The sequence below is a fragment of the Mustela nivalis genome (assembly GCF_964662115.1).
Source record: "Mustela nivalis genome assembly, chromosome: 17".
Taxonomy (NCBI): Eukaryota; Metazoa; Chordata; class Mammalia; order Carnivora; family Mustelidae; genus Mustela; species Mustela nivalis.
The window spans coordinates 44,965,755-45,067,719 of record NC_139036.1 but is presented as its reverse complement, the minus strand read 5'-3'; the positions used below and the strand labels follow the sequence as shown (position 1 = coordinate 45,067,719).

The window sequence follows — 101,965 nt, the reverse complement described above, 5'->3', positions numbered from 1 at the left end:
CTTCTACAAGTTAAACATCAAAACGGGGTAGTGAGGGGCGCCTGGGTAGCTCAGCTGGTTGAGCGACCAGCTCTTGGTTTCTGCTCCAGTCATGATCTCGAGGTCCTGGGATCAGCCTGCGTGGAGCTCCACACTCAGTGGAGAGTCTGCTTCAGGATTCTCTCTCCCTCTGCCCCTCCTCCACCCAAATAAATAAATCTTTAAAAAAAAAAAAAAAAAGGTAGTGAAATTTCTTTCTCTGGAATCCTTTTGAAACTAGAAAGATTCTCATTGCCTGAAACATCCTAAGAGGGAGGCATTTGCATGGACTTCGGACAGGGAATCTGCATGGACTTCAGATAATTTGAAGAACAATGAGATTCACCATCACAGCCCCCAGGGCTCCACGGGGCATCCTGCCCCTCTCATCATCTCTTTCGCCAGCTCTCTGGGCAAAAGCAGATGCTTTTGCTTAATTGCTGCCTTTCCCCCACAGACTTCACACTCCAAAGGAGAACCATTTGAAGAGAGCCAGGATGAACCCCAGAGAATCCCACCATCGCTACTGAATTCCAGGGACAGGGCATGTGGGTGGAAAGTATATTTTAGGGCAGTGACTCATGATAAATTGCTTCCTCCAGTCCCTAAATGGGACTATTCAATGTCAAGCTATCTCGGGCTCGGGCTGATAAAAGCAGATGGATAGGGAACCTAGTGTTGTTGTGAGCTGTTGGTCAGCATACATGAATATAAATACGGCTTGTGTAACTTAACCAAGTTCACAAAGACACATCACTTGCTGTTCTTTATGTTCCAAGTGAAAGCCAACTAATAGGCTTTAACCAAAAATGTCATACAATGTATCAGCTCATATACCCGGGAAGCCTAAGCGCTGGCTGCATCTAGGGCTCAAACAGCAACATCATCTCCCCATCTATCCCTCAGTTGTGCTTTCCTCTGGTTCCAGGATTTGAGGGACACTGATGTAGAGGAAAACCCATCCTTAAAGCTTGGACGCCGTATCTGGGAAGAGGAGACTGATTGGCCCACCATGGTCACGTGCACATGTGAGGTCAGGCCTTAAACCAGTACCTAAGTCCAGTTAAAGCACAGAGACTGAATTGAAAGTTGAGAGGGAGGTTGTCTTACTGGGAGATAAGGAGGTGAGGTGATAATGGAGAATCAGAGGCTGAAGCCAGATTTAAGGAACACCCACAGATGCGAATGTAAGTAAAACACAAATTCACTTAGGAGCAGGAGTCCATGATAATTTGGGGTCCTGAAGTATTTTTTCCCAATTAGTAGGTCCTAAAGGTATAACTACTATCATTAGGAGGTCCAAAGACTCTTCTGTTTTTTAATATTCGATAGGGATTCTTAACTGCAGATGTGGTCCAGCAGAGAGAGAGTAAAGAAAGCAAAGAAGAGAAGGGAACCAGGAAAAGGCCAACCCAGGAAGCAGTGAGGGAAGATTCCAGGGTGAAAGCTGTGGGACAGGTCGAGAAGAGAGCTGGAGCGCAGGGGAGGACAGAACCCAGACAGAGGGCCACGCCAACAGTATTTACATAGTCAGTTTGTTAACACTACCAGTGTTAACCAGTTAACAAGTGATGTGTCTTTGTGAACTTGGTTACGTTACAGATTGACGTAACCAAAAAGTGACGTAACAAAACCCCAAGAATGGTCTGGGTTGTTAAAGAACTACTTGTCTGTGTTACTAGGAGGAAATCTGCTGACAGTAACTAAAATGGGTAAATCAAGAGCTAGAAGCACAGGACAGGTGGAGATAAGCACCAGAAGATTCAGCCAGAACTAACCAGCCCCAGTGAGCTGGCTCAGAAGGGTGGGCAGGCGGGGGAGGCAAGAAACTTCTGTGGGTCATTATGTTCCCTCATCATTTCATTTCAAACTATTTGAACTGTAAACTCTGTATAATGGCATTTGGGGTTTTAAAAAAATTATCATTTATCATTATTATTTATTTATCAATATTTTGTCAAAACTTATTTTTGTCCAGCTTTATTAAAGTATAATTGACAAATCAATAATTAAAAACCCTTTAAATCCATTTTATAAAAGGGTGGGGAGGGGCGCCTGTGTGGCTCAGTGGGTTAAGCCACTGCCTTCGGCTCAGGTCATGATCTCAGGGTCCTGGGATTGAGTCCCGCATCAGGCTCTCTGCTCAGCAGGGAGCCTGCTTCCTCCTCTCTCTCTCTCTGCCTGCCTCTCTGCCTACATGTAATCTCTGTCTGTCAAATAAAATAAATAAAATCTTTAAAAAAAAATAAAAAAAAAATAAAAGGGTGGGGAGAACCAGCTTCCTACAACAGAACCCAGGAGAACATTAGCAATTCCAGTTTTGAGAAAAATGATTGCATTAGTACTAGTTTGATGACTTCAGTAAGCTGCCAAGTAAGGATACATCTGGGCTTCAAACAAGAAGGGCTCTCAAAAAATAAGAAAAAAAAAAAATGTCTCTCCAGTGCTCAGAGAGCAATTAAAAGCAGAGATCTGATTGGATTGGGAAGGTGAGAATTAACTTGAACAATAATATAGTCAGTCATCTTTTTCTTTTCTTTTAAATATTTTATTCATCCAGGGACTCCTGGGTGGTGCATGCGGTTAAGTGTCTGCCCTTTGGCTCAGGTCATGATCTCAGGGTCCTAGGATTGAGCCCTGAATCTGCTCCCTTCAAATCCTCTCTCTCAAATAAATAAAATCTTTTAAATAAATAAATTTTTGTAAAAAGAAGCAAAAAGAGAATTTATTCATCCCTTTGAGAGAGGAGCAAGAGAGCATGAGCTGGGGGAGGGGCAGAGGGAGAAGGGCAAGCAGTCTCCCCGCTGAGCAGGGAGCCCATTGTGGGCTGGACCCCAGGACTGACCTGAACTGAAGGCAGATGTTTAACCAACCCAGGTGCCCTACAGCTGGTCATCTTCACATGCTTGCTGCAGGCCAGAAACCATCCTAAGTATATTATCTAACTTAATCCACACATCAATTGATATTTCCCCCAATTTACAGATGAGAGAATGCAGGCTCAGATAGTGTGGGGGAATTTACCTGAAGGCACACACCCTGGCCCCTCTGCCTGAGGCTAAGGGGCCTCAGGGTGTTCTGACTTCTCTTTTCTCATCATCAGTTAAACTTAGAAGTTTCTATCTTCAGTACTACCTCAAGGGGCCTGTGAAAACCACTGACCGTGGCAGTGGTCTTAGCCCCACACTTGCTGGGTTGTCTCAGGCCCCGCATATCGTAGGAAAGGCCGAGGGAACAGTATGTGCTGGTATTCAAACCGAAGCATTCCTGGCTCCAAACCCCACTTGCTCTGCCACTGATCTATGCCAGCCCTCCAACTAGAATTAGAGCTGGCTGACAGCCCTTCCTCTACCATTCATTAACTAGTAGTGTGGCCAAGTTACTCAGCTTCTCTTAAGTCTGTTTTTGGTGGTTGATGAGGACAAATCACAATTCCCACCTGGCACACAACAGAAGCATTTGCACAAATGTTAATCCCTTATCCCTCAGCTCCTAAATTAAGGCAGATTCTTATATTTTCTTAAGCTTCGGATCCATACTGAGGGCAGGGCACAGGAGAGGTGGTCAAGCCAAAGTTCTTGGACCCCATCTCCAGAGGAGAGCGATTCAGAAATCTACACGTGGGACCTGTCCCCAGGGAATTCAGATGCCTCACAGTTCTCCTGCCTTTTTTCATAACTCTGCATTATGCTTGAAATCTAAGCAGACAGACCAGTGGTGTGTGAGCTGCGTTTTCAAATGTTTCAGCCCTTCCTACACTGGCCTCCAGCTGGGTCTGTGCCTCCTCCCTTTCCCCCTCACCCAATCTGTATCTCCCCACCCGTCCCAACCGCCTCCCCTTCCTCTGTTCTTACCTCCTAACTTCCTCTCCACCTCCCTGCGGCACCGCACGGGCACTGTCCCTTGAGCTCAGCCCGCATTCCTACCCACCAACCATTTCTCTGCCGGTCTCTTCACCTGCAGTGCTCTTTCCTCTTATCCACCTGGTAAGCTCAGATACAAGTTGCCTCGTCCAGGATAACCTTCAAGCCCTCTTCCCTAGCACCACAGCAAGTTGCATGTACCTTTATTACTGCTCAAATGAAATGGTAATGTGAGATTTTTTTTTTTTTTTCCTGGCTGGAGACTACCTGGTGGACTCACGGCCCATGAATGGTGGCAGTGTGCACCAGAGCAAGATGAAGAGAGGAAGACAAGCCCTTGACTTTACAGAGGAGCCAAGAGGCCTGGGAAGTAAAAGACCAGGAGATGGGGGTTCCTGAAAAGGCAGACAAGAGATTACTATGTGGGGGTTCCCACAGCTTTTTCAGACAGCAGCTGTGCAAAAATTCATTGGAAGAACTGAGGAATGTTGCCGGCTCCATCTGGGGGAGGGCATGCTTGTGTCAAGACACTGATGCTCTTGCTGTGCTATTTTAACAAGAAACACTATTTTTTTTTTGCCTAAGAAATGGGATTTCCCTAGTAAATTCCTTACTTTCCACCCTGTTTAACACCAAGAGAATACTTTGCCTCTATGTCCTTATCTCTAACTTCCTCCTTGATGATTAACCATACTGAATGCACTCAGATTCATCTAGTCTAAAACCAGGAAGAGGTGGTTCTCACTCCTGGAAAGAGAATTACTGAAGGGGCAGCCCCCACACACTCAGGTGCCATATCTCCAACAGCTGATTTTATAAATAGAAACAGGCACTGGGACCCTGACCTTCCCAGGAAGACCAATGGAGCCCCTGACCCAGATCACTGGAGCTTGCTTCCAAGAACTGTGCTGTTGCTAGACCAGCCCTGTAGATACTCCTTAAGTTCCCCTGGACCTGCAGGTAGTACCTCTCCACCCGGGCACTCACCCCACACTCAGGCTCTAAGCTCCCATTTGACCAAAGCCTGCAGGTGTGAAGTATCAGAAGCAAAAGACACCCAACACACACACACACACACACACACACACACACACACACTTCTGAGTACATCTGAAAAAGAAATGTCAACTCTATCAAGGAAAGCAAACGAAGAATACCTGGCTAGATGAGAATATGAGAATATCCGGACCCTTGAACTTCCCGCCTTAGGGCTGATAAGCAGGTTACAGGAGAAAGCCCTGGGGACCTAAAGGCTCCCTCGGTAAAAGGTGTGATCAAAACATGTATGCTTTTCCCCAGAGCCTCCAGGCGGGAAGCACCACCCGCGCTGATGCCCTCAGGGAGGCAAAACTAGGGTAGGCTATTGGTCCGATTTTACAAGTGGGAGCCTTCCCACAGCAGGCCAAGAGACAGTCGCAAAGTTGCACTGACGGTGCTGTGGCCAGGCGAGGTCAGGAACCCAGAAGCCAGGATCTAGATTGACACAGACGCTGCTGGAGGCGGACAGGAGGATACGTTCCGCCCGACGCTGGTGACCTCGCCTAGTGGCCCCACCTCTTCGCGCACACCTGGGGTCCTAGAGTTGCGAGCCTCCCAGATCGCTCACCTGCTAGATGTTTGGCAATTTGGGCTTGCGGGAGCGCTGGCCCCGCCCCCACGGCTCCTTCAGCCCTACGATTGGCTCCGTGGGCTAGGGGCGGGACCGGGCGTCCAACCGACGTGATTGCGTCAGGCGCCGCGAGAGTCGTTTCCTGTTGTCAGTGGCGGAGAGGCCGCAGCGTCGGGTTGGAAGCTGAGAGGCTGCTGCGGCCAGGAGTGCTCCTCGCCACCTCCCCGCTCCGTCTGGTGAGTTAGCGGTCGGGGGCGAGGAGGGCGAGAACGGGCGTCGGGGCCGAAACGCGAACGGGCGGTGGGCCACCAGCTCTGTCCGTGGTCCCAAACCCCTTGTTGCCTTGAGACTGTGCTGCTTCAGAGCCCCTTCCCTTCCCGGTCTGAACCCCGCACCCCACCCCACTCTGACCTGACCCTTCAGCCCGCACAGCCACTGCTGACCCGTCCCCTCCATCTTCTCCCGCCCGGGACCGAGCCCAGGCCTTACCCCCACCCCCTCATCCCTGGTGTTGCGTAAATGCGGCCACACTCTTGACCCCCACAGTAGTCCAGTTCCATCCCCCAGCGCAGCCACATCCCTCCGCTTCCCTCACCCCTCACCCCCTTTGACAGCCGCAGTGTTCCACGCTAACCTCCTCTGATCCCCACCATTCTGGTTTTCCCCTTTTCTGGCTCAGCTTTCTTATCCCAGTCTCCCTGCTCAGCCCCCCAAATTCTGCTCACCCCACCTCCACCCACCCTCATTTAATACCTACCACAAAAGCAGACACTCTGTTGAGCTCACCCCCTCTTCTTAATAACTCTGACCTCAGCCCTATACTAAGTTTTACATGTATTTTCGTGTCCTCACAGACTCAACCCCTAACTTCAGAGCCCACCACATCCTTTCTTATCACCTCCAGCCATCCTGAGGACCCCTCATCCCTAAGTCTTTGCTAAACTGCCCCCAGCTCTTGCCTCCCCAGTTACCACCCCTACCCAGTGTTACTAAAATGAGGTCTCCTTGTCCCCATTTCTTCACCCCAACTCTGCACCCATTCTTCCCTTGACGTGGTTCCCATTTGATCAGAGAACGTAGAGCAGTCCCCTGCCAACCCCGCTTGCTTCCCCTCAGCAGCCAAATCAGGGTGCTTTCTCAGAGCTGGGCAGTTGCCGAGCAGCTGCATGGGTGCAGGGCCTCCGAAGGTAAATAAGAAATAAGTGTGGAGGAGGGGAGATCCACCTCCTGTGGTTCAGGGGTTTTTTCCTGGATGTCTGGTCCCCTGTACCTGTTGTCCTCAAGGGTTGTGTTTTTAGCATTCATATTACATTACTGTGTTGGCTGCTGGAATGGTAGGTATCATCCAAATACGTGGAAGGTGAGGGATGGCTACTCCATCAGACTGGGACAGTGGAGACTTACCACTTCCTTTTGGATGGTAATCTGTAGAAACTCAGAGGCTTCCACTGTGTGGGGTTGGCTCTGGTCACAGAACCATGTCCATAAGTGTTGTCCTGGCACTTAGAAGGGACCCTTACGTAGTGCTCCCCACCAGCCAGAGCTGGTTGCAGATTAGTCCCAATACAGAACACAGGGAAACAGTACCAGAGGTGATGTTACATGTTGTGAAGAGTGTAGGTGAGTGGGTCCTGGGGAGGCTGAAGAATTAGGTGGATTCAGAGGCTGTTGAATTGCTACCTCTTTTTGCCGGTACTGTCCTTGATTTTTGACCATTTTGGTGACCCATGAACTTAAAGAGCCAAGTTATCTCAGTAACTAGACCTTCTTGAGACACCCAGGCCCCACTGTTAGTATTTATGATCTCCTGGGCTTTTTGGGTGCACATCCCCTCTTATTCTGGTGACCACACTCCAAAGGATTGGCCGTTTTGCAGCAATTGTAAGGGGCCCCAAAGAGGACCCATTGTCTTTGCTTGCCATTTATAGTCTCGCTTCTTTGAAAATTGAATTCCCTTCTACCTTTAGTAAGGTGTGGTATATCTACAGGCAGCTTGGTATGATGGACGGAATTCCACAGGGGCCCTCCCACTGAAAAGTTGCATACCCCAACTTCTAACAGTCTGGAGTGGAGATACCTGCCCTGAGCCTTCTTATTTTACTCATCTGTTCATTCAGCAAGTGTATTTTGAGCACCACTGTGGGCTATGCACTGTTCTGGGCACTAGAAATGCAATGGTGAATGAGTTGGGGCAAAGTTTCTGCTTTCATTCATTCAGAATTTGGTCCCTGCTGGAATCCTAAAGGATGTGGGACAAGAATATGGGGGTGACGTGGGGTGCCTGAGTAGTTCAGTTGGCTGAGTGTCTGACTCTTGGTTTCAGCTCAGAACATGATTTCATGGGCCGTGAGATTGAGCCCCTCACTGGGCTCCATGCTGGCCAGGTTGCCTGCTTAAGATTCTCTCTGTCTCTCCCTCTGCCCCTCCTCCCACTCATGTGCGCTCTCTCGCTCTCTTGAAAATAAATAAATAAATCTTAAAAAAAAAAATAAGAATATGGGGGAAATGTGTGTTGTAGGGGAGGAGGGAGAGAGGAAAGAAAGATACCCAGTGTTCATACACTTCACATTTCTGGCCTCACCCACTAGCCTTTAGACTGAGAATCACAAGCTAGAAGTTTCTTGCCCTCCAGCTGGTATTCATTTGCTTCAAAGGCCTAGTCGCCTTCACCCCCAGACACACACACCCATCCCATCCTTCTGGACCCTTGTCCAGAACTCCCAAGTTTCTTCAGGTAGAGGGAGGTGCTGTTCACTCACTCAGCACTCACATGTCTGGAGGATCAGCTGCCTTTCTGAATCAGAAGATAACTCTGTCACTCGTTTCCGACTGAAAACCCTGACTCATCACCTGGGGCAGCAGCTGGAGGGCTTAAACACCAGCCTGTTGTTCTGCATAGCCAGGTGCAGGATCGGATTCAGGCTGTAGAGACCGAGGCTGTCGCGGATGGCGGGGAAGTCTCCAAGAAGAGGAGGTTGCTGTTTACTGGTGAATGGAGTATTTCAAAAGCGGTGAAGCCAGGTCATCCATTTCTTCTTTTAATGTAAGCCTCGTCTGAGCCCTTGTCTTCTTTTCATTCTTCCTTCGTCTCTGGAGGAAGTGAGATTGGAAGTATATAGAAGGGCGTGTAACAAAGAAAATCAACCAGAATGTTTCCTTCCTGTGCATTGGAACATTTAGGAAAGGACAGTTCTGAAACCTAGCTACTATGGAAAGAATCTGTGCTGCAGAGGGACTTAGGGAGTATCTTCAGGGCTGGCCTGGGAGCAGGACAGTTCTTGGAATCAAGCTCCACTGATCTGGGCCAGGGGGGCTCCATTGGCCTTCCTAGGAAGGTTGGGGTCCCAGTACCTGTTTCCATTGGTAAAACCAGCTGTTGGGAGATGTGGCACCTGAGTGTGTGGGGCCTGTCCCTTTAGTATGCTACGGATCTGGTGGGCAAGGTTGTTTCTTGTTGGTTTTAGGCTTTCTTAGATAAAATGGAGCTTCTGAGTCCCTCAGAACAGTCTGAGTAATAAGTTTGCCTACAACTCTTTGAACCAAGAACTGAGAGGCATAGGACTTGAATGAGGAAACCAGAGAATTCTGTCCCTTACCTGAGGCCCATTTCCAGAGCCTCAGTTTTCTCTTCTGTAAAATGGGGCATAATCATCCTCCTCTTACAGGATTGTTTTAAGAATTAAATCAGATTAGAGAATGAGATCCTGTGCCAGGGTGAATCAATACTAAAGGGCAGAGGTAGACTTAGGATGGTTTGGAGGTTCCTAAAGGTAGACGCCACTCACCCTTTTCTGCTCAACTGTGCCTATAATGTTTGGGGCTCTCTATTTGTTCTCCTCAGCCTGGGTCTCCCGAAGAGATGCCCCTCTTTGGTTTGGTTCTTTAGTGAAGACTGTTCTGAGGATAGGAAGTGAAGCCAGTCCCATAGGATGATAGATTGGGGGTCTGGACCTGCCAGGAGCCTGCTGGAGTGGTGACCTAGCTGTCAGGAGACCCAAATCCCAGAGATCTCCTAGACTGTCATGTTCCTGCCTCTGAGCTGGTTTCCTGCCTCCCTGAGGCATTGGGGGACAGGCAGGCCCAGGTAGGGTGCTTTGGCTCCTTGCAAAGAAAAGCGTGCCCTTAACTTTGGCCTGACCCCAAAGTCTCATCCTATTTTGTGAATTGTCAAGTGGCTCTTCTTGATTTCCCTGCACTGTTGTCATTTTGTGGGTTTTCTGACACTTCGTTTTAGGCCACAGTTGTCTCCTGTCCGGCCCTGCTCTGACCTCTCAGTGTCCATTGACTTTTTTTTTTTTTAGCAGACCCTGACTTGGCCAGAGCACCCACTCACTGATAAGCCTTCCTCCCTCCGATGAATACTCTATTATTTTGGCTTAATTCATTAGTGAGGCCTTAATGGACCTACTATTCCAATTGTTGCCATCCAAGTTCTAAGGCTGGCCAGGGGAAGGGCAGTTTGGGAGCTTGAGGTTCTGTCTGGAACAACAGGTCTAAAGGGAGGCCTTAGGCCACTGGAATTGCTGAAAGGGATTGGATGCCAAGGTCTTGGGACCAGAGAACCTGGACTTGACCTTCAGGACTGCATAGGATAGGCTTGAAGGAACCTCACTTCCAGGACCAGGCACAATTTCAGGAGGGACTGTGACTGCAGCCCATCCCCTGTTCCCATCGCCCTGTGGCCAGAGCATGGAGCTGGTCACAGAGGAGGGTTCTGAGAACCTCAGGCATTAGGACCCGGGAACATGGCGACAGGAGAGGTGGTCAAACAGACTTTGGCCGGGGGCCAGCATTCTTTCTGGTGGTCTGTCGCGCTGTGACCAGAGCTGGTGCTGCAGGGGCCATCCCCCCACACACAGACCTCCCTCCCTTTGTATGCCTTTCCTTAGGAAGCTTGGCTCTGGGTCCTGTTTACCCTCAGCAGCTCCATAGGCCAGAGCATCTAATGTCATTTAGGGCCACCCTGCTGTTCTCTGTAAACCTTTCCTGCTGGCCTGACCTTGATGTTCCCTTGTACCCCCTCACCTGGGCCCTCAGCTAAAGAGCCCTCTCCTAAGCCTTCCCCTGCTCCCTCCCCACCTATCCCTTAGCCCTAGCTCATACTGGCCTCTTCCAGAAGGGGTGAGAGAAGGCTGGTCCTATTGGGAGGTGGTGGAGTCTGCCGCTTATCAGCCCTGGAATCTAAGGAAGTTCCTTGACCTGGGTCAGCTTCTATTTCTTATCTGTTATATCAGGATAATAAAACAGCCCTCCCAGGGTGATGAGGAGGAATGCAGGAAGCAGTATATGGAAAGAGTACAAAATCCATTTAGCGGGGCTCGGCTTTATTAACTTCTTTGGACCAGGAGTTTTTGAGAACAAGGACAGCAATGATCTAGTTTTGGGTGTCCCTCATGCTCAGCTGTGTGGTCACTAGAGGTCTGTGTAGATGGGAAGGTGCCTACCCCATACTGGTCCATCCAAGTGGCTGGGGTGAGGTCAGGCCAGCCAGCAGCCCCCTTTAGGCTCAGGTGGAAGCCCTCCCACCTCAGCCCCCCTCAGGAGGAAGCCAGTGCCCTGAGGGATTTACTTCAGCTACTCGCATTCACGCCTTGGCAGTCTCCTGGCAGTCTTCGCCTGTAGGTTTGGATGGCCACAAACACTAGGGTTGTAGATACTATTTCTCCTTAGTACCTTCAGGCCCTGTGCTAGGCATTTTCCACATTCTTTTCTCCATCCGGAGAGGTCTGCTACGGTGCCCCAGCATGCTTAGCTGATTAGCAGCAAATTGAGAGTCAAACCCGTCTCCCTTTAGACATGTCCCTGTGCTTCTCCAGTTTAGCCTGAGGAGAAGCAGATGTGTAGTGAGAGAGCCCTCCCTCTGGAAGCTGTTTCAGTTGTCACTGTCACTGCTGAGCTGGCAGACACCAGACTGGGACAGGAGTCACAGGGGGCAGTTGCAGGACCCAGGCCATCAGTGTGAATTGTGAGCCCCTGCTTCCTGGCCATGTGAGCCCTTGACACCTCCTTGCCCCCTTAGTTCTGTGTCTAAATCAGCCTTATATGTCCTGCTTTTTGTGCCAGTACTGGGTGTGGAATCCAGAGCCCTTTCTGGACACTGCTTGGGCCAGACCCATCCATGACATACAGGACTCCGCATCTCCTGAGATCTGAGCCCACGGATTTGTTTTCCTTCCTCCTTTCCTTCCTTAAAATCCACTCTTAGCTTTTCCTTGTATATTCAAATGCCCTTCCATTGCAGTTTAAGGAAGACGGGCTAACCTCCTGCTGCCTGCTGGGGGCAGAGGGCGAGTTGGCTAGGGCTGGTGAGCTGGAACTTGCTCAGCTGGCCACCATCTGTCTCTGCAGGTGTCATGTGATTCTCCGAGGGAGCTGCTGTGTGAGTGGAAATGCTCTCAGTGGTGGAGAATGGACTGGATCCCCGGGCTGCCATCCCGGTAGGCTGCGAGGGGGTGGGGGACGATGCTGAAGGGTGGGGAAGGGTGCACAGGACAGCCATTTCATTGATTTTTCTTGCTTTGAAATGAACAAGGACTGCCCAGAACGTGAGGCCTTGGTTGAGAAAAAGTGAGAGCAGAAGCAGGCTCTGAGAAGATCCTGGCCTTTCTAGAATATCTTATTGGTGACAAAATGGGAATTTACAAAAAATGATGGTCATTTAATATAGGCTACCTAAAGACCAAGGATTTCTCCAAAGAAGGCATACATATGACCCACAAGTACATGAAGAAATGCCTAACATCATTAGACATTAGGCAAATGCATTCAAAATCACGAGAGACTTCTTTGCACCCTCTGGGATGGCTAGAATCAAAATGACATAAGACTAAGTGGTGGCCCAGTTCCACTGCTAGGTGCGTGCCCAGGAGATCTGAAAACTTACGTCCACATAAACACTTGTGCATGAAGGTTCATAGCAGCATTATAGCCCTGAAGTGGGAACAACCCAGATGTCTATTAATCGGTGAATGGATAAATAAAATGTGGGGTGTCCACGCAGTGAAATATGATTTGGCAATAGAAAGGAATGAAGTCCCAATACACAGTGACAGTATAGACAGACCTTGGAAACATGCCAAGTAAAAGAAGCCAGACACAGAAGGCTGCTGCCTGTGTGACTTGATGTATACAGAATGTCCAGAATGGGTGAATCGTCAAGACAGAAAGTAGATGAGTGGGTGCTCGGGACTGGGGAAGCAGCGAATAGGGAGTGACTGCACAGTGTGTCTCTCTGAAGCAGTGAACATGTTCTAAAATGAGGTAGTGGCTGTAGTTTCACAACTCTGTGAATATACCCAAAACTACTGAACTGTGTACCTTCAATGAGTGAATTTTATGCTATGTAAATTAGGCCTCATTAAAGCTGTTGTTAAAAAAAAAAAAAGAATATTCAACTTTTCAGAGAACATTAAAATGAACTGTTTGGGCTAAAATAAAAACAAAAACAGTAAAATATTTATCTGTAATCCTATCAGCTAACAATTCAAACCAGTTTTTCTGCATTCCGTTCTAGTCCTTTTCCACACACTTAGGTAACTTTGACATGCTCATATTATGACCAGACTATCCTTATATTATAATTTACTTGCTGAACATTTAACTGAGTACCTACATGTGCCAGGCACTGTGCCAAGTGTCAAGGATCCAAGGATGAATAAAAGACCAGTCCTGCCCTCCGGGTAATCCCTGCAGTGCTGTAGATCAGGGAGTATGCCTTCTGTTTAACGGTGAGGACATTAAGCTCAGAGAGGTTAAGTGAAATGTCTGGGGTGACCCCGCTGGTGACCAACCGAGCTGACACTCACCTGAGCCTCTGCCCAGTTGGGATCTTTCTTGGGGTAGACTGTGATCCCTTTTTCTTGTTCAAAAGCAGCACTTGTTGCTTCTTGGTGGAACCATAGTCAGGCGAGTAAGGTAGACCACTTCCCTGCTGCACTGGGTGGGTTCCCCAAGCTCGCATAGCTGTAATGTGATGGAACCAGAATTTAAACACGAGATTTATATGGATATCAATTCACTGAAGTTCAGTTTCTTCTGTTGTTGTTTTCGTTTGAAGTTCAGTTTAAAAAACAAAACAAAAAGATACAAATACCTTTGCATTTTGCAAAAAAAAAAAAAAAAATCAGTACCGCGGTGCTCTAGCTTTGTTTTGTATAATTAGCTTGTGCGAACTTTGCTGTATAGACACACACATAGATGTGTGTGCCTGCATGGGTGCTTGTGTGTGTGTGGCGAGAAGCAGCCCCATTGCAGGATCTCCTAAAGGCTGTGTTGTGTCTGCCGCTGACCAGGTGATCAAGAAGAAGCTGGTAGGATCGGTGAAGGCGCTGCAGAAGCAGTACGTGTCCTCAGACACGGCAGTCACTAGCGAAGACGGAGATGCCAATGCCATGTGCAGCGCCCTGGAGGCCGTATTTATCCATGGCCTGCACGCCAAGCACATCCGAGTCGAGGCCGGAGGGAAAAGGAAGAAAAGCGCCCACCAGAAGCCTCTTCCTCAGCCCGTCTTCTGGCCCCTCCTGAAAGCTGTCACTCACAAGTGAGATGAGCTGGGGAGGTTTTGCTGTGGGGAGGACGCGGGACTCTCCCTCGCCAGCTGTGTGGGAAATCACCAGAGCCAGTCTGTTCTAGAACAGAGATGGGTGAGATAGGGGTTATTGTTAGACCAAGCCTCAAGGGCCCCTCAGCCTTCAGCCAGGGCTGGTCGCCTGTAGCAGGAGCCACCGTTACCACACGGTGGCAAACTGAGGTGGTTGTAACAGAGAGTGTGGCCTGCAAAGCCTATCATCTTTACTATGTGGCCTTTTACAAAAGAAGTTTGCTAACCCTGCCTCAAGGTGTTTGAACATCTATATTGCTAAACCTTATAACAAGGGATGGCCTTTTTTTAAAAAAAAAAAAAAAAAAAGTGGAATCCAGACTGTCTGACTATTCACCCTGGGACGGCTGTCTCCATGGCACTGCTGAGGATGGCCTGGGCTGTGGAGCCGGGAGCTGACGCTGGGCCTCGAAGGGCTATTTAGTGCCACCTTTGGCCCGAGGTGTCTTGTGGGTCTCTGTCTTCCTTTTCCTGATGACTGCCACTGCCCTGTCTCAGGGTTTTACCACACTCCTGGCTGACAGTGGCTTTCTGCTTGTCCTCATCTTATTCTGTCTTTAGCCCAGTCGGCTGGGCCGCACTTACTGAACTGAAACTAAGCAGAGTGCGTTTGCCGGTCCCGCGGAGATGGGCTGCACTCCCACAGGCGAGACGTGCAGGGCACTGTGGAAGTCAGGGGAGGGGTGTTTTCAGCAGATCGAGGATTCAGGAACTCATGTTGCACATGTGGGATGTGATCTTATCCAGAACGGCCCACCAAGACATCTACATAACTGTGGTCAAGTCACTTCCCTGTGTAAAAACCCTCAGGCTCTCAAATCTGGAGTGTGATTCACTCAGTGGGGGCCACAGAGTCTGTATCCTGACCAGGTTCCTGGGTGATTCTGATGCACAGCTACTGGCTGTGCCCCCACTTTGCCTCACTGGTTGGATACTTAAGATACTTAAGACCCTGCCTTACCTGACTTTGCAGCCCAATGCCCGCTCCTCCTCTTGGAGCTGTAATCGGAGTGCTCGCCACTCCTGTTACAGAGCTGTTGCCTTCCTGCCCTTGGTGCCTTTTTCCTCTCGGTCCTCTGTGCCTAGAAGGTTCCCCTTCCATTTTCGCCTCTTGAAATCCCTTAATAGCCTAGCTCAGATACTGCCTTTTCTATGGCATTTCTCTTATTGAGACCTGGAAATGATAGTGTACTCCCACTCCAGCTCTGCTGACAACAGGCCTCATGTGCCCCTGAAAGGTGGTCACCTGGATTGAGGACAGGGCCATGTCTTTACCCTGTGTCTCTAGGCTCTGAAGAGACCTTGCACTTAGGGGCTCATCAGATGTGTGCTAGATGAGCACATGATGTCAGGGGCCCCCGAGTAGCCGTAATGAAAATGGCAATTATCCTCCATGACAGCAACCTCAAAAAGTTGGGGGTTATAGCTTAATATTTCTAAATTCCCCATAGAGCACTGTTATCCAAGATTTTTTCAAGCCTCTGTATATGGGCAGTTGTTATGATGGGCTCTTGCTAACCAGTGGCTAAAACAAGACTGCAGTGATTGGAAATCCTTTCTTGAAACAAGCCTGTCGTCCCATCCCCAGACACATCATCTCGGAGCTGGAGCACCTGATCTTTGTGAGCACAGACGTGGGCCGCTGCCGGGCCTGGCTGCGACTGGCCCTCAATGACGGCCTGATGGAGTGCTACCTGAAGCTGCTCCTCCAGGAGCCGGCCCACCTGTGCGAGTACTACCAGCCCACAGCGCTGCTTCGAGACGCCGAGGAGGGGGAGTTCCTCCTCAGCTTCCTGCAGGGACTGACATCCTTGTCCTTCGAGCTCTCCTACAAGTCTGCCATCCTAAACGAGTGGACGCTTACCCCGCTGGCTCTCTCTGGGCTTTGTCCGCTCTCTGATCTGGACCCCCTCACTACCTCTGGGACAGAACTACAGCGGAAAGAGTCTCTGGATTCAATTTCCCATTCCTCAGGCTCGGAGGACATCGAAGTCCAGCACTCAGGACACAAGATCCGACGGAACAGGAAGCTCACAGCCTCCTCTCTCAGCCTGGACACGGCCAGTTCGTCCCAGCTGTCTTGCAGCCTAAACTCTGATAGCTGCCTACTCCAAGAGAACGGCTCCAAGAGTCCAGAACGTTCTGAGGAGCCTATGTCCTACGACTCAGACGTGGGGACAGCAAATGCTGAGGATTCAGACCTGTCTCTTCAAGAGTGAGTGCTCCTCCCCCAACCCCTTCCCCCTCTCTCTTCCTTCCTTCTCTTCCTCTTTCAAGTCTCTCTTCCTATAGCATGTGATTGCCTGTCACTGAGCACTAACCACTATAGGGACATACAGAAAGACAAAGGGGACATCATCTCTCTTCCTCAGGGACTGGAGTTGCTGGAACCTATAACTGGAGGCCACATGGGGCAGTGAGAAGAATGGCTCTAAGTAGGGCTCAGAGCTGGACCAGGCTGTACGCAGTGCTGCCCCAGGGTGAACTTCAGCAGGTGACCTCCTCTCTCTGAGGCGCAGTGTAAGATATCATTGCCTCTAGAGGGAAGGAGACTCACGGTTCAGGGTTACATGTACAACTTCCAAAAACTGCAGGGAAGCACAGTGGGTAAGGGTGCTCCTCTGTGACCTCCCGGAAGGCCTCACAAAGACGCAGACCCTGAACTGGAGGAGATGGTAGACAAAAGGGGCCAAGCAGATGTATGGAGGGAAGAGTCCATGGAACAATGAACTTGACTAGTGGAGGGAGCCTGGACAGAGCCTTCTCTTTTAAAAAATGTTTTTAATTTGAATGTAGTTGATAAACAATGTTATATTAGTCTCAGGTGTACAACATAGTGACTCACCATCTCTGTGTTAGGCCAGGCTCACAAGCAGAGCCTTCTTTATATAGGCTTTTTAACGGTAATATTTGAGCAGATAATCTATTATTATGGTTGGGAAAAGGCTAAAATGTATACAGCAAAAAGCCTTTCACGCCTCTGTCACCATAATTATTGATTCCTTACATTTTCTTCTGATGTTTCTAAATGCATCTAACCAATATGAATCTACAGATTTTTTTAATGTTTTTTATTTCTTATCCCTGTTCCCTTACCCACAAAAGCTGTTATGAATATACCGTTTGACACTCTGTTTTGGAAGAGATCATATCAGTTTTCAGTTTGGAGCATTAGAACTTCTTTATTTCTTTTTGTTGTTGTTGTATATGTTTCCATTGCTGGTTAGTTTATTTAACCGGCCCTGTATTTAGTGGGTATTGGAATTCCCTATTTCTATAAATAACCTTGTATATGTGGTCTTTTAATTCTTTGCAAGTAACTCTGTTCAGTAAATTTCCAGAAACAGAATTGCTGAGCCAAAGGATACATTGATGTGTGATTTTCCCAGGTACTGCCTAGTCACCCTCCGTCAGGGCTGTACCTTTGTCCTTTCAGCCTTGTCAGCAGAAAGTATTATTCAACGTCTGGGTATTTGCTCATCTAATAGGTAGAAAATGGTAAATTTTATAAAGCGCTTCCTTCAGCCAGACCCATGCTCCCCCAGCCTTTGTCTACTCCTGGGTGCCCCCATCCTCTTGGTTCAGACCTTTACACAGTTCCCAGCTGGTGTAGGAATAACACCAGATTGGGTGCTGGTACGGGCTGGCTTGCGGTGGGATCGAGTTTCCAGCTCAGTTCTGCCACTTGTAAGTTCAGTAACGGCTGTCAAACCACTTACTCTTTGAGGTTGTTTCTGCATCTTTAAAATGGAGAGTCCATGGGACACCTGGGTGGCTCAGTCGTTAAGCTTCTGCCTTTGGCTCAGGTCATGATCTCAGGGTCCTGGGATCAAGTCCCACATTGGGCTCTTTGCTCAGTGGGGAGCCTGCTTCTCCCTCTGCCTGCTGCTCCCCCTGCTTGTGCGCTCTCTCTCTCTCTCTCTCTGACAAATAAATAGATAAATCTTAAAATGGAGACTCCCTCATTGGGCTGTCAGAGAATCAGATCAGATGCCTGGGAATGAATTGCATGCATAACAGCAACTGGTAGACCCCTGACATGGCTTCTGAGCAGATTGGATAGAACTTTCAAATGTCAAATGGAAATATTTAGATAGAACATACTGAAAAGGAGCAGTCCCCACCTATCTGCTAGACCAGTGGCGTGACTTGGGTTCGTTCTCCTGTCTGAGCCCCTTCGTTCTCTCTCTCCTTCCACAGGCCAGCCATGTGTCTTTGTCATGTGTCTTGTTTTTATCTTTCATGAGTCTTGTGATTGGAAAATTCCAGCTGTAGGTCATTGAATCAGTGACTGTCCACCCTGTGTGGGAAGTGTCCTGGGCATTACGTTAGAACTCGGGGGGAGGGTCAGGACATACAGACCAGCTCTGGGCAGTGGTGTGAAGAACCAGCACACACTGGAAGCACACACACAGAAGCACAAATACACAGCACCATCGCTTTGAAAGCTGGGCTTGAAGGGAGTCTTTGCGCATTCCCGGATACCAGCTCTTCTTAAAGTGTATGTCTTTTTTTTTTTTTTAAGATTTTATTTATTTATTTGACAGAGATCACAACTAGGCAGAGAGGCAGGCAGAGAGAGAGAGAGAGAGAGAGAGAGAGAGAGAGAGAGGAGGAAGCAGGCTCCCTGTTGAGCAGAGAGCCGGATGCGGGACTTGATCCCAGGACCCTGAGATCATGACCTGAGCCAAGGCAGAGGCTTATCCCACTAAGCCACCCAGGCGCCCTAGAGGGTATGTCTTAAGAGTAAAGACTCTCACTGACATTTAATAGTTCACTTATTTTTATTATATTACTTAAATACTTGTAACTTAAAATTAGGCATAAATACCATGGGCTTATAATTCCTACAACAGTAAAATCAAAACATCGACAAATTAAACATAAGCTACAAAACACATAACATTCCAAATGAAATGTATTAATTTAATCTTTCCCAGAACCCAAATTGCAGTTTGCTGTGAATAGAGGATTGATGCCACGAATAGCTTCTTTTGTGTTGGTTGGCTCTGAATTACAGTGATCACTGAGAAGCACGACTACAGTCTAGTGGTTAGAAATATGGAGTCAGGCGCCAGACCGCTGGAGTCTTGCATTAACCAGCTTCACGACCTTTGGCAGTTTATTCCTGACCTTGATGTCCTCATCCGCAAAATGGGCATAAGGATGCTAGGAAAAATTAATGAGTTAAGGTATATAGAGTGCGTAGAGCAGTGCCAGACACGGGGTGAGTGCTCAGTCAGTGATGTCATTGTCATTTTACTACTAGTGTCCCTGTGATGTTGGTTCTCCCATAACTTGTCTCAACATTCACAGCTGCAAAACCATGGTTAGTGGTATTTATCAAATGTCATTGTCATAAAGCCTTCTCTTGGGGGGAAATGATTCTTTGCATATACAGCCCTCCTCTGGGCTTTTATGAGTGTCCCCTGACATCCAGATGGTGCCATGGACCACCACACACCAATCCACAGGAAAAGCACAGGCTCAATCTCTTGGCAGGGTTAACTGTAGGAGGCGGTCATCCAGATCCTCTCACCCATGCTTTTTATTTATTTTATACCGGCATCTCTATGAACACATGTATACATATGTATATAATACATCTTTTTTTTTCCAGTGTCTTCTAAATGAAAGCACAGATTCCTAGAATTTTTGAATAGACAGTTTTTTTTAAAAAGTGCCCTGAGCTGGACAGAACAAAAGTGAAAGGACTAGAGTGGTTTTAGTCCAATGTTGCATTTTTTTCAAAGGTTTTTGAAAATTTTTCTTTTGCCTTTCCTTTAAAATCTCATCTCTCAAAAAAAGAAAATCTCTAGCACATTTTTGCACTTGACATAAATGTCTCTCTTATTCTCTTTGGGTTCTGACAGCCAGCACTGATTCTGGTAAGGCTCTGTGAACTTGATTTCACCTTGACCTTGGCATTGGTTTAGCAAAAACTCTATTTTATCAAACAAGTTCTTATTGTTGGATGGCATTTCTTTATTCCAACACCCAGTCTACTCTGTCATTAAAATTTGTCTTACAGATTAGGATTCATTGATAACTGATAACCATTTTGGTAACACTAATGAATATTGCCGTAATTCTGCTCCTTTCCTTACATTTTTATATTCGGGTCCATGGAGGCTAAGTAGTCTTACCAGTGATGATAAGAACAGCCACAGTAACAAATTGAGGTTAATGTTTATTGTGTACTTGCTTTGTGCTACACACCCTACTAAGCCTTTGACCTATGTTCTCTCACGTAACCTTTAACACACTCATAAGAGGTGGGTGCTGTTACCACGCATGTTTTGCAGGGAAGGGAATGAAGTCCTTGAACTTTAGGAGCCTATTGGAGGCCACAGCAGTGTGCCAGCCAAAGCCAGGACGCTGGGAGCCTGCTCTTGGTCAGTCACCAACCCACCTCTCAGTTCTCCACAAAGAGCTGGCACCTCCCAGGGGCGATTTGCATCCCTAGCTCATCTCAGAAGGTGGCCCCATTCTGTCACAGTAGTTGGGACACAGCAGTTGGTTAACAAATGTCCCTTCCTTCTCTGCCTGTGGAACTTACCCCTTTATGTCTAGAACCCGTGAGTGCCTCAGTGCCTGCTCACTGCCAGCTGTTCCGTTGGATTTGGATTCTCATTGGTCTTTTTTCAGAGTGAGGCCGAGAACCAGCAGCCACCTGCCTCCCCTGCAACTATTCCACCAACACGTTTACACCTTCTTCTCATGGGGAGCCTCCTAGTTTGCTGTGATACAATTCACCTGCCATAAAAATCACCATGTTAAAGTGTCCAGTTTGGTGGGTTTTAGTATATTCACAAGGCTGTACAACATCACTATGATATAATTGAAGAACGCCTTCATCACCCTGGAAGGAAACCCTTTACCTATTGTGTGGATATACAGTTTGTTAATCTGTTTATCATTTAGTGGACATTTGTTTTATTCCTACTTTTTGGCTGTTATGAGTAATATTGCATGAATATTCATGTACAACTTTTCTGCAAACATTGTCTTTTAATTCTCGGATATATACCCATGAGTTGAACTGCTGAATCATATGGTAACTCTGTGTTTTACTTTTTGAGGAACTACCAAACTGTTCTCCACAGAATCTACAGCATTTCACATTTCTACCAGCAGTGTGTAAGAGTTCCATTTCCTCTGCATCTTTGCCAACACTTGGTATTCTCTCTCCTTTTTTATTACAGGAATCCTGGTGGGCTTATAGTAGCATCTTATTATGGTTTTGATTTTTATTTCACTACTATTTAATGATATTCATCATCTTTTCAGGTACTTGCTCTAAAGGTACTTGTATGCCTTTACAGAATTGTCTCTGCAAATCCTTTGTTCATTTTTCTTTTTTTTTTTTTTAATATTTTTTAATTGTTTATTTGAGAGAGAGAGAGAGAGCAGAGAGCACAAGCAGGGAGGTGGGGGATGGAGAAGAGGGAAGGGTAGAAGAAGACCTCTTCCTGAGCAGGGATCCCGAAGCAGGGCTGGATCCCAGGACCCCAGAACTGAGGGCAAACGCTTAACTGACTGAGCCACCCAAGTGCCCCTCCTTTGCCCATTTTTCAGTTGGACTATTTGTTCACGTACTATCAAATTAAGAGCTCTGTATGTTCTGGAGACTAGACCTTTATCAGGTATATGATAATACTTGCCTATAAGATATGCACATATTTTTTCCTATTCTGTGGGTTGTCCTTTTAGTTTCCTAACAGTATCCTTTTGAAGCACAAAAACTTTTAGTTTTGCTGAAGTCCAACTTACCTGTTTTTTAATTGGGTGCTTATCCATTGAATGTCGTATTATAGGAAACCACTGCTTGATCCAAAGATTTATACCTATTTCCTTCTAAGAGTTCCTTTCCTTCTAAAGGTTAAGAGTTTGATCCATTTTGAGTTCATTTTTTAAATCATGTGAGAAAGGAGTCCAACTTCATTCTTTTGCATGGGAACTGTTGACTTATCCCAGCACCATTTGTTGAAAAGTCTTCTTCCCTCACTGAAATGTCCTGGTTGAAAATCAGTTGCCCGTAAATGCATGGGTTCGTCACCAATCCTGGACTAACAAGCATGTCTTAAAATATTGTTTGGGGTTTTGATGTTTTAAGTAAGAGCAGAGCTCAGCCAAAAGACATCAGGTTGAAAATGTGAGTTCTAAAATCCTCATTTCCCTAAGCCAGCATTAAGGGGAGTTTGACATACCTTCTGACCCAGTCTAAGCCATTAGGGCAATCTCTTGGGCCCAGCTAGCTTTGTTGCCATATGAACCTGCATTTGCCCATGATGTACTCTACTGGGTTCATAAGCAGAGGAGGAGACAGCAAATAGGTTTACTTGAGAAACAGAACTTGGATTCTCAGAAGCCTCAGGAGAAGGGGGAGCAGCCGCTAGCCAGTGCTCATTTTAGAAGGCCCAGGAGTATGTTTCCATGCGTGTGTGTGTATGTGTGCATGCATGTGTACACAAAGGCAGTAGCACTGGCTCCCTGCATTCCCTGTACACCCCTGAGGGGCAGGAAGAGCCAGTCCCACTGGAGGAGTGGCGCACAGCCCGTGTCTGTTTGCATACACACTCACGCACCCTGTGTACTCTGATCTCCGGCGGTAGGCCCTGGGCACAGGAGGCTTCTCGGACTTCACCTGCAGTCTGGCTCCAAGGTGGCTGGGCCCTCGCACCTCCCCCGCGACGCTGCTGTCCACTTACTGTCCCAGGAACAGAGTGGGTCCTCACTTCCCCTCAGTCCAGGTCCCAGGAGTGGGTTCTGAGTCCCAGCCGGGGAGAAGTTTCGTGAGGCCTGTCAGAGGAGGGCTGTGTGGGAGCAAGGGAACAATGGATGGTGACGAGAGTTTTGTTTGTTTTGTTTCTGAAATCACAAAACAGCAGTTTTCCATTCTTAACCACTGCCCCCTAGCCTTGGGCATTCTCACAGACAACCTGTCACACAGGTTTCTTTGTTTAAAAACTTCTAGGGTGCTGTCGGAATTCAGCAAAGCCCAGGTGAACTCTGTGCCAACCAACGGACTGGGCGGACTCGGTGGAGAAGCAGAGATTCCCACTGGGCGGGCCTCACTCTCCCTCCCTGGCCCGGAGGCCAGCATCCCGTCTGATGGGCCCGCAGAGCCCCTCCCGGCGCAGGCGTCCCCTGTGGCTTCGGATGGGCATCACAAGCAGCAGCCCCCTGCCTGCGCCTCTGGCGCCCTGGGCCTGCCGCTGTTGGGCACTGCCCAAGCTGTCCCTCTGGGAAGTGCTTTGGGCCAGCAGCCTGGCAGTCCCATGAGAGTGCCGACCCAAGCGCTGGCCCAGGGGAGTGGCCAGCAGAAGCCCCCGGAGGATGACAGAGCTGCGTGGAGCCTTGGGGTGTCCTCACCCACCAGTCCGGTGAGTGGTGCAAGCTTTTCAGGGGGCGGCCCTGGGGAACTGTCTCAGAGCTGGTGCAGGGCATCTCGGGCTTGTGACCCCGAGGGGTCTCTGCCTTCTCTGCGTTAACCCCTCATGTCTCTTGGCGGATGTGAGCCAGGCACTGTGCCAGTCCCTTCCCACGGGTGTCTCTTGTCATCTCACATCAACCCCATGGAGAAGATAATTCTCTTCTGACTGTAGACTCTGCTCCTGTTCTTAACCACTGGCACTTATTAGCCTAAGGCCTCAGGCCAGGCGTTTCACCTCACTGGGCCTTGGTTTCCTCCTTGGCACTTGTTATTTTTAAATTCATATCATCTAAAATACCAGGCTTTGAGAATACTGAGTCTTGCGACATGAACCACGCTTAGAACTGCGCTGACCAGTGTGGCAGCCCTGAGCCACACATGGCCGCTCAGTGAGCACTTAAAATGTGGCTAGTCCAAACTGAGACAAGCTGTGTAAAATAAACACCACATTTTGAAGACTTAGTATGAAAAAAAGAATGTGAAATATCTCAATAAAGTTTCACTGATTACATGTTAAAATGAAAGTATTTCTGATATGTTGGGTTAACTATATTATCCAAAATTAATTTCACCTGTTTCTTTTTACATTTTAAATATGTGGCTAGTAGAACATTTTAAAATGACACACAAGACTGGAATTCTATTTCTGTTAGGCAATGCTGTGCTAATATAAGCCGGTCTACTTTGTGGATAACCCAAGGGAAAGCCAGCCCTGGGAATCTTCTGGGCAGAGCCATGGGTCAGAGGCTTGAGAACGATCATCAAAGCTGTGGACCCAAACTGTTTGGCCATTTCGCATTTGTCTTGTGTCATGAACAGCCTGGGTCAGAAGCTATATGCCCCTGTGCACATGGACACACAAAGCCCTGAGTTTATCCCAGCTGCTGTCTGGGGTTCGTGTTGGGAGATAGTCTTGCTTTTTCAGCTCCATCCATGCGCGTCTCTTATCTGGCCTGTAACTTTCAGGTCCCAGAACTCAGGATGGGGCCAAGGCCGTGAAATAGACTAGGAGACACGTGCACACACACCCTTGTTTTTAACAGCTTTTTTGAGCTATTACTCATATTATATATAATTAACCTAATCGAAGTGTATAATTCAACTTTTTTCATATATTTGCAAGGTTGTGCAACTGTCACTATGATCTAACTTGAAAACATTTTCATCCTGCATCAGAGAAACCCCTTGCCCTTAGCAGTGACTCCCCATCCGATTCTCCTTCCCCCCACCCCCGCCCCAACCTCACTCCTCTCATCCCCTGGCAACAGCTAATCTCCTTTGTCTATAGATTTGTTCTTCTGGACATTTCTTGTAAATGAAATCATGTAATACGTAATCTTTTTGTGACTGGGTTCTTCCAATTAACATATTATTTTCAGGATTTTTCCCCTTTGTATCTTGATCTGTACTTCAATGAATAATAATTCATTGTAGATTAGATTCCATTATATGAACACATTACATTTTATTTTGTCCTTCATCAGTTGATAGACATTTGGTTTTTGCCCCATATTTTGACTATTACAAGTAAAACTGCATTGAACATTCATGTACAAGTGTTTGTGTAGATATATGTGGTTTTTTTTTTTTAAGATTTTTTTTTATTTATTTGACAGACAGAGTTCACAAATAGGCAGAGAGGCAGGCAGAGAGAGAGAGGAGGAAGCAGGCTCCCTGCTGAGCAGAGAGCCCGATGTGGGGCTCGATCCCAGGACTCTGGGATCATGACCCGAGCTGAAGGCAGAGGCTTTAACCCACTGAGCCACCCAGGCGCCCCTGTGTAGATATATGTTTTTAATTGTCTTGGGTGCATACCAAGCAGTAGAATTTCTGGGTCACATGGTAATTCTACATTTAACTTTTTGAGGAACTGCCAGATTGTTTTCCAAAGCAGCTCCCCATTTTATATTCCCACCAGCAGTGTTTTCTTCTACATCCTCACCAACAGATCTTATTGTCTCCATAAAAATTGTTATTATAGCTATCCTAGGGGGTAAGGAGTAGTATTTCATTATGGTTTTGATTTGCTTTTCTTTAATGACTAATGATTAAAGAGTATCCCCTTTCTATGTGCCTTTTGGCCATTTATGTATCTGCTTTGGAGAAATGTCTATTCAGAACCTTGGCCCATTTTTAAGTAGGATTTTTTTTGTCTTTTTATTATTGAGTCATAATAGTTCTTTATATATTCTGGATTCTATACCCTTATTGGATACATAATTAACAACTGTTTTCTCCTATCCTTTTCACTTTAGTTATCTTTTCACTTTCTTTGTGGTATCACAGCATGTATGTTTTTAGTTTTGATATCATCCAATTTATTTGGCTTTTTCTTCTATCATTTGTGCTTTTGGTGTCATATCTATACTCATTCCCTCATTCAAGGTCACAAAGATTTACTCTTATCTGTCCTTCTAAAAATGTTATGGTTGTAGCTCTTCTGTTTATACCTGTGATCCCTTTTGAGTTGATTTTTGTATATGGTATAAGGATGGGGTCCAGATCGATTCTTCTGCATAGGGATAGCCTATTGTACCAGCGCCATTTGTTAAAAAGACTAATTTCCCCCTTGGAAAATCCTTGGGTCCTGGTATCGAGCCCTGCATTGGGTTCTCTGCTCAGCGGGGAGCCTGCTTGTCTGCTTGTCTCTCTCCCTCTGCCTGCCACTCCCCTGCTTGTGCTCACTCTCTTTCTCTCTCTCTCTCAAATAAATAAAATCTTTTTAAAAATGTTTTTAATAAATAAATAAATAAAATGTAGACACTTTCCAGCCCACCAGAAGGCTCTCTCATGCCTTCTGCCATTGTTCCCTTCCAAAGGAAGCCTCCTTTCTGACTTGCAGCCCCACAGATTCATTTTCCTGTTGTTGAACTTCATTCATATCAGTGAATATGTACACTTGCTTCTTTCACTGAGCATTTGTCTGTGAGATTAACCTGCGCATTTAGCACGAGGCTACAGTCGGTTCTTTTCCATTGTTCTGTAGTAGTCCATTGTCAGACTATATCCCAATACATCTATCCATTCTCCTGCTAATAGCCATTTGGGTTGTTTCCAGGTTCTGCCTATTACAGTGAAAGCTGCTATGAACATTCTTGCACTTGCCTTTCAGTGACTCTCTGTACTCATTTCTGTGGGTATATCTAGGAGTGGAATTGCCAGGTCATTGGGTAGGCGCATGTTTACTTTTAGTATCTACTGCCAAGAATTTTCTAACAGTGCTTGTACAGACTTGCACTCACCCTAGCAATATGTGAGCATTTTTTTTTAAAGATTTTATTTATTTATTTGACAGAGATCACAAGTAGGCAGAGAGGCAGGCAGAGAGAGGGTTGGGGAAAGCAGGCTCCCCACCAAGCAAAGAACTCAGTTTGGAGCTCAATCCCAGGATCCTGGGATCGTGACCTGAGCTGAAAGCAGAAGCTTTAACACACTGAGCCACCCAGGCACCCCAATACATGAGCATTTTCATTGCTCTTTATCCTAGCCACTGGTGTCATCAGTCTTATTTTTAGACACTTTAAAAGGTATATAGTGGTATCTCACTGTGATTTTTTTCAAGATTTTATTTATTTGAGAAAGAGCACATGCACATGTGGGAGGAGGTTGGAGGGGGCAGAGGGAGAGGGAGAGAGTCTTAAGCAGACTCCTCACTGAGCACAGAGCTAGATGCAGGGCTCGATCCCAGGACCCTGGGATCACAACCTGAGCCAAAGGCAGAGGCTTTAACCCACTGAGCCACCCAGGTGCCCCAGTCATTGTTTCACTCTTGAATTGAGTTGTATGTATTTACCTTATTTCTTTGGGACTCTTTATGTACTATGAATAGGTCATTTATTAGAGAAAAAAATATATAGCATAAATACATATAGTAGATGTCTTCTTTGAGTCTCTGGCTTGCCTTTTAAATCTCTTAATGGTATCTTTCATGGAACAGAAATTCTTGATTTTAATGATCTTTAAGTTATCAGTCTCTCTGTGGTTAATATGTTTTGGGTCTTTTTTTAAACTCTTTATCTACCCAAAGCAGTGAGACTGAAAAGCCCTATATTTTCATCTAGAAGCTTTACTGTTTTACCTTTTGCAATTAGGTTTATGATCCCTCTGGGATTAATTTTTGTGTACGGTGTGAGGTAGAAGTCAAAAGTCATGTTTTTCCATAGGGATAGCTGATGGACTAGCTCCGCTTACTGACTGTGACTATGTAAATCATGTCACTGTGTAAGTGAGGGTCACACTCTCCATTTTTACTGTTCTGAGGATTGCCTCAGGGCCCAGAATGTCACAGGACCCTGAAGGTTATGAGCAGACAACTTTCATCACTCTGAAGGGTGAAGGAGAAAACCTCCTCCAACCCATACCTTGAGCTGGCAGCAGAGGGCTCTCCCTAGGGTCTGTGGCTGTGTGCCCCCGCAGGGCTCCACGGGGTAGCATTGACCGAGTTGAGTTCACTCCAGTCTTACATCGACTCAGATATCCTGTCTTGCCAGGATCCCAGAGCTGATGGGACAGGGCAGATTGTCACCCATGCTCCTCTGCTCAAGGAGTGTTGACGCTCTGGTCTCCCTGCAGCTCCTGACAAAACAAGCTCCTTCCGGCCTCAGGCTTTTCCATTTGCTGCCAGGACTCTTTCTCAGCTCGCCCCTTTTCCTTGCCTTTATCTCCACCTTTCTTGATGGTGCTCAAAAGCACCATCCCCAGGGACTCCCTTTCCCATTTGCCTGCTTTACTTTGTTTATAACACGCATCACTGTGTGAAATCATATTGTCTCTTGATCTGTCTACTTGTTTATTTTCTGCCCTGGGATTCGCATATCAGCTCTATGATATAAAACAACATGTCTGCTCCCCTCTGTAATGTCAGCTCTGAGCACTGTACCTGGGAGAATATAGGCATAATTAATAGTTCTCAAACTCTCAGAGACTCTGGAGATGCTAACTTGTCAGTTTACACTGAGAAGTACACCATCAAGTGCACCAGGTGGGCTAGTTGGTCTGACCAGGGCAGGCTCTGCCTCACTGCAGGCCTCAGGGGAGTCAGGTTGCTGAGGGCCACAGGACCCACTCATCTGTACTCTCACACTGATCCAGTGCACCCCCAGCCCTCGGACAGGGTAGTGCCCTGCCCCGTGTGTCACCTCTGTTGTTCTCATCTTTCTGTGCGTCAGACACTTAGTCACTGCTATTATTTGACACTTGGGCAGTGTGGGGAGTAGAGGGTAGTCACTAACAAGTTGTATCACCATAAGAGCCACTCAGTCTTTCATTAAAGAAAAACCATTATTTTCTTTCCTTTTTTTTTTTTTTTTTTATTGACAGAGAGAGAGATCACAAGTAGGCAGAGAGGCAGGTAGAGAGGAGGAAGCAGGCTCCCTGCTGAGCAGACAGCCTGATGCGGGCCTCCATCCCAGGACCCTGAGATCATGACCTAAGCCAAAGGCTTACTTAGCTCACTGAGCCACCCAGGTGCCCCAAGACCATTATTTTCAATTCACTCAAAATAAGGCCCTGCTCTGGGCCAAGCACCGTGCTTGGTGCAGTGAAGTAACAGGATGGGCACAGGCCCTGCTCCCTGCAGACAGACACTGGGTTAGACAGGTCACTACCCACGTCATGACTATGCTGGTGACAAGAGCTGGGAAGGAAAGGAGCAGGGAGTGGAGGAGTTAAGGGAACTTTTACTTGTGGAATCTGGGGGGTTGTGAATTGATTTCTCAGTTTCATTCCAGAGGACAGTCTGAATTCTAAAACTTCATCCTGATCACTACCCTCATGTGGTCCCCTCGTCACCGCCTGTGCCATGTGGTCCCCTCCCCAACACAGGAGTGCAGGCGAAATCTCTTCGCATGACGTAACGAGGCTAAACTGGCTAAAAAGCACTTTTTCTGATGCCTAGTATCTCTCTCCTCAGCCAGAGTCTCCCCTCTGAGACTTAGCTGTTGTTTATGGCCTACTGTACCTTTAGTAGCTCAAGTGGCATTCCTCTGTCTTGGGTCCCTAGCGGCAGGTGCTGCTCTGGCTCAGACCCTTGTTTGATGGTGGTTTCCCCCACTGTTACAGGGACAGGGAGCTGGCCAGATGTGGGGACTTAGGTGAGCAGAAGGTAGGAAGGTGGTAGGAAAGGCGAGGGAGAAGGGCAACAGTGGAGTGCTCTGCCCTCCCCACTTCATGGTGTGGGGCGGGGGAGGGAGGCTGGGCTGGGGCACAGCTGCAAAGAGCTCCCTCCAGGCCTGTGCACAAAAGCTCCAAGGACCCAATGTTCCCACTGTTTTTTCTCTGTTGCCTAAGAAAACAAAAGATTTTCCCTGGAGTATCATTTCCTGGTGACTGACCTGTGGCCACTGGCCCGTGTCTGAACATTTCCTAGTAGTCTCCCTCGCGTCTCCCGAGAGAGAAGCCCTCACCAATGGTCATCACCTCACAATTCACCTTTGTCTCCTTCCTTTTCATCCCTTCACCCCACCCTTCTTATTTCATGCTAAAGACATTTGGATAGTCAAGATTTATTCCCTCATCTGTTAGAACTCTGTGCCAGGCATTAAGAAAAATGAAAGACAGGGTACCTGGGTGGCTCAGTCATTAAGCGTCTGCCTTTGGCTCAGGTCATGATCCCAGGGTCCTGGGATTGAGCCCCACATCAGGCTCCCTGCTCAGCGGAGAGCCTGCTTCTTCCCCTCCCACTCACCTTGCTTGTGTTCCCTCTCTTGCTGTCCCTCTCTCTCTCTGACAAATAAATCAATAAAAATCTTAAGAAAAAAAAAAAAAGGAAAATGAAAGATTGCAAACAGCTTCGTAGGTACTAGGGCTAGGGGTAAGCAAAGAATGCCATGGGAGCCCAGAGGGGTCCCTGAGTCCGCTGGGATGTGGGAGGAGTGTAGACTGGGGAATTAAAAGGAAAGCATCCAGGAGGAGGTGATGGATGACCCCTGGGCTGAGACTTAAGGAATAGTGCTCTTTCCCACTGCAGCCATTAGCTGGGGATGGGAGGCCACAAGACTTCCCAGGTAGGTACCCCTGGCTCTGTGAGGCTCCTCCTGTCCATTTTCCTAAGGGAGCTCCCCTGGGTCTCTGTGGCCTAGTCAGGCTTTGCTCAGAATCCTGTGTTGCAGGTGGCCCTCAAGTAGTCCCCCGACTGACACATTGTCCTGGCACTGGCAGAAGGAAACACCTGCTAATTTGGAGGGTTTTTGGAGGAAGCCCTGGAAGCCCAGCATTGTGAGGCCCTCACACTCCTGACTCAGAGCTCTCCACTCTTGGCTTAAGGAGACATCTAGCATCAGAATGGATTAAACCAGCCAAACCGATTCTTCTAGGGCAGTCCCAGCCCTGCTCCCCTTCCTTGTCTATGAGAGCAGGGAGGGCAATCTGATTTAAGGGTTGGAAATAGCATCTTCAGGGTGAGGTTGGTGACACTTAACAAAACAGCTGGACTGGGCCCACCCCTTGTGTGAGTCATTTCCTCTGTATAGACAGCCACTTAGGGCAGTCCAACCAGCTTTCTTCTTGCCTCTGCTCATCCATGCTTAGACACAGAAAGGCAGGGAGTGCTTGAATAGTGAAGAAGAAAAAGCTAAAAATCCATTCCCACAATCCCCTGACCCCAGACCCACCCCACTTCTCCCAGCTAGCGAGCAACTTCAGACTCAGCAACAGAAGGGAAGGGGCAGGGCCTGGCTGCCTGGGGCTTCAGGGGCCTCCTCAGAAGTGAGGAGCCCCAGCAGAGGTGCCAGTGAGGCCCCTGGGTCCCGCTTACCCATGTCTCCCTCATCTTAAACCCTATAAGCAGGGTGGAAAAACTCTACAGCTCTTCAGCAATTGGTGCTGGGATAACAGGATATCCACATGCATCCTCACATTATACACAAAATTTAATTCAAAATAGATTATAGACCTAAATGTAAGAGCTTAACCATAAAGCTTTTAGCAGAAAACATAGGACCAAATCTTTGTAATCTTGACTTAGACAGTGGTGTCTTACATATAACACCAAAGGCAGAGACAAAAGAAAAAATAGATATATTGGACTTCAGCACAATTTTAAAATTTCGTGCCTCAAAAGACACCAGCAAGAAAGTGAAAAGACAGCCCCCAGAATTGGAAAAATTATTTGCAAGCCATGTATATGGTATGGGCTTAGATCCCAAATATCCTAAGTATATAAAGAACCCTTACAACTTGTGTTTGTTTCCTAAGGCCTCTGTAATGAAGTACCGTAAATTGGATAGCTCAAAACAACAGAAATGCATTCTCTGATAGTTCTGGAGGCTTGCAGTCCAAAATCCAGATGGCAGGAACTGTCTGGAAGTCCTGAGAAAGAATCTGTTCTGCACCCTTCTCTCAGCTCGGGTTGCCAGCAATCCCTGTTGTTCCTTGGCTCAAAGACCCATCCCTCCCAGCTCTGCCTCTGTCATCACGTGACTTTCTCACTCTGTGTCTCTGTCTTCACTTGGAATTCTCTTCTGTGTGTGTGTGTGTCTTCTCTTATAAGAACACCAATCACAATGAATGAAGGGCTCACCTTCCCCTAGCATGACCTCCTCTTAACTAATTATATCTACAACAACCCTACTTCGAAAGAAGGTCATGTTCTAAGAGACTGGGGGCTAGGGTTTTAACATATCCTGGTTGGGAACACAATTCCCTCTATAACACAGAAACAAAAAGACAAACCAATTTAAGAATGGGCAAAGGAGGGGCGCCTGGTTGGCTCAGTGGGTTAAGGCCTCTGCCTTCGGCTCAGGTCATGATCCCAGGGTCCTGGGATCGAGCCCCACATTGGGCTCTCTGCGCTGCAGGGAGCCTGCTTCCTCCTCTCTCTCTCTCTGCCTGCTTCTCTGCCTACTTGTGATCTCTGTCTATCAAATAAATAATTAAAATCTTAAAAAAAAAAAAAAAGAATGGGCAAAGGATTTGAATAGACATTTCTCCAAAGAAGATATACCAATGTCCACGAGGCACAAGAAAGGTTGCTGTGTCATTAGATACTGGGGAGATTGCAAACCCAAACCGCAAGATGGTACTTCACACCCATCGGGATGGCCATAAGCAAACAGACAGAACAGCAAAAAATGGTGGCGAGGATGTGGAGAAATTGGAATCCTCTCCATGGCCAGTGGGGATATAAAATGGTGCAGCCACTATGGAAAACAGTTTGGAAATTCCTCAGAAAGTTACACATAGTTACCATATGACCCATCCATTCCTCTCACGGGTACATGCCCAAGGAAATGGAAAACAAACATCCAAACAAAATCTTGGACATGAATGTTCACAGCAGCATTATTCATAATTGCCAGAAGGGGAAAACAACCCTAATCCCATCAGCCTGTGAGCAAACAGCGTGGTACATCCGTACCTTGGGATACCATTTAGTCATAAAGAGAAATGAAGTCCTCACAGCTGCTGTAACGAGGACAGACCCTGAAAACACGGTGCTAAGGGGAAGAAGGCCGACACAAAGATCATGTGTTAGAAGATTCCATTTATACGAAATGTCCAGAATGGACAAATCTTTGGAAACAGAAAGTAGATTGTTGCTTGCCTAGAACCGGAGCAGTTGAGGGGAAATGAGGAGTGACCGCTCATGGGCATGGGCTTGCTTTCTGGAAGAATGAAAACATTCTAAATTTAGATTGTGGTGGTGGTTGCACAACTCTGTGAACGCACTGAAACCGTTAAACTGGACACTTGAAATGGGTTAATTTAATGATAGGTGAATTGTATCTCAATAAAGATGTTCCTAAAAAGCTTCAAAAACAACCTCTGGAGTGCCCGGGTGGCTCAGTCGGTTAAGGGTCTGCTTCGGCATAGGTCATGATCCCAGGGTTCCGGGATCAAGTCCCCCATTGGGCTCCCTATTCAGCCGGGAGTCTGTCTCTGCCCTGCCCCACCTGCTTACGATCTCTCTCACTCTCACTCTCTCAAATAAAATCTTAAAAAAATAATCTTGGAAAAAGAAAGAAACAAACCTGTCTTCACTCCTTTCCCACTAGAAAAGCAAGAGCTGGATCTCCGAGGATGACTTCTACCGGCCTCCCCAGGAGCCGCCCCCAGAGAGCCCCTCAGAACGCTCCGTGGCTTCTTCTGGAGGGACACCAGAGTCGAGGCCCAGTCTCCTCCGGCATTTTTCTCAAGGACCAAGAAAAAGCTTCTCCACGGGGGCCTTAGACAAAGCATGCGTGCCTTCCCCGGGCAGCAGGAAGAGCAGGACAGCCGTGGCACAGGAGCATAAGAACTTCCGGGTGGTGCACCGCCGGCAGATGGGTAGGTGGCCTCGGGCTCCCAGTGACCTGGCTGCACGGGGCAGCACCTTCCAGAGAGTGGGGCTGCCAGCCTCTGGGGGGTCTTCTCACAGGCAGCACCTCTTCCCCAGATGTCATAAGGAGCAACCTTGCGGAGTAATTCAGGAAAGCATTTCAGGAAAAGTACTATATTTTCTCATAAAATCTCAACAAGGTAATGCTCAAAAACCTGTTTCATGTAGTGAAATATGACAGCTTTTTCCTGGAAGTCCTATGATTTTACGAAACCCTGGGTTCTGCCTGGAGCCGGGAGCAAACCCTGCCCCTTGTAGGCATTTCAATGTCTCTTCCCAAGGCCTTTATCTTAGGAGGTTGGTTTAACAGCTCCGGTAGGGTATATCAGCTCTGCTCTCTGGTTAGTGTCCTCTCTGTGCCATTGACAGTAAGGCCAGCTTGATTTCCATGCCCTGTGAGGTTCTAGACAGTGGTCAATAACTATAACCTAGTTTTTCCACAACCCCTATAAACAAAGAAAAAATGTGCCCTGGAGTCTGTCTCTTTCTCCCTCCATCTGCAGTGAGCCAGCAGACAGTTCTGGCCGGGTTCCTAGCTTGGGGAGTATAGGTAGAGCTCCTGTCTCCATACTCGCTTCATTTAGGTTTTTCTTGAAGTCCACGTGGTAACTGTAGCTGTGCCAGAGCAGGTGTGCTTTGTGCCCAGGCCATCAGGTTCCTCAAAGGGTAGGAAGACCCAGTACAGGTCTTTGAAATCTCCAAGGCTAGTCCAGGCTGGGCGAGAGAGAACTGCATGTCCTGTGGACCCCAGTTGGCGGCAGACCCCTGTGAAACAGGGAGCACTGAGCAGGGTGTGCTGGTTGGGCACCCGCTCATTTAGCAGATGGTTTTCTGTGGCGTGCCAGCCTGCTCTAGGTGCTGGGGACATAGCAGGAAGCAAAACAAAGTCTCTATCTTCCCAGACTTATATCCTAGTACAAGAGGCAGGAACTAAAAGAATATACAAATAAATGCATGGTATGGGCCAGTGACAGTCATTGCTATGGAGAAGAGTAAATTGGGGAGCACCAAGGTGGGGAGGATACAGCTTCATGCGGGATGGCCAGGGAAGCCCTCACACATAAGATGACCTCTGAGGAGATGGGAAGGGAGGGAGGGAGGGAGACGTAGGACAACCTTTGTGTCTCAAGCAGGAGAACAAATGCAAAGCCCCTGCATTGGGCACGTGCCTGGGAAACTGAGGAGTTGGGGAGAGGGTGTTAGAGATGAGGGCAGAGTGACGGAATGCCTCACTGGCCCCCGGAGGGGCCTTAGCTTTCGTTCTGAGGGAGATGGCAGCCAGTGCGGGATTTGGGGCAGAGGGACGTGATCTGACTCCCTTTATTTTTTTTTTTTTAATTTATTTTCAGCATAACAGTATTCTTTGTTTTTGCACCACACCCAGTGCTCCATGCAATCGGTGCCTTCTCTAATACCCACCACCTGGTTCCCCCAGCCTCCCACCCCCCGCCCCCGCCACTTCAAACCCCTCAGATTGTTTTTCAGAGTCCATAGTCTCTCATGGTTCACCTCCCCTTCCAATTTCCCCCAACTCCCTTTTCCTCTCTAACTCCCCTTGTCCTCCATGCTATTTGTTATGCTCCACAATAAGTGAAACCATATGGGAGTCATCCTGGCTCATATGTTGAAGGACCTCAGGGAGGGAGACCAGCCAGGTGGCTGTCACCATGCTCCAGGCCAGAGGTGACGGCCAACTGAGCCTGTGTGGTAGTGGTGGAGGTGGTGAGCAGTGGGGTGTTCCAGATATGCCAGCAAGGTGTGCAGACAGACTGCGTGTGTGATGTGGAAGAAAGGAAATCAAGGACAACTCCATGGTTTTTAGCCCAAACAGCTGGAAGGATAGTGTGCCATTTATGAGATGAGGAATGTTGGGAGAGAAGCCGGTCTGCAGTGGGAGGGTCAGGAATTCATTTTCAGGCATTCAGCCTTGAGGTGCTTATTAGATATTAGACATACACGGAGCAGGTGGAGATCTGAATCTGAGGTTCAAGGGCAAGGTTCAGGTTGGAGATAAAAACCGGGCCTAGGGACGCCTGGGTGGCTCAGTGAGTTAAAGCCTTTGCCTTTAGCTCCTGTCAGGATCTCAGGGTCCTGGGATCAAGTCCTGCATCGTGCTCTCTGCTCAGTAGGGAGTCTGCTTCCTCCTCTCTCTCTGCCTGGCTCTCTGCCTACTTGTGATCTCTGTCTGTCAAACAAATAACTAAAATCTTAAAAAAAAAAAAAAAAAAAACGGGCCTTGTTGGCATAAAGCCCTGTGAGTGGGCAAGAGGAGGTAGGAGGTGGATGTTGATGGAGGAGAAGACCCAGGAGTGAGCTCTGGGGTGCTCCCATGTTGAGATGTCAGGAAGAGAAGGAGGAACGAGCCCAGGGAACAGAAGAGTGGCCTGTTAGGGCTGAGAAAGATCCAGAAGCCAAGGGAAAGGAGGGGGGCTCAGCTCTCTCCAGTGATGCTAATGGGTCAGGCCAGACGGGGACCAATGATTAGCCTTTTAGTTGGTGACAAGGAGGGCATGGGGCTTTCCAAGTGCAATTTCAATGGAAGGAGGGGTCAGACGACTGACTGGAGCAGATTCAAGATGGAACAGGAGCAAGGGAACTAGAGACAGTTTTGATACCTCCTCAGGGGGTTTTCTGTAAAGGGGGACGGAGGAACAGGGTGGTAATTAGAGATGTGAGTGCCATCAAGAAAGCTATTTTTAAAGATGGCAGAAATAACAGAGTGTTTGTGTGCTGGAGGGAATGATCTGGGAGGGAAGGGAGAAAGCAGTGACACGGGAGAGGGAGGGAGGATTGTTGGAGAGACGTCCTTGTCCTTGAGTAGGCGGGGGAGGAGGGAGGAGTGTCTCCACCACAAACAGAGGGGTTGGCCTTAGACTGAGCCGTCAGTTCATCCTTTGTGACAAGGGGCAGGTCAGACTGTGGGTACCGGTGCCAGAGTGAGGGGTCTGTGGAGGTAATCTTGTGAGTCCTTTTTTTGTCTCGGTAAAATTCAGGAACAAGGTCAGCAGTGGAGGGTGAGGATGGTGGGGCCGGGGAAGGGGGAATGGCCCGCAGTCTAAAGTGCCTTTTTCTACCCCCAGGACTGTCCAACCCGTTCCGGGGTCTCATGAAGCTGGGCACCGTGGAGCGGCGGGGGGCCATGGGCATTTGGAAGGAGCTCTTCTGCGAGCTCTCCCCGCTGGAGTTCCGCCTCTACCTGAACACTGAGGAGCGCGTCTGCGTGGAGACATGCTCACTGCTGCGCTGCGAGTCTGTGGGGCCGGCGCACAGCGATGGCCGATTCGAGCTGGTCTTCTCCGGCAGGAAGCTGGCCCTGCGGGCATCCTCCCAGGATGAGGCCGAGGACTGGCTGGACCGTGTGCGGGAAGCCCTGCAGAAGTGCCGGCCACAGCAGGAGGATGAGTGGGTGAATATCCAGTACCCCGAGCCGCCTGAGGACCCCCCGGGTGTCCCCCAGGGCGGCCTCCCCTCCCACCCAGACCTGCTTCCTGAGCCTGAAACCCTCCAGGCCACACAGTTCTGTTGGTCCTCTGCCCAAGATCCTGAGCCAGACGCTATCAAAGAATCCCTTCTATACCTGTACACGGATAGGACCTGGATGCCCTATATTTTTTCCCTCTCCTTGGAGTCTCTGAAATGCTTCCGAGTGAGAAACAACGAGAAGATGTTAAGTGACAGCCATGGAATTGAGACCATCCGAGACATCCTGCCAGACACGAGTCTTGGGGGCCCCTCCTTCTTCAAAATCATCACGGCCAAGGCCGTCCTGAAGCTGCAGGCCGGGAGCGCCGAGGAGGCCGCCCTGTGGAGGGATCTGGTGCGCAAGGTCCTGGCGTCCTACCTGGAGACGGCTGAGGAGGCCGTGACCCTGGGTGGGAGTCTGGACGAAAACTGTCAGGAGGTGCTGAAGTTCGCCACGCGGGAAAACGGCTTCCTCCTGCAGTACCTCGTGGCCATTCCCACGGAGAAAGGCCTGGACTCCCAGGGCTGCTTCTGCGCAGGTGCCCACTCACTGTCCCCCCCTCCCCCGCTACCATGCACCTGCCTCCTGCTGCCTTGGGTGGGGGATTCCTGACTCAGGTTCTCCTGGGATGCAGCAGCGCAGAGCCCCTGCTTCTCCCCAGTGCCCATGGAGGCTGGAGGCCGGCGCCGCTGCAGGGTGTCGGCACCTGTGGGCGGCAGCTCTGCACGGTGCTGCTCTCTGTTCAGGGAGTTCCGTCAGGGGAGCTCTGTTCTCCACACCTTTCGTTATCACATTACCATATCATTCAATCCTTTTGGAGTGGGGCATGGTGCCCTTCCAAAGATTCCTGCATGCTTTCACAAGTGCACACAGTCTTTTTCCGTTACAAAAGTGGGCTCATACATCCCAGGGCCGTGCAGTGGAACTTTCTCTGATAATGAAAATGTTCTAGATCTCTGCTGTCAAGCCACATGTGGCTCCCAAGTACTCCACGTGCAGCTAATGTGGCTAAAGGAACTGAATTTTCAGTTTAACGTAAAGGTATTTAAATTGAAATGGGTACCTGTGACAGCACAGCTATCTATATTGTCCTATAACTTTTTTTTTTTTTTATGCTTAAGAATGTATCACGGGTATTATTCCAAGTCCGTACACCTGCTGTATCATTACTGTCCTCAGATCTGATTCTCCTGCGGGGGGCACTGGGCCAGCTGCTTTATTTGGATTATTTCATTTATTCCTCACAGTACCTATCCCGAGGTGGAGGCAGATGAGGGCCTCGACAGTCCTAGAACCTTGCTCCGCTCAAGTCCCCATAGGCCCTCTCCACTGCCTTGCTTTTCAAGGCGTGAGATAGTCCACGGCTCATGTTCCATTTTCAGCTCTTCTCCCCGATCCAGACACCCATTTCCATCCCCACGGCTGCTCCAGGCCAGCTGTGAAAGTTTCACCCTGCTGCGGAGCGCCACAGCAGGAGACCTGGCTCCAAGTGGCTTGAGGGCTGTCCTGTCGGCTGGAGCCTGAGGGACTAGAAGGAAAAGTCTGCTTTGGGCATCTGGAAGGAAGTGGTCTGCGGTTTTCTTCCTGCAGAAAACATGTTCAGGTCCCTGCTCACCCCCTCCCTCCGCCAGCCCCCAACCCTCACACTTTGCACCTTCAGCCTGTGGGTGTTGGGCTCAGTGAGGAGGCCAGGCCCCCAAAGCCCATGAGGAGGGTCCCCCGGTGGGAGTCAGTGCTGGCAAGGGGCACCTCTCGCTGCGCCTGTCACCTGCCAGCCCCGGGGGAGCTTGGGCTTCCTTCCTGCCGCAAGCACAGCTCTGTGGCCAGGCTCATACCCACTGCTGACGTTTGGCTGTGTTCATGGTATACAGGGTGCTTTCAAAATCTCCTCTCGCTTAAACTCTGTAATCACCCCACAGAAGAGCATGTAGCAGCTGAATTTTACAGAGACCACAATGGAACCTTGCAAAAATTCAGTGAAGGTTAGAATGAGGCAGCTAGGAAGCAGACAAGCCTACCCTTCCGGTCCCAAGTCCAAAGGGACCTTTTCCCATGCCGGTGGGAGGCAGCCATGTGTGCTCGGGATTAGAGCCAGGCTTTTGCTCTGCCCTGAGCATACTCCAAGCAGCTTCTCGCTGCCCACCATTGAGGAGGGACCTCCAGCCAAGCAGCTAAAGCTGGGCCCTGCCCCACTGTCCCGAGGTATCTGGCGTCTCTGACTCCGAGCCTGCACCAGGCAGTGTCCAGACTGCCACCACCTCCAGCTGGCTTCCCTACCCCCTCCCTGTGGCCAGCCTCAGGTCCCCAGCTCCTACCCCGCTCACCGAGGCCCAGACTCGGTCACTTCCATTTCTGGGCCCCAGTGGAGGGGGCAGACCCACAGGAGGTTGGCCTGCGTGAGCAAGCAGTGGGAACGCTGAACGCAGGCGGCTAGGCAAAAGAGGATGTGGGTGCTAGCGGCAGCCCAACCCCAGTCCAGTGGCCAGCTGTGCCACGTCATCGTCCCGTGACGGGGCTGTACTCACCTCTCTCTGCACTGATTTCTTGAGCTATAAAATGGCGACGACAATTGTTAACAGGGTTCTGTTGTAAACACTCAAGAACGGATTGTGTCTGAGCAGTATGCATATGAGTGAGGGTGCCTTTGTCTCTGTATCCTTTGTAATCTGTCCCTTCCTTAAAGAGCAGGTCCTTCGACTTCATAACCCCTGCCCTGATCGCAGACTCACACCGCCCCACTGCTCACTCACCCGCCGTCTTTCTCCCCAGGCTGCTCCCGACAGATTGGCTTCTCATTCGTACGACCCAAGCTTTGTGCCTTCTCTGGCCTCTATTACTGTGACATCTGCCACCAAGACGATGCCTCGGTGATTCCGGCCAGGATCATCCACAACTGGGACCTCACCAAGCGCCCGGTAAGCCTGGAGCCCGGCCTGTCGTGGCCACACGGGCTGCTGAGTGACAGAGGAATGGTCACTCTTCTCGCCGCTGCTCTTCATCTGTGTGGAGGACTTCGGCTCCAGGGAAGCCCGGGTCACTGGTTCAGGCCCCATGATGGGGGTGGAGGGGACCAACCAAGGGAAGAACATGGTGCTGGTCTCTAGCCCCTGGGCAGAGCTCTGTCAGTGCCACCCTGGTCCTCAGCTGCAGGTCTGAGGGTGGTTCTTTGCAGCGCCCTGTTGGCCACGGACTAAACTGTGTAAGGCACCAACAACCAGACAGATAGATAGAAATAAGGAAGGATAATTAGGATAGACTAGGTATGTAGATGGACAGTTGTGGGTGGGTGGGTGGATGTGGGTAGGTAGACGGCAGATGGGTGGCTGGGTGGCTGGCCAACCAGCTATGCTCCCCCCAAACCCCCGAGTGTCAGCCTTCTCTGTGGATCTGTTTACATATGTTTGAAAGTTGGAATTATCCTGGACTTGTACTGCTTTATAACCTGCTTTGTTCACCGAGTATCACTTAGTCTTAGGTCCTTTTTTATGTTCACCAAATGCTTTTGAATTAGATGTATTCCAGGATCTTTCACATTCCCCTTCTCCACCTGAGCTTACCCGCTGACCTAGCTGTGCTACCATTAGCCAATTATTTGACTTAGTTTCCTTGTCTGTAAAGAGGGATTCATAAGTGTGTGCCTCTGGGTTGTGTAAGGATTAAGAGGGATGGCACTGCCATGTCTTAGGGCCCTGTGTTAGTGCCCTTCCTTTCTCCTGAGGCCTGTCACACCTTCAGCCCCTAATTCACTTGGTCAGGCCCTGCCTCAAGGAGAACAAACTTGGCTTTACCCCAGAGGCACAGATTTGCTGCGTAAGACAGACACAGAAGCACAAAGGAGAAGTTGCTTACTTCTCAGGACCCAGGCCTGCTGGCCGCGGATGTGTCGTCAGAGCCCAGGGAACGTGTGTGACTCTCAGATTCTGTGTGACCCCAGCCTCCACTTTGCTAGGGACCGGAACCCCAGGACATTAGCTTCACTGTCCCCCACTCCTGTCCCCAGTGGTAAGTATTTCACTAACTACATGTAGAATATTAAACCTCAGAACCACCACAAATGCAAATAATTCCTTGGCCATTAAACACACTCCCTATTTACAACATCCGGACCCTTGTTAAGCCATCTTCTTAATCATTGCGGTGATTCTTGTGCCACTTCCTTTTCCCAGCTAGAAAATGACAGTACTTTTCTTGGCATATCTGACATCAGGAAATATCCAGCTCTCACTCTCAAAGATCCCTGGCCTGGGAAAAGACAGGAACATTCGAAATAGAAAGTGGCTGGCTCATGGGTTACGGGCCTCCTTGTTCACTGTTGCCTCTGGCTGATCCACTTAGGGAAGGGCTAGCTGGCACTTGGCAGGATGTCATCCCGGGACTGGGGCTTCTTTCTTGAAGCCTTGTCTCCTGCGAGCGCACAGGCCAGAAACAGTCCCGGGGGAGCAGGAAACTCCTGCCAGTCATTCTGCGGTGCTTGGCAGCTCTCAGCACACATTCCAGTGTGTGATTTCATCTGAGCCTCGCCCAAGGCCTGAAGCTGAGTGATGGGAAGGGCTGGGCCAGGGATAGAGAGGAGCTGTCGGAGGAGAATCCCCAGGTCTTTGCTACCTGGTTGCCCACCGGCCGGGAGGCTGGTACTTCAGGGCTCTGGGACATGGGAAAAGGAGCTGTCCATTGTGGGGGAGGCAAGAGATGGTGGTGGAGCTGGATGACAGGAGGCCAGAGGCTCCTAACCCTCCAGTGTGACCATCTCCTGAGGGCTCTGTTATGTCCCCCATGCTTCAGGGGACCATGGGGCCACACAGGCACTCGGAGTCAGAAGGCATCTCCCATTCCTAAGGAGATGCCTACATTTTTTATCTCAACTCAAACATTCCTGCGTTTTTTATCGTAGAAATGTTTACATAGAAAACATTCCTACGTTTTTTATCTCAACTCAAAATAATCCCATAAGGGAGGTACTTTTGATTTCCTCATTTTACAGACAATGAAACTAAGTCACAGAGGTTTAATGTTAGAAGATGACACTGCTAGGAAGTGGTAGAGCCAGGATTCAAATTCAGTTCTGACCTGAAAGCCTGACTCCTAACCACCGCACAGTAGCTGATCTGGGAGAACGTCTCAGCTCCTCCAGCCTTGTCACAGTGAGGAGGACCCTGAGGCCGGGTGGGTCTTCTTGTTAGTGAGGCCGCCAAGTGTGCAGAGACCATGCTCAGTTTAGGCCTGGGCTCCACTTTCTGCAGGTAGATTAGATAAGCCACTTCGGCTCCTGGAAGCCTCAGTTTCTTTATCTATAAAATGGGGATGATGAAAATAAATAAAAAATATTTTTTAAAAATGGAGATGATGACACCTTCCCCATTAGCTTGTCATAAGCATGAGGAAAGGATGTGGCTGAGACCCACAGCCCACTGTCTGGCACATAGTAGGTGCTCAGTAAGTGGCTTTGGCGTGAGGGTCAGGGCTGAGGGAGGAGTTACACCGTTCTGTGAGCTGGGAGAGGCCGGGACTGACGCCTCATCTCCACACAGGGCCTCGGGGGGACCTGGTTGGCGCTGCTGGCAAGAGCTGGGGAGCTCGGGAAACATCGTTAAGCTGTGTCTGATCTCTGGCTTCCTGTGGCTGGAGCCTGACTCAGTCACCTGGTTCCTGAGGCAGCCCTGGGGGAGTGCCTGTTTCCTAGGCAGGAAAATGGGGGCTGGGAAGACAGGAAAGAGTAGGAAGGGTCTGTGGGCCCAGGGGGAGAGGGGCTGGGTTTGGGCCTTAGGTTACTGGGTTCCCACATTGACTTTTATGAGTGGTGAACCTAGGCCAGGTCACTTCCCCCCTGGGCCTCAGTTCCCTCATCTGTAGAATGGAGACGGTGCCCTTGGAGTAGGGTGGGCGATGAGTGGGTCGGTGAGACCGTGCCTGTCCCAGAGGCGCTCACCAGACGGCCTTGCTGTCCCGTCCCTGCTGTCCTCGGGCGGCGCTGCAGATCTGCCGGCAGGCCCTGCGGTTCCTGACGCAGATCCGGGCCCAGCCCCTCATCAACCTGCAGCTGGTGAACGCCTCGCTGTACGAGCACGTGGAGCAGATGCGCCTCGTCCGGAGCTGCCGGGAGCAGCTGAAGCTGCTGGGGGATTACCTGGGCCTGTGCCGAAGCGGGGCCCTGAAGGAGCTAAGCAAGAGGTAAGCAGCCTGGACACACACCGGCCCTCCGACACACACCGGCCCGCCAATACACACGACACACACTCAGCCGCAGCCGGCGCCCGCGCCTCTCGGGAGGGAGGCCAGGGCTGGGCAGAAACCAGCTTCCCACTAGGTTGGGGAAACAACCACATGCTTTGAGAGCGGCTTTTATTTGTTCATGTATTCGTTTCATTCAACAAATATTTACTGAGAACATTCTGAGAGCCCAGGTTTGCGGGCAGGTTAAGAGGATTGGAGGAGGGCAGAGCCGGGAAGACTTCCGGGAGGAATTGACAAGGTGAGGCTGAATGATGAATGAGTAGGAGTTTAGCAAGGAGAAGAGACTCAGGAGAGAGTGATCCAGATGGAATGGGGACTGTGCACAGGCCATGAACGAAGTCTCCCTTGATAAAAAGAGCAGAGAGAACTTGGGTGGGAGGTGCCGGGAGGGAAGGGGGAAGTATGAGGAGGCTGGGAGGCAAGGGCCATTGTTGTTGCCCTGGCCTCTCCCTCCCCAGTCCCCCCCTCCCCCGCCCCTGCCTGCTTTGCTGCTGTCCAGCACAGCATCCCTCCCAAAATCTTCAGAAGAGGGCAAGATTAGGGTGAGACCCTCAGGGTGCCCTTTGAGAAGCTTCTTAGCCCCTGGAGCCTGGGGGCCTCCTCAGGGTCAGAGGGGATGCTGTGCTGCAGCATGGACTTAGGGTCTGTCTGGGTCCCTCATAAACGCCTCCTGGCACAGTCCGCTGGGCTCTCCTCAGGCCCTCAGGAGGGCAGACCCCAGGTGGAGGAGCAGGTGCCTTCTGTCCAGTGGGGCTTCGTGGCTGGGTGTTTGGGGACTTGGAGCAGCTCAGCAACCCCTCCACATTCACCCCTGCCCCTAGCTGCTCCTCTACACAGGACTGGCACAGAAGCCAGCCCTCTGCTCGGCTGCAGTTGTAGGCTCCTGGCTTGTGCTCCCCGGGCCATGGCTGCGTGGGGCCCGGGCAGTGCCCAATACAGGCCCCCCAGGACCCTCAGGAGGGGGCTGCAGGGAGCTCTCTCAGACATGGGGGAGAGGCAGGCTCCCAGAGCAGCCAGCTGGGCCCTAGTTGGGCGGCCACCATGAGGGACCCTAGCAGGCTGCTTCCTGGGGAGGTCTTGCCTGCAATGGTCAATCACTAGGCCCCTGGGTCTCCCCTCACTGCCCTCCTTTCTGAGATTCTAGGACTCAGGGCTCCAGAGAGTCTCCCTCCAGCACCCCGACCAGGGTGGTGAGATCTCGTTGTCGTCACTCTCCAGTCAGAGGGATCGCCTGCGGACCTGAGCTGACTCGGTGCCTGCAGGGTGGGTCCTGGATGCTGGCCTCACTTTCCTGGCCCTGGCCTGCTCTGACCAGTCGGTCTTTGACCTTGCTGACCTGTCCGGGCTGACCTTTGGGGCAACCCTGCCTCTTTCTCCCTGATCCTGCTAATTCCCATCCTTGGGTAGCTGCGCTGGAAACCTGCTATGCAGCCTACCAGCCTTTGAGAGAGCAAGGCGAGGCCAGGAGACATCGCATTTTGAAAGCATCATGGGGCAAGTGGAAAAGCTCGGGAGCAGCCTCTGCCCGGCCTCAGACTTGCTGTGTGACTCAGAGAGGTCGGTTCACTTGTCTGAGCCTCAGCTTTCTTGTCTACCAAATGGGCCAGTCATCTCTGTGCTCATGCAGCCTTCCAGAGTTGTGGTGAGGGCCCCATGAGGGGCTCAGAGTCTGGAGAAAGACACGATGGCCCTGGGTCAGCATGATTTGTGCATGAGGAAAAGCACCCAACCCAGCCTTGTCAGGGCCGGAGGGCCAAGAAAGCTCCTAGAGGAGATGGTGTCTGAGCAGAGGGTTTGCAGCATTTTCTTATCTTCTTTAGAAGAAAAAAAAAAGTGTTTCTTTTTTATAGAGATAATCAGTATTCAGACAGCATAAAAGAATCAGGCAGAAAGTTCCGATCACCCCTCCCCGCCACTATCAGTACTGTTAGAACTTGCTTCTAAAATTCTGTCCTTACCCATGCACATAGTGAACTGGGATTTTGCAAAAGAACGAGGAGAAGGAAGAAGGGAGGCCCCAGCCTTCCTGGCTCAAGGGGATCCGTCCTGTGGAAGGGGACGGGAGTGTGGTTCACCAGGACCCTTGAGGGGTTCCATGCAGCTGGGTCGTGAGGGTGGACGCCAGACCTCAAAGGTCCTAAGTGCCACACTAAAGGGGTTTATCCTGCCAGCAGCAGGGAGCGCTTTGCAAAGTTTTGAGCCCAGGACTCAACATTCTCCAGGGTTTAAAAAAGACTAATTTGGGGGTGCCCTCCTGGCTTAGTCAGTAGAGCATTGCAACTCTTGAACTTAGTGTTGTGAGTTTGAGTCCCACATTGTGTATAGAGATTACTTAAACATAAGATACACAAAGAGAGAAGAAAGCACGAAAGTGAAAAGCCCAGTTGGGCAGGAGTGGGGCACCAGGGCTGGTTTAGTAATTAGGGACATGAGGAGGCCTGGCCTGAGTCGGCCAGAATGGAGGCTGAGGACCAGAATGGTTGAGAAGGAGGGACAGGCCTTGAGTGTGAGCGGTGAAGTCAGGGAGGAGTTCGCCGTTGCTAGTGGCAGCCCTCTGCTGGGCCCTCTGAGGGAAAGGGGATCCTCAGACAGGCCTGGACATGTCTCCAGGGGCCAGAGAAGCCCCAGAGCACCCTCTCGATCCCTGGAAAGGAGCCATTCTAGAAACGCCCTGGAGGGGTGGTCAGAGGAGGGACCTGAGTTCAAAGGAGTCACACAGCCTGGGTCTGGAACCCAGACGTAGTAGCCCTGCCTGCGCCGTTTCCCGCCCCATCACTGGCTGCAGGGGTGAAGGGGCAGGCTTGCCTCTGTCTTCCAATGTCTTCCAGAATGCCTTACACTCCTCGGCTCCTTCATCTGGGCAGTCATCTTCACACAGAAGAGGACAGAGAGGGGTCTCAGGACTGTGGGGGAGAGAACAGAGTCCTGGAGCGGCCCTGGGGTGTGGATTTCTCTCCTGATGGCAGGATGAGAAGCATCTCGCCCCAGAGCCCATGCTCTTGTCCCTTCCATCTTGGAGTGCCGTGAGGAAAGCACCTGCAAACCCTCACTGAATGCGTGACGGGCCCAGAGGACAGTGGCTCGCAGGGAGGGTCTTGGGCCTGGCCGCTCCGCCCCCCATGACTGTGGGGGCAGAGGGCAGATGACAGAGATGGCTCTCCATCCAGATCAGCCCCACCCTTCCTGCCAGCTCAGGGACAGCCTGTGTGCCCCCCGCCCCCTGTGTTTTCCTGGTGATAAATGGCGGCTTCCTGTTCCCAGAAAGCTGGAAGTTTACTGGGGAAACCAGCATGGTGAGCTGAGCAGCCACTCGTCAGTGTCCTCACCCATCGTGGCACTGTGGCCTGCCGGGCTACTTGGTGGGGCTGGTCCTCTCTGCCCCAGACGGGGTTTCCACAGACCACAACTGAGGCCGTGGGGTGGAGCGTGGCCGAGCCCCTGTTGGATGCCCCGGGGCCTCCTTAGGCTTGGAGCCTTCTCCCCAGCCCCAGTACCCACACCAGCCGGCCCAGCCAGATGTCGTCCCGGGGGGAATTTCTGCAGGTGTTTCCTCTCCATCCCTCAGGACAGAACCCCTTGAATGTCTGCCTTGCTGAGGTGGAGCGTAGAGTCAGAGTCGCCCTCGGCCTTTGTCTCCCCGGTGCCCCACCCCTCAGTGAAATGGGATGTGCCAAACTTGGGCCATCTCTGTGCCTCTCGCATAGCACCGAAACCAGATGCGTGACTGTCCCCCAGCTAGCCCAGGGGCGACAGGAGAGCAGAGGCCACATGCTATGTATTTCTGTCCCCAAGCCCTGTCCTTGGTATGTGATGGTGGCAGTAATGACAACAGCTAACACCTCTGGGCATTCACTGGGTGGGTAAGGGTGCGGGCTCCAGAGCCAGACTCCTGCATTCAGACTTCCGCTCTGCCACTCACTAGGGGACTATAAGTGTACAGACCTTAAGGGGTGGCAGAATGAGTCAGTGGCTTAAGCTCTGAGCCCAGTTCCTGGTACAGATGTTAGCTTTGGTCATCGTCCTCCTCGTTGGTTAATTTTTTTGTAGATGCTTTATTTTTTATACCTTTAAATTTTTTCGCAATTTTTTTCAGCTTTGTTGAGGTGTAACTGACCAAATTGTGAGGAACTTACAGTGGATAGCATGATGAGTTGATGCACGTTTGTACACCATGAAAGGGCTCCTCCCTCTGCTTCGTTCACACATCCATTCCAGCCCTCACTTCTTACATACAGACTTTTGATGAGAGCGTTTGAGCTCTACCCTCTCAGCAAATTTCAAGTGCACAGTACAGTGTTGTCAGCTACAGGTGGTAATGATTCATTGTTTACCGTGTGCTGGGCTCTGTGCCAAATGCTTTAGATAAATTATTTAATCCTCAGAACAGCTCCATTTCTCAGGTGAGGAAGCTTGGGGTACAGAGAGGCTGAGTCATTTGCCCCAGGCCACCTGGAAGAGCAGGTCCCCACCCCAGGCGGCTCAGCTGGCTCTTAGGGACCGCCCCACCAGGCGTTCATACCCGGGTAGCAGCTGAAGGAATGAAAGCAAACAGAGGTTGTCCCAGATCGTGGAAAACCTAAGGAGCCCCTTATGTTTTGTTTGAAGGCTCAACCACAGGAATTACCTCTTGGAGTCGCCCCACAAGTACAGTGTCGCTGACCTCCAGCAGGTGAGAATGCCTCCTCGACCCCCACACTTCTGTGGAGGGACCTCATTCCTGGAGAAATCAGAAATGGGGACGCAAGAGGGGGGCTGCAGCTTCTCAGCCCCTCAGACTGCGTGTCTCACTGTCATGTGCTTCCCAGGCAGTGACCGAGTGCCAGCCCCTTCCCTGCTGCGGGGCTCATCCCCAGCGGGAGGGCAGGTCCCACGGGTGAGAGCCGGGGACATTCCTTTCCTCGAGGGAGGGCACTGTGGATTTGGGTCTCGTCTGCCAACACGGTCATCCCCAGTGACCTCTGCATCGGGGAACTGGACAGCCTCGTTCGGCCTGATCCAGGGAGCCTTTCTTGCCCAAGCAGGGAGAGACTTCTTTGGGGGTAGGAGTCCTTCAGGTAGAGTGTCAGGAGGGGCCGCAGACTACGTTTTCCAGACGGCCTCGGCCTCACTCAGCATAGCTGCCTGAAAGGCCTGGCAGCCCTCACTTGCCCTCCACAGATCGCAGATGGGGTGTACACAGGCTTCCTCAACGCCCTCATCGGATTCGCCTCCCAGCACGTCTACCACTGCGACCTGTGCACCCAGCGTGGCTTCATCTGCCAGATCTGCCACCACCACGACATCATCTTTCCCTTCGAGTTTGACACCACGGTCAGGTATGCGGGACACACGGCCAGCTGCCCACCCCTGCCCACAGCCAGCCCTGGCATCCCAGCGGGGCAGGAACACAGAACACGGAGCCGCAGGCTGGGGAGGCCGCCTAGAGCAGCTGATGCCCAGGCCAGTCACGGCCAGCTTTGGGCCAGCTTGGGGGACGAGAGAGCCTTCCGAGGACCCCTCCCTAGACCAAGGAAACTATCTGTCTCCCTCGAGAAGAGGTAGCTTGCTGAGTCTTTGAGTGGGGGCCTCAGTTTTGTCATCTACAAATGGGTTGAGAAGGGACTGAATGAGCCACTGCCCCAGAGGGTGGGCACAGGCCACACAAAGTGGGCACCCAGGAGGGGCCCCCACCTGGTTCCCTCCTGCAGTGATTGATGGTGGTTCTTATCCAATTAGCACTCATTATCAGGAGCCCCTAAATGGAAAAATTCAGCCGCCAAACCTCCATTCCAGCCCAGGTGGGAGTGGAAAACTGAGCAGGCGGGAGCATTCGTTCGTTTTCAGTAGGTGTCTCATGGCCTAGATTCAGCCCCTGGGCTCCGCTTTTCAAACGGCGGGGTGATGTTCTCAGCACAGGCAAGGATCATGTCACGAGTCCCCAGCAGCATCGGTAGGAAGTGCGGCAGAAGGGAACGTGCCTGTGGCGTGGCGCAGGGTCGGCGCCCCAAGGTTTTGTTCAGAGGTGGGGAGGCAGCACACGGGCCTTGGGTTGTGGGTGGCACTGCCCCTCCCCCCCGGCTCCGGTCAGAACACTGGCTACTGTCCCCCAGGTGCAGTGAGTGCAAGACCGTCTTCCACCAGAGCTGTGAGGCCGTGGTGAGGAAGGGCTGCCCGCGCTGTGCCCGCAGGCGCAAGTACCAGGAGCAGAACGCACTCACCTAAGCCAGCGTGCTGTCTCCATCCGGGTCCACCGGGCGGGGACACCCCGCTCAGCTCGGCCCTCCCAGCCGGGTTTGGCATCAGCCTGGATCCCCTCAAGGTGTCATGGCTGTCTCCCCTGTCAGGAAGACTCAGATGTGACCAGAGCACGAGCCTACCCGATGAGGCCCTCGATGATGTCCCCCAGTCCCTCTCCCGCCCGTCTGCTCCAAGAGGTGGGGACACCATCAGGGGAAGCGGGAAAGGGAGCTTTGCACTAATCAGGCCCCCAGCTCGCCTCACAGATGCGACACCTCCCGGAGGGCTGTTCAAACACTGTGGACATGAGACTTGGGCACATTCTCGATTCCACATTCCTGATTAAAAGGTCTAGTTTTTTAAGACAGGTTTTTTTTTTCCCCTTCATATTTCAACAGAAAATATTTTTTTATTCTTGACCCTACACAAGTCACCCAAGAAATCCAGGCATTCTCATGTGGAGCAAACATGTGGGACCATTTGGCCCACGGGGAGGCCACCAGGGGGCCTGAGCCTGTCAGCCAGACCGGGCCCTCGCTGCCCACAGCTCAAGTACGTGCCAAACTGCCCGGGAGCTGGCGGGATTGGTCCTGGTGACCGCCTTCTTCCTCCGCCTCGCCTCTCTTCACCCTGCCCTGTCCTCCTCCCCTGAAAACCCCATCACCTTTTTCCGGGTCAGAGCCCCCTGGCTCCCCTATAGCCTGGGATCTCGGTCCCGGTGGGAGAAGGGAGTGACTCGGAACCAGCACTGTCAGCACTTTGCGCCTTCCTTGGTCCAGGCCAGGGTCATCTTCCCTCCCCCTCAGCCCCTTGCCTACCGCAGACATCCAGCCCGATGGCTGCTGGAGACCTGCTGTCAGGGGGACCCCCTCCCCCAGAGAGGGCAGTGACCCCGGGCCAGGGCCGGCCTCGGACATCATAACTGCCAGGCTCCGCACTGTGCAGTGGTGACCCCCCACCCTGTCCTTCCACGAAGAGTGCCAGGCCTGCTGCAGAGATGGACGGGGACACATGGGAGCGGCCACCTTGTGGAAGGAGGCCCAGCCTCAGTTTACAAAGCCATGGCTTCCCAAAGCCTCGCTGGACTGGCCCAGGAGGGGCGCTGCCAGTACTGGAAAAGGTCACAGGAGGGTGATTGCCTTTTCAAGGGGTCTTGGGGTAGAGTGGGAGCCTTGAATTGTTTTCAAAATGACACTGAAACCCTGTGATTCGGGGCGATCTCTCTGCTGCCTTCTCCCATCTCCTCTGGACCCACAGCCCCCCACCTCCCACCGGGGTGCTCTGGCCATCCTGTCTGCCCTCAGCTTGGATGGGGGCCTCCGGTGGAGGTTGCCCGTCACTTTTAAGAGATGAATCTACTCCCACCTCTCCCTTGGGGTGATTCGGCTGCTGAGTCACCTGCCCAGCCCTGTGGAGCGGGGTAACTTGTGCAATAGAACAGAGGAGGTGGTGGGCAGCAGGGGAGGGGAGGGCTGCCACACAGCTTCTCTGTCCCCGTCACGGAAGATGGTGTACACCGATGCCCAGCGCACCAAAGCCTTCTAAATGGGAAAGTGGGTCCTTATCTCTGTCCTGCACCCCCACAGCCAGCATTAATGCTCCCCCGCAAACCCAGCCCGAGAAGAGCCGCAGGTGCCCCAGTCCCCAGGTGGACAGAGGCTGGCCAGCGACAGACGGTGCGGCTGGGGGCCACCCTGGAGGGCTCACTGGGGTTGGGTGGACAGGCTGTCTCCTGTCCACAGCCACCTCCCGGGGACTAGTAGCATTAGGACGGCCCCCTGCCCAGGAAAAGCTGCTGATGCTTCCAGATAAGTTGGCTTTTACCCTCTCACCCTCCATGGAAAGCTGACGTGAACCTCATTGGTGCCCACACTATTTTTAAAATGCCATTTTATGCAATAAACTGTTTCTAGTGAGGGGTGCTGGCCCTGAACAGTGCTTTGCAATGTGTGGAAGGAGCTGCTGCAGTGTGATTTTTGAATGATTTTGCAGTAAACCTGATTTTTCTCACCTCTGGTCTCGCTTCTGAATCCTGACGCTGCCACTGGTTGGGGGAGGCCACCGGCCATCCTGTCGTCCTCAGATGGGGCCCCCTCTGCGCCTTTTAGCATGGAAGGCCTGGAGAGGGGTGGTTGGGGTAGACATCTGCAAGCAGGGGATTTGCGCACAAGGCATGGGCATGCCAGGGAGGAGAGGCGACAGTGTTCGGTCTGTCCCTTCCCGACTAGGAGTCAGATATAGAGGCTTTGGAGGGATAGCATTGCAGGCCCCTGGTGCGGAGGTTTCCTCACACACACTCTTATGTAACAACTGAAGCTGATCCCTGAGATCCCACCACAGGGACTTCCTCCCTGTGCCTGTCAAAGCACAGACCCCTGGCCTCAGAACATGAGATGTGTCCGGACTGTTACTTCGCTGGGAAATCAAGTGAGGGGGCTCAGGGAGGAAAGGCTCTTTGAGCAGGGCCAGAATCTGGGTGCATGGTTTCAGGGCTCCATGTGGCTTTTAGTTGGCTGCTCCCTTGCCCTGAAGTTCCAGGAGGAGAAGGCCACCACTGCCCATGGCAAGGACAGAGGAGGGAAACAGACTCGTTCCCTGAAGCAGCTCACAGGAAAGTGGGATTGAAACATTAGGCTTTGCAGTTCCTTGTTCTTGAAGAGAACTTTCAGCCCCTGGGAGGGGGGAGGGGGCCCTTCTGCGCATCCCCTGAGCACCAGCTTCCCTCAGGGGCCTCAAGTCCCTCCACGATCAGTAGGGGGTGGGCTCTGAGAAGACCGAAGTACCTGTGTTTGAGGTCTGGGGACAGGGCCCCGTGACCTGGATGCTCCCTGCCTTTTTTCTCCATCCTCAGCAAGATGCCTCTGTGGACATTCCTTTTTTTCCTTCCCCGCTTCTACCTAAAGGAAAATGTGGAGTTTGGAGACTTCAACCCAACACTGAACGGGAGGACACTCATAATAAAAATGTTAATAATGAGTGTGTGTTCTTACAATAATAATGTGATAATACTACACCGTGTTTCGTGCAACTCATTCTCATCCAGTCTGACCAACCATCCTGCGAAGGAGGCGCCCCTGTCCCTTCTCCAGGAGAGAAAATTGAAGTGCTAAGGGCAGGCTGCGCTGGGCTTACCCTGCGGACAGCCTGCAGGGTGGCCCTCTTCCAGAGGACGATCCGGGCAGCTGGGGGATGCAATCGTACAGTGTGGGGAGGGGGGGATCTGGCCAGAAGAAGGCGAGGAGACTCCCCCTTCACCCCACATGCCATCATCCCGGCCCTACTGCTTCCACCTCCCAGGAGACAGCCAGGTGTGGCCCATGATCCCAGGAGGTGCAGGGGGAGGGCGGCGTCTGACTCTGAGGGCGCTGGCCCGGCCCAGAGGGGACAGGAAGCCAGGACACCGGGGATTGTCTCTAGCAGCCGCAGCCCTGCCTCAGCCCGGGAGGAAGTTCTGCCGGGCGCTCTCCGCTGGTGCCTCCCTCGCTGTATTGTTGAACAGGAAACCCGGCTGCGCGGGAGCTGGGCGGTGGAGGAGGGAGCGGCGGACGCCGAAACCACGCGAGCCTGCCGGGACAAGTGGAGGCGAAGCCAGTGAGCGGACACCCCGAGGTGCCAAGGCCGGGCCGGGCCGGGAGTTGGGGGTGGGTGGGAGCCGGGGCGGGGGTGCGGTGCGGCAGGTGGCGGGTCCTCTCCCCCGGGAGCGCCGCGCGCCTGCTCCCGTTCACCCGGCGCTGGGGTGGGAGCTGCGCGCACCCGGGAGCAGGGCCGCGCGGGTCGGATCCCCAGCGAGCAGCAGAGATGCGAAAGGCTGCGGTGCGTCCGGGACAGGAGGGGCCCAGGTGCAGGCCCCCGGCTCCGACCCAGGCGTTGACGGCGCTATGGTTCGCGTCGCCCGGGCAGTGGACCCAAAGCACCTCCTTGCGACCGGTCGGCCCCCGAGTTCCAGGGATCTTCCCGCTCCCCTTATCCCTCCGCTTCTCTACGCTCCCCCCGAGTTGGGGAAGAAGCCGTGACCCGGGTCCCCTCCCCACCCAGCCCGAGACTCTGCGCTCGGGTAGGCATCCCTGCGGTGGGAACTCCGCTCCGAGTTTTTCCAGGCCCCGCCAAGCTGCGCCCGGAAAGGGCCTGGGGAGGGCGGAGGTGGGTCCGAAGCGAGTAGCGCCTGCAGTCGGGCTGGAGAGGGCTGGTGGTGGGTGATTCAGGGTGCAAATGGCTTCGCTAGGTATGGGAACCAGGGAGAGACAACGACCGGGGTTGGGCAGTCCCAGAGCAGCGCGCCCGCGGGACGCAGAGGCTCGAGGACAGCAAATTCCGTGGCGGGGGTGGGGAGGAGGCGGGAGGGGCGGCAGGGGTGGGACCCTACCCACCTTGGGCTCCGCTCGCCACCCGGCAGCACCCCTTCAGCCGCAGCCCTTCCAGCTGCCGCCTCTCCCTTCTGCCTTCACTTGCTCTGGGCCCTGCTTCCACCCAACCGGCCGAGACACACTCGTTCAGGCTCCCACTCGCCTCTCGCAGATACAGCCGCGTTGGGGATGGGGGGCAGCCCTCCTGAGCATCCCTCTCCCTCTTTGCTCCCCTTGCCAGCTCCTGCTCCCCGAGGTCTCCCCCGGCCTAGCCCTTGGAAGCCCCGCCCAAGGAGATGGCAGGGGCCTAACCTGCATCCATCCGCTGGCTCCGCCCGTCCAGCCCATGGGCCCACAGAGACCTGACCCGCCGACGTGAGTGAGCCGCGGGGGGGGCCCAGGGGAAGGTGACCAAGGGGTATCCTCTCAGGGGTCTGTTGACCTAGCTCCAGGCAGCTCACGCACCACACCTCCAGTGCCCAGTGTGCACCCCTTTCCCCCTCCAGGAAAGCTTATTCCTAAGTAGTGAAGGAGCGCAGTGAGCCTCCCGCCAGACCCCTTTCCTTGGGTTCCTCAGCCTCAGCAAGCAACCGACTCCCAGCTGCTCCTGGGACACTTTTATTGGGCAGAAGATGGGTTCAGTGCAAGGGCTTGGAGCGACCAGCCCCTTAGGGAAGAGACTCTGATTCATCTCTTTGATGGGGAGACACAGGCAGGTTTACAGTTAGGCTCTGACCCCCAAGCCCGGGGCACTAAAAGCCAGGCGAAGCTGGCACGCAGAGGGTCGGGGTGCCATGATTCACTCCAGGAGAGCTCGGGGGAGGACACCGCGTGGGTAGTCATTGTCACAAAGTGCAATCTCTAGGGGCCACTCTCGTGGGGCAATGCGGAGATCACAGGGCAGGTGGGAAGGCCGCGGGGGCAGAGCCTCCCTCTCTCGAGAGGTGGAGGTGGGAGCTGGAGAACACCGGGCGGTGCGGGCCGGTCTGGGCGGGCCAGGCTCCGGGTTCATGTCCACGGCAAAGCCGCTGGGTAAGGAAGGAGAAACCGAGAGAACCGGTTCCCCGGCCTTGGCAGTCCCGGTCCCTTATGCCAAGGCCCTCGGACTAGGGGAAGCAGAGACACTCCCCGGGTAGAGCGTCGCCGGGAAGGCTCCCAGAGCTCCGCGCCTCAACTCTTGACCCCGCTGGCCCCGGGGTGCAGAAGCCTGGAGGGAAGAGGCTCTGGAGACCCGGATTTCCTGAGGGCTTGTGGTGTCTGGGAGGGGCGGGGCAGGGGGCAGAGGGAATGGGCCGTTTCTCGCACCTCACAGACTGAGAAACTGAGGCCCAGTCAACTTTGTAAGCAAATGTGACCTATGGCCAGCAATCACCCCATCTCTTTGAGTCAAGGTTTCCTTGGCTGTCAAGTTGGACTAGTATTATGCACAATCTCCCCACCAAGGGATTGAATCGAGGCTCAAATCATAACCAATAACGCAGAATGAAAGTGTTGTCATAATTCCATCCGCGTGTGTAAGAATGGGAACGTTTTAACGTGTTTGGCGTTTGTTTTTTGTTTTTGTTTTTGTTTTGAGATTTTTTTCCCAAAGATTTTATTTATTTATTAAAGAGATGGAGAGAGAACACAAGTAGGGAGAGCAGCAGGCAGAGAGAGAGGGAGAAGCAGGCTCTCTGTGGAGCAGGGAGACACAGGCAGGTTTACAGGACCGATGCGGGGCTCGGTCCCAGGACCCTGGGATCGTGACCTGAGCCATAGGCAGCCGCTTAACCAACTGAGCCACCCAGGCGCCCTTTGGAGATTATTTTACCCAAGTCCCCCGCTTTTGAGATAGGAATACTGAGACCCTAACGCACACAAGGAAGGCAGCCTAGGGACCCAAGCCTTTGTCCCCGCCCCCGCCTCCCCCCGCCCAAACCTAGAGCGGCGCTCCTCCCGGCTCGGTGGCCCTGACTTCCAAGCCCTTCTTCTTTGTCTCCCACAGGGAAACGGCACAGCCGCGATGGCGGCGGACGTCGAGGGGGACGTGTACGTGCTGGTGGAGCATCCCTTCGAGTACACGGGCAAGGATGGGCGCCGCGTGGCCATCCAGCCCAATGAGCGCTACCGGCTGCTGCGCCGCAGCACGGAGCACTGGTGGCACGTCCGGCGCGAGCCCGGCGGCCGCCCCTTCTACCTGCCCGCACAGTATGTGCGCGAGCTGCCGGCGCTCGGGGATCCCGCCACCGCCTCGCCTCCGCCCGCGCTCTGCCCGGGCCCCGCAGCCCCCGAACCGCTGGCCTACGACTACCGCTTCGTGAGCGCGCCGGCGCCCGCGGGCCCCGACGGCACGACCACCAAGCCCCGGGGCCGCGTGAGCTCCCTGTGCGGCCCCGCGCGGCGCGGCGCAGCGACCCCCCGCAGCAGCCCGGCGCCGGGCCTGCCCACCTGCCTGTACACGCGGCCCGCGGCCCCCGTGCGGCCCGCGCAGTCCCTGGACGACCTGGCGCGCGCCGCCGTCGCGCCCCCTGCCGGTCTCCTCGGGAGCGCGGGCAGCTTCAAGGCCTGTAGCGTGGCGGGCTCCTGGGTGTGCCCGCGGCCCCTGGCGCGCAGCGACTCGGAGAATGTCTACGAGGCCATCCAGGACGTGCGCGGCCCGCCGCGGGAGGAGCGCCCGCCGCAGGTACGCGGAGCCGGGGAGCGGGGAGGCGGGCGGAGGGCTGAAGACCCTCTCGGCTTAGCGTCCGGCTCAACGCTGAGCAGCAGTGTCCGCTGGCCCTGGACGTGCTCCTTCACCCCGAGCCTCACTTTGCTCAACCGACAGGGGTGTATGCCCCCCATCACTTATCTGCAATTCCAGAATGGCAAAGCCCCCCAGAGCCCAGATGTTTTCCCTAACTCGGTGGCAGAATTTGACTTGAGCCATGTGAAGCCACCCATGGCACTTATTGATTACCGGTGGTTTTCCTGCAGAAATGCAGATGAAATTGATTACGGTGTGCTGGCCCAAGCTTCCTGGCAGGTGCGTGCGCCACATGACCTAACGGCAGCACCATTCCGAAACTCTTCCGGGGTGTGGAGCGGTGGACCTGCAGGCAGCCCTAGGAGCCTTTCTCATAGAAGCTCGGGGGTCACATGAGATAATGGATGTGAAAGTCAGGGGTCTGCTTCCCTTTTTGGCTTCTCCCAACATTTCAGTTCCCCTTAAAAAAAAAAAAAAACAATTTTGATTTGTTTGTTTCCGGAAGAGGTTCAGTTATACTGAGGATTTTATTGTTGTGTCAGAATCCAGTTGTGTTAATTTGGGAAATTGAAAATAGCGCACTTTAAAAAAAAAAGATTTTGTTTATTTATTTGACAGACAGAGATCAGAAGTAGACAGAGAGGCTGGCTGAGGGGGGCGGGGATGCAGGCTCCCCATTGAGCAGAGAGCCTGATGTGGTGCTCAATGTGGGGCTCGATCCCAGGACCCTGAGATCATGACCTGAGTCAAAGGCAGAGGCTTAACCCACTGAGCCACCCAGGCACCCCAGTAGAGCACATTTTAAAAAACACTTGTACATCCTCAGGATCCTTCTCGTGTCCCTGACACCTGACATCTTGAACTTTAGGAACTTGGTGCAGGGCAGGGGGTGAGGGGGAGCGGTGGAGGGAGGATATACAGACTCCCTTATGACAACAGCCACCAGCTGGGTGATTATGGGCAATTCACTTCCTCTCTCAGGGTCCCAATTTGTCCTTTGGCCCAAAGAGGGGTGGAAAGGTGGATGGATGACCCCTAAACCTTGCGAGTCTCTGATTTCTTTCTTTTTACTTGATGTAATGTACTTGATGTAAACATTGATGCCTGGCACATGCCAGGACTGAGTCTGGGATGCCCAGCGGAAGGAGGCACCGTCCCACTGTGTGACCTCCTGAGTCTTCCCACCGCGTGTACTGGTTGCAGTGCAAAGAGCTCAGGATTCGAAGCTAGAGAGACTCGAATTTGACGCTGCTGGGTCACCTGCCAGCTGCTGAGGGGTCACTTAATTCCCCCAGCCAGGTGTCCGCCTGTGTAAAGGGTTAGTGTTCTGAGCCTTCAACGAGGTGAGGCATGGAAGTACTTGGCACGTAGTAGGCGCTCTACCAAGGCTGGCTGGGTCCCATTGGGTACCCCTGTCTGCGCCACCTTCGCTCTGGTTTCTGTAAGGAGGAGCCCGCCCTCTTGTGGCTATGACGGGAAACAGCACTCGGCCGGTGAGGACCGCGACCCGGACTCCGCCCAGAGGGAACGCGGGCGGGGCAGTGGGGGCTCTTGTGCCCGGCGTCCCTGCAGGCCAGTTGGCCGGCTTCTCTGGGACAAATGGCTGGATGCCAGCGCTCCTCACCCCGGCGTCCCTCCGTTTCCTGGGCAGGCTCTCGGGCCGCATTCCGGGGCCTCCCCACATTCTCCGTCCTGCTTGCCCCTCCGTCTTTCGGAGCAGTTACAGCGGTGTGATGGGGGTGTGATGGGGGTGGGGGACACAAGTGCTGGCGGGGGTAGTACTCGCGCGGGGAGGAACTGGGGTGTCTGAAGGAGACCTGGGTATGGTTAGAGACGCTCAGCCTGGTCCGGCTTCTGGCCCTAATTCACTGTGGGACGCTAATGAAAGGCTTAAGAAAACTTAATGTTTCCTCCCTGTGTGATGGGTATAATCTCATACTCCCTGTGATCCCGCCTTATTCCAGTGTCAGCTGTGGGTCTCCCTGACACCCCTACCCCTACACACGCCAGGGGTGGGAAGTCGGTTCTCTCCTGGGAAGGAAACCTTGTTCTGCTCTTAGTTGTTCAAGGCAGCATTTAGAGAAGGAATTTCCTGAAAGGTGAGCCTTCCTGGTTTCTTCTTGGAGGAGGCAAGAGAGGCCGCTCCCTCCCCTTCATTCACTCATTAACTAAGCAGGAACTGGCCTCCCACCGGCCAAGCTCCTGGTGAGGCACAGCCCCCCAGGTCCAGAGAGCTACCATCTGGGTGAGGGGCCTGGCAAGAGAGGACAGATGCCTCAGGCCGGCCTGGCACATGCCATCTGGGGCAGAACGACACACACAGTGTCATCATAGGTGTGGGTGTGGGACATGCACCCCTGGAGCCCTGCAGTCCCGCCCCTGCCCTACCCTGCTGGGTGGGGGGGGTGCGGGGGGAGTGGGTGGTGCCTGACCCAGCAGAGCCTCATGGGCTCTCACCAGGGATGTAGATTTCATTCTGCAGCTGCTGGAAGATTCCTAGCACAGAAGGGAATGGGGCACAGAAAAGACCCCCGGGGCTGGGACTTTGAGAAGAACAGAGGACCTTCATGGTGACCCGGGCACTCAGGGATGACGGGACATTTGGGAAGCCGATGCCAAGGGATCTGGAGGCCAATGGGCTGAGGAAGGAGGGAGAGACGGCGGGGTGTGTCCCTGTCTCCCGTTGCATGCCTCGCAGACAGTGGTCTGTTTATCCGGTGGTGACACGGCCAGGGAGCAGCCGGATAGCTAGGCCTGCTGCCCAGGAGACGGCCCTCAGCCTGTGGTGCTGGAGATGGGGCTTCGGAGGGCCTGTGGAGAGGAAGAAATAGGGAGCAAGGCAGAAAGCAGGAGAGTGCTGGCCCAGACACCGAGAAGTGTCCAGAAGGAAGGAGAAGTCAGATAAAGGCCATTAAACATTTATCAGAAATGGTGACCGCAAGGTCAACCAGCCACCTTATCAGGAGCAGGTCAAGGGGTTACTGAAGGCAGAAGGCAGACGTCAGAGGGATGAAGGTGAGGACACAGGCCACGTGTAGACAGTTCGAAAGCTTGGCGGGGAAGGGAGAGTCGCTGTGTGGCCAGAGGCAGGTGAGGCCAGAGGCAAGGCTCCCCAAATCGAAGTGGGTGGTCAGGGCCCAGAAGAGCGGGAGGCTGAGGACGGTGAGGAGGGGGTTAGTGAGACAGAATTGGGGGAGAGAGACCAAGGCCGGTCCCTGGCCAAGGGGGAGCGACCTGCTGACTCTGAGGCAAGGGGCAAGGATGTGAAGATGGAGCATCAGGGTCGTCTGGAGGAGGGTACACCAATGGCCAAGGGGAGAGGGTGGCATGGGGGTGGGGCCGTCGGCAGAGGAGAGAAGAGAGAAGCCTCCACATTGGGTGGCATTTTCCGGTCTTGTCATTCACCCTCCAATCAACTAGCCCGTAATGAACACCTGGTGTATCCTGGTCAGAGGGCTGGACCCTGTGGACACAAAGTGTGTCACACATGACAAGACATGACCCTGTCCCAAAGGGGCTAATGGTCCCGTGGGCTCTCACCCAAAGGCTCATCCCCCCAACAGCTCAGAAGGCAGGCATGGGTGCCCCCCTTTGCCAGAATGCAGAGTTCAGAGAGGGGTTAGTGGCTGGCTGAAGGTCCCCCAGGCAGGAGGTGGCCGAGAGCAAGTCACTTCCATGCTTCCTGACCCCTGCCCGGTGCGGGCCGCCAGGTTCAGTCTCAGCCCGGTGGCCTGTGGGCTTGGCCATTCTCCTCCCCGCGGCGGGGACAGTACAAGCCAGAGGCAAACACGGGTTCCCTAAGAGGCCTGTATGTGCCCAGTCCCGGGCACGGGCTACAGGGAGGGACGCAGGAATTCCAACCCTTCATCTCCCACGCGGCCCCCAGGAGGAGACCCAGCGGTCCCGGGAGAGGGCAGAGGCGCACCTCCGGAGGAGGGAGAGAAGGAAGAGGGCTTCACCGGCGGGAGCTCTCTGCCCCCACCCCCTCAAAGGAGGGGCTTTGGGAGCCTGAAGCCTGGGGGGAGGGGCCCCTGAGACTCCTCCCCTGGGGCCGCGGGCGGGGTGGGGAGGAGTGGGGACCTGCTGACTCCGGGATGTCAGGGTGTGGTCACCATGACCGCCCCAGAGCCTCGGAGGTGGAGAGGCCCAGGCCGGCAGTGGGGCCTGGAGCCCACCCGTGCTGCCCAGGCACTGGCCACAAGCAGGAGAGCCCCGGGCCTCCGCAGCTTCCGGGGCAGCCGGCCCAGGAGGCGCCTCACCTGAGTAGGCGGCCGGAACTGGAAGGAACCAGGCGGCCCTGGTTCCCCGTCCTCTGCTGAGAACTGTGAGTGACCCCTCAACTCCGAATGGGGCACGGGGCGTGGCGTGGCAGACTGCCCACTCTCTCCACTCCTTCCCTCACCTCCGCCTGCTCTTTTCCCGGACCGGGCAGAAACCCACCTGCCCGGTGCCTCACCCTTCTCTCGGGATCGCCGGCCTGGCACCCACTCCTTGGGACGCACTCCAAGAGCCGCCCCAGGCAGCTCTGATTGGGACAAAGGAAATGGACTTGGACAGACCCACCTGGATCTCCCTTTGGAACAAGTCGGGGGCCCTCTGGAAAGGGAGTCTAGTAAGAGCCTGTGAGCTGAGGCCGGAGGGAGGGTCCAGTGAGTCCCCCTCATCTGGTCTTTCTCCTCAGCCCCTCCCCCACCCAGGGAGGTCAGCTACCCTGGGGTGGCCCAGCCGGTTTCTTCACCCCTGGCCTGACTCACCTGCAGCCCCAGGCTGACCCTGGAGCCCTGCTGCCCAGCCCATGGCCTGACCCATGAAGGAGCAGGCTCTTGGGTGGCCCCCCCATCCTCAGCCCACATTCGGGGCCACCAGTGGTTCTCCCCACCCACTGCTCCCTGGGAAGAATGGAGCAAACCCCAGGGGCTTGGCAGCCCCCATGGCTCGATGGGGTCCCCTGGGTGATCTCCCCTGAGCCTGGGCCTTATTATTCACCTCTCAGTCTCTGGTTCCCCTAAACCCCCCCACCCTGGGCCTCCTGAGACAGGTCCACCTGCCTCCCCACTTCCTTCCTGAGCCCCAGGAACCTACTTCTTTCTCTGTCTAATTTCTCTGCCTTTCCTGGGGCTGTCTGTGTCCAGCATTGGGAAGAGCCAGGCATGCGACACTGAAAGGCAACCCCGATGACCCGTCAGTGCCCGGCCCTCAGCATGGGAAAGCCCATCAGCAGGACTGCGGTCAGCTGATCAGAAAGGGGTCAGGGTTCCAGACCCTGTCAGGGGACAGTTCATGTTGGTTGGCATTGAGGGAAAGGGGGCTGCCGGGGACTGGGTCCGAGGGACACAGGGGTTCTTGCTAAAGTTCAGGAGGATTTCTTGCCAAACTGAGGAAGGACTGTGGTGTTGAGGGGACTTCCAGAGCAGCTGCGAAAGCGTAGTGAGGCCTGCAGGACCCAGGCTCTGGGCTCCTACAGGTGCTGCCCCGAGGCCTCTCCTTACCCTGGGTGGAGGTCCATCCTGAGGCATCAGGGGAACAGAGCAGGCGTCCCTGTCAAAGCTTCCATGTCTGTCGCAGGGCCTGGGTCAGCTTGGCCAGAGAGAGGAAGCCAGAGGAACCAAGAAAGGTGCCAGAAGGGCCCCGCCCCCAGCTCCCCCGAGCCATCTCCCCCAACCCCCCTGCCCCGTCTATGCAACTGGAGAGTTCCTGGCATCATCTGAATTTACCAGTTACTCTTCCCCCCTTAAAAATAGTTTCATGCCACTGCGAATATTTGGCTAATGGGGGGACATCTCCATCTAATGACTACTAGCATTTTGATTTATCTCCATCCATCCTGCTCGACTCTCGGTGGGAGAGCTTTGCAGACCTCAGGCATCCTGGAGCACTGTGATTTTTCATTTACTGTGTCACTGATTCAGGACGGAGCAGGGGTGGACTGGGCACTGGGAGGCAGTGAGACACAAGGCGTGGTCCCTGCCCTCAGGCAGCTGACTGGGGTAGAGAGCGGGGCAGGCAAACCCAGGGTTCCCATCTGCTGTGGTGGGAAAACCTGCAGGTGCCTGGGCCAGAGAGAAACCGAGGGTCTCCTTCCGGCCAAGGGAGGGGGACAGCAGGTGCATCCCAAAGGTTTCTACCATTCAGCCTCCTCCATGAACCCCTCTGGGCCTGGTGCTTTGTCAGGGGCAGACTTTCTCTTCAATGGTAATTGGATCTTTCCAAGTTTTCCATTCATTCTTGTTTATTTTGGCCATTTTGGTTTTTGACTAGGAAAGCATTCATTTTTTCCTCGATTGGCAAAGTCTTCTAAATTTACTTCTAAATTTACATATGGATTCCTTTGTGACCGAGGAAAGGATTTTTTTCTAAGTTTTTCATAGCCGTGGAAAAATTGTATATTTTCCATTTAAAGGACATCAGGTCCCCCCCAGAGATCAAGCCAAGCTGATGGACGCTATTTTTTTTAAAGATTTTATTATTTATTTGACAGACAGAGATTACAAGTAGGCAGAGAGGCAGGCAGAGAGAGAGAGGAGGAAGAAAGCAGAGAGCATGACCCAAGCTGAAGGCAGAGGCTTCAACCCACTGAGCCACCCAGGCGCCCCATGATGGACGCTATTATTGAAATGTGGGTTTCCTTTGTAGATCTCTTTTTGGTTTTGTCTTTTACTCCAGGTCCGATAGAGGTTTATTACATCTCCCACTCAGATTTTCTCAAGCAAGTTCTTCTTGTACTTTTAGTAGGTTTCGCTTTTGACGTTGAGCTAGAGCGCTGCTGGGAACGCCCCGATCTGGACTGCCCTGTCTTCACAGAGCTTGAATTTGTATCACAACTTGGTGTCCCTCTTTATCCTGTGGGGTCCTTGCGACCCTAAACTCCACCTTTCCTCTCAAGAACCTGGCCACTCTTTGTATTTTGTTCGATTTTATTTTTTGCACTCGCCAGTACCTTTCCGTATCCTTTAAGTTTCAACGTTATCACGTTAAGTGTCTTTCTTAAGAGTGTGTGTGTGTTGTCATACCACTGAATTTTGAAATCCAAGCTGACTGTCTTCTGATGCGATAATGCACTCTTTTGAGATTTTGTTTAATAACGGACCCAGCCTACTGGATTTTGTTCCTAATGGATTAATTACATGTATTGGTTTTCCTGTGGTTTGCTTTCCCCCTTCTATCTGGCTGCTACTGATTCTTTTCTTCTCCGCCTGTCACTCCCGTTGTCCTATGACACTTGGCATTTCATTCATGGCTTCTGCTTGTCCCTGGGGTTCCTAGTCAAACATGCCCTTGGATGTGCAGAGATGGGGATTCTTTTTCTCAGTACTCACCCCTCCCCCGAAACTCACAGAACCTCATCAGTGTCTATACACAGCCTTGGGTCTTTTTTTTTTTTTCAGCTTAGAGAAATCTGTTTGTTGCATGATTGTTGTGTCTTTGACTTTTTCTTTCATTTCATGTGCACGTTGGCCCTCTTGACGGGTTTCTCCAGTTTTGTAGTTTTGCCCCCTTTCTTTCTTATCTCTGTGTGTGTTTGTTCTGAGAGATTCCTCCTGCTTTATCTTCCAGGCCACAGATTGGAGTCTGGAGTATGGCTCTCTATCCTCACCTTCAATGAGTAGCGCAATGATATATTCTAGGTTCTAAAACAGTCTTTTTTTTCTCTCTCTCGTTTGTGCTTTACTTGAATCTCCTTAAGAATTCTTTTTTGGGGGACGCCTGGGTGGCTCAGTTGGTTAAGCAGCTGCCTTCGGCTCAGGTCATGATCCCAGCGTCCTGGGATCGAGTCCCACATCGGGCTCCTTGCTCCGCAGGGAGCCTGCTTCTCCCTCTGACTCTGCTTTCCACTCTGTCTGCCTATGCTCGCTCTCGCTCGCTCTCTCTCTGACAAATAAATAAATAAAATCTTAAAAAAAAAAAAAAGAATTCTTTTTTGGTGTTGTTTGGGTTGTCTCTGTGTTTTCTAGCTCATCTATCTTGCTAATAGCAAGATTTTCTTAATTAGATAAGGTGGGACACCTGGGTGGCACAGTGGGTTAAGCCTCTGCCTTTGGCTTGGGTCATGATCTCAGGGTCCTGGGGTCAAGCCCTGCATCAGGCTCCCTTCACGACGGGAAGCCTGCTTCTCCCTTTCCCACTCCCCCTGCTTGTGTTCCCTCTCTCGTTCTGTCTCTCTATCAAATAAATAAAGTCTTTTTTTTTTTTAATATATAGTAAAAACTCCCACACGTACCCCTGCTTCTGTACCTGTTCTCCATCAGCTCTAAGTTGTCACTTTCATTAATTCTTTCCCTACTCTTCCGGAGTTTCTTTATACAGATACGAACTTCTATGAAACCACATTTGATTCCCTGATTTTTCTGTCTCCCTTACATACAGGTAGCAAGCAGTACACACAACCCTATATCTTGCTTGTTTTTTGCCTATTTGATTCAGCAACGTACCTTGGAGATCGTGCACAGAGAGTATCAGTCCCCTTCTTAGTAGCTATGTGGGTTTTCCTTGTAGGAATGTATCATAAATCCTTCAGCCGCTCCATGGTTGATGGGCCCTTGGACTGTCTCCCAGCTCTTGCCATTATGCACAAAGCTATAGTAAAGAATCTTTCGTGGATGTGCAGGTGGTAAATCAAGGATGAATCCCAGAAGTAGGATCGCTGGGCAGAAAGGTAGCGATAGATATTTGTTCAGTTTTGCCAAATGGCTCTCCCTGTCTGTGGGGCTTATACCAGGTTACATTCCCACCAGCACAGATGTGAGCACAGATGTGAGCACAGATGTGAGCGTCTGACTCCCCACAGCCTTGCTAACCACGTGCCGACAAGATGTTGGTTTCTGCCGATGCAGTAGTAAAATATATGCTCCAAAGGCAGCTGGGATTTGCATTTCTCTTTTCAGCGAGAGCGAGCATCTTTTCATAGATGTCCGGTCTGTTTGTTTTCCTTTTTCCGTGACCGGTCTATTCATAGCCTGTGTTCCCTTTTCTGTCGAGTTATTGGTTTTACTTATCAGTTATTAGGAGGCTTTGCCGTTCGAGGGAGACCAGCTTTGGATCTCCAGCCTGAGTTGGAGTCTCCCCACACTTGTCTTCTGACTTTGCTCATGTCATGTTTTGGCCACATAAATCACTTAATGTAGAAATAATCACTAATCTTATGGCTTTTGGATTTGGAGTCTCTGTCACCAAGATCTTTTTTTTTTTTTAAGATTTTATTTATTTATTTGAGAGAGAGAGAGAATGAGAGAGACAGAGAGCATGAGGCGGGGAGGGTCAGAGGGAGCAGCAGCGACTCCCTGCCAAGCTGGGAGCCTGATGTGGGACTCCATCCTGGGACTCCAGGTTCATAACCTGAGCCAAAGGCAGACACCCAACCAACTGAGCCACCCAGGCGCCCCAAGGTCTTTTTTTTTTTTTTTAAATAGAATTTTGCTCATGTTTTCCTCTTTGAGTCTTTTTTTTGGGGTTTTTACATTTTATGTCAGACTCTTTGATCCTTTGGGGGGTGTATCTGAGCGGACAGAGTGAGATGTAGACCCAGTGTTAATGATTTTTTTTTTTTTTTCTGGTTGGCTGTCCAGCTGTCCCGTCACCTTTACTGACCAGCTCCTCTTCTCGGCGGGGTTTGTGAGTGGTACGCAGCAGGTCCAGACCTTGCTGAATTAAGGTCTGCCAACTCCGGCCAGTTTGGGGGGGGTCTTTCTGCTCCAACTCTTTCCAGCTACAGGCTTGCCAGAGGAGTGGGATGGATGTGTCTTTGCTCACTGGGGCTGGGATTGAGCTGTTGGAGTACCCCCACTTGATGGGACCCTAGAGCAGAGGAATGGTGGTCTCTGCCAGGGGGCCCGTGGGGCTAGCTGGCCAGGTCCCCTGCAAAGACACCATCAGAAATTCTCCCTGCTCCCTGCCCCTCGGCATTCCCAGCTTTCCAGCAGAGAGCGCTGAGCCCACCTGTTTAGCTCCCCGTGGGCTCCTCAGGTCACCCTGCCTTGCCCCTGGGGTCTTATGGTGGGCCAGGTCTGCCCCGGGGCCCCCTGAGTTCCAGCTTCTGTCTCGGGCACGCTGCCTATGCCAGCCAGCCCTGCCCACCGGCTGGCACAGCCCCTTCACAGAGGGTCGCAGCAGGGGGAGGAGAAAAGCAGGACATGTTGAAGCTGCCATATTTCCAAAGTTCCTAGCACCGCATCATAAAGGGAGAGAAATTACTACTGGGGGGGGTGCAGGGGAGAGAGCTGGAAAGGCCAGTCTTTCTGGATAAGAAACAATGAACACTTCACAGAGTTGTAACATGGAGATTGCAGAAGAATAAGAAAGTCTAAGGGAGGGCTTTTCCCCTTTCTGTTATGAAGATTGTCAAACATACAAAGAAACCAGAAGAATAGTAAAAGGCATATAATTTATACCTATTACTTAGATTTAACAATTACTGCTTGCCAAGTTTATTCTTTTTTTGCCAAGAAACAATAAATTCCAGACTTTATCATATCTTATCCCGCCAAAATTCAGCATCTATGTCTTAAAAGTGTTTTTCTCCATAATCACAATACTATAACCATTATTATATCTTTAAAAAATTCACATTAGGGGCGCCTGGGTGGCTCAGTGGGTTAAAGCCTCTGCCTTCGGCTCAGGTCATGATCCCAGGGTCCTGGGATCGAGCCCCGCATCGGGCTCTCTGCTCCGTGGAGAGCCTGCTTCCTCCTGTCTCTCTGCCTGCCTCTCTGCCTACTTGTCATCTCTGTCTATCAAATAAATAAATAAAACCTTTAAAAAAAAAATTCACTCTCTCTCCTTCTCCCTCTGCCCTCCCCCACCACTTTCTTTCTCTCAAAAAATGTGCTCACTTCAGCAGCAGGTATACTCAAAAAAAGGAAATTAAACTTCCGGAAGTGGGGGGTGGAAAACCTAGGTAAGAGGTTTCTGTAGTGATGTTCACTTCTTTATTAAAAAAAAAAAAAAATTCACATTAGTTCCTTAATAGCATCTCAGACCCAGGGCATAGTCGAAAGTCCCTCATTGTCCCAAAACAGATCTCTCCCAGCAAGTTTGTTTGAACCAAGGTCAACTCGAGAACCATGCATTCCACTGGACTGTCCCTTCAGTCTCTCTTGATGGTTCCCTCCTTCTCCTCCTGCCCTGACAGAGGCCAGACCCGTTGCTCCAGAGAATATCTATTCTGGATTTGACTGTCTGCTTCCTTGTGGTGGTGTTGCCGAGTTCCCCCGATGCTGGTGATACGTGCGGACTGACAGGTCTGAAAGGCTTAGGCAGCTCTGGTCACCGGGCTCGGTGACCCTAGGTCTCAGCTTGAACAACCGAGATGATGCCCAGATGGGAATTAGGAGAAGGAGGGTGACTGCGGTTTGAGACGTGCAGCTCTGGAGGTGTATCAGGGACACCCAGGGCAGCAGTCGGGGCCCGCTCCTGGAGCTGCGCTGACAGGTCATTACCTGAACAGAGCTGGCTGGGCTTCCCCAGGACAGCAGAGAAGCAAAGGTGGGACCAAGCATCAAGGATGTAGACAGAGGAAGAGGCGCACGGGCCCAGAGCCCAGAGCCCAGCAGGCACCAGAGGAGGAGGGAGAAGGCTGTAAGAACTAAGTGCTGGAGGGGGTCACACCTGACAAGGACCACATTTGTCACGAAGGAAGTCACAGGACACTCTAGCTGTGGGCTGGACATCAGGGTGACGGGCCAGCAGAATGGTGGGGATGCGCCCACCTTCAAGAAGTGGGCTCTGAAAAGGAAGCAGGCGGAGCTGGGCCCAGGGGCCTCCTTTTGCTTTTTGATGGAGAGACCTCAGGGCGCCTGGGTGACTCGGTTGGCCAAACGTCTGCCTTCAGCTCAAGTCATGGTCCCAGGCTCCTGGGTTCAAGCCCCCCTTCCCCAGTCGGACTCCCTGCTCAGCGGGGAGTCTGCATCTCCTTCTTCCTCCCCACCCCCCACTGGTGCCCGCGCACGAGCTCGTGCTCGCTCTCTCTCTCTCTCTCTCTCGCTATCTCTTTCTCTCTCTGTTGAAGAAATAAATAAAATCTGAAGAAAGAAATTAAAATAAGGTGGAGAGACCTCAAGTTTGTTGAAATGTCAAAGGCAGTCAAATGGGAGGGGTTAGAGGTTTGAGGAACAGCTGCTTCTGGGCGAGCAAGAGAGGCAGTGGGATCCTGGGGTCCCCCTGGGCCTGCTCGGGGAGGTCACTCTTCGGACAGGGGCACCTGGTCCCTCCACTGGGGAAGTGAGAAGGAAGGGTGAGTGCATGTGCCGCTACATTTGAAGCCCTGGCCACATTCTCCTCCCGAGTACAGCCTCCTCAGGCCCGCAGTTCCCTTGACAGACGGTTTCTCATTCCTCCTGACCCAACCTTGGGAGACATCCTGGGTGTCTGCCAGCCTAATCCAGAGCACAGGGCGTGGGAGTGGTGAAGGGGCTCCGCCCCAGGCCCCACCTGCCCTGGAGGAGCAAACCAAGCACACAGTCCCATGAGGCCACTGAAAGGCTGGGGGCAGAGTCCAGAGCCAAGGGCATTCCATCAAAACCGAGAAGCAGAAAAGCAGAAGCAAAACCCTGCCTTCTTCCCCACGGTCCCCGGTGCAGGGGGGAGAACTCGGGGGCCTGCTTGACGCTTTCATGGAAGCCAGTCTTGCGAGCAGGGAGAGAATGACAGACAGCCCATTCTATGGATAAAGAAACAGAGGCCCAGAGATTCAAGGGACTTCCCAGAGAGAAGCTAGGGCACAATCCACGTGAGAAGCCATGTCCCTGAATCCTGCTTCATTCTTTTTTTCCTTTTAACCCAATGACGATGCTTCTGCTCCAAACCCCAGGGAAGAATCTCACCTTGGGCTACTGTGTTGGGACCCGCAAGCCGCAGGGCAAAGCAGTAAGATTATACCGAGCCTCATCTTAACACAACATGTCTGAGCCGCAGCCCAAATCACTTATACCAGACTCTCCGGGTTCGGGGTTGGGTGGGTGGTGCTTGGCAGCTCCAGGCATGGTTCCCCACCATTCTGAGGCTTGAAGACCCTGGAGGGTGACCCACTGCACACTGGTGGACTTGTCTGTCAGGGCTAGGGGCGGATCCGCTGAGGCCTGGACTCTGTCCTGGAGAGGGGGTGCTCAGGAGCGGGAAGGATGCCAGTTCTGGGCACTGCGCTAAGCTCCCTGAGGCAAAGATCACAGTTTATTCTCCACTCTTCCTCCACCCAGCCTGGCTAGCCTGGAGTCAGCAAGAGAGGTCCCATCATCCCCTGAGCCTGTCTCTGGGCTCTAGTCACTGGTTTGCAGGCATTTCTTTTGCCTCTGGCCACAGAGAGCTGATAGGATTTTCTGGTTGCACCTGCTTGTGAGGTTTTTGGGGAGAAAGGGTGAGGACAGAGGGCTGGAGAGGTGGTCAGTGTGCAGCAGGCTTGTTCTGTCCCCTCCTCCACCGTGTGCCTAGAGGCAAGGAGAGGTGTGAGGGTGTGGTTAGCAGGGGAAGGACCCCGGGATGGGTGGGGGGAGCTGCTGTGGTCACACCTCCTCTCCCCGGGGAGGGGAGGCCTGGACTGGAGGCCGGAGGAGCCAGCCTCCAAGAGCAGCCTAGAGATGTGTGGGTTTGGCTCTGTCCTCAGGGTGTGGGGTCAGAGCCCTCTGGGAGGCCCCCGAGCATGGGGCCAGACTTATTCCTGAGAAGAAGCAGCACGTGCCCTGCATTTTCTGTGGTCCCGGTCACTCTTGTTTCCTGCCGTGGGGAGACCCCCCCTGCCGGCTGCCCTGGCATTTACAGAGGCTCTGCCGGTTTCCTGGGCCTGGCTCCGTCTCCCTTGGTGACCTAGCATGTGTGTGGCCCGTGTCCCTCAGGGTGGGGGCAGCAGGATGCGTCATGTGTGTGACAAGTAGGAGGACTCCAAGCCTCTCTGCCCCCAGTGTTCCGGGCTTCCGTGCCCCACAAGGGATGGTAGTATACTAGAGCTTTGAGGGCATAGTAGGGCTGAAGTCCCTGGCTTGCGCTGGCTGTGGTCTGCGCCAGTGTCCCACGCTCCCAATCTACACGATGCCGGGCGCTACTTGGGTGTCCCTGTCCAGAGGCCATAGTGGGTGCGGGGAAGGGGTGGCCTTCCTGGGGGGACATGGGAAGGGGGAAAGTCGGGCCAGGGCTGGGAACAGGAGGCTAACTGAAATGGGAAAACAGCCCACAAGGGGTCTGGGATCCTGGGTGGAAGGTGGGGTTCCGAGCCCGAAGCAGGAACTGTGCAGCCTTTGTGGGAGAGCCGTGGGCAGTGGGTGGGTGGGCGGCAGGGTGCTGCCTGGCCTCTGGAGCTGGGGAGGAGGCACCTATGAGGGTGTTCGTAAGACAAGGTGGTCCCCAAGGGCTGGGGTGGAGCGCAGCGTCTCACCCAGGACACCCTGTGCCCGTTGTGCATGGCTGGGTTTTGAACACCCACTTGACGAGAGAGTGAAGAGAGGGGAGGCCAGGGGAAGCTGTTGGTTGTAGGGCTGTGGAGGAGCTAGTCCTTGTCCCCTTCTCTGGGTCCTGGGAGCGTGGGGGCATGTGACTGGACACACAGGCAGGGGCATGTGCTCGCATCTTGGTGACCAAGGCCGGAGGAGGCAGGCTCAGACAGTCAGGCGAGTGGATTGTGATGCGGTCAAAATCCCTCCTGTCCTCTGTGTGCCTGGAAGACTCCAGACGCTGGCCGCCTCTGTTACGATGGCCACCCAGGCCCCTTCCTCTTTGAGACGCTCCCCGCACTGCAGTACACACACCAGCTTCCTCTTCCCCATCACATCCTCCCTGTGCTTTGGGGGAATTGAAGGCCACTCCGTGTCTTGTCCAGGCCAGCCCAGGTGTCAGGCACCCAGCAGCCCCCCTCTGCCTGCTCCCAGCCATGCAGCAGCCACCCCCTCCCCCACCCATGGTTCCAGCGGCCTCCCGCTCCACAGGGTGTGGGGGGGGGGGGTGAGCCGGGCCCGGGATTCAGAACCTGCCTGTGATCAGAGCATTGAGTAGGAAGGCTCATGGGGACACATAAAAATACCCCGACCTGAGACACCCCCACTCCACCCCACCCCACCCTATCTCAGGCAGCCTCTGTCTCAGGCAGCACTTCCGTAGCCCCGACAGGAAATGGGCTGGAGGCTCAGCTTCCCTCCATCTCAGAGCAACTTCTTGTTTCACCATTGCCCTGTGCCAGCCCTGGGGTTGTGCCCCCTTGGCTCCACCCCTGAAACCTTCCCAGGGCTCTGTCCCAGCAGCTGCGAGGGCACAGGATGGTGGACGTGATTGCCAAGCTGACCAAGAGGCGGAGTCGGGCCCTGCGGGTACAGGTAGAGGACCCTGGCATTTGGGGGCAAGCTCAGCCTCTGATGGGGATGGCTGAGGGCCTCTGCGTCAAGGGGCCCGGGGGCGCCTCTGTCCTCTGGCCTTCCCAGGAGATGGGTGAGCCGGGGTGAGCTCCCCAGACTTGGGGAGCTCCTCCCTTCTTTCCTCTTTCCTTTTCTAAGGCCTTGCCTATCTGTGAGGGGCTGCAGAGGGACCCTGAGAGACGGTGGTCAGCTTGGGGGAAGAGAAGCAGGCCAGCCACCTGCTTGTGGGCCGGGGGCGGGAACTGGAGACAAAGGGAGTGCTGGGGGGGGTCGGGCAGCTGGGTGTGGTGAGAACCAGAGCCCCTCTTGGCTCTGTCCTCTGGCCTGAGGTGGGGGACCACTTCCCCTTTCCTACTAGAGGACCCCTTGTCGCTGTCGTGTTTGTGGGTCTGGGCCTTAGGAGCTGCCAGTGCCCTTGTCGGGGCCCTGTTGCCAGGTTATGATGGGGTGTAGTCTGGGCCTCCATGAGTTGGGAGCCCGAGGTGGTAGGCCCTGCTCTAACCTTCAGGCTTCCTTTTGAAGGCCAGAGGGCCCAGAGGGACTGGCCCCACCTGGCTTCCAGTCTGATTTTGGCTCTGCCAGGAAAGCGCCTCTGTCTTAGCACTGTGGCAGCCCTACAGAGGGTTCTAGAGTTTGAAGGGCCCTCAGGGCTGCTGCGGTCCAGCTCCCTCCACAGGGCAGCAGCCTCGCTAACAGGGGCTGGACTCTGCCGGCTCATCTCCAGTGGAGGCCCCTGACTGCCTCCTGAAGCAGCCTGTGTCTCTGGGGCAGCCCCAATCCTTAGAATGTGCCTGCTTCCAGGGGGCCCTGCCTGCCCCCTTTTGGCCTCTGATCTGCAGTCTGCAGACAACCCTCCCATGTTGGGGGCCTAACCCTCCACCTCCTAGGTTTGCCCTGCCCCCTCCTAGGTCTTCCCTGCCCCTGCTCGGGGTGTTCTTGGTGCAAGATCCCCTCAACCTGACCGGCCTGGGACTCCCCTTGCACTCCTAGCCAGGACCAGCAGGCTGCAGGCGGAAATCCCCACTCCAAATAGCCCCGGTCCTTCCTTAGCTCATCTCCTCTTGTGCCTCCATATGACCTTCCAGCACCTGTCGCAGGGACAGGAAGGCTGCTGCCTCAGTGGGTCCAGCGGGAGTGGGCAGGAGACATGTCAGGACCACCCACCTTCTGCCCACCGCCTCCATGCCATCCTCTTAAGGAGTCTCCTGGCTCCCTCGCTGAACCCTTATTCCCAGGAAGCTCGTGTTCAAAGCGAATCCAGTCTCTCCTGAAGTGTCAGGGTGTGTGTGTGTGTTGGTTGTTGTTGCACTGTGTCCTGGCATTGGCCTGTGAACTCAGTAAGTCCCTTTAGTGGACGGTCTGCATGCCTCAGGGCATTGGGCTACCTGCTAGTGGGCAACTGGGGTCAATTATGTCACCCTGGGTCTTGCTCTCAAAAAACCCCTGCCTTTGGGGTCAGAGGAGGTAGGCAGAGGGGCAGACGATGAATGGGCCAGCAGGGCAGAGCCCTGCCAGCCCCTCGCAGGGGCATGAAGACAATGACAGCGGATTAGGCATCTCTCCTGAGGGAGAAGTCCTCTCCTGCCAGGAGGCTTGGAGCGGAGCGATGGTGAGAGTAGGTCATGAGAGTGGAGGTTCCAGAACCCCCCTGGAGCAAAGGTCCAGAGCTAGGAAGACGACTTTTGTGTTTGGGGGAGGGTCTGCAGGCTGGATGCTCGGGAGGGCTGCGACAGGCCGAGCGAAAGGAAACGTGGCAGGGAGGGTCCAGTCTCAGCCACACGAGACCTTGTGCGGGGAGGGAGAAGAGTGAGAACCTGGGGTACCTGGCTCTTCCCGCTCCCTCCATGCGTCGGATCTGTCCCTGGTGGTCTAGAATCCACTGCTTGTCTGAGAGTTGGTCTCCTTGCGAGCAGTCATTATCATGGACATGCATGCATTTGCTTGTCACCCTGCTGGGCTCCCTGCCCCCTCCCCGACCATTCACACAGGCTGCCCAGTAGGGCATTGGGGTCCCTTTGTTCACTGCTGCATTCCCAGTGCCTAGAACGGTGCCTGCACCAGCATGAATCTTTGTGGGACACATCAGTGTGTCTTGGGGCGCTTCTCTAAAGACTTGATTCCCCTCTTGAGGAGCTTACAGCTTAGTGAAAGAATCATTAAGCAACAGAGAAACTTCTGTGATTAAAAATGGTGGCAGGGGGGCGCCTGGGTGGCTCAGTGGGTTGGGGCCTCTGCCTTCGGCTTGGGTCATGATCCCAGAGTTCTGGGATCGAGCCCCGCATCGGGCTCTCTGCTCGGCGGAGAGCCTGCTTCCTCCTCTCTCTCTGCCTGCCTCTCTGCCGACTTGTGATCTCTGTCTGTCAAATAAATAAACGAAATCTTTAAAAAAAAAACAAAAAACAAAAAACTGGTGGCAGGGGGCGGTTATTATACACAGTTTTGAAGAAAAATTTAAAGAAAAATAATCTCTGTAATTACACCACCCAGAGATAACCTCTGTTAGCATTTTGGAAGGTTTCTAAAAACGCCTAATTGGAACTATAGCTGTTCACTGTGTTGAAATCTGCTTTTCCCTTATACCGTTATATATTCTTAGAAACAGTATTGGGGCGCCTGGGTGGCTCTGTCAGTTAAGCCTCTGCCTTTGGCTCAGGTCATGGTCTCAGGGTCCTGCCTGGGATGGAACCCTACCGACACTGCTCTGCAGGGAGCCTGCCTCTCCCTCTGCTCCTGCATGCCACGCCCCCTGCTTGTGCTCTCTTTCTGTCAAATAAATAAATAAATCTTAAAAAGGAAAAAAAAAAAAAAAGAAACAGTATTAATCTGGGGTGCCTGGGTGGCTCAATCAGTTAAGCATCTGCCTTCTGCTCAGGTCATGATCCTGGGATCCCAGTATCAACCGCCCGCCAGCCCCCCACCGCATTGCATTGGGCTCCCTGCTCAGCAGGGAGTCTGTTTCTCCCTCTGCCGTTCACCTCACTGCTGCTCTCTCTCACTCGCTTGCTCTCTCAAATAAATAAAATCTTTAAAAAAAAAAAAGAGAGAGAGAGAGAGAGAGACAGTATTAATCTTCTGCTGCGCTGCTGCTGCCTGGGGTTTGATAGTACGGCTATCCATCCCTCCGGCAGCCCGAGGGTGCTGGGCTGCGGTGGGTGCACCAGCGGAATCTCGGGAAAGGTCTTGAACCTGGCACCTGAGCTGAGTCCTAAAGAAGGACTTGGAGTTGGCCAGGTGAGAAAGGGGTGGGGCGAGCCTAGGTGGACTGTGTTTGGGCTCAGCCCAGAGGGTGGGGCCTCCAGCAACTCCCGGCTACCAGAGCTTAAAGTTCAAGGCAAGGGGCCAGGAATGGCAGGAAATAAGGTGGACAGACAAGTGACAGATGCCTCAGGTGCCCTGTGAAGGCGCAGACTTTGCCCCGTGGCGGCAAGGAGCAGTGGCGTGTGGAGCATGATCAGACCCATGTTCTGTGTGACTAAACCCTCCAGCTCACCTTGCTTTCCTTTGGCGGGCAAGAGGGGCTCATCTCTCCTTGCCCCTCCCTCCTTCCTCCCATCCGACTCTCCTCCCCCTTTCCCTTCTCTGCCGTTGATTCTGAGCCCTGCAAAAACCACATTCGGGACATTTCAGTCCCAGATCCAGAGGTAGTACTGATTCCAGTCCCAGAGCTTTCAGGGCCAGGAAGGAAGGAGGTGGAGGGGGGGAATGGAGAGTGTGGTGGGGGGGCTGCCCCCATGTGACCTGAGGAAAAGGAAAGGGGCCCAGGCCGTTTCTCTATTCCTGTCCAGCCTCTGATTCACCCCGTGGAGGCAGAGTAAGTACACAGCTGGGAGAACTCAGTTATCCATAACTGATTATTGTTGTTGTTGTTTTTAAGATTTTATTCATTTATTTGACAGATCACAAGTAGGCAGAGAGGCAGGCAGAGAGGGAGATGCAGGCTCCCTGCTGAGCAGAGAGCCTGATGTGGGGCTCAGTCCCAGGACGCTGAGATTATGACCTGAGTCAAAGGCAGAGGCTTAACCCACTGAGCCACCCAGGCGCCCTAATATCTGATTATTGTCAATAAACACTTAATGTAACTGCCCTACGCATGTGGGACATTTCATACTTTGCAATGCACTGTCAAGAATATTTCCTCATGCTCTCTTCACTACAGTTTCCGGAGTGGGCAGGGCAGACGTTGTGCAGCTGATGGAACTGAAACAGGGGGTACTCTAACTTGCCAAAGGTCACCCAGATGGCAAGCGGCCGAGTCGGGACTGTGTGACCCCGGAGCTGCCTGCCCGGAAGGTCACGTTTCCTTTCTCCTCCCCCAGGTGGACGACCCCCCGGAGCCCGTGTACGAGAACGTAGAGAGGCAGCCTTCGGTCTCTTCGCCGGGCGCCACCGCGGGCCCCCGCCCCCCGGCGTGGGAGACGCACACGGACACGGGCAGCGGGCGCCCCTACTACTACAACCCAGACACGGGCGTGACCACCTGGGAGTCGCCCTTCGAGGCTGGCGAGGGCATCGCCAGCCCGGCCACCTCCCCCGCCTCGGTGGGCAGCCGCGAGAGCCTCGAGACCGACTGGGGTCAGTACTGGGATGAGGAGAGCCGCAGGGTGTTCTTCTACAACCCGCTGACGGGCGAGACCGTCTGGGAGGACGAGACCGAGGACGAGCCAGAGGACGAGCTGGAAATGCAGCCGGGCCTGAGCCCGCTCAGCCCCAGGGACCAGAGGGTGAGGGGGCGGGGCCTGGCCCGGGTGGGCGGGGTGGCTCTGAGGCCTCAGACCCCGCCTCCTGCTCTCCCACAGCCCGCCTCCCAACTGCTCGTGAGGGGCGTGGTCTGGTCTAAAAGGGCGGGGCCAAGGGTGCGTACTGGCTCTGAGACCCTCCGCCTCGGTCTTTGCTCCCTGCAGCCCCCTACCCCTGAGACGGATTACCCCGAGTCGCTGACCAGTTACCCGGAGGAGGACTATTCCCCTGTGGGCTCTTTCAGTGAGCCCCGGTCCGCCTCTCCTTTGGCCACGCCCCCCGGCTGGTCTCTCCGGGTGAACCCGGACGGGCAGACGCTCTACACCAACCACTTCACCCAGGAGCAGGTACGGGCAGCGGGCAGATATGGCCAGACAGCCCCCCGGTCATTCCTCCAGCTCTTCTAGTAGCTCACCTTAACACCATCAACTGCAGCTCCTGGGCGGGCTCCAAGACACCCCATCGCCCGCACTTGACCCTCCCAACTCCTTGGGGCTATATCATGGGGTTCTGGTGCAAGAAGAACTTTGGCTGCCCTCCCCCGAGGTGGGCTGGGAGGCCTGACCACCTGTCTCCCCGCAGTGGGTGAGGTTGGAGGACCAATACGGGAAGCCCTACTTCTACAACCCACATGACGCCTCCGTTCAGTGGGAGCTGCCCCAGGTAACCAACTGGGAGTGGGAGAGTCTTGGGGAGAGGGGAAGGGACTGTGTATGATGGTGTCTTTCTCCTCAGGTTCCAGTCCCTGCCCCTCGAAGCATCCACAAATCCAGCCAGGAGAGTGAGACCCCAGCCCAGGCCAGCCCCCCTGAGGAGAAGGTGAGGGAAGAAGCATGTAGGCCCTGGCAGGACCCCCAGAGAAAAAATAGGAGCTTCCTAAAGGTTGTGGGGGCTGGGCGGGGGCCAGGTATGTCTCCCCCACAGGCCCCAGCAAGACGCTGGGCTGAATGAACGTGGGTCTGGGTCATCCCTGGCCCACGGCTGGGTGAGGTTGGGAGCTGAGAGATCTCTCCTGCTGGAGTGAAAGCAGGCACCCCGCCAGCACCAGCAGCAAAGAGGGTTCAGCCATGACTCAGGCCCAGCCTGTAAGGAGTTGCTGGCTGTGGAGACTAGCCTCTGCCCCTCTGTGGCCACCCCGTGAACTGCCTCTTCTTTCCCCTCCTCTTTCTCAGACCAAGACTCTGGACAAGGCTGGGGTGCTCCATCGCACCAAGACGGTGGACAAGGGAAAGCGGCTCCGGTGAGCGCCTGGCGCAACCTAGACCAGGGCGGGGTGGGCCTTAAGGATGATGTTCACTGTGCATGTCCTGTGTGCCACACTCTTGTTAATCCTCAGAGCAGCTTTCTAAAAGGTCCCATGAAGACCCTGAGGCCTCTAGAGATAGGGACTTGTCCAGGGTCCCTTGGCTACCAAGTGTGAGAACTGGGAGTCCAGTCCTCACCATCGGATGCTCCAAGCTGAGCTGTGTTTTCAGCTCTGTGCCCTGCACCTGGGGGCGTATGGGGGCCTCAGTCCAGGGCCAGTGCAAGCCCAGTCACCCCCCACTTCCCCACTCCCACCTAGGAAGAAGCACTGGAGTGCGTCCTGGACGGTGCTGGAGGGCGGCGTCCTGACATTCTTCAAGGACTCGAAGGCCTCAGCTGCAGGCGGCCTGGTGAGGCTCAGGGTCCCAGGACACCCCCAGCAATCTGCTTCTGACTTCTGTGGCTCTTTACCTGATCTGGCTTGTCAATGGCTAGGTCTGCAGCAGTGGAACATGAGTGCCAGGGGAGCTGGGCCTTGGCAGGGGGTGACAACAGCAGATTCAGACTGTGACAAGCACTTCCAGGCAGCCTGGACATGGGGAGCAGTCCTTGAGGGTAGCCACTCCAGTCTGATGGGCATGCAGATAGGGTCGGGGCCACGCCTGCTCTTGGAGATGAGGGCTGTGCCCCTTTCTCCTTCCCTGTCCTGGGTGGGCAGGCAGCAGGCCCAGGACCCCTGGGCCCCCCTTCCCCATCCTGTCCCTGGAGCCAAGGGAGCCTGGTGGATTGGAGCTCGGAGCCATGGCAGGCCTGTCTGGGCTGAGGGCTCCCTGTAACTGTGCTCCCCCCGACCCTTCTCCCCTCTCCCACAGAGGCAACCTCCCAAGCTCTCCACCCCTGAGTACACAGTGGATCTCAGGGGGGCCTCCCTCTCCTGGGCCCCCAAGGACAAATCTAGCAGAAAGAACGTGTTGGAGGTGAGTGGTGGGAGTTGGGAGAAGGCAAGGGGGCTTACGGATGGCTTGAGACCCTCAGAAGGCAAGCCCCAAGAAGGGGGACCTGGGGAGAGTGGGACTGGAATTCTCAGGGCTCAAAGCCAAAGTTGTGTCCACCTTGGGGATCTGTCCACAGTGTTTCTGACACTGCGGATTCTGCAGTTCCCTCTCCAGGAACTGAGTTTATAGTCTTAGAAGGTGGTGAGGAGTAGGGGGCCTCTGGAGAATGAAATCCATGCCTAGAAGAACAGCCCTCTTCCCAGAGAGGAGACTCCCTCTCCCCAGCTACTCACTTTGACAGGTTGGAAACCAGCTCCTGCCGGTCAGAGACAAGCTTCCAACTGGGTCCTCAGTGAATTAACTGGGCCCCAAGTTTCCCAGGCTCCCCTAGCAGGTGGACTGGGCCCCGGTGGGACCCAGGCAAGGACCCTCACAGTGCCACACCCTCCACTGTCCACGTGTTGTCTTGCTTTTCAACTACCTTTGTCTTCACCTCTGTCCCCAGAAGTTCTGAGGAAGGTCACAACAAGAATAGCAACAAACAAACAAAAACAAGCAAATAAACAAATAAAAACCACATGGGGAGCTGATCAAATCCACTGAAAAGCCAGGAGCAGGCACAAGTCAGAGCAAGGGGCATCAGGGGGCCAATGATGTACAGGGGAGAGGTTATTGCTGAAAAAAATGAGCTCAGGTTTCCTGGTAGCCAAAGTGAACAGAGGAGGAAAATCAGTGACACGGTTCCTCTTTTGGCAGGGGGAACTTTCCCAAATTTTGAGTGAGATCAAAGCTTTTTCCCAACCCTTAGCTCTTGAAGCTATTTTTAGTGTATGGCTCCAGGGTGGGTTAGTAAGAGACCCCCGGGGCTGCTTCAGGTAACGTGATAAAAGCAAAAAGCACAACGTCACAAATCAGCTCAGAAAAAGCAATTCAGAAAAAGCAATTCGCTGGGAGCTTGAGAGTGTGTAGCTTTCTGAAGATTCCCCAAGCTTCCTCTAGCACATCCACAGAGCAGGGCTGGAAAACCAGTTTGATCTCCTCAGCTGCTCTGGTTGGTGGGTCTGGAGCCTTCCTCCAGGCTCGGCAGGGCCGAGGGGGGCGATCGGTTAGCGATGTCTGTCATGGGTGTCCGACTAAAGAAGGCCATCACTTTCGCTAGGCAGGTTCTGTCCCTGACCTCGAGGGACATCCTTCAGCCCGTGCTCTGTGTCATCTCTCTGTCTTGCCTTTGGAGAACACTGCTGAGTAAATGCTTCCGAGTTGTCTTTTCTGGCAAGAGCTAGAAGGCAGATGGGACTCTTGGAAGCTACTCAAGCTGTCGGAAAGGCTGACAGTCTTGAATGGAAATGGAGGAGCCCTCTGCTTCCTGGCTGGCAGGTGGCCATCCTCCCTCCGCTCAGGGGGTGGCCTGCAGGCACCTCTAGGATTTTTCTCGAGAGACGGCCCCACATTCTAGATCGTGGCCAGGTTAGTGGGGCCTGGCAGATTTTCACAGCGGGTGTCCCTCATCCCTCCAGAACCACAGAAAACTTCAGTGTTAGACTTTCCAAAACAGCTGGCCTGGGGCAGCTCAGCTCACCTGGGCATCCAGCAGGATGAATGTTTTGGGAGATGTATTGCTGGGTAACTGTATAGCTTTTCCTTCTGTATGAACCTTTCAGAGAGGAACTGGTTATGTTTTGAGAGGGCCTTGGTTTGCCCATCTGTAACAGATAGGCTGTCACTGCTTTTAACAAGACGGAATGCCTGGGCCTGCGGTAAAGCCCTTGTTCTATGGTGCTCTCAGTTCCTGGGGCCAAGGCCAGATCGTCTCCACCATTTCTGTATCTCCCTTCCCCACACTGCCTACCCCTGAGGCCTGGCCCCAGGGCTGACCCAGGGAGCGAGAGATGACTGAGAATTCGTGTGTCTCTCCAGCTGCGGAGCCGAGATGGCTCAGAGTACCTGATCCAGCATGACTCCGAGGCCATCATCAGCACCTGGCACAAGGCCATTGGCGAGGGCATCCAGGAGCTGGTGAGCAGAGCCTGGGGCCTCCAGGGCTGGTGGGGATGGGATGGATGGCCAGCCACGTGGAGGAGATCTCTCCAGGCCGGGGGCTGGGTGGGGGGAGGGGCACATCCTAGCGGAATATTCCATTTCAAGGGAGGCAGGAAGAAAAGGAAATATCAGAGAAAGAGCCTCAGGCTGGAATGACAGGCTAAAATCAGAAGGGAAAACTTCAGAGGATTAAATTGAAGAGTCTACAGTTTTCTAGATTCAAACTATTCCCTGCATAAATGCAGATAGGACACGCCCCCTCTGACAGCTGTTCTCCAGGAAACAACCTGGGGCTTTTTGACCCTCAATTCCTTAGGAGCCAACACTGAGTACAGAGTTTGGCTGTATTTCTAGAGGTAGGAATCCAAGGGCCGTGATGCAGTTGTTGGCAGTGCTGAGGCCTCAGCGGGAACTTTAAGTCCGGAACTAGGAGCCCCATACTGAGGAATGCTGACCTCGTGGACTGTGTGCAGAGGAACTAGGAAAATGGGCAAGGGGGGCCAGGATAAGAAAGAGTGGGGCAGGGCAGGGTGGCTGTCTCCAACACCCAAAGGGCTCCAGGCAGTCAAGGGAGGTGAACGTTCTGAGGTTCCCTGGCGGACGGCAGGGGAGTGAACTGGAGAAAGGAAGTGTGAACTCTGGCCTGGCTGGGAGGGCACTCCGGGCCCCTCACCCCGTCCCAGAAGGCCCTCGGGCTAGCCCCAGGCCCTGCCTCTCTGAGGCCGCGTGATTGCAGTCTGCAGACCTGCCCCCGGAGGAGGAAAGCGAGAGCAGCAGCGCGGACTTCGGGTCCAGCGAGCGCCTGGGAAGCTGGAGGGGGGAGGAGGAGGCGCGGCCCGGTGCAGGTGCGAGGCGGGTGAGGGGTGGGGTGTGGGGTGGGGAAGGTGGGGGTGGTAGGGAAGGTGGGTGGGGGGAGGGCGTCTCCAGCCCCTCGCCTAGGTGGGGGTTACGCCCTGGGGCTGGGGCCAGCCTGGCCAATCCCGGCGCCACCGAGTGACTCGGCCCCGCATTCCCGGGCCCAGGCGCAGTCATCCCGGAGAGCGACCTCAGCAGGGTCCGGCAGAGGCTCCGCAAGTTCCTGCTAAAGCGGCCGACGCTGCAGTCGCTGCGGGAGAAGGGCTACATCAAAGGTACCTGGGGAAACCGGAGCGCGCGGCGCGGGGGACCCCGGGGCCGGGCGGCGCTCACGAGCCTTTCCCCCAGACCAGGTGTTCGGTTGCGCGCTGGCCGCGCTGTGCGAGCGCGAAAGGAGCTCGGTGCCGCGCTTCGTGCAACAGTGCATCCGCACCGTCGAGGCCCGGGGTACGCGGCGCCTGAAGGCCTCCCTCCCGGACCCCATGACGGAGACCCCTGGGGAGGGTGGGGTGGGGGAATGGGGGGGGGGGCCTGAGTGGGAATCCGACCGGGAGCTTCAGCCCCATCCCCTCCAAGCCCGAGGTCAGCGCCTCCCTCTGCCCCAGGGCTGGACATCGACGGCCTGTACCGCATCAGTGGAAACCTGGCCACCATCCAGAAGCTTCGCTACAGGGTGGACCACGGTGAGGCCCCGCCCCTCACCCTGGGGCCTGAAGACAACAAGAGGTGCTGAGGGCCTCTTCCGACTCCTAACACCCCCCCTCCCACTTGCCGCAGATGAGCGCCTGGACCTGGATGACGGGCGCTGGGAGGACGTCCACGTGATCACTGGAGCCCTGAAACTCTTCTTTCGAGAGCTGCCGGAGCCCCTCTTCCCCTTCTCGCACTTCCCCAAGTTCATCGCTGCCATCAGTGAGCTGGGGGGGGGGGGGGGGAGGCGGGGCGGACCGGGCAGGGTGCGGTCCCCGCGCCGGGACTCAGTCCCTCCGTCCCCCTCACCGAGCCGACCCACCCCTCCCTTCCCCAGAGCTGCAGGACCAGGCCCAGCGCAGCCGCTGTGTGCGGGACTTGGTGCGCTCGCTGCCCGCCCCCAACCACGACACGCTGCGGCTGCTCTTCCAGCACCTGTGCCGGTGAGCGGGCGAGCGGGGAGGGGATGGGAAGGCGGGTGCCGGCGGACCCCCTACGCCCCCTCCAGCTCTGAGCTCTAATTCCCGCCTCCCCTCCCCTCCCCTCCCTGCTGCAGGGTGATTGAGCATGGCGATCAGAACCGTATGTCGGTGCAGAGCGTGGCCATAGTGTTCGGGCCCACGCTGCTGCGGCCGGAGACCGAGGAAACGAGCATGCCCATGACCATGGTGTTCCAGAACCAGGTGGTGGAGCTCATCCTGCAGCGATGCTCAGACATCTTTCAGCCGCACTGACCGCGGGCCGCTATCCCCACCCCCGCAGCTGGTGCTGCGGCCTGGGACTGGGCACCCCGACACTGGTTCTGCCTTGGAAACTGGACTATTGGAGGCAGCTGGGCTGGACTCCTCTGTGAGACCCTCCGCCTCCCACCGGTGCCTAGGCTGGAGTGAAATCTGCATCCCTTGGTGCAGTATGGTGACCCCTGGTGGGCAGTTTGCAAAATGTGATTCCCCCACCCCCACCCCCGCCTGTCCTGTTTGGGGTTTACTTGGGTTCTGTTCTTTATTACAGTGATACCTACTGTGTGTGTGAGAGAGAATGTGCTGGGATGAGACTGTTTTCCCCAATGGTTGGTGCTGGAGAAAGGAGTTTGGATGAGGGGCTTCTGGGCCTCATCAGGCCTGCAAGTGGGGGGGCCCCCGGGGCAGGGGGTGTCAGTCCCAGAGCAGCCGCCTCCAGCGCCCCTGCTGCCTGGCTTGCCTCTGGCCTAACTCGTGCCTGACACTGTCCACAACCAACATGGGCCATTTCCATCTGCTCCCCTGTTTCGGGCCATGGCCTCCCCAGACCTACAGGTGTTGTGTGCACAGGTTCTTCACACTCAGTGTGTACCCTGCACCGGCCGCCTGACACACACCATCTCCACACACAGTCTCATTGGACAAACAAAGAGAGGGAGGCGGTGGTGGCAGCAAAGTGACCTGCTCAGTGTCCCCTGGGCGGTCTGACTGCCCAGCTAGGGCTCCTCTCACACCACCGTCTCCTGAGAGGGCGCCGTCAGACCTTTCAGCACCCCCTCCCCTCCACACCCCCTGCACACCCCTCTGCCCGTTCTGCTTGGGCCTGGGGACATCCTGAAGGCAAACAGGACACCTGCCGTGGCTGTTCTTAGCCCAGAGGGGAAATAGTGCTGGTGGGAGCTGCCTAGCCCTTCTCAGCACCCTGGCTGTCCAGCTGCCTGCCAGGGGCCCACCTTGTCCTAAGGAGCTGGGAGAGGCCTGCAGGGCTGGGAGAAGGCGGGTACAACCTCTGGAAAGGAAGCGTGAACCCTGAGGCCAGCGATGCCCTTTCCCACCTCACACACAAAGCACCTCAGCTTCTGGGTCTCATCCCCCTGCCCCACCTACCGCTCGTCTGTTCAACAGTAATAGCTACTATTTATTGACATTTCACCCTGCCAAGCATTTCACTTGAATCATCTCGTTTGTCTCTCACAGCCAGTATTTATTCTTTGCTCTTCTGTGCCAGGCGCGGTGCTCGGGGGCAGGGGTACTGCGCGGGCCGCCTCTTGGGTGGGGCGTGTGCTCGGTGGCTGACCCACGTCCCCCCAAATGCCAACAGGGCCGGGACAAGAATACAGATGGTCGCCTCACACCATCCATGGACATACTGTAAACCTACAAATCAAGTTCTAACTGTTAAATAAAATGTGTTCTATTCTCCTACTTCGACAAATTCACGTTCATAATGACCTCAAAGACGAGGTTCCAACTGAAACTTCTTTGGCGCTTCTGGATTCTGTGCCCAGGGACGTTGGTGTGAGAAGAGCCAGCTGTGTTGTCAGCCCGCCCCCTGTACCTGCCCTCAGAGCCATCCTGCCCCCAAGGAGAGATCCACATGCACACACGTGGACAATCCCATCTGCTGGCACACACCGCCATGCCCCCTGCCACCCCATGGCCACCCCACATGGCCCACCCTTCAGGGAATGGGTCACCTGGGCAGGGACTTCTGGGGTCTTGGCTATCAGGGGCATGGTCCAGAGGGAAGGACCTGGGCTCCAAGGTGCCCCACAGGTTCCTCATCCCGTGGGGGGAGGGCACAGACAGAGAAGGTGAGGGTAGAGCCTTCTGAAGTGGAGCACCAGCAGCAGGGCGAGGGTTCCTCTCTCCCAGGTCTAAGGACAGAATGGGACAGATGTTAAACAACTAATTACTTGGTTATATTCCTTTGTACAAAAGTCAGAGAAAGCCCAGGGTGCTCTGAAGGCGTGTCATTCGGGTGTCACTGTCCCTCAGGAACCTGAGATGCTTCTGCAGAAGCCCCATCTGGGCCCAGTAGTAAAGAATGAAGAGGAGTCAGCAAGGTGAGGAGTTAAGAGAAAGGTGTCTAGTCAGAGGGAACAGCATGTGCAAAGGCTCTGCGGTAGGGTATGAAGTGAAGCTGGAGAGGTTGACAGGGGACAGAATGTGCAGGGCCTTGCGGGCCACAATGAACAGGGGCAGGACAGCAAGCAGGAAGGTCCTTGGATAGGGATGTCTTGGGAAGTGTCTGCTCCCCGGTCTGATCCTCACCCCACCCCAGGCTTCTGATGCTGCCCAGGCCTTGGTGAGCCAACAATGTGGCAGCAGGCAAATAGGAATCACCATGTTCTGTCACCAGGAAGAGCTGCAGAAATCACCCACTGCCCATGAGGAAACTCGTGTTGCCCATGAGCGACAATGTCATATCTCAGTGGAGGTCACACGGCGGACGGGTGGCAGAGTCCACCCGCAGCTTCGTCTGCAGCCTGAGCTCCATCAGACGTGTGGGCTCAGCCACGAATCCGCAACCACAAACACGGTGCTCAGGGAGCACTATAGGTGCTCTTTGACTATGTCAGGAATGAACTGGATTTTGTGTGGAGACACAAAGATACATAAAAATAATATCTGTCCTCTTGAAGCACCAGCCGGACCAAAAAGTAAGTGCCACAGGGGATGGGGCAGTCACAGAGGGCCCTCTCCCCAAGCCTGCCCACTCTCAACAGATGCTCTGACCCTCCTACAGCCTGCCATCTGCCCCTGAAGCTGCCCCAGAAAAGGTCACCAGTGCCCACCTGGTTGCCCGATCTGGCAGGCATGCAAGGGGACACATGAACGGCCTGTTGTCCCCCCACAAAGCACGCTGTCCCTTTGCCTTCAGCACCATGAGTCTTTGCAAAGCCTCTAAAAAGTGATGCCCGCTGGGTTGTGGCCTCAGCCCATGGCCCTCTCCCCTCCATCCTCCCTAAAAGCCCTCATCCCTTCCATCCAGGGGTCACCCAAATCTCTCGCCAGCCACGGCCACTCTCTCCTGGGTTCCAAGTGCAAATGGCCACCTGCTTACAGGACCCCCCACATGCGACCTGCCCACAACAAAACTCGGAGACCAGCCCTTCTCCCTGTAGCGAGACACAGCCCCTCCACTGACCAGAATCTCCACCCACCACTGCCCGAGCCAGTCCGCGCCGCCCCCTCAACCCAACCTGTCCTTATCCTCCACCTCTTAACTCGTCCCCGGGTCTGCCTCTTGTCCCCCTCAGTCTCTCAGCTCAGGGGCCCAGTAGCCCCTGACTGGACTCTTCTCCCGGTTTCATCCCCCACCCAGCAGCCGTCTGACCGTGTCACTTCAGCATGTGGCCTCCAAGGCCATCCGCATTCCCACTTCTTTACACATGAGCTGTGCCCCTGCCTTAGCTCCCAGCCAGGCTGTCCCAGCCTCAATGCCAAGTGCTGCCAGTCACCCTGCTTGCCTCCCCTTCACCTGCCTGACTCCTCCTCTTCCCCTTCCTCCTCCCCTCACCCCCCTCCTCCTCCTCCCACCACCACCTGCCTCCCCCTGCTCTCAGCTGGCCTCTCAGCACTGTACCTTTGCTTCCATTCCGCCGGTCCCCACCAGGCTGTGGGCCAGCCTGTCCTCTCCGCTCTCTGCTCTCTCCATGGCCAAGTAAATCCCATTGTATGGAGACACCGCATTTCTCATTCATTCCCATTCATTCACTGATGAACATTTGGGTTGTTTCTACTTTTTCCACTCTCATGAATAAGGCTGTTGGGACTAGTTCACGTGCAAGGTTTTATGTGGACACGCTGTCTCAGCTCGGGCTGCTGTCACCAGATGCCACGGACTGGGTGACCGAAACAACAGAAAGGCTTTCTCCCAGTCCTGGGGCTGGAAGGGTCAGAGCAGGCCGCCAGCGTGGTGGGCTTCTGGTGAAGAATGTCTTCCTGGCTTGCAGACGGCTGCTTTCTTGCTTTGTGCTCGCCTGGCAGAGAAAGAGAGAGCTCATCTCTGTCTCTTCTTCTTCTTTTATTTTTTTTTTTTAAGATTTATTTATTTTAGGGGTGCCTGGGTGGCTCAGTCGTTGGGCATCTGCCTTTGGTTCAGGTCATGATCCCAGAGTCCTGGGATTAAGCCCCACAGCGGGGCTCCCTGCTCAGTGGGAGGCCTGCTTCTCCCTCTCCCACTTACGCTGCTTGTGTTCCCTTTCTCACTGTGTCTCTCTCTCTGTCAAATAAATAAATAAAATCTTTAAAAAAAAAAAGATTTATTTATTTTAGAGAGAATGGGAGAGAGAACACCACGAGTAGCAGGGAGAGGCAGAGGGAGAAGCAGACCCCCCACTGAGCAGGGAGCCCCTCCAGGGCCTCGATCCCACGACCCTGCGATCATGTCATGCCCTGAGCCAAAACCCACTGTGCCGCCTAGGCGCACCTCGTCCTCTTCATACAAAGACTCGAATCCCAGCATGAGGGCCCCATCCTCATGGGTCCTACCTCCCAGGACCCCCATATTGGGTGTTAGGGCTTCAACATATGAACCTGGGGGAACACGAACATTCAGTCCATCCATACATGTTTTGTTCCTCTTGGGCACATTCCTAGGAGTGGGCCGGATGGTCACTCTGTCAAACTTCGCGAGGAACCGTCAAACGAGAGTTTTCCGCGGTGGCCACACCATTCTACATTCTCACAGGCAGCGCGGGAGGGTTTCCTTTCTCTCTCCCCTTCTGCAACAAGTGTTTCAGGGATTCATTCTCCTCAAGCCTCTGGCCCTCCCTGACTCCTGCTCTCCCTTCCTCCTTTCCCTCTCTTGCCCCCTCTCCGCTCTCTCTTCAGAGGCCCTCACTTCTACCTCACAGAAATAAGGGAACTGCTTCACATCCCCCGGGGCAGAGCTCCCAGCTCCCTCACCACATCTGCCCCTGCCTCCCTGGCCCTGGTACCTCAGAGCAGACATCTCTCCTCCAGGACGCAGCTCACCCCCTCCCTTTTCCGGAAAGTGTCCACCACCATGGCCACCCTGCTCCCCTCCTCACTGAACGGCTGTCTCAGGTGGAAGTCCCCAGGAAGTAGAGGGGAGCCCGTAGGCAGTTCACTGGGGAGCCCTCTCAGGGCCACAGCTGGGGTGGGGGGAGGGGATGCAGGCCCATCCCAGGCCCCGCCACACCCCATGGAAGCCACAGGAAGCTCTGGAACTGGAAGAGCCCAGCGCCTCAGCGTTGTCCCACATTGTGGCTAAGGGGGGCCAGACCTTTAAGCCGCCTTATCATCCAGTCACTGGAGGAGGACTGTCTTGGCAGGAATGGAGGAGGACCCCTGAATTTGGGCAAAGAGACTCTCTTCAGCCCAAGGCGTGTCCTAGAGAGAGGCTCAGATGGGTCAGCTGCCAGCCACACCCCCCAAGCTATGGAAACAAGTGTACCCCCTACAACATCCACCGAGCTCCTCTTGATGAGGGAGCAGAAGGCTGGCTGAGGACAAAGCAAAAGGCTGGCACCTTGCAATCTCCCCCTCAGCCCAAGCAGAAGGCTCACCCCCATCATTCCTGGGTGGGACAAATGTGACATTCTTCAGGAATCTCCCAACTATCTTGATGTTAGTGGCTTGCTAAAAGGGAAAGACAGCCTTGATCAACGCGACAAGACCTCTGGTGTCTTACCTTGTAGGCCCTCTTTAGCATATGAAAGCTCTGTTGAAACCTCCCTTTCCCTTACCTTCCCCCAACCGCATGGTATACATAACCTGCCATCTCTCACAACCCCAGGCAGCAGCTCTTCCTGCCCACCGGTCCTGTCCCCTGTCCCCATGCTTTAATAAGCCACCATTTTGTACCAAAGATGTCTCAAGAATTCTTTCTTGGTCATCGGCTCCGGACCTCACCCCACTGAACCTCACGTATATTCTAGAACTTCATCGTTCTCTCCATTCCTTCACCCCCGCACACCATCAGACTCCTGAATTTCCCCCTAAACTCACCAACGACCCCACATGGATACCTGCTGGACATATCGGTTGTCCCCCTCGGGAGGATCCTGTCGCTGCTGACTGCCCCCTCCTGCCCCTCATGCCTTGCACGCTGCCACGTTCTCCTGGTGGTCCTCCCACTCCAGCCACAGCTTCTCATTCTCTTTTGCCCAGACAGGAAGGTCAGTGTCCTTAGGCCCAGCCCCTCCTCTCCCTCGTACTCCCTCCCTGAGTAATCCTACCCCTACCCAGGGCATCGGTGACTCTCATCGGTAGTGCCAGGCCTGACTGCTTCTAGAAGCTTCAGACCCCTGTGTCTCCCTGACAGCCTCAGACTGGTTCATGATCTTCCCCAAACCTAGCCCTCCCCCGGGCTTTTACCTGTCCCAGGAAATGACTGCCTTACCCTCCAAACTGGGCAAGTCAGAAACCTAGGACTACGGCCATTCCCTCTTTCTTGCTCTCTCTCCATCCTCCACACCTGATCTATGACCACGTCACGTCACTTCTGCCCCTCACACCCACCCACTCCTGTGGTGGCCCACCTCATCTCAGAGGCTCATGTCTCCTGCCTGGACCACTGCAGTACCTTCCAGCCCCTTGTCTCCCCACATCCTCTTTCCCCTCATTTAAAAATACGAACCTAGGGGAGCCTGGTTCTCCCTTCAGCTCAGGTCAAGATTTCAGGGTCCTGGGATCGAGTCCTACATTGATCAGGCCCCCTGCTCATTGGAGAGCCTGCTTCTCCCTCTCTCTCTGCCTCTCCCCCTGCTTGTGCTCTATCTCTCTCAAATAAATAAATAAAATCTTTAAAAAAAAAAAAAAAAAAAAAAGAACCTTGGGCACCTGGGTTGCTCAGTTCATTAAGCATCTGCCTTCGGCTTAGGTCATGAGCCCAGGGTCCTGGGATCAAGCCCCACATCAGGCCACCTGCTCAGTGGGGAGCCTGCTTCTCCCTCCTCTCTCCCTCCCCCTGTTTGTGCTCTCTCTGTCTCTCTGCCAAATAGATAAATAAATAAAATCTTGAAAAAGATTAAAAGATAAAAACCTAATTAATTAATCCCCCAAAACTAAAAATACAGACCTGATCATATCACTGCCCCGCTCAAAAAGCATTCTGCTTATTTTAGGAAAAGACCACAAGCTTTAACATGGCCTCTAGGGTTCTGTCTGTTTGTCCCCTGCGTACTCCTCAGCTTCCCTTCACGGAGCAGTATAGCTTAGTGGTTCAGAGCAAGGACTCAGGAGCCAGACTGTCTGGATGCAAACCTAAGCTCCACAACATACCAGCTGGAAACTTCTGGGTAATTGACTCCTTCCTCTGTGTCCCCATCTCCTCATCTGGAAAATGGGGATGCTGATAGCAGTAGTGTAACCTCATGGTGTAATTGTAAAGATTATGGAAGATACCACTTTTAAGGGTCTGAGAACAGAGTCTCCCAGAATAAACACTCAGTGAACACTTGCCGGGCCTGTGCCTTACTTGTTTTCCAGGTTTCTGCACTGCAACTACACTAATCTCCCATCGGTTACTGAAATGTCTCATGATCCCTCCGGCCCCAGGACCTTTGCATGTGCTGTACCCTCTCTGCAGTTCTCTTCTCCCCTTTGCTTTAGTCATCTTTTTGAATTCTGCTCAGGTAATCTTTCCTCAGACATCTCCTCTGAATACCCAGCCAGGTCAGCTTTCTTTGTTATACATTGAGACCCACATGTTTCTCTTATCTTAAATTACTGTTTTAGAAGCACATATCCTGATTATTTATTGCCGTCTTTTCACTACGATACTATGAACCTCAGTTTCATCTTTGTAGGTTCACCTTTGCAAGCCTAGCACTTAGCAGAGTGCCTTGGACCTGACGAGTATCCAGTAAATACTTGTTGATGAGGTGCTACCTGAACAGGCAAACCCCAGAATTCAAACCCCAGCTCTGCCATTTTCTATGAAGTGATCTTGAGCAGGCCGTTCACCTCCGTGTGCTTATCTATAAATTTAGGAGGTTCGTGCTTACCTCAGAGACTCCTTCCCATTATAAAATGAAATGTGTGCAAAATGCCTGGCCCGGAACCAGGTACAGGAACATCAGCGAAGCCTTGCTAGTCTTCATCCCTCAGGCTTGAGGCCGGTCCTGGGTCCTAGGCTAAGAGAGCCTCTGCGGTGGGGCCAGTGGGAACCAGAAGCAGACGTGTCCTGAGGTGTCTCCAGGTGCAGCCAGGTTATCTGGGGGGCAGGACAGCACATGGGACTGGGACCCTTTGGTGTCCCAGAGCTCCAGAGCAGAGTTTCTTCATGACTTCGGCCTGAGTCCCAGCAGGGCCAAGGGAAGGGTACTTTGTCCATTTTAAAGCCACAGCATCAGAAGAAGAAGAGCGCCCCCCTCTGGCCAATACAAGAGGGCACCCATCGGAATTAAGCGCAGGTGGCCAGGTGGCGGCCCGGCTATGAGGTCCGCCCCTGTGCCTTGTCAGAGAGGATGTTCTTTCCGTGGCCGCCAGCCTCAGAGCAGGGTTTGGTTCAATAAAAGAGTTGACAGATTTCCTTTCTTGGACTTCCCCCTCCCGGGTACCTCTGAGTAAACGAGCAGGTGGATGATAAGTCCACTTATGCTTTTTCTTCTCCTTATACACTTTTTATTTTGAAAGAATTCCTGACGGACAAGAAGTTGCAAAAATAATGTAGAAAGGTCCCATGTGTCCAACCCCTAACTCCCCTCCTCCCCTCCCTTCCGCCATGGAGACCAGGAAAGTGATCAGCACCATGCAATTAACTAGACTTACTCGATTTCACCATTTCTTACCTGCATTCCCTTTTTAAATTTTTTGTATGTCTTTGTGTATAATCCCGTGACATTTTATCACATGTATAGATTCATACAACCACCACCACAATCAAGACAATTGTTCCATCACCTTGAAAGATAGCCCCCATGCTGCCCCTTCACAGGCTCACCCTCCTTCCCCTTCCCTAATGCCTGGCAACCTTGCCTGCTCTCCATCTCTATAATTATGCCATTTCCAGAACGTTATATAGATGGAATCATAAATTATGCACTCTTTCGAGATTGGCTTTTTGGGCTCGGTGTAATGCCTTTGAGATCCATGTGAGTCCTCCTGCGGAGGCTTGTTATTGCTAGGTAGTATTCCACAGATAGAATTTTAAAGAGGGTCTCCCAGCTGCGGGTGGAAGATGGAGGGAGGAAGACCAATTAGGAAGCTTCTGGGGTCCAGGTAAATATCACAAGTCAGACTTCCCTCTCTGAGGGGCTCCCAGCCTCTGGAACCAGCCTTAGGTGTGTCCGAGTGGGATGCCAGCAGGGACGAGGGATTGGGGTCGTTGGAGCGCATCTGACAATAGGGGGCGCCAGAGGTCTTCTGTCCAGGGGGTGATTCTCCACGGTGACCGCCAGGGAGGGTTCCAGGTCACTTTGGGCGGCTGTGCGCGCCAACCCAGAGAACTCTGGGGTCCTGTCCCCCTCCAAACCCCCGCCCCGAGTTTCAGGGCAGCCTTGAGCTCCAAGACTCGGGGATGAGACTGATGAGGAGTAGTGGAGGCCTCGACCCGAGGAAGTGGGCAGGTCTATTGCGGAGGGAGAGGCTCTGACCCTCCACCAGCCCAGTGCTCCCAGTCACAGGGCGGCTCTGAACTCGGGCCGCTGGGCTGGGCCTTGGCAGCTCAACCCACTTTTCATAATTTCAATCCGGTCCCCGGGCTCCTCGTCTCTTCGTCGTCTGGCGTGCTCTACCCCGCGCGTGCCTGCGGCTGCCTGGGTGCCAAAACGCCCCACAGCCTCCCCCCTGCACGCCCCTCACCCAAGGCCTTCCCTCTCCATCAACAGCCCTGTGCGCATGCTCCAGCTCCCTATCTGCTCCTGCAGGCGGTTTTCCCGGTGCCTAATACCCAGTAGGTTCCAAAAGTATGAATTGCCAGCCTCTGTGCGCCCACAGCCTATGTCGCGGATACTTCCACGGCAGGACCTTCCACCCGCAGCCTGGCCCAATAAATCGATAAATCGTCCTTTGCACATCTGTGTCCCCCCCCCCCCCCCAGACACTTCTCGGTCATCTCTGAGTCCTGTGAGCCTGACACTCGGAAGGAGCCAAGTCTGACTGAATAAATGAGTGAATGCATCAGTGGACAGATCTTTGAAACCCTCTTCTTGTGACTTGCTTCCAACCTCTTCCCCCTCTGATTACTCCTGGGCGGGAGTTTTGGGGAGTGCCCTCTCCCCGCTGCCTCTAACTGTTGGCATTCTGCCCTCCCCTCTGCCACTCTGGTCCCCTCCCTAGCAAGGCCCCAAGTTCACTCTTCGGCCCAAAGGCCTCAGCCTCTCTCAAACCTTCCTTGTCCTCACCTGTCTTCCCCACTATCTTTCCGGTGAACGGTGAGCTCCATCAGAGCGGGAATCTTGCGGACGGATGGCGCCAACCTCTGACAACTGCGCATGCTCAGTAAATATTTGAGGCACGAATGAATGAATGGGAGACTTTCTCCGTGGGGTGTTGGAACCCTTCAAATTCAACATATCTCAGATTGGTTTCATCATCTCCTCCCTCCCCACAATTTCCTTCTCCAGTCTTTGCTACCTCTCTTCTCCCAACCCTCCAACTTAGAAATCTGATACCCACAGACATCTTTTCCTCTCTTAACACGTCTGTCAGCCAGTGCAATGCCCAGATTCTACCTCCTGTCTCTCCAGTCCTCACACCCACCCCAGGCCCCGGTACTTACACCTGGACCTCCTCCATTGCTCCTAACCTGGGTGCCTCACCTCTGCTTTTACTGTTGTCTGCATTGCCACCTGCACAATTCTTCTAAAACATCCATCTCATGATGCCAACCCTCACTTAAGACCCTCATTATAGGGACACCCGGGTAGCTCAGTGGGTTAAAGCCTCTGCCTTCGGCTCAGGTCATGATCTCAGGGTCCTGAGATCGAGCCCCACATGGGCTCTCTGCTCAGCAGGGAGCCTGCTTCCTCCTTTCTCTCTCTGCCTGCCTCTCTGCCTACCTGTGATCTCTGTCAAATAAATAAATAAAATCTTTTAAAAACAACAAAAAAAAGATCCTCATTGTATTCCTATCCCTTACAGTTGTGTTTCCCAAAGCATAGACCTACCTCATGCAGTGGTTGGCAGATGACATAATTACTGGAGGTTCAAGGACAAAGGGTACTCAAGGGTGATAATTAATATGGAGTTGCAAAATGAGAAAGTTATTTCTTTACTAATTATTTCTGGCCTTGGTGTCTTTAACACTTCTTTTTGACTTGTTAATCACTTACCAGGGATCAGGACCTAGCCACACTGCCAACAGATATTAATGACATTGTCTTATTTTTAGTTTATGTATTTTATAGTCACCTAGTGTCTGTGGCAGGTGGAACTGGTTTTTTAGTTATGCTAATAATGATCCATAAAGTAATTTATTTGGGAAAAGATATTGCGAATCATATGTCTATCAAGGACTAACATCCACACGGACCTGTAGCCCTGGGGATAAAAATATATGTTTATAGGGATGCCTGGGTGGCTCAGTTGGTTAAGCAGCTGCCTTCGGCTCGTGTCATGATCCCAGCGTCCTGGGATCGAGTCCCATATCGGGCTCCTTGCTCAGCAGGGAGACTGCTTCTCCCTCTGCCTCTGCCTGCCATTCTGTCTGCCTATGCTCGCTCTCTCTCCCTCTCTCTCTCTCTCTCTGATAAATAAATAAAAGCTTAAAAAAATATATGTTTATAAAAAATTAAAAATTTTAAAAAAAAGGACTAACATCCAGAATATATGAAGAACTCTTACTTATCAAAACAAAAAATTGGGGCACCTGGGTAGCTCAGTTGGTTAAGCATCTGATTGTTGATTTTGGCTCAGGTCAAGATCTCAGGGTTGTGAGATCAAGTCCCAGGTTGGCTTCCTCAGCACTGGGTGGGGAGCCTGCTTAACATTCTCTCTTCCTCTCCCTCAGCTCTCCCCACTTTATCTCTAAAAGAAAAAAAAAAAGAAAGGAAAAAAAGAAAAAGAAAAAATCAATAGAAATTGAAAATCAAATAGAAAAATGAGCCAAAACTTAACTACTTCATAAAAAGAAGATATACAGGGGCACCTGGGTGGCTCAGTGGGGTAAGCCTCTGCCTTCGGCTCAGGTCCTGATCCCAGGGTCCTGGGATCGAGCCCCGCATGGGCTCTCTGCTCAGCAGGGAGCCTGCTTCCTCCTCTCTCTCTCTGCCTGCCTCTCTGCCTACTTGTAATCTCTGTCTGTCAAATAAAATAAATAAAATATTTTTTTTAAAAAAGAAGATATATAAGTGGCCAATAAACAGAAGAAAGGGCTCAACCACATCAGTCATGAGGGAAATGTGAATGAAAACTACAATCTGATATCCCCGTGCACCCACTAGGACTCAGATGAAGAAGATGCCCAGTATCAAATGTTGGCAAGGATGTGGAACGATTGGAACTCTGATTTGCTGCTGGTAGGCTGTAAACTACCTACTTTGGGACACTGGCCAGATCGACCAAAGCAGAGCATAGGCATACTCCTCTCTGACCCAGGAGCTCAAGCCTCCAGGGTATAATTCCAGCAGAAATGAGTGCCTGCGTTCCCCGGAAGTCATGTACAAGAAGGTTCACAGCAGCTCTATTCGTAACAGCCCCCAAATCAAAAACAGTCTATATGTCAGTAGTAGAAGGGATTCACACATTCGGATACACACACATCATGGAATACTGTACGGGAGTGAGAATGCATAAATTAAACTCTACAAATGTTGAGCCAAACACACAAAAAGGAACAGTCTTCATGGTTCCATTTCTGTGAAGTTCAAAAGCAAACTAAACTAATCTCTGCTGTTAAACCTGTAAGAGTGGTTGCCGGTGGGGTGGTGCCTGGGAGGAGGCACAAGGCTGGCCGCTGAGGGCTTGGAATATTCTGGTTTTGACCGGGGTGAACAAATTACTGTTTTTCACGTGAACGAAAATTAATTGATCTGTGTACTCCTTCGTATGTATGTTGCGCCTCCAGAAAAATTACTTAACTTTTTAGAAAGTAAAACATCTAAAGGCAAGCATTAAGGAAATGAAAGTCTGAGGCATGACCAGTTCTCTGGAAGGTGGAGTGAAAATGGCCGCCATTCCGGAGACTCTGCCTTCTAGAATCAAGGCCAAATGGCCGCCCCTGGCTTCTCAGGTCCCACATCATGTTATGGGGCAATTTGGTATGGTGGTTAGGAGCACAGATCTGGGGATCTGATGAATCTGAGTTTGAACCTGAGCTCTTCCACTGGATATGGGACTGGAGACAAGTTACATAACTTCTGTAAGCACCAGCTCCTTCCTCTACAAAAATCACCTAGGAGGGCAATGGGTTTGATCAGTGGGATGAAGTAGTCCAGCACAGGGCCCACGAGGGGGACTTGATAAATAGAGCCACAAGCAGTCACAAGCAGCCACCTGCTGCTCCCTGAGCAAGCCGTGCCGTTTCTCGCCATGTGTCTGTGCATGCCGTTCCCTCTCCCAGAATGCCCTTCCACCTGGTAGATCACACCGCCCATCCTTCGATGCCCGGCTTAAACACCCCCCCCCCATGAGATTCCCCCCTCCCCCCCTTCACCATCTCACCCACGAGCACATATAGTAAATACGGTTGGCTATTCCCGGCAACTGCTTATACAACAGGGCGGAGATACGTAATCGCTACGTGAAAAAAATGAACAGTTCTCGAAATGGTTCTAACTTCTCTGTGGGTTCCTTCTGCGTGCTCAGAGAATATCGGCCATGTAGTCCTGCCTTAGGGACCTCAGCCACCTCAGCCACCATGGAGAACTGGCACCACGAGATGTGTTGTGGTGAGTGGTTATCACCATGACGTCAGCCTCAAAGGTTAGGGATGTCCCCAAGTCATCCCAGTTCCCTTTGCCACCCTATATGGATAGGTCACCCATGACAGTGCCTCCAATGGCTTCTTAACCTCTTGGTGGCCTAACAGGTTCCCCCAGCCGGCACTTGCCGTGTGAAACAGAGACACTTAGTTTTAAACCATCACAGGTCTTCAGCCGAGCAGTAGGAAAAGTGGGACAACCCTGTGAGGTGTGACTTCCCATGTGACTGAGGTCGTGGCTTCCTTGGTGGTTTACTAAATCGGGACATGGCCCCTAGCAAGGCAAGTGCAATAGGACTCCGTTTGAAACCTGTCCAGCCATCCAAGATGTGGCACCAGGCCTCCTGCCTCTTCAGCCCAAGTCCTGTACCCCACACGCTCCCCAAACATGCAGGCCCTCACACGGCGCTCAGCGGGGAATACTGCGCCTCCCCTTGTCAGAGCGAGGAATGCAACCCAAAGGTACGGTTGCCACCAAGATCCATGCCCGTCAGGATAACAGTTGGAGGGCTGCCTGGGTGGCTCTGTCGTTAAGCGTCTGCCTTCAGCTCAGATCATGATCTCAGGGTCCTGGGATCGAGGCCCTCACTGGGCTCCGTGCTCAGTGGGGAGCCTGCTTCTCCCTCTCCCACTCACCCTGCTTGTGTGCTCTTTCTCTCAAATAAATAAATAACATCTTCAACAAAAAAAAAGCGGGGAAATAGATGGAAAAGACAAGAATCCAGGTCCTCCTGGGTTCTAAGTGGAGACAGATCCCCATGGAAATCCACTGTGGTGAGGAGGGGAGGGGGGAGGGGCACAGGGCACCAGATCCGGGGAGGAGAATTAGAGAAGGCTTCCTGGAAGGAGGTTCATGTTCTGATCGCTGTTCAGTCCACAGAACGTAAGCTCCGTGGAGGCGGGGAACTCACACTTGTCCTCGGCTGTGTCCAAGGCCTGAATGTCTGTGAGAGGATCGCGTAATCACTGAGCTGCGTTGTAAGGGATCAGTGGAAGCTGGCCCTTCTGGAGGCATTCTAGGAGGGAGGTACTTTGTGACCCGAGGGCTGGAGGCAGGAGCAGCAGATCACAGAGGGAAGGCGATATAGCTGGGGTTGGGTCAGAGAGGGACCAGGGCAGGGAGGGTGAGGTGGGCAGAGCAGCAGAGGCTTCCTCCTGATTCTCTAATGAGGACCCCTTCCCCAGCACTTTGTCTACACTTCTTTCACACCCTAAATCCGGCCTCATGGCATACAAATTCATTCATCAGCATTTATTGAGCACCTACTGCATGCCAAGTGTGGTGCCAGAGCAAACTCCTACCATGTGCAACGTGGGCCAGTTTCCAGAGTGATCTCCTGCCCCCATCACAGCTGATCCTCACAGCAAACTTAGAGAAAGGAACCCCTCCTCCAGTCCTTCCTTCCTTCCTTCATTTCCACATTGGACAAGTACACATTGAGCACTTGGTATGTGCCAGGTGCCGGAACGGAAAGCGAGCAGGACCCATGAGGCTCCCCTTACCGGCTGGGCGGGTGCGAAAGAATAAACTCAAACCAACTCACAAGGTGGGCTTAGGTTATGATACACTCCATACAAGGGACAACAAACACAGGGATGCGACAGGGAGTGACACGGAGTCACTGGTGGGGCTGCACCAGCTGTGTGGCCCAGGAAGGCCCTCCAAGGAGGTGACATCTGGGAAGTCACCAGCCATGAGTCTGGCAGACCGTGAGCACAGCACATGCAAAAGGGCTGGGGTGGGACAGGTCCTGGGGCATTGGAGAAGCAGAGGAAGGTGCTCAGGATAGCGGGAGAACTAGAATGTTCAATGGGGATAAAGTGAGGCATGGAAAGCATGGAAGTGGAAGACAAGGCCAGCGGCCAAATTATGAAAAGGGGTTGTAGACATTCGGCAACCTCTCACCTCTCTGGCACCAGTGGGGAGAAAGAACAGAGCTGGCGTTGGCCACCGTGAGGCTGTGTGAGGCAGAAATGACAGACGGAGCAGGGAACAAGTGTCAGGGTTGTTGCACTAGAAGAATCAAAATGGTAGACGACAGAGTAGTCTAGTGAATGGGAGTGTCACTGGGTGGGCGGTTGGAGGAGCCTGCCCAAGAGAAGGGGAGCTGGAAGGATGAGAGGTGTGGTCAGGGTGGAAATCCAGGGACGGTCCTGTTAGCAACGAGGTCGAGCTCTAGGGGGTGACTGGCACAGGCAGGCGGGGGCCTGGCAGAAAGAACCGGGTTCGTGTGCATCTAAAGGAGCCGGGGGCTGAGGGAGGAAGGTGTGCAAGAGACACAGGGGAAACCAGAAGGATGCCCACCTCCCCCTCCTAGCCCTGAGGTGCCTCCTCTTGGGGGCTGCTGGGAAGTCCTCCCCCAGGGCTAGGAGGTGGGGGGTACCCTAGAACCCCAAGGCCCCCAGAAAGGGCTGCAAAGTGGCTGAGAGAGAGGCCTGGACGGAGAGGTGGGCCACGCTGACATCTGGTAGACCTCCCAACTAGCAGAGGTAGAAGAACAAGCCAGATGGGCAGCAAGATGAGGGGAAGAGAAGGATGTGGAAACCTTGCGATGTGGTAGCAGAGGGCGCTGTGGAGGGAGGGAGGGAGGGTCCCTAGGAGAGTCAGAGGTCAACTAGTTTTAGCAGGGGTTAAAAGCAGCTTTTCTAGAACTACAGAACCATCTCCCCAAGCCCCGTCCCTCCTTCCCCCACTCTAAGGGGAGGGTTCCCTCCCAGACAGACCTGAGGTTGCACAGACCCAGGTGCAAGTACCTGAAGGGCCCAGTGAGGGCGGCCCCCCCCCCACCCCTGCTCCTTTGCAGATAACCTCTGTGGGCACCAGAGAGGCACTGCCTAACAGCACAGAAACGCTCTTCAACCACGAGGAGGGTTGCTGGGGAGCCTGGGGCACCAGATTAGCCACCAGGCCTCCCACAGTCTCCCCACCGCATTTGCTGTGGAGAAAGCAGGTGCCTCCCAGAGGGCCATGTCTACCGTATCCGTATATACAGGTGGGACCTGAGTAACACTACTGTCACTTTCCTCTTGACACGCTCCCATGGCATGTCCAGCTTGGGGAGGAAGCCAAGAAGAAACGGGCCCTGTGATCTGCCATCTTGTTGTCACAGAACAACAATCCTTACAGTGTCACAGAGGGAAGCTCTGGTGTTCCAGGTCAAAATCTGAAGAAAGCCAAGGTATGAGTCAATCTCAAGGAGGCTTTGACCAACTCAGTGCCTTCACTGTCCATTTCCCAGCACTCACCAGGCAGGAGTCGGGTTAGACACTGGCATCTAAGGGCTAAGGCCCGGTGCTTAAACCCTGGATTTCCCACACTGAGAAGAGATCAATGTGCCAGAGCTTGGGTTGGGGAACACACGGCCGGGGGGGGGGGCGGGCTGGGTGCCGTGGGAGCCGCAAGGAGGTGCCTCATCTGCTTGGAGGGTCAGAAGCCTAGATACACTTACGGGTTGGAATCTTCATGGCTCCTGGGCCAAGGGCCAGCAGGAAGCCTGGATCTGTCATCCTGGTCAGATCATGAAGGAAGGTGAAGCTTCTAGAAGCTTCTAGAAGACCCTTGGAAGCCTTATCCCAGAGGAGACTCAGCCTATGGTGGCCAATAATGATAATAATCCTCATAATCCCCACTGGATCTCTAGCAACACACTAGGCATGAGATCCAGTTCACCTCCTCAGGTCACCACCGACAGCTCTGATAGACAGGCCCCATCATGGCGCCCACTTCACAGAGGAGCGAGCAGTGCCTGGTCTACAGCTGGTCTGGTCTCCCAGGGACAGACACACCTTCCAACCATTCGAGGACAGAAGGCATAAGAGGCCATTTCTCAAAATGGGCACAGTGCCAAAGAATTTGTGCACATGTTTTAGGACGGTCACACCCAGCGAGGTGTGGGGGCACCAAGTGAACCGGGGAAGGCTGATGGCAGAGTCCACCGGGCTTCCCAAGATCCCAGACGGCCAGGAAAGAGAGGGAAAGCTCTTCATTAAGGCAGTGGGTGTGGTCCTGGAGAGGGGACAGAGAGGACATTAACAAGGTAAAAATTCTGTCCTGTCCTTCATGCACACCCCAAGCTGGACGCACAGAGGACTGGGGACCGCTGCGCTGGGTGGGTGGCTCTGGGTGGCGGGGTGGGGGAGGGGACGGAATCAGCACCTAGCCCCCACCCCGAGGAGGAGAAGGGAAGAAGAGGCCCCTGTCCTCAGAGAGCCTGGACAGGTCACAAGCCAAGCTCCTCAGGGTTTTCGAGAGGAGCGGGTTGGAGAGGATTAAGGCCGTCAGATCCCTGCCCAGAGTGTAGCCACCACAGTGAAATTTGGGAAGTGAAACTTTTTCAAGGACAAATTTCTCATTTGTTGTTTGAGGTTAGCTTTCAGTGGTGGCCCTGCTCAGAGCTGCAGACTGAGTCCCAGGGCTGAACGGCCCAGAATCTTGCTTGGGGGATGGGTGGGGGGGGTGGGGGGGTGTGCTGAGCACAGGCTCCCAGGTGACCCTCCTTGGGGATTCCCAGTGGGGAGAAGGGCGGTGAACTCACGGGGCCTTCTCCTTGAACACCACAGCGGCTGCGGCCCCAAGGGGGCAGGGCAGGGACTCTGGCCTGGGAGTCAGACTAGGTTTCGGTGGCCGCTCCGCCAGGAAAGATCTGTGTGACCTTCAGAAGGCACTTCCCTCTCAAGGGCTCAGT

At 53.3% G+C, this 101,965-nt stretch overlaps 2 protein-coding genes and 4 long non-coding RNA genes across 16 annotated transcripts; 2 read left to right on the top strand and 4 right to left on the bottom strand.

Moving 5' to 3' along the window:
- Positions 1-5,236: 5,236 nt before the first annotated feature.
- Positions 5,237-51,760, top strand: PLEKHM1 (pleckstrin homology and RUN domain containing M1). Of its 6 annotated transcripts, none has more exons than XM_082706464.1 (13): positions 5,237-5,726; positions 8,394-8,533; positions 11,839-11,927; positions 13,782-14,029; positions 15,678-16,304; positions 23,067-23,475; positions 33,518-33,788; positions 36,921-37,841; positions 40,073-40,218; positions 43,278-43,471; positions 48,140-48,203; positions 48,692-48,849; positions 49,624-51,760. In XM_082706464.1, exons 3-13 carry the CDS (start codon positions 11,880-11,882, stop codon positions 49,733-49,735), a joined length of 3,198 nt encoding a protein of 1,065 aa, XP_082562590.1. In that variant the 5' UTR covers positions 5,237-5,726; positions 8,394-8,533; positions 11,839-11,879; the 3' UTR covers positions 49,736-51,760. The 6 variants fall into 6 exon arrangements, with proteins under 6 accessions (XP_082562590.1, XP_082562591.1, XP_082562589.1 ...); XM_082706463.1 differs by having other exon boundaries at positions 5,601-5,726; positions 8,390-8,533; XM_082706465.1 differs by lacking the exon at positions 8,394-8,533 and having other exon boundaries at positions 5,598-5,726.
- On the bottom strand, positions 37,771-40,133 carry LOC309851334. The gene is made up of 2 exons (XR_014304727.1): positions 40,054-40,133; positions 37,771-38,831 (listed from the first exon to the last, which is right to left on the bottom strand). It is a non-coding gene; the product is annotated as an uncharacterized lncRNA (long non-coding RNA).
- LOC309851335 lies at positions 42,295-43,524 on the bottom strand. Its single transcript, XR_014304728.1, has 2 exons — positions 43,230-43,524; positions 42,295-42,591 (listed from the first exon to the last, which is right to left on the bottom strand). It is a non-coding gene; the product is annotated as an uncharacterized lncRNA (long non-coding RNA).
- Positions 50,432-52,857, bottom strand: LOC309851333. Of its 2 annotated transcripts, none has more exons than XR_014304725.1 (2): positions 52,534-52,857; positions 50,432-51,895 (listed from the first exon to the last, which is right to left on the bottom strand). It is a non-coding gene; the product is annotated as an uncharacterized lncRNA (long non-coding RNA). The 2 variants fall into 2 exon arrangements; XR_014304726.1 differs by having other exon boundaries at positions 50,432-51,868.
- Positions 52,858-52,973: 116 nt separating this feature from the next.
- ARHGAP27 (Rho GTPase activating protein 27) lies at positions 52,974-84,868 on the top strand. Of its 5 annotated transcripts, XM_082706466.1 has the most exons (18): positions 52,974-53,359; positions 54,335-54,468; positions 56,078-56,755; positions 76,458-76,862; positions 77,043-77,225; positions 77,461-77,541; positions 77,614-77,697; positions 78,051-78,118; positions 78,443-78,533; positions 78,996-79,100; positions 81,036-81,134; positions 81,895-82,003; positions 82,181-82,288; positions 82,362-82,460; positions 82,619-82,696; positions 82,791-82,925; positions 83,041-83,146; positions 83,260-84,868. In XM_082706466.1, the coding sequence occupies exons 3-18, from the start codon at positions 56,096-56,098 to the stop codon at positions 83,435-83,437; spliced, it is 2,589 nt and encodes an 862-aa protein (XP_082562592.1). In that variant the 5' UTR covers positions 52,974-53,359; positions 54,335-54,468; positions 56,078-56,095; the 3' UTR covers positions 83,438-84,868. The 5 variants fall into 5 exon arrangements, with proteins under 5 accessions (XP_082562592.1, XP_082562593.1, XP_082562596.1 ...); XM_082706467.1 differs by lacking the exon at positions 54,335-54,468 and having other exon boundaries at positions 53,171-53,359; XM_082706470.1 differs by lacking the exons at positions 52,974-53,359; positions 54,335-54,468; positions 56,078-56,755 and adding an exon at positions 60,894-61,139.
- A 2,354-nt stretch (positions 84,869-87,222) lies between these two features.
- Positions 87,223-89,306, bottom strand: LOC309851328. The gene is made up of 2 exons (XR_014304724.1): positions 89,106-89,306; positions 87,223-87,429 (listed from the first exon to the last, which is right to left on the bottom strand). It is a non-coding gene; the product is annotated as an uncharacterized lncRNA (long non-coding RNA).
- Positions 89,307-101,965: the final 12,659 nt, after the last annotated feature.

What these genes read in the sequence shown, in the direction of transcription:
- PLEKHM1 (XM_082706461.1), top strand. Translation starts at nt 11,880, where the DNA reads ATGCTCTCAGTGGTGGAGAATGGACTGGATCCCCGGGCTGCCATCCCG. An exon ending in TCAGACCTGTCTCTTCAAGA is followed by an intron (nt 16,305 to 23,066) that starts GTGAGTGCTCCT and finishes AAAAACTTCTAG; the next exon opens with GGTGCTGTCGGAATTCAGCA. An exon ending in CCAGGGCTGCTTCTGCGCAG is followed by an intron (nt 37,842 to 40,072) that starts GTGCCCACTCAC and finishes CTTTCTCCCCAG; the next exon opens with GCTGCTCCCGACAGATTGGC.
- ARHGAP27 (XM_082706466.1), top strand. Translation starts at nt 56,096, where the DNA reads ATGGCGGCGGACGTCGAGGGGGACGTGTACGTGCTGGTGGAGCATCCC. An exon ending in GACAAGGGAAAGCGGCTCCG is followed by an intron (nt 78,119 to 78,442) that starts GTGAGCGCCTGG and finishes ACTCCCACCTAG; the next exon opens with GAAGAAGCACTGGAGTGCGT. An exon ending in CAAGTTCATCGCTGCCATCA is followed by an intron (nt 82,926 to 83,040) that starts GTGAGCTGGGGG and finishes TCCCTTCCCCAG; the next exon opens with AGCTGCAGGACCAGGCCCAG.